The sequence below is a fragment of the Ornithorhynchus anatinus genome, chromosome 4 (genome assembly GCF_004115215.2).
Source record: "Ornithorhynchus anatinus isolate Pmale09 chromosome 4, mOrnAna1.pri.v4, whole genome shotgun sequence".
In the NCBI taxonomy this organism is placed as follows: Eukaryota; Metazoa; Chordata; class Mammalia; order Monotremata; family Ornithorhynchidae; genus Ornithorhynchus; species Ornithorhynchus anatinus.
In genome coordinates this window covers 15052997-15197175 of record NC_041731.1, presented here as the reverse complement: position 1 = coordinate 15197175, position 144179 = coordinate 15052997, and the positions used below count along the sequence as shown (strand labels likewise).

Below are 144179 nucleotides of genomic sequence, written 5' to 3'. Positions count from 1 at the left end.
TAAAGGCTTATTACGTGCCAAACTTTTTGTTAAGCCCCGGGGTAAATAAAGGATAATCAGATCAGACGCACAGTCCCTGTCCCACATAAGAGTGGAGAATGGGAATTTACTCCCAATTTTGTAGGTGAGGAAACTGGGGCCCAGCGAAGATATTAAGGAAAGGCACTTACTATATTCCAGGCACTCATCTAAGTGCTAAGGTAGATGCAAGATAATTAGGTTAGATACAGTCCCTGTCCCAGTCTTAATCCCCATTTTACAGAGGAGGGAACTGAGGTGCAGAGATGTGAAGTGACTTGCCTAAAGTCACACAGCATACATGAGGCGAGTCTGGAATTACAACCCAGGTTCTTCTGACTCAATGGTCTGTTCTCTATCCACTAGCTGATGCTGCTTCTCAGAAGTAGTACAGAAAGTAAGTGGTGGAGCCAGGATTAGAACCCATGATGTTCTGACTTCCAGGCCCATGCTGTCTCCACTAGACCATGCTTGTTTTGGGGGCACTGGGGGGTGCAAGCAAGAGTGTGGATGGCTCAGTGCAAATCCTTACCGCTGCTCCAAAAACAACTCCAGCCAATGCCTGACTGAACTATTTCTGCCAACAAACATGTCAAGGGAACACCTTTGGTATTTATGGCGTGTTACTGTATTTTACTGGCCATGGTAGCAAGTGATTCTCAGCATGACCATCACACCCTGGTATGCAATCTCAGCAACATCGTTGTCAAACCGAAGGATAATTGTATACACCGACAAAAGTGAACGATATGTTTATGAATTTCTCATTTTAAAGTTCAAGCTACCTGGTGGTGCCTCCCTTTTCTGTGTACAGATCTCCTACTAGGATATTTTCCCTGCTAGAAAGGACTGAAAGTCCAAGAAAAAGATTTAAGGGGGTGGAGGGGGTAGAACAGGTAAAGGCCTGTTGCAAATCATGACAAGCAAAATGAAGACTCAGGGACTCAGATTCTGAAGGAACTCAAATCCCTCTTGGACTCCCATTTTTTACCAGTGTTTAGGAGGAGGTGTCAGCCGGTCTTTCTAATTCTTACCACTGACTTATCCTTGAAGTTGTGATCTGCTTCACTTTGCCAACATTCTCCCTACTGTTAAGAACTGATGAACTGGAAGAGAATGCCAAAATTAGTTCACCCACTGGCCAACCTTTAAAATAATAATAATAAAAAAACTGTGAGATAAATAACAATGAGTTTGGAGGCCAGTTATACCCAGGATCTGCCCAGCCAAACTCATTTCATTTTATTTCTGTCATAGATTTCTTCTCCATAGAGTCAAGAGACATCACATTCCAAGTGAAAGCGCCCTTTTCATTTTAATAGGCACCATTCTCAACCCCTAGCAGACCTGAAAAACGAGTCAAAATAATAGAACCCCACTACGAGTAAAATTTCTTGCAAAGATTTCACTAGCAATAAACCACGATGCTTAACAACACAGTTCAGACTTCAGTCGTGTGGAGAGAGATAAAGGACTGCCAGAGGGAATGAAAAATCAGGGAACCTTGCCTCTAACCATCAGGCACGGCTTGACACGGCAAACAACGCACTGTACCAAAAGGGAATCTGATTCAGTACTCAGTGCTGTCTTTTTGATTTTCACTTTGGTTTTTGGCTTGTTTATCCTGTTTGACAAAATAACATCTCTTTGTTTCCCAGAACCGACCGTGGAGAATTTGACAAGCTACCTGGTGGTGCCTCCCTTTTCTGTGTACAGATCTCCTACTAGGATATTTTCCCTGCTAGAAAGGACTGAAAGACCAAGAAAAAGATTTAAGGGGGTGGAGGGGGTAGAACCATTTCTCTCCCAAATTAGCGTCTGGGGAAAAGTCTCACCCCTTTCCGTTCTCCTCTCTGGGCACCGGCCCAGATCCATTAAACTTAATGGCAGCTAAACCATGCAGGCCCACGCCCCCACACTTCACAGGGAACTGCAGGGAAACTAAATAGAAGCCGGCCTTGGCCACAGAAATAACTGATGTGGGTGATTATGACCAGATGAGCCATCAAGGCCTTATTTCCCATTGCAGCAGGTTCAGCTCAAGATCCGAACTGTCGCTTCTTCGGCTATTCACATTGATCTGTGTCCCCTTTACTTAGTGTCACAGCCGACAGGCAGTTTCAGTATCATAAGGTGGCTTTTCCGCACTCCTTTTCAACGCTATCGTTCTTCCTGCAGCTTCTACGAGCTCTGCTTACTTCAACTGGTCCAAATGTTTGCGGTCTAGTCTGCTCTGGGATTGAGCCACTGATGACGACAGGCTTGGGGGACAGAAAGGGAGAGAGGGAGATGGGAAGGGAAAGAGAGATGAAAGAGACAGAGGGAGATTTTACTTCTGACCTATGTTTAGAGACAACCAACGAGCCTAAAACGTGATGCTTCGATACAATTTCAAGTTGAATTGAAACTCTCCTTCTCATCTTCGAGTTTCCAGATGTGTTAGACTCTGTCTTCCTCAGACACAAACTAATATCACACTTGGGTTTCCAAATCTCCATTCTCCTGGATTGGAGTAGTTGTCTTTTTTTCCAATATTAACATTATAACAAAGGGAAAGGGTTTTCTTGGTCGATAGTCTTGGCCTGCTATTAATAATGAGAAAGCAATTTTCATGGGTTTAGTTACTAATTTGGGATATAAATGGTTTTATCTCCTCTGATTCATTAAATCTTGTTCTTAAACTTTCACTTCTCTCAGACGGGGAAAATTTTCCATTAAGAGACTCTGTTTTGCAAAGGAGAGACAGCACCAGGCAAGATCTCAAAATCCTCTCAGTTAATGCAGGTAAATCAGTCAATCAACCAACCAAACATTATTAATGTTGATGTTAACTTGCGTGCAATGTAGGAAGCAATAGATGTTAGGGAGATTCATTCGTTCATTCAATTGTATTTACTGAGCGCTTACTGTGTGCAGAGCACTGTACCAAGCCCTTGGAAAGTACAATTCGGCACCAGATAGAGACAATCCCTACCCAACAACGGGCTCACAGTCTAGAAGATATTTAAACACTGATTTTTTTAAGCACAAGGCCTGGTCCCTGAGGGGAAAAAAATGAGAAAATATTGAACAAAAGCAGAAATAATTGAGGATTCAATTCCTTGTTTCTTCCTTGTTCCAGCCTCAGCTTCCCAGGTAATAATAATAATAATGTTGGTATTTATTAAGCGCTTACTATGTGCCGAGCACTGTTCTAAGCAATGGGGTAGACACAAGGGAATCAGGTTGTCCCACGTGGGGCTCACAGTCTTAATCCCCATTTTACAGATGAGGTAACTGAGGCACAGAGAAGTTAAGTGACTTGCCCACAGTCACACAGCTGACAAGTGGCGGAGCAGGGATTCGAACTCATGACCTCTGACTCCAAAGCCCGTGCTCTTCCCACTGAGCCACGCTGCTTCTCAATGGTCCAAACTGTAGCACTCTATCTTTCTAAACTCTCATCCCCCAAACCTATTTACTCTCCCTACTGCCTCTGCCATGCATTTAGTATCACCACCTTAAGCACTTAGGTTTCACCCCCACCAAGCCTCCTCATCCCAACCTCCGCAGAATTTAGGTACTCCTTGCCCGTTGCTTCCCTTACCTGCAATTTATTTTAAGTCCTGACTCCCCAGTTAGACTGTAAGCTAGTAAAGGATCATGTCTACTAACTGCACTGTGCTCTTGTAAGGACTCAATTCAGTACTCTGCACATAATAAGTGCTTAATAAACAGTACTGATTGTTTGATTCATTAAGAGGCTTTTTCCCAATGGAAAAAGCACGGGCCTGGTAGTCAGAGCACCTGGGTCCTAATTCCAACTTCACCAATTGCCTGTTGTGTGATCTTGAGCAAGTCTTTCTCTGTGCCTCAGTTTCCTCATCTGTAAAATGGGGATTAAATACTTGATCTCCCTCCTACTTAGTGTCATTGGGACTGTGTCCAACCTGATTAACTTGAACCTATCCTACTGTTTAGAACAGTGTTTGATGCATAGTAATCATATAATAAATACCATGATAATGCTACTAATAATAATTATTAGTAGTAGTATCATTATTAAATGCCTGCTACAGCTGAGTTGTCACACACAGCACTGGGTGAGAAGCAGAAAGGGCTAGTGGTTGGAGCATAGGCCTGGGAGACAGAAGATCATGAGTTCTAATCACGGCTCTGCCACTTGTCGGCTGTGTGACCTTGGCCAAGTCACTTGAATTCTCTGTGCCTCAGTTACCTATCTCTAAAATGGGGTTGAGACTGCGAGTCCTACATGAGACAGGGACTGTGTCCAAACTGATTTATTCGTATTCATCTCCGCACCTGGTACAGTGCCTGGGGCATAGTAAGTGTTTAATAAATACCTTAATTATTATTATTATTAAGCAGCAGCCCCCGGAGCCACCAAGCTCTCTCCTGCAGCCACAGAGCCCGGCTAATGGACAGAACGTCAGGTTCTGTGGCGTCGGCTTTCTGCCAATCTTTCACTCTTGTGCGGGACATGACTTGGCTCCCATAAAGGTGGACAAGAGGACTGGGATGACCCATCCCTTGGGCAGGGGAATCCTTGACAGTTCAATTATTCCACTGTATTTATCGATTGCTTACTGTGTGCAGAGCGCTGTTCGGAGATATGATCTGACCAACAGGGTAAGCGAATAAGCAGCAAAATAAAATCCAGAAATATTGCAGCAGAAATCCCATCCCAGGCATCGTTTTGTACGAGCAATGTAATGGAAGTAAAATCAAAACGGCAAACAAGTCCAAGAGCACTCGCAGGTCTTCAGAAAGGCAGCTCCGCCGGCTCAGTAACAAACCGTTCAATTACACCTGGGTGGAGGGGAGGCAGGTAGGGTAACAAGAAGCCAAGTTGGCTCAATCCCCCAGGACTCTATTGTCATCTTTAGGGCAAATGGAAGAAAGTGGAAATTGAACAACTCACCGAAGAAGAGTAGAAAGAAATCATACAATTGGACATAGTCACGATTGGGAAAGCTGACACTCGAAAGGAGATGTATTGGGAATGAAAGATCAACACACGTGGCAAAAATATATATTCAGCAGTTGTGTTAGGCGTAAGGAAGAAAAACAGGGAAAGCATTACGATTTGACTTTCAGATGGCTGTGTAGGGAAGGCTGCAAAGAGCTGACAGAAAATGTAGAGGCTTCCAATGTGTTGGCTTCTGTCCTCTCCACCCATAGAACCACAGTCTTGGTTAAAGCTTTCATCATATCACAATTGAACTATCAAATGCAACCTCTTTGCTGAACTTCTCACCCCTCCATTTCATTGTCCAGTCTCCTACCTGGAGCATCTTTCTGAAACATCATTCAGGTTATGTCTTACCACCCCTCAAAATCCACTAATGGTTGCCCGTTTCCCTCCACATCAAGTTAAGATTCCTTACATTTGGCTTCAAGGCTCCGCAGGTTTAAAGTTGCAGATGCCCCAACGGTTTTAGTTTTTGTTTGAATCCCTCAATCAACGGTATTTGTTGAGCACTTACTGTGTGCATAGCACTATACTAAACAGTTGGTAGACACATTCCCTGCCCACCAAATGACTGGAAACTTTTTTTTAATGGTATGTTTTAAGTGCTCACTATGTGCCAGGTACTGTTCTAAGCACTGGGGTAGATACAAATTAATCAGATTGGAAACAGTCCGTGTCTTACATGGCTCACAGTCTTAATCCCCACTTTACAGATGAGGTAACTGATGAGGTAAAGAGAAGTTAAGTGACATACCCAAGGTCACACAACAGACAAGTGGCAGAGCTGGGACTAGAACCCAGGACCCATTTGACTCCCAGGCCCAAGCTCTAGCCACTAGGCCATGCTGGCTTATTATCCAGCCTGGGATATTTATAGACTCCACTCAAAATATCAACAGAAGAGAATTAATCACTTTAATAAAGAGAGAGTTAATAACAAATGACTGAAAATAAAATGATGAAAAATCAAATCAAATTTAATACCCAAGTGTCCGGTTCACTTTACACTTGATCCATCTATAGGGACATTTTTAAAGCTCACATAAAATATCAACATAAGAAAATGTATCGCTGTGAAGAGAGGAAAATGAATAATTAAATGATTAAAAATGAAAATGATGAAAAATCAAACCTTATATCTAAGCATCCAGTTCACTTAACACTTGATTCATGCACAGGGATATTTATAAATCCCACGCAAAAATATTAAAGCAACAAAATTAATCACACTAATGAGAAGAGAATGAATAAGAAAAATAATGAAAGCTAAAAAACAGTTATGATATGTTCTTTAAGAAAAAACTGGCAATTGATGAATAAATTATAGTGCAATATACAGCCTCCTGTATCCTTAATTTCGCTGGTGTTTTGTAAAATGTCTGTCTTCAGTATGCCTAAAGTTTCAGGAGATGGTTATGGGTGTAGTTTATTATTCATACCTATTCAAATTAAAGATATGGATATATTCTGTCATAAGAAAATAAAAGTATGTTAAAATATTTATAAGGGCTCGACATTTGTATTCTTACTTCGAGATTGTATCTGAAATCTACTAGATAAAAAGGACCTGCTTGCCTTTGAAAATGCACCTGAAATCTTCCATTTAAAGTGGACCTGTCTGTGTTTTTACAAGCTCCAGCAGGGGATGGGGGAAAGGAAAGGCTAAGATCTACTTGCCACCCGAGTTGAAAACTAAAGCTTCCAAAAATGAGTCAATTCACCTGATGCAAAGCATATTTGGTATTTTGACAACAAACCTTTCCTTTGAAAGGGAATCATTTCACTTGAAGTGCAAGAAGCTATCATGTTCCGAGATGAAGAACTCCCTGAGGTCCCCAGGCTACCCCCAGTTTTCTAGAACTCAGGTCTTTTATGTTGTTTCCTAATTTTTGTGTTTCATCTTGCCTTCTGTGGAAGTTGCCAAACCTCTTCCCACCTGATTTTTAGGTTGAGAACCCTGTGGAGTGTCAGAGACCATGTCTAACATTCACCTGAATTTTTTTTTCTGGAACTTTTACACTGCCCAGTACACACAGTATGTGCTGAATACACACTATTACTGCTCCTAGTACTTTATACAAATAGAGTAGCCAAGTTAAATAACTTAATGTTCATTAAAATAAAATTTAAAAAATCAAGCAATCGTATTAATTGAGCACTTACTGTATGCAGAGCACTGAACTAAGCACTTGAGAGAGTGCACTATAAAAGAGTTAGACACATTCCCTGACCACAGAGAGTTTACATTTGTATATAAAAGTATATGCAAATGTGTGGAGAATGCATATAAAGCAGTTCAAACGTGCTAAAGGTGGTTAATGGATTTCTAGAACTTAGGGTGCTGGAAATGAATTAGGGGAAGCTTTTTGAAGAAGGTGGGATTTTAAGAAGCTTTGGACATAATAATAATAACGTCGGTATTTGTTAAGTGCTTAATATGTTCCGGGCACTGTTCTAAGCGCTGGGGTAGATACAAGGTAATCAGGTTGTCCCACGTGAGGCTCACAGCCTTAATCCCCATTTTACAGTTGAGGTAACTGAGGCACGGAGAAGTAAAGTAACTTGCCCACAGTCACACAGCTGACAAGCGGTGGAGGCGGAATTCGAACCCATGACCTCTGACTCCCAAACCCGGGCTATTTCCACTAAGCCAAGCTGCTTGTATCTACCCCAGTGCTTAGTACAGTGCCTGGCATATAGTAAGCACTTAACAAATACCACAGTTATAATTAAGTGATTTGCCCAAGTCACACAGCTGACAAGTGATGCTTAGTCCTCAAAATCTAAGAATAAGAAGGGGGAAAGGGAGCTGGCAAAGGTTACACAAGGAAGGATGAAAAAATGGAAACACAGAAACAATCTGAAAGAAAAAGAGAATGATATAACAATAATAATTATGGCATTTGTTAAGCACTTAATATGTGCCAGGCATTGTACTAAGAGCTGGGATGGATACAAGCAAATTGGCTTGGACTTGTGGGGCTCTGAGTCTCAATATCATGTCATGGCAAGAGGGTTGGGCCATTTTGGCTGGAGGAGCAGAGTTTAAGGATCATCATGGATCAGAGTCCAGCACTTGTTCCAACTACAGCAATTTCCAGAACCTTCCCGAAGTCCTGAAAGTTGAGGCAGACTCAGCCTTCAACTGCTTCTTCACCCTCCTGTCTGGAAAAGTAGGGAACTGTGGGCATCCTGTGTGTGTGGTGTGTTGTGTGTGCCCAAGTGTGTGTGTCTCTCATATCCTCAGATCTGGCAATTACTCTCCTGCACTTCGAAGTCTTATTGAAGGCCCATCTCCTCCAAGAGGCCTTCCCTGACTAAGCCCTCCTTTCCTCTTCTCCCACTCCCTTCTGCATCGCCCTGACTTGCTCCCCTTCTTCATCCCCCCTCCCAACCCCACAGCACTTATTTATTCAACCCCAAAGGAAACAAGATCAGTTTTCTGTTTTAAAATGTACAAGGTGAAAGCTCTGCAACCCAACTGGGTCCAAGCAGGGAACAAACACAGTTAGGATTTAAGGTTCACTTCCTATGCAGCTGCAGTTTTGCTTGAGCAAGGCACAGTTTCTTGTATAACCATGCAGAACACTATGCTGAGGGCTTGAGCGCATACACTGTCTCAGTAGACACCTCATACCCACACTTGGCCAAACACAAGAACTCCACAAACAGCACACCCTGCCAAAGAATCCATAATCCTCAGCAAGTTAGCTGGAGTGGTGTACAATGAAATCAGCGTTCTTATTGCCGGAAGCATTATTGGATGCTGAACTATCTGTTGAAATGGAATCATCATAATTCTGAATACCAAAATAAATAAATACCAAGAGAAGCAAGAATTGAGGAAAACTAGTGGAATTTGATCTGGGATCCTGAGAGTCTCTTTTGTCAGCTCCCGGCTTTCTATTTAAAACACAATAAATACAAATTTATGCCGCTTGCTCAGCATCGGCTTTCTCTTCGTCCCCTGGTAATCTTATAGCCCAATGGAGTCTTTATCACTGAAATATAGCCACATGTTTAGTTGCCAGCACTAAAACTTTTCAGTTGAGGAAGACGTTATAATGTAAAATACATCTGGTGTTTCTGCGACCTCAGTATATATTGTTTTATTGTAATTGTTTCAACTTTTTCTCTACAATTATTCATTAGTATTTATTGAACGCTTACTATGTGCAGAGCACTGTACTAAGCACTTAGCACTGTACTAAGTGCTTAGCAATATCCCCTCAGATTCAATCATTTTGCTAGGTTATAATCACCCTATTTTACAGTGGCCTAGCAGAAATAGTCTAGGGCTGTGGATTTTGCCACTTGCCTGTTGTGTGATCTGGGTATATCATAAAACTTCTTTTTGTCCTCTGTGTCCTCTTCTATAAAATGGGGGTTAAATACCTATGTTTGGTATAGTGCTCTGTACACAGTAAGTGTTCACAAAATACAATTAAATGAACGAAATAGCACAATTATTATTATATCATATGGCATTAGTTAATAATATTGTTTTCTATCCCACAGGATGGAGTGGACCACTATAAACAATCTCAAACTCCTATGCAACAATCATTCACCCCTCATCTCTCCCCCTCATTCAAGAGCAGAACTGCTCTAAAAAATGGCAAATCCCCAAGCCCCTACCTGGACTGAATTGCCCAGAAATGGAATGGGACCTGGCACCTTGTAGAGAACTACTGAAGAAATGCTGCAAAGATTAAGGGGGCCCAAGAACCCAGCTGAGAGGAAAATGTGTGGTTTCAAGATGAAAAGATCTGCCTTTCATTCATTCATTCATTCATTCATTCATTCATTCATTCATTCATTCGTATTAGAGCACTTATTATGTGCAGAACACTGTACTAAGTGCTCGGGAAAGTACAAGCGTGGCTTAGTGGATCGAGCACAGGCTTGGGAGTCAGAGGACTTGAACCTAATCCCAGCTCTGCCACTCGTCTGTTGGGTGACTTTGGGCAAGCCACTTAACTTCTCTGTGCCTCAGTTACCTCATCTGTAAAACGGGGCTTAAGACCATGAGCCCCATGTGGGACAACCAGATTACCTTGTATCTACCCCAGAACTTGGAACAGTGCTTGGTAGATAGTAAGCGCTTAACAAATATAATTATTATTATTATTATTACAACACAGAGAGACAGTGACATTCTCTGACCCAAATGATCTTACAGTCTAGAGTCTTTGACAAGGCCAGTACAAATTTCACTCTCTGGGTTCACAGTCGCAAGAGTAGTTGGGGGAACCTCAAATCCTCCCTCTGGCAGTGGCCACTTTGGCAGCTGCAGAAGCGGTGATCACAGCTTGGTGATCAGCAGCTGCAGGTAGAAAACATAATAATAATAATGTTTGTATTTGTTAAGTGCTTACTATGTGCAGAGCACTGTTCTAAGCGCCGGTGTAGACACAAGGTAATTAGGTTGTCCCACGTGGGGCTCACACTCTTAATGCCCATTTTATAGATGAGGTAACTGAGGCACAGAGAAGTTAAGTGACTTGCCCACAGTCACACAGCTGACAAGCGGCAGAACCGGGATTCGAACCCATGACCTCTGACTCCCAAGCCCGTGCTCTTTCCACTGAATCACACTGCTTCTCCATAAAAGCATAAAAACATAAAAGCAGCAGCCTGGCCGAATGCATAGAGCACGGGCCTGGGAATCAGAAGGCTATGGGTTCTACTCCCAGCTCCACCACTTATCGGCTGTGTGACCTTGGGCAAGTCACTTCATTTCTCTGTGCCTCAGTTCCCTCATCTGTAAAATGGGGATTAAGACTGTGAGCCCCGTGTGGGACAGGGACTGCATCCAACCCAACTATCTTGTATCTATCCCAGTGCTTAGAACAGTATCTGGCACATAGTAAGCACTTAAAAAATACCATAATTATTATTACATATTTATTTGGTATTCTAGCCTTTTCTGATCCTAAAGACTCTGCAGCCAGTAGCCAGGAGGGAAACTTCAGGGTCGTGGTAGGGGCAGTGACATCAGGTGTTTTGGGCTGGAATTAATGTTCATATTCTTCTGTTGCAGCTCTTTTTGCTCCTCCTTGAGGATGTTTTTTCTGTTGCGCATCTGAATACACTGTGTCTCTGGGCCTGGGGGCGTGTAGGGGAAAGGGTATCAGCCTGACTGCTCTTGGGGTTATACTTTCTCTCTTTCTCTTAAATATTTATTTATGTTTTCTTCATTTGTTTAGTAAACTGGCAGCAACTGGGCTCACCGTGAAAAAGAAAATATCCTCACTGCTAACTGCTCTCAAGCTAAAAAAAGGAACAGGAATTCTTGTAGAACAGGAAACTCCCAGTATTGACTGTTTTCTTCCAAATGGTCAAATCGATTAATCATTAATCATAATTAATCATTTGCATTTATTGAGTGCTTATTGATTGTACTAAGCACTTGGGAGAGTACAATATAACATAGTTGGTAGACACGTTCCCTGCCCACCACGAGCTTTCGGTCTAGGGGATCTGGGAAGGAAATATTATTTGATACTACAAGGTTGAGAAAACAACTCAGAATTGATAGTGTAATTGATGTGTGGACTAATTCCCCTCATTATGCAGAAATCTCCTCTTCGATATAAAATATATATGGTGTAATGTTGAAGGGGCTGCCAAACTAATTCTCTTCCCCTCTTCAAAACCCTACTTAAAGCTCACCTCCTCCAAGAGGCCTTCCCAGACTGAGCTCCCCTTTTCCCTCTTCTCCCTCTGCTCCCCCTCTTCCCCCCCTTCACCTCTCCTCAGCTAAGCCCTCTTTTCCCCCCCATTCCATCTACTCCTCCCCCTCTCCCTTCCCCTCCCCTCAGCACTGTACTCGTCCGCTCAACTGCATATATTTTCATTACCCGATTAATTTTGTTAATGAGATGTACATCACCTTGATTCTATTTATTTGCTATAGTTTTAATGAGATGTTCATCCCCTCGATTCTATTTATTGCTATTGTTCTTGTCTGTCCGTCTCCCCCGATGAGACCGTAAGCCCGTCAAAGGGCAGGGACTGTCTCTATCTGTTACCGATTTGTACAATCCAAGCGCTTAATACAGTGCTCTGCACATAGTAAGCGCTCAATAAATACTACTGAATAAACGAAATATTATTTGATACTACAAGGTTGAGAAAACAACTCAGAATTGACAGTGCAATTGATAAGTGTGGACTAATTCCCCTCATTATGCAGAAATCTCCTCTTTGATATGAAATATATCCGGTGTAATGCTGAAGGGGCAGAGTCTAAGATGATTGAATGTGTTGGGAGTAACTTTTTACTTAATTAACTAGAAGTCACATAAGGATGGAGATGACCGAGAGTGTTTCTTTTTTTTCCAGAAAATGTAGAAATCTAGAGACTAGATTTATAGTAAGTAATATAGGATTAGGGTCCGAGGAGATGGGAGTCGTCACATGCAGACAATTTGCATGTTTTAGGAAGTATTTTGTTGTTGTTGTGTGCTTTCCACTGGAGCACCATCTTGTGGATACCTGTTTCCATTGCAACTTAATTAGGAAAGGATTTGGGGAATGGCAAGTTCTCCAGCCACCGAGTGACTTGTAGGCTACAGAGATCTTTTATGGCAGGGTTGTTTGCCATTTCCCCAAGACACAGAGCCCTGGTCTGTGGGACGCATAGAGCAGGACAGGAAGCTGTCCATCGAACCTCGCTTCGGCCGAGCATCTCCGTGGTTGACACTGGTAGTTCTGTCGTGAAATGGTCGGTATTCCCGTGAGCGTCACAGTAAGCCGAACCGAGTCAGGGAGACTTTGTCCTTTAACTTAGGGCCTGTAAGGGCCAGTTTGAGTTCATGGACTGGTGGAGGTCTTGGTCACGGTGGGTGTATGGTCCGGTTGAACTCATAAAGGGGCGGTCATGGATGTGGTGGGTGCATGGTCTGACTGAACTCTTGGACTGGCGGAGGTCATGGGAACGGTGAGTTCGTGGTCTGGTGAAGCTCGAGGCTAGAGTGTGTCCATGATGTGGTTGAATTCATGGACGCAATGGGTTCATGGTCTGGTCAAACTCGTGGACACGGTGGACTCATGGACACGGTGGGTTTATAGTCTGCTTGAACTCACTGGCTGGTGGAGCTCCTGGACCTGGCAGGTTCACGGTCCGGATGAACTCATGGACTGGGCCTGGAGTGTCAGGGCTGAGATCAGACTGGACATTTTGGTGTTCTTTAGACCACCTAATAGATCAGGGGAGGAGTGATGCCCGCCAGCTCAGTGGCTGAAGAAACACCTCCATATGTGCTGGAAGAATCACTTAGCCACGGTTCTTGTGGAAGCTGATCAGTCTCAACAATCTCTTCCCTGTCCGTCCCCGTGGCCTGTCCCTGTGAAGGGGTCTAATTTCCACTTTACAGGCTAGTGAATCAACGAATATGCTTAGATGTCCTAGCTCTCAGAGCAACATAGCAGAAAATGGTAATTCCCCTATCTTGTGTTTTTACTTGTGAGACCGCCCATTTCCACGACTGCCGCAATGAACAAAAAATTCAGAGTCACACAGCACTACGTCCCAGACTTTTTCACTGATCATAATGGACTTAGGGCAGCTATATTTTTTTCAGGAAAACTTTTAAAAGGAAAATACTTTTCAGGCAGACTCTTCATGGTTCGATCAAACCTGTAAGCCCCGTGTGGGCAGGGATCGTCTCTATTGCTGGATTGTATTTTCCAAGCACTTAGTACAGTGCTTTGCACACAGTAAGTGCTCAGTAAGTACAATTGAATGAAAAAATACAATTGAATGAAACCCAACAACAAACCCAATGTAATATTTTGTATTGTATTGTAAAGGCAGGGATAATATACATCCACTAAGTCTCTCCGAGCCTACTCTTGGGATCTTGAAGAAGGACCATCGTATTTATTGAGCACTTACTGTGTGCAGAGCACTGTACTAAGTGCTTGGAAGTACAATTCAGCAACAAATAGAGACAATCCCTGCCCACAATGGTCTCACAGCCTAGAAGAGGGGAGACAGACATCAAAACAAATAAACAAGAATCAGTAGCCTGCCACTTGTCTCCTGTGTGATCTTGGACAAGTTATTTCACTTCTCAGTGCCTCAGTTCTTTCATCTGTAAAATAGGGATTAAATCCTACTCCTTCCTACTTAGACCGTGAGCCTCATGTGGGACATGGATGATGTCCAACTTGATTAACTTGCACCTATCCCAGGATTTAGAATAGTGCTTGACACATGGCAAACACTTAACAAGAACCATAATTATCTTGACATGGGCACATCTTCCTGATTAGTAGACTGAATTCCCCAGATTTCTGACTTCATGTCACAGGAGTCTTATCCTACCTCCCAAACCCCTACCCCAAGTAAAACCGTGGGACAGTCCTGAGAGTGCTGTCTAACTGGTGACAGTTTGAGAGATTAAGCGCGGGTCAAACTGCAATCAATCTGGTCAACTGCAGGACCAAATCAATCTGGTCAACTGCAGGACCAATTAGTAGGGACCCTGGAAGGCACAGTCTCCCAGCAAATTATCCTGCCTATGTGAGCACACCCTCTCCCTTAGCCCTCCAACTTTCATTGAAGAGTAAAAGAATTCTAGTAAACTCGTTTAAGGAAACTCTTTGGAATGAAGATTTGTGCTCATTCATATGAGCATGTGTTGGACGGGAAACCTCTGCTTACTTTACGAAAGATACCTCTGATTTTTCTGTAAAAATTGGAAATGACTGTGACATTCATTAAAATTAAAGTTACCCGTAAGTAGCAAATCTACCTATTTTTAGTTGACTAACAAATCATATCAATCAATAGCACCGCTCAGGCACAGGAGGAATCTGTTTATTTCTTTCAACATTATAAGGTTCTCCCCAGGCAAACAGTGCTTTCTGAATAAAATCCAGTAGAAAGTACATAAGCATTTGATTTTAGGCACCCTTTAGACAGCAGTGACAAGTTTATAACTGTTACTTCAGCAACAATTAGCAGTTTTTTACAGGGAAGTCCCTTTACCGCTCTCTGCAGCATGTTGCAAAATGTTGTATCAGCTGATAGTATTTATGTCTGAGTAGGGATGCATTTCTCTTCCGGGATGGAGATGGGGACTAGAAAATGTGTCCATAAAAACTGTTTCTCGCTGAAATTAGGCTCATCTAGTGGGCATTAGTCATGCCAAATAGAAGTGGATTCAGGCACAAACACATACACACCACACGCACGTGCGCGCAAACACACACACACACAGTCCATTAGTACCATTTTTGACCATGAAAGGTAATAATTATAACTGTGGTATTTGTTAAGTGCTTACTATATGCCAGGCACTGTACTAAGCACTGGGGTAGATACAAGCAGCTTGGCTCAGTGGAAAGAGCCCAGATTTGGGAGTCAGAGGTCATGGGTTCGACTTCTGCCTCCACCGCTTGTCAGCTGTATGACTGTGGGCAAGTTACTTCACTTCTCTGTGCCTCAGTTACCTCATCTGTAAAATGGGGATTAAAACTGTGAACCCCACTTGGGACAACCTGATCACCTTGTAACCCCCCAGCGCTTAGAACAGTGCTTTGCACATAGTAAGCGCTTAACAAATACCTCCATTATTATTATTACAAGATAAATGGGTCAGACACAGTCCCTGTGCCAACATGGGGCTCACAGTTTTAATCCCCACTTTATAGATGAGGGAACTGAGAAACAGAGAATGGAGTGACTCCTCCCCCTCTTCCCCCAACCCCGCCTCAGGCTGTGATCTAATTATGAGCAAGCACTGTCTCTCTTTATTGCTGTAGTGTACTTTCCCAAGTGCTTAGTACAGTGCTCTGCACATAGAAAGCACTCAATAAATACTATTGAATGAATGAATGAATGGAGTGAAGTGACTTACCCAAGGTCACATAGCAGACAAGTGGTAGAGCCGGGATTAGACCTCAAGTTCTCTTATGTCCAGGCCTGTGCTCTAACCATTAGACCACACTGCTTCTCTCGAACCAAGCTCTAGTCCGGATTCTAGTCCGAGCTGTTGCCACCAGCCTGCAGTGTGCCTTTGGGCAAGTGATTTAACCTCTTGGTACCTCTGTTTCATATGCAAAATGGGAATAGTAATAATACCTGCCTTTCTACCTATTTCACAGTCCATCACTCCATCATTGGTATTTTTTGAGTGCTTACTGTTTCCAAAGATTGTACAGTGCTCGGGAACGGACTATAGAATAGTGTTGGTAGACATGTTCCCTGAACACAAGGAGTTCAGTCTAAAGAAGGGGGCTAGGCATTAAAATAAATAAATCAGTAAGTCAAGGTTTTTGCGAAGGCAAAAATGTGGCAAGTATTGTGAGTGGGCTTTAGAAATAAAGTAAAAAAAATATGGTATTTGTAAAGTGTTTACTATGTGCCAGACACTGCACTAAGTGCTGAAGTGGATACCAGCAAAGCGGGTTGGACAGTCTCTGTCCCACAGTTTCAATCCCCATTTTACAAATGAGGTAACTGAGGCACAGAGAAGCAAAGTGACTTGCCCAACATGACACAACAGACAAGTGGCAGAGCTGGGATTAGAACCCATGACCTTTTGACTACCAGGCCCGTGCTCTATCCACTACGTCATGCTGCTTCGTGGCTCAGTGGAAAGAGCCCGGGCTTGGGAGTCAGAGATCATGGGTTCGAATCCATGCTGTGCCCCTTGTCAGCTGTGTGAAGGTGTGCGAATCACTTCACTTCCCTGTACCTCCGTTACCTCATCTGTAAAATGGGGATTAAGATGGTGAGCTTCACGTGGGACCACCTGATCACCCTCTATCTACTCCAGAGCTTAGAACAGTGCTCTGCACATAGTATGCGCTTAACAAATACCAACATTATTATAAAATGAAAGCATTGCATAACCAGCAAGGTATATGTAAAATGGTGGGACTGACTAATTGATTTCAGAGCAAGGAAATGCCCAGTATAAAGATCTTCTTCCTTTCCCGACACAGGTTTTTCCAGTCAATATGTATCCTGGCAGGCGTGGGAGACAAGGGGTTGTCACCCAGGAAATGAAGCATGGCCAAGATCGCTATCATGGAGAGGGTCCTTCCCTGCCACTCAGGGAGGAGGATGGCCAAATGGGAAGTTTAGCCCTTAGGATAATCTACCTCTCTCACTGAAGCATCTGTAGAAATTTGGTGTTATGGAACTATTTTTGCAAGTGTGGGTGTAGTCATTGTCTGAATCTGACCGTTTTTCTTCCATGAGAGACTCTGCCTCCATTTTCCACTTTGGGGCCACCTCTTTTCCATGGCTTACAGTTTAATCATGTACTTTAAAGAATTCCATTTGGGTATTACATGCTACAGCGATGTGAGATTGACTTACCAAAAATGAAACTGTCAGGCAATTGAAATGAGAACAGCAGTGATTAACCCAAGTCATCTGTGCTAACACGGAAACACTATCAAATGAAACATGTTTTTTCTTCAAACCCAAAACAATAGTGAAGAAAATGAGATGTCTGTCAAAGCCCAGGCACTATCTGAGAGACAATATGTAGCAAGGACCAAAAAAACCATTAGGAGATACCACAGACAAGAAACTACATTAGATTTGCAGAGCATTCAAAATAAGAGTATTTAACAATTGCTGGACTTGTTCAGAGTAGAGAACATGAAAATATTTGGTCAAAAATGGAAGCAGAAATCTTTTGGACCTGGAAAAATCCAACAGAATATCTCAGTTGGAATAGGGACAAAAAGCTGGCGCTTTGTTGCCATCTGAGACTGAATGAAATGGAATTTGTTTGCATCAGTCGGTCGCCCGGTGTTATTTAATGAGTGCTTACTTTGTGCAGAGCAGCGTACTTAGCACTCGGGTTGAGTACAATATGATAGAGCTGATAAACTCCAAGGAGTTTATAATCTAATGTGTCTGCAACAGTTGGGATGAGTAATTCCTGAGACGACATTTTGACCGGAGACACTGGATCATTCTAGATTAAAACATGTAGTGGTCTTTTGAATTTGAAGAAGATGTGCTGATGGAGAAATTAAACTCTGAATGTGTTCGTGGCTGATCCACAATGTCAGTTGCATGGAGGATACGAAGTACAGTGTCATCAAGCTTAATATTTACTGCACTTGATGCTGCTTTCTTTTTTGCCTCCTTGTCTCTCGCTTCTGCTCAAAGAGAGCCACTCCTTCCCTGTTGGCAGTGTGCCATGCTGATCTGTCCTCAGCAATTGACTCCCAGCTTTCAGCTAGGACTCTTCCTCATATGAGACTTTCTTTTAACGTATCCTGAAAGCGTTGCCTTTGCCCTCCTGGCTTTTGGGGGGGACTTTCCAATTTCAGCAGTGGTTTGCGTATCCTGCTGATGCTCATTCTCTTCATGAGTTCCATACAGCATAGCTGTGTTGAGGTGAGCATAGCTTCGATGTAGGAGACTGACTAACTTCCGGAGTAAAATGTCACCCCCTCTAATGCCTGAAACACCTGGGAGATCTCTTTTACCAAACATATTTTCCTACATTTGTACTGGATAAACTTGCAAGCACCTCTGATGAAGCAGTGGTTCTATTTAGTAACAAGGGTGTCTTTGTGTTCAGAATGTGATTCAACTCAATTTTCATAATGTATTTCATTTAGTGAGTTGTAAAACTGTAGGAGCTAATGTTTTTGGTTGTTGTATGTTTTCTTTAGCTATATCTTTGCTGTTATTCCTCAGTTCTTATATAAATTCCCAGTGCTATTAAACCCTCCAAAGTTCACTAAAGAGCTTTCATTCACTATCATCTTTTTCAGGCAAGGAGGAAATACAAAAATAGAAAAGCCGAAATAGGACTAGGAGAGATTGGACCATTTTGTTCCCTATTCAAGAGCAGCTGCAATCATCTGTCTTTGATTGCATACATACAGGAATCAATTTTAAGTTCTGTGTACTCGTGCCAGTATTGGGTTGGGCACAGAGGTCTTAATTATTTTATTCACTCTCACAATTTTCTCAGCATTAAGCAAAACCTCTCAATTTATATCTGGAATAATGCCTTTTTCTATGCCATTGGTGCCAATATTTGCCATTCAAATCTAGCAAGTCAGTTTAAGTTTTAAGTTAACTTATATTTTTGCCACTGAAATGTTCACATTAGGGTCTGGGGCTGGGGGGCGGCGGGGAGGGAGGTGAAAAGGGGAGGAGGGGCGAGGACCACAGATGTATGATTTGAATCAGTAGACAATAAGCTCCTCATGGGCAGGCATCAAGCCTACCAACTCTGTTGTATTGTACTTTCCCCAAGCACTTAGTACAGTGTTCTGTACACAGTAAGTGCTCAATCAATACCATTGATTGACTGATTGATAGTAGTAATTGTAGTCATAGTAACAACATTTTTTGAGCTCCCATTTGGTGCACACCACTATACTAGGGCCCTTAGTCCACTATCTACATGGACTAGTATTGCCTTTCTGCTGCTGCTGCTAAGTATGAGAAATTTGATCATTAAAAGGATAAAACATATTAAGATCACTTGAAAGATCCTGTTTAAAATGGGCCAACTGGAAAGCCATTCCTTTCAAGATATATTGACGGCAAATACAATTTTCAAAATACTGTTTCCTGTAACACAAACCCTCAGAAAATGCAGGTGACTGATCATTCTCTCTGTTCAAATGCCACCGAGTCACTTCTAACCCATAGTAACTCCATGGGCACACCCTCTTCAGAACACTCTTCTTCTAATAATAATAATAACAATTATGCCATTTAAGTGCTTCCTATGTGCCAGGCACTGTTCTAAGTGCTGAGGTAGCTACAAGATTATCAGGTTGTCCCACGTGTCTCACAGTCTTAGTCCCTATTTGACAGATGAGATAACTGAGGCACAGAGAAGTTAAGTGACTTGCCCAAAGTCACACAGCTGATAAGCGGTGGAGCCGATATTAGAACCTACGACCTCTGACTCCCAAGCCCGTGCTCTTTCCACTAAGCCATGCTGCTTCTCTATGGACTTCTGAGGAGCCCCACCCAAAGGAGCTTCATAAGGTCATTCTGGTATGTATGTCTGTAGAGTTTTCTTGGTAAACATATGGAAGTGGTTTACCTTTGCCTTCTTCCATACGGTAAAAACTCGAGTCGCCACTGTTGTCTTTGATTAACATTTTGATCACTCGGTTGTCCACCTTTGACTCTATCACATGCTGCTGCTACCCAGCACAGGTAATCAACTTTGTCTGAAGCTTCAGCTTAGACCTTTCCATTATAATAATGTTGGTATTTGTTAAGCGCTTACTATGTGCCGAGCACTGTTCTAAGCGCTGGGGTAGACATAGGGGAATCAGGTTGTCCCACGTGGGGCTCACAGTCTTAATCCCCATTTTACAGATGAGGGAACTGAGGCACAGAGAAGTTAAGTGACTTGCCCACAGTCACACAGCTGTGACTATATATATGGATATATGGATATAGCAGAGTGCTAAACTTCATCAGTGTAAGCAAACTCTTCTGCCATGATAAAGTGTCAATTCGTAGGAGAGAACCGACCGTTAGAATATAAGAACAGTAATAATACAATAAAATTAATATTTGTTAAGCTCTTGCCAAGCCCCATACTAAATGCTGGGGTAGATAAAAGATCATAAGGGCAGATACAGTCCCTGTCCCATATGGACAGAAGGAGGGAGAACAGGTATTTGATTCCCATTTTATAGATGAGAAAATTGAGGCATAGGTAAGCTAAGTGGCATGCCCAAGGTCACGCAGCAAACAAGAGGCAGAACTGTGATTAGAACCCAGGCCCGCTGACTCCCAGGTCCTGACTCTTTCCACTAAGCCTTGTTGTTTCTCTCACAGCCCGACCTCATTTGCCTGAATACATTTTGCTGAAGATAAATATGCACCTTAAAATTTATTTTACCGCAATGGTCTTTGTGATCAACGTGTTTATTGACTGAGTTGAATAAACTATTCAGCCTATGTTTCTACCGTCTTTCAATTGGTGCCTTGGAGATAGCACAATACTTTTGGCATTTTAAAAATCGCTTTGCCACGGGTTCACTCCTCCTAGCACTAGAATCACATGCTTCAAACTCCCAGTAAAAGTTATTTGGCTTAATCTGCCTAGCGAATACCTTAGAACAAGCTGAAAAAAATGTGCAGAATTCTACAAACTGCCTTATTATCCAGTTAACTATAATGATTCTGGTATTTGTTAAGCGCTTACTACGTGCCAAGCACTTTTCTAAGCGCTGGGATAGATACAAGGTCATAAGATTGTCCCACGTAGGGCTCACAGTCTTCATCCCGTTTTACAGATGAGGGAACTGAGGCACAGAGAAGTTAAGTAACTTGCCCAGGGTCACACAGTTTGGCGGACAGGGGATTAGAACTCATGACCTTTGACTCCCAAGTTAACTCTGTGCTAATTGGCTTGCTAACAGGGTGCATCAAATCACAATTCAACATGAAAAGACTCAAAAGCATGAGGTTGATACCTAACAGGGTGCTTCAAATCACAATTCTCCACAAAAAGACTAAAAAGTGTGAGGTTGATATCATGAGGGCAGGAGTTTTTAGTGTCCAAACATGCTTCCTGATTGGCCCAGTAAAGCAGCAGCTATCCATGGACCCTGGCTGAGTTGCCACTTGTCAGCTGTGTGACTGTGGGCAAGTCACATAACTTCTCTGTGCCTCAGTTACCTCATCTGTAAAAATGGGGATTAAGACTGTGAGCCTCAGGTGGGACAGCCTGATTACCCTGTATCTACCCCAGGGCTTAGAACAGTGCTCTGCACATAGTAAGCGCTTAACAAGTATCAACATTATTATTATTGTTATTACCCTGTTTTCCTCACCCTCCTTCACTCCCAGCTGCTAGGTCAGTTTGTCAAGCATGACTGATAAATTTTTGTTGTATACTGTTGCATATAAATGTAGGATCTTGCTGTACTAATGTATTTGTCCCCCTCTAGACAGTAAACTCATTGTGGGCAGGGAATGTGTCTGTTTATAGTTGTGTTACACTCTCCCAAGTGCTTAGTACAGTGCTCTGTACACAGTAAGTGCTCAATCACTACAAATGACAGACTGATTGATTTGTCCCACACAGGGTCTGTCTCTGTTCTAAATCTGATTTTTAAAATTCCAATCTTCATAAGGCTTTGCTCAAAGAAAGGCAGCATGACTTAGAGAAGCACCGTAGCCTAGTGGATGGAGCACAGAGCTGGGAGTCAGAAGGACCTGGGTTCTAATCCCAGCTCTGCTGTTTATCTGCTGAGTGACCTTGGGCAAATCACTTAACTGCTCATTGCCTCATCTGTAAAGTTTTACAGTTAAGTGGAGATAAATACTTGGAGCCGCGCGTGAGACATGGACTGTGTCCAACCTGATTAGTTTGTATCTACCCCAGCGTTTAATAAAGTGCCTGGCACATATTAAGTGCTTAACAAATACCATAGTAAGAGAGACATCTCTGTCCATCAGTCTGGTGTATCTTCTGTAGTTACTTCTTGTGCCCTGTTCGAGACTGTGCAGAGCCATGTTATTTAAATAATCTACTCTGCTGTCCAAGCTTGTGTCTGCTTCCTTTGAATTCACCCAGCAGCAGCTGCTTGTGTATGTTGCTATCTTCCTTCTCCTTATATGTCCCTTCTGGTGAGGCTGAGTTGCTATGAACAGTGTTTTAATGGTGGTGAGTTGGCTGCACTGACAGACGTAGTTGTTGGTGATCTCAATCAATCAATCAATCATATTTATTGAATGCTTACTGTGTGCAGAGCACTATACTGCGCGATTGGGAGAGCAGTGCCTAATGGATAGAGCACGGGCCCGGGAGTCAGAGGACCTGGGTTCTAATCCCGGACTGCCACTTGTTGGCTGTATGACCATGGGCAAGTCACTTCACTGCTTTGGGCTTCAGTTACCTCATCTGCTTAATGGAGATTAAGTCTGTGAGCCCCTTGTGGGACAGAGACTGTGTCCAGCCTGTACTCTTGACCATGGGCAAGTCATGCTGTATGACCATGGGAAAATCAGGCTGGATTGTAGTAGGAGAGCAGAAAGGTGAGGTAGGAGGGAGCAAGGTCATTGAGTGCTTTAAAGCCGATGATAAGGAGTTTCTGTTTGAAGCAGAGGTGGATGGGCAACCACTAGAGTTTCTTGAGGAGTGGGGAGCCATTAATCCTATGTTCAAAGTGATTTTTAAGGGATCATGGTTAAATGCTTCTGAAGCTGTATGCATTTCTTGTTATGTGTCTTTTGATAGCGGGTCCAAGTCTCAACACCACATACCAGATCGGACACAGTAATAATTCACTAAGACCTACCCTTTGATATGGTGCTTAATACCCTTGGTCACCACACTCCATCAGTCTAGCAAGATTCATACTGACCTTTGAAATTCAGTTTTCTTCTTTTTGTCTCTCCACATATTCCTAGTGTATTCTTGCCTAGATAGTAGAATTTAGTTTTGTGATGCCGGCTGTAATCTGAGTGTTAAGAGGGCTTCCTGGTGGTAGGCTGACATACTGACACAGGACTTAAGTTTTCTTCTTGATAGGCATCCCATTCTTAGCCCCATAGCTCTTACCTGTCATTTATTTTAATGTCCGTCTTCTTGTAATCTCCTTATGGGCAGGGAACATTTCTATCAGCATAGAACATTTTCCCCCAAGCGCTTAGTACAGTAGTCTCCTCACAGTAATCGCTCAATAAATATCACCAATTGACTTCAATCCATGGCCGTATGCCAAATTGGAAGAGCAATTTATAGCCAGTTGCATGTCTTCTTCAATCTCCCAAGAGCTCAGTCTTCTGACTAGGGTAGTTCCTGGGTGATTGTAGCAAATACGTTCAGTTTTTTTTTTATAGCCTGTTAAGAAGGACAGATTTCCTGTTGGGGGCGTTAAAAGTAATAATGACAATAATAACTGTGATAGTTTTAAGTGCTTATGATGTTCCAGGCACTCTACTAAACGCTGGGGTAGATACAAGATAACTGAGTTGGATACAGTCACTGTCCCACATGAGGCTCGCAGTCTTAATCCCTATTTTCCAGATGAGGCAGCTGAGGCAAAGAACAGTTAAGGGATTTACCCAAGATCACACAATAGACAAGTGGCAGAGCCAGAATTAGAACTCAGGTCCTTCTGATTCCCAGGCCTGTGTTTTATCCACTAGGCCACGCTGCTGCTTCAAAGAAGTGGAATATGACTCCAGTTTACAGATTCCTTAATCTAATACATCATTGTTAAGTCTAACAAAAGGAAATCAAAAAGATGAATAGAACCATATTCCAGGGTTTGCAGGTACTTGCATCAGTGGGAGGAGCTTCCGGGGATGGGAAGGTGGAGGGGGTGGCAGAAGATTAATGGGAGAAAAAAGTGAGAGAGGGAGAAGAAGAATCCGAAGCAAAAGAAGGAGAATTATATGTAGCACTCACCTAGATGATCTTTCCTTCAAAAATAAGGAATGGAAGAGGTCAGGAGGAGAAAAAGGAGACAAGGAGAAAGAGGGAGGGTGGTAGGGACTGGGGGGAGGAGAGGAAGAGAGAGATTATGAATAGCCACAAAAACTACATATACAGGATCCCCAGGTAAACCTAGAGAATAGCATCTTGCAATAGCTATGGTGACTGCCCACCCAAGCTGGAGCAGGTTAGTCTCCCAGCAAACGAGCGAAACAATCTTGGTTATGGTAATGTGTGTGTGAGGGTTTTATGGTATTTATTAAGTGTTAGTATTTAGTAACTATTAAATACTAGTAAATACTAGTTAGTATTTATGGTATTTATTAAGTATAAACAGTGCCTCTGTTTCAGGCACTGTACTTACCGCTGGGTTGGGTACAGTCCCTGTCCCACATAGGGCTCACTATCTCAAACCCCATTTTACAAATGAGGTATCTGAGGCACAGAGAAGTTAAGTGACTTGCCCAAGATCATACAGCAGACAAGTGGCAGAGTAAGGATTAGAACCCATGACCTTCTGACTCCCAGGCCTGGGCTCTATCCGCTACGCACACCGCTTCTTCGAATTTGCAGTTGCAAATTTGACATGCCTGGTCTGAAATACCTACCTAGCTTTCTCTTTACACCAGCTTTCCTCACCCCACCCAGCAAGTGACAACATTTACATTAGTGTCTATTTCCTTCCAAAACTTCAGTGCAAGCTTCATTTTTAGGAAATGAAAATGTGGGCGTATTCTGTGATACACCAGTTGGAGGGTTCCTCAAAAACAATAGTTGTAGCATTTGTTAAATGCTAATTATAGGCCAAGCACTGTACTATGCATTAAGGAAGATACAAGATAATCTGATCAGACACAATCTCTGTTCCACATGGGAATAACCATCTAAGGGGAGAGAGGGGGGAAATTTTATCCTCATTTTTACAGATGAGGAAATTGAGGCACAGAGAAGTTAACCAGTGCAGGCTCTAGCTCTTTTCACTAGGTCACAATTGTGCTTCACAATACATCCAGCAGCGTGGCTCAGTGGAAAGAGCCCAGGTTTGGGAGTCAGAGGTCATGGGTTCGAATCCCAGCTCTGCCACTTGTCAGCTGTGTGACTGTGGGCAAGTCACTTAACTTCTCTGTGCCTCAGTTACCTCATCTGTAAAATGGGGATTAAGACTGTGAGCCTCACATGGGACAACCTGATTACCCTGTAAGCGCTTAACAAATACCAACATTATTATTATTATTATCATTATCCATATGGATGTGTTGTGAGCTGCACTTTTCCCGTAGATTTGCATATTATAAATTGGTTACCGTTCCAAATCCTCTGAGAAAATAGTGACTTTCCTTTCTGTGCTATATGCTGTTATATTAAGCATCACTTTTTTATATTTTTGTTAAAGCAATTCAAAGCATAGCATCACATTAACTGAATGGGGAGTTTTAGTACGATTATGACTCAGCAGGAGGTTGCAAAGTTACTGGCTCTTTCAGCTGAGTGTGGTAGTGGTTTTTCAACTCAAGTGAAAAATGTGTCCGATTTAGATTAAACAGCCTGCTTCTTAACTTCATAAAGTATTCTGTGGCAGACCACCTCCTCTGAACACCTTTTCACACCTCAGAAATCCTCGCTCCATTTTCATCATCATCTTCTTTCTCTTCCAGTCACCTGATTTCTTTAAAATTGGTGCCAAACTTCTTAATCCCCAAATGTTGCTTCTTAATCCCAAAATGTTGAATGATCATCAATTTTTACATCTGCTTTGGCATCGTGCAGTGAAGCGTTGTATTATTGATCTGTCAAACAGTAATGCCCTTATCCCTGGGGAGGCTACAACCTGGGCTAAGGAACTAAATTTCAACGGCGTACCTGAGTTATATGTATTCTGGGGTGACTTTTCTATGGAAGTAAAGTGATTTAGAAGTTGGCTCAGAACTTAGATTGTGCTCAAAATGGGCCTAGTGGAGGCAAAATGGAATGACCATAAGATTCTGCTAAAATATATCAATAAGATTAAATCCATAAATGTACTGTCACAGATAAACACATACCATAAACACATCTCAACCTGCATACAAATTTTCATCCCACACATATTCAAATAAGCATTCACATGCACTTGCTCAGAATTCATATCCACATTAATTCATGTACTATAAACGCATTTTAGTCATACAAATTTCAATTTAATGAGTGAAGGCATGCTGAACCATGTATATGGTATATCCTGTATGTAATCCCATGAGAATTCCACACAGTGCCATTGAATGTAAAGTAAACATATTGTGCATTCACCTAATTTAGTGCCCAGGTTGGAAGCATGTAGATAGGTCCAAGAAAGATATCAATCGAATCGTAAACACATACACACTCCCAAATATGATTAAATCCCTGAAAATAACTGTGTTGCTATTAGAGAACTTCCTCCTAGAAATACCTATCACAGGTCAGATTTTAATTCCATTTTTCCACATGAAAAAGTTTTTATAGTTTCCTTTCACTGGCTGACTTCCCAGATGCCTGATCCTGTAGTTTTATTACAAAGCTTGGCTGCTTTAATCTGATTCTTTTTCCATGATACATGGATCTCTTATTTCGATGAGAGTTCATTCAAGTACGGTGCTCTCATTTTAAATTAATAGGCTGATTTCAACATTACCAAGATGAAAGTGGTGATTGGGTATTATTTACCCTCTTATTAAAAAAAAAATATGTTCTACAAAGGATTTATCAGAGAAAACAGTTTACTCTCCCAGCAAGGAATGAAGCTATATTGATGTTCTTCACTGATAGTGATGTTTACCTCTCTTTATTTTTCTGAGGGCATAATTTTATTTAAATGTGATTGTTCTCAATGGTTACATTTTGCTTTAGCATCATTCCTAGCATGCTTGTTAGATTTATATGTGCCTACACTTTAACAAGACCTGTTTGCTCCATGGACTGTCCAATGTCCCCTTCAGTTATATGATAGTTTTAGCACAGATTTATAGGCTGTAATTTAGGAACCATTCCAGAGCCCAGAAAAAATCATACACAGTTTCTTCACATTCCATAGATTGCCATGATTAATTATCATTGACAACTATTTCTTATTGAAATATTCATTTTAATGTAGTTGAATATTCAAAAATTTAAATAGGGATTTTTGGTGTTCGCAGGTGGCTGCAGAAGCAGAAACTTTCTCAGATTACTGGGGTAGTGTTTCTCAATTTTAAGGGTCCAATTAATGTGGAAAAGGAGTATTCTTTCCTTTTAAAGCACCTCCCAGGAGACAGTCCCTTTATGAAGTCCTTTAAACATCTTCAAACTCCTCTTCTCATCGGGGTTTTGTTCTTAAATCATTTTTATAAGTTTATAAATCACCCCAGCACTTCTGCGTCAACTAAGCACCTGCAGACTCACACCTTCCAGAAGCACTTCTGTACATTTCTATCCACCTGGCCTATTAATTAAGGACTTAGACAACTACTGTTCAGTTATTCCTTTTACTTCTTTATTCTGTAAAGTATTTTGGGTCTTCCTCCACCGCTAGAGTAGGAAGCCCCTTGAGAGCAGGAATTGTATCTCCTAATTCTATTGCACTGGCCCAAGCAGCTAATAGAATGCTCTGCACAGATTAGGTGTTCAATAAATATTATTAAATAATTGTCTGGGTGCCTTTATCATGGGTGATTGTAACCCAGGGTATCAAACGATACTGGAGAGTTGTTTTGTGGGGCATTTCTGTATCTTATATGAATCTATTATGAAAGAAATTTAACCTTCACTTCCAGCCCAACATCATTAGAGATGAAGCGTGCTGACAGGATAAATGTTTTAGTCCATCTCCAAGCCTATTCCAAGAATATAAAAATGGTAGAAGTGCCAACAATCAATCAATCAATGGTATTCATTGAGTGCTTACTATGTGCAGAGCACTGTACTAAGTGCTTGGAGAGTACAATACAACAGAATTAGTGGGGAGATTCCCCTGCCCATAACGAGCTTACATACAGGCTGTGACCAATAGCTCATCCAGCCCAGTATTCTCCTTCCAATAGTGTCAACAAGATGGTTAGAGATCAATTAACCATCAATCAATCGTAATTACTGAGCACTTACTGTGTGTGAAGCACCGTACCAAGCGTGCGGGAGAGTACAATGCAACGATAGAACAGGCATATTAATAATGATAATAATAATAATAATGTTGGTATTTGTTAAGTGCTTACTATGTGCCGAGCACTGTTCTAAGTGCTGGGGTAGACACAGGGCATTCAGGTTGTCCCACGTGGGGCTCACAGTCTTAATCCCCATTTTACAGATGAGGTAATTGAGGCACCGAGAAGTTAAGTGACTTGCCCAAAGTCACACAGCTGACAAGTGGCCGAGCCGGGATTCAAACCCATGACCTCTGACTCCAAAGCCCGTGCTCTTTCCACTGAGCCACGCTGATTCCCTGCCCACATGGAGCTTACAGTCAGAGAAGCGGCATGGCCCAATGGATACAAAATGGGCCTGGGAGTCAGAAGGATCTGAGTTATAATCCTGGCTCTGCCACAGGCCTACTGTGTGACAATGGATGAATTACTTAACTTCTCTGTACCTCAATTACCTCACCTGGAATACGGAGATTAAGACTGTGAGCTCCATGTGGGTCAGGGACTATGTTCAGCCTGATTAGCTTGTGTCTACCCCAGCACTAAGTACAGTGTCTGGCACATACTAAGCGCTTTAATGAATACCATAATTATTACTATTGTTATTTGGGTTGTAACTTCCAATCATCCCCTGTCCCTAGCCCAGCTACCTCACATTCACTGTGTTGCCCAGAAGTCTGGACAAGTCACTTAACTTCTCGTATCTCAGTTAACTCCCTTTAGACTGTAAATTCATCCTCTAGACTGTAAAGTCATTATAAGAGGGGAATGGGTGACCAACTCTGAGATATTGTACTCATCCAAGCATTTAGTACAGTGCTCTGCACACAGTAAGCACTCAATAAATAAGATTAATTGATGGATTTTTTTGATGCATTTGTTGCCCACAATCCTGACACATTGTTTCCTTTTCTCCCTCTTGGAGTTGTGTTTATCCAGGGGATCATCACTATTTTTTAAACTGACGTTTGCTAGGCTATGTCTTCCTTAGCCTTCTGCTATAAACTACTGTATTTTAGGATTATCCGTGGCTAAACCAAAGCAAAACACCCTTCTCTGCTTGTAGATCTTGCAACTACTGTCTGCTTCAGGAAATTAGCTATTCTTCATGACTTTAGCTGCGATGGTGATGTCATGAAATTTTTTGTGGTATTTATTAAGTGCTTAGTACGTGCCAGGCACTGTACTAAATGTTGGCATAAAAGCCATGGCTTCCAGTGTTGGCAGATTATTCTTCACTGAGCATAATCCTCATTGATGGAAAATTTGTTGAAAAGATCATGGACATAAATGCCATCATTTTACAGTGAACTCTTTTTCAGAGAGAGTATTTTGGTGATCACCATCATGGTATTTACTGAGAGCTTACTGTGTGCAGAGCAATGTACTAAGCGTTTATCCACAGTTACGTTCAACTTAGTTTCTGCTTGCATAACTTGGTATAGTTAATCTTTGGGACCTGACTACTTGCAAATCAGGTTTCTTAGCTGATTCTGTGTTCCATAACATGAGCTTTGATAGACATTTGTACTGGATGATGGTGATAATGATGGAAGCTATAATAATAGTGGAATTTGTTAAGTGCTGACCATGTGTCAAGCAATGTTCTTAGCCCTGGAGTAGTTACAGTTGATAAGATTCAGTCTCTCTCCCAGAAGGGGATCATAGCCTAAAAGAGAGAACAGATATTTAATCCTCATTTTACAGATAAGGCAACTGAGGCACACAGAAGATAAGTGACTTGCACAAGGTCACATAGCAGACAAATGGCTGACCCTGAAATTAGAACCCAGGTCTGCTGGTTCTCCTACAACATATGCTGTATCAGGAATCTCTTTGAACTGCAAGTGCTGCCAGAACAAAACTCCAGGACTGTATAATGAGAATGATTTGGCGATCAAGGAATCATTTGTAGAGAAAAAAGAAATAAGTAATCAATATCTTGAAGAGCTGTGTGACTCAGACCAAAAGGGTAAAGAAAAGCACTGAATAAGAAATAACTCACGATATGTTTAATGCTACAAAAAAAGAAAAACATGACCTTTGACAGTTCAGCCCTACATATATGCACTTTCATTACACAGGCAGGAATTTGTGTGGTTGGAAATTAACAAAGAAACCAAAATTTATTTGAAATAAAATAGTTTTACTTACCAAATTACCAAATATCAAAGCTGTCACTGAAAGATTGTTTATTCTTATGCCGTTTCCCAACATTTTCTTCCAGCTCACAGCTATTTTTTGCAACAGAAGAAGCTTTTTTCTGATTGAATATGTGTCAGAGAATACTGAACTTTTTTTCTTCTCTGGGTGCTTTATAAGCCAGGATTTTGAAGGCTTTTCCAATTATTTTTTGCCTCTACAATTTTTTGTGCATTAGTGAAATAGTTTATTTAGGTTCGATTTATAAATACTCAGTCCTAATTAAGGACGATATTCTAGAAAATCTCAGTACATGGCTCCTTAAATATAAGCAAGCACTTCTGAATACTAATCGGGATATCTTTTTAAAAAAATCAAAGTATGCAAGAGTCTCAACTCCAGCCCATTGATTTCTTATAAAATATTTGATATGCGACCTCACTAGAAATAAATGTAAGTAGACCAGATGATAATTGTTCTTGTCTGTCTGTCTCCCCCGATTAGACTATAAGCCCATCAAAGGGCAGGGACTGTCTCTATCTGTTACCGATTTGTACATTCCAAGCGCTTAGTACAGTGCTCTGCACATAGTAAGCGCTCAATAAATACTATTGAATGAAAATGAATGAATAATATATAAAAGGATCTTCAAACATATATCTATACATAAATATAATTTTCATTACAAAGGAAGTGTTAATTATAATGCAGACTTAAGTGGAAAAAAAAAACATGGGTTGAACTTTCCATTTCATTCCAGTCAAAGGAACCATTGATTGTTGATACTTGGTGTAGTGACATAGCATTTTTGCAAGACAGAGACAACCATAACTTTGAATTACTGGTCTACCATTGGGTAAATTAAGGCACAGGAAGTCAAATGACTGAACCAAAGTCATACGAGTCATTGTCTGAGACAACAATACTATTGTGCCTGTAATTGCATTGACAGCAATGGGGAATTTTATCCCCATCTGACCACTCACCTTCTCACTCCACTTCTTTGGCATTCACTCAGAGGATACCTGCAGAAATAATAAATAATAGTACTTATGGTATTTGTTAGGCACTTACTATATGCCAGGAACTATACTAAGAGCTAGGGAGGACACAGGCAAACCGGGTTGGGAACTGTCCCTGTCCCACATGAGGTTCACAGTCTCAATCCTCATTTTACAGAAGAGGTAACTGAGGTACAAAGAAGTAAAGTGAGTTGCCCAAGATCACACAGCAGATATGTGGGAGATCCAGGATTAGAACCCATGACCTTCTGAGTCCCTGGTCTGTAGTCTATCCACTATGCTACACTGCTTCTCAGTATGCATGCAGTTTCAGGGAGTGGAATTGTGTGAATCAAGATGAGAAGCTGTGGCTTCAAATGTTGTCCCTCCCAGCCTTGGTAGGTGATCTAAACCATCATTTTGTTCCTATATCCCTATCCAACCAAGCTTCCTTTGACTTAGAGCTGGATTAGTGCCATTCTGTAAATTGCTTTACTGAGAACAGTCTAAAGGATGTTCCACTTTGGCACCTAAATAAAAATGACTTTCCCTTTTTATTTGTTTTTATTGGTCCAAAATGGAAGAAGAGCAAAGGTGTGTTCCCCCAACTACTTTAAGGACTGGAGAGGACAAAAAATTTGTTTTAACTTCTCTCTTTTGAGTCTTTTAATTCACTGGGTGAATTCCTCGGTCACTGCATTACAGAATTCTGCATCTTCATTTGGATTTTTATTATGCCCATTTGACTCCCTTGCCTATGATCTTTAAAATACTTTTAGAGATTTAAAATATTGTCCAATTATGTATATTAAACTCCTCTTTGCTGTATTAGGAGACTCAAGTCCTTTCTTATCTCTCTTATTAAAAGGAAAATCATTCAGGTGGCAGAGTCTTGTGAAATAGAATAAACCAAGAGAGAGAAGCGAAGCACGTACGTGAAGCCGAACCATGAATCAAAGTCTAGAGTAGGGCTAAGGTTTTTATATGAAGAATAGAAATAAAGGAGAAGGTAGAGGAGAGGAAGATGGAGGGAAGAGATGAAAAGAATTCTCATTATTGATCTACTACTGGAAAATGTGAACTGTCAACCTTTTTCTTCTTGTTCCTCCTTCTCTGATTCTGTAGAGACCCAGAGGTGTATGAAAAAGAAATAGTAACATCCCCCCTTCTAGACTGTGAGCCCATTGTTGGGTAGGGATTTTCTCTATTTGTTGCCAAATTATACTTTCCAAGCACTTAGTACAGTGCTCTGCACACAGTAAGCTCTCTATAGATTTGATTGAATGAATGAAGGAATGAATGAATTCTTGGAGAAACAGTGTGACCTAGAGGAAAAAGCCTAGACCTGGTAGTCAGAGGACCTGAGTTCTACTCCTCATCCATCACTGTCATGTTCTGTAACCTTGGGCAAGTCACTTAACTTCTCTGTGCTTCAGTTTCCTCATCTGTAAAATGGGAATTCAATATCTTTCCTCCCTCCTCACTAGACTGTGAGCCCCATGTGAGGCAGGGACTGTGTTCAACCTGTTTGTCTTGCTACTCTCCTACTCTCTTGCTACCCAGCCCAAATATTTCATTCCTCTAATGCTAATCTTCTCACTGTAACTTGATCTCGTCTATTTTCATTCATTCATTCAATAGTATTTATTGAGTGCTTACTATGTGCAGAGCACTGTACTAAGCGCTTGGAATGCACAAGTCGGCAACAGATAAAGACAGTCGCTGCCCTTTGATGGGCTTACAGTCTAATCGGGGGAGACTGGGAGACAAGAACAATGGCAATAAATAGAGTCAAGGAGAAGAACATCTCATAAAAACAATGGCAAATAAATAGAATCAGGGTGATGTACATCTCATTAAACAAAATAAATAGGGTGATGAAGATATATACAGTTGAGCCGGTGAGTACAGTGCTGAGGGGGTGGGACGGGAGAGGGGGAGGAGGAGAGGGAAAGGGGGGAGAAGAAGGTTTAGCTGCGGAGAGGTGAAGGGGGGGTAGAGGGAGCAGAGGAAAAAAGGGGGGAGCTCAGTCTGAGAAGGCCTCTTGGAGGAGGTGAGCTTTAAGTAGGGATTTGAAGAGGGGAAGAGAATTAGATTGTCGGAGGTGAGGAGGGAGGGCAATCCAGGACCGCGGGAGGACGTGGCCCAGGGGTCGACGGCGGGATAGGCGAGACCGAGGGACGGTGAGGAGGTGGGCGGCAGAGGAGCGGAGCGTGCGGGGTGGGTGGTAGAAAGAGAGAAGGGAGGAGAGGTAGGAAGGGGCAAGGTGATGGAGAGCCTTGAAGCCTAAAGTGAGGAGTTTTTGTTTTGAGCAGAGGTTGATAGGCAACCCTGGAGGTGTTTAAGAAGGGGAGTGACATGCCCAGATCGTTTCTGCCAACCTCTCTCCCAAATCCTACCTCTGGCCTGGACTGCCTGTTCTCCTCATGTAATAATAATGTTTTTTGTTAAGCGTTTACTATGAGCCAAGCATTTTTCTAAGCGCTGAGGTAGATACAAGGTAATCAGGTTGTCCCATGTGAGGCTCACAGTCTCAATCCCCATTTTACAGATGAGGTAACTGAAGCACAGAGAAGTTAAGTGACTTGCCCAAGGTCACTCAGGAAACAAGTGGCAGAGTTGAGATTAGAACCCACGACCTCTGACTCCCAAGCCTGTGCTCTTGCCACTAGAGCATGCAGCTCCTCAGACAGCTAATCAGACAGCTAATTGCTCTCCCCCACTTCAAAGCCTTATTGAAGGCACATCTCCTCCAGGAAGCCTTCCCTGACTGAGCCATCCCCTCCTCTTCTCCCACGCCCTTCTGTGTGGCTCATAGCTGCTCCTTGATTCATCCTCCCTCCCTTCCCCAAAGCACATATGTATCTATATATACATAGATATGTGTATATCTTTATATACCTGTGATCAATTTTTTATTTATTTATTTGTTCATTTATTTATTTGTGTTAATGTCTTTTTCCCCCTCTAGACTGTGAGCTCGTTGTGTTCAAGGAATGTGTCTGTTTGTTGTTGTGCTCTCCCAAGTGCTTAGTACAGTGCCTTGTCCACAGTAAGCTCTAGATAAATATGATTGAATGAATGTATACAAGTGCTTGGCACATAGTAAGCATTTAACAAATGCCATTATCATCAACATCAGTCTTGGGTCACGAATCTTCTCATCTTCAGTCTTAGTTTTGACACTGCTCAATAGCCAAGGACACCTTCAAGAAGAAAATGAAGAAAAAGTGAAAATAAACACAACATTGGCTTTCCATTGGTAGAAAGCACTGAACCAATGCTTCTGAATCTACAGTAGAGTGTTGTTGATTATAAGATCACAGACAAAGAATATGCTTTAAACCACAAAGTAATCTGTTTTGATAGAAGTTCAGAGAACACCACGGTTGCTTCCCCTGATGAATTTGTTGACCTGGCAGAAGCATTTGGACCATTAATAGACTTGGACTGCAGCAGCTACTAGGCAAACTTGGCCATTCTGAGAAAGGTATGAAGACCCCATGGCTACTCCACAACAGTAGGGTCAGATAGGTGAGAAATGAATCAATCAATTATTCACTTTATGGTAATTATTGAGTGCTTACCGTGTGAAGGGCACTGTCCTAAGCATTTGGGAGAGTACAGTACAACAGAGTTGGTAAGCATGGTCCCTACCCACAAGGAACTTACAAAAGGGTTTTTAAATGGGAACTTGAACTTACAAATGGGGAGGGAAGGAAGTCCGGTCTTGTTCTATTATCTCATTCCCCCTTGCCTCAGTAGAAAACAAGGATCATATAAACTTTTATCAGGATTTGGTTCTAATCCTTAGGGAAGCGCTTGCATTTCAATAATCTGTAAGTATCATTGAAAGTCAGTCATCCAGAGGTTCTACTAAACACTAATGACTGCGTTCTGGAAGCAAAGACACAAACCATTGGATCAAATGATCAGTGGTATTTATTGAGTGCTTACTGTGTGCACAGCACTATGTTAAACACTTGGGAGAGTACAATACAACTGGGAAATGCTGATGACACAACTCAAGAAATTGGATATGGTAAATGTATCTCACTGGACTATTTAATTTTATCTATTTATTTTCCTAACATTGAATCATTAGCTTATGTGCTGCCTCGGTAATAGAATTCAGTGAGAACATTCAATTCATACCTTCAGTGGAGATTGTTGGTTTTAAGTAAGGTATGCTTAGCTCAAATATAGACTCGGTCTTCTGCAGAATAACTGTTGTATCATGGTGCTTTGCTGATTCTCAAAAGTGGTTCATAATAGCTATATGTCTTACTCTGCATGTCGGTGCTTCAAAATGACATTGAGAAGTAGCAATCCTGGAGAACTGATTCAAGGACTTTCAATGAGGCTTTTGACCTGTTGAATGGAGGGGGTTATACCAGTTGACAGAAACAATATCCTCTCTCCCGTTTCCAGATGCCTCGATGGATCCTCAAGCATTTCCGCAAAGAATAGGTACCATTCACTATACCTCGATCTCAAATATCTCTCCATCGACCCCCTCACTCACGTCCCATTTCTGGCCTGGAACTCCCTCCCATTTCCTAACCAACAGACCATCATTTTCCCCATCTGTCTATAAAATATTATTGAAATCACATCTCCTCCAAGAGGCCCTCCCTGACTAAGCCCTCATTTCCCCTACTCCCTCTCCCTTCTGCATTGTCTATGCACTTCGGTCTGTACCTTCAGGCACTTGATATCAACCCCACTCCCCTCGCCACAACACATATATATAGATCCATAATGTATTTTTGTATCTATCTATCCCTCTACCCTGTATGCTCCTTGTGGGCAGGGAACGTGTTACCAAGTCTATATTGCATTATACTCTCCTAAACACTTAGTATGGTACTCTGCACATAGAAAGTGATCAGTAAATACCAACTGATTCAAATATTAAGAAACTGAGGCACAGAGAAGTGAAGTGATTTGCCCAAGGTAACACAGCAGGTACGTGGCAGAGCCAGGGTTAGAATACAGGTCCTCTAAATTCCAGGCCTGTGATCTTTCCACGACACCACGCTGCTCCTCAAATGTTTACTTCTATGTTCCCCAGCACTGAAGAAAAGTGGAAAAAGTATAGTGCAAGACTAGGAAAAAATGTTGAGAGAAATCCCCAGCTTAATCAGGGAATGCTTCATGGAGAAGTAAAAAGGTTTCGTGAGCTATTTGAGTATGGACTGCTGAGAGCTTGGTGGGCTACCTTAGGAAGGCAACACTGAGGTAGGAAGAAAAATAGATGTCTGAGCACTGTACTAAAGACTCGAGTGAGTAGAATACAACAGAATCGGTAGACATGTTCGCTGCCCACAAGAATCTTACCAGTGAGCGGGGGAAACAAAAGGGTTATGAGGCTGCGGATGGGGTGGTTATCAAGAGCATAAAGGGTATGGATCCAAGTTTAAGAGTGACTCAGAAAGGACAGGGAGTAGGGGATACGAGAACTTAGTCGGGGAAGATCTTTTGGAGGAGATGTGATTCTAATAAGACTCTGAAGGTAGGGTGAGTGGTAATCTGTAGTATATGAAGAGAGAAGGAGTTTCAGGCCAGAGGGAGGAGAGAAGAGATAGAAGTTGGAGTTAGAGGAATGAAGTGAATAGATTGAGTTGTATTAAGAAATCAGTGAGGTAAGATAGGAGTAAGAATGCTGATTGAGTGCTTTAAAACCAAAGGTAAGGAGTATCCTTTTGATGTGGAAGTGAATGGGTCCTTGAGGAGAAGGAGGGGGGACATGGACTGAACCTTTTTCAGAAAAAAGATCCGGGCAGCAGTGTGAAGTAAGGACTGGAGGAGAGACAGAAAGCAAAGAGGACAGTGAGGTTTATACAATAGTCATGGTGGGATATAAGCATTTGGATCAGCAAAGTAACAGTTTGGATGGAGGAGAAAGGGTAGCTCTTAGCAATGTTGCGAAGATTAAACTGACAGGATTTGGTGACAGATTGAATAGGCGGGTTGAATGAGCAAAAGACTCATTGAGAATAAGGCCAAGTTTATGGGCTTGTGAGGCAGTGAGGATGGTAGTGCTGAGACATTGAGGATGGTGGTGCTGTCTACAGTGATGGGGAAGTCAGTGGGAGGACAGAGTTTGGGTGAGAAGATGAAGAGTGCTGTTCTGATGAGAAGTTGAAGGGGATGCATAGGCAAATTTTGCCCAATGCTTGAAGATTGACTGGTGGGGAATAGGGGAAGTTAAGGGAAGGGGGTGATCTAGGAGAAAGTCCTTGAGGGAAGGGATCATATATATTAAAAAATCATTTTTCACTCATATCCCCACTCTGCAAAAGCCTTGAATGACTGTCCTTTCTTCTCTCAAACAGAAACTCCTGACCAACAGCTTGAAGTCACTCAATCAGCTCTCCCTCCTGCTAATCCTCACTCCTCTCCTGATTCACCTCAGCTCGTACGCTCTGCCCTTCTCAAACTAACCTATTTACTGGACCTCATTCTCATCTATCTCATCATCACTGTCTTCCTACCTGGAATTTCCTTCCCCTTTACATTTGTCGGCCCACGTCTCCTCCCATCTTCAAAGGCTTTCTAAAATTGCCCCTCCTCCAGGAGGCCCTCTCTCATTAATCTTATATCTTCCCACCCTCTCTCTTTCCTTACTGCCATTTTAACACTTCTGCTTCATCTGTGCACTTGAGTCCTCGTAAAGAAGATGAGCAATGAGATGATAGCTTAGAGTTTTGAGAAAGAGGATGACGAACAAAGCAATAGATGGGGAAGACAATTTTGACAGTATCATTGAAAATCTCCAAGAGGTGATGCAGAGGTGGAGTAGGATCTGCATGGAAGATAAAGCTGTGGTTCCATGGAGAAACAGTCAGCAGGGCTGGAAAGGAAGGGGTAGAATCAGAACATGCTATGAAAGTGAAAATAGCACAAATAAATTGTATACCTACAGTGGGAGTAGGAGACAATATACAGATACAATTGAAAATAGCAAGACTATGTGGAAATGAATATTGGAGAGAATAAATCAATGGAGTAAGTAAATGAAGCAGTCAAGTGCTAATGCAGAGAAGCAGCGTGGCTCAGTGGAAAGAGCCCGGGCTTTGGAGTCAGAGGTCATGGGTTCGAATCCTGGCTCGGCCACTTGTCAGCTGTGTGACTGTGGGCGAGTCACTTCACTTCTCGTTGCCTCAGTTACCTCATCTGAAAAATGGGGATTAAGACTGTGAGCCCCACGTGGGACAACCTGATTCCCCTGTGTCTACCCCAGCACTTAGAACAGTGGTTGGCACATAGTAAGCGCTTAACAAATACCAACATTATTAAGTATACAAAGGCATTTTGGATTTCAGGGGGTGTGGGTTCAATCTGTGCCTCGGAGCTGAGGTAGGGCTGTTAGTGACAAACGCAAAGCGGTTCTTGACCTGAGCGCGGCTTAGCGGAAAGAGCACGGGCTTGGGAGTCAGAGGAGGTGGGTTCTAATCCTGCCTCTGCCGTTTGCTGTGTGGCCTTGGGCAAGTCACTTCACTTATTTAATTAATAATAATGTTGGTATTTGTTAAGCCCTTACTATGTGCAGAGCACTGTTCTAAGCACTGCGGTAGACACAGGGCCATCAGGTTGTCTCATATGAGGCTCACAGTCTTAATCCCCATTTTACAGATGAGGTAACTGAGGCCCAGAGAAGTTAAGTGACTTGCCCACAGTCACACAGCTGACAAGCGGCGGAGCTGGGATTTGAACCCGTGACCTCTGGCTCCCAAGTCTGTGCTCTTTCCACTGAGCCATGCTGGACTCTACCACTGCCACTTGTCAGCTGTGTGACTGTGGGCAAGTCACTTAACTTCTCTGTGCCTCAGTTCCCTCATCTGTAAAATGGGGATTAAGACTGTGAACCCCACGGGGGACAACCTGATTCCCCTGTGTCTACCCCAGAGCTTAGAACAGTGCTCTGCACATAGTAAGCGCTTAACAAATACCAACATTATTATTATCTGGGCCTCAGTTATCTCATCTGTCAAATGGGGATTAAAAGTATGAGCCCCTCATGGGACAACCTGATTACCCTGTATTTACCCCAGTTCCTCGAACAGGACTTGGCACATAGTAAGGGCTTAACACATACCATTATTATTATTATTATTATCAACATTGTCAGCAACATCTGAGTGAAGAGCACCATGCTAGGTGCTGGGGAACATATGACAGAAGTAAAGATTTGAGAAGCAAGAGCTTGAGCTACTCAATTTCCTATAAGTATCTGTCTACTGTTTATGTATTTGTCTGCATGTTTGAAGTAAAGATGTGAAGAGCGTGGGCCTGCGATATTCAATTTCTTTTAAGTACCTGTCTACTGTTTATGTCTTTGTCTGACTGTCCTTTAAATGTGCTTCTAAGTATGTACTGTCTTTGACTGTCAGCTCCTAGAGGGTGAAGACCATCTATTCTTCTTCTATTTCTCCCACTGCCCAAAACAAAAAGGTACTTAATAACACTGAGATGATATTGGCTGAAGAGAAATAACAACAACAATATTAATAATGGTAATAGTGGTATTTGTTAATCACTTACTATGTGCCAAACACTGTACTATGGGGCTCACAAAGGAGGGAGAACACATACTGAACCTTCACTTTGCAGATGAGGGAACTGAGACCCAGAGAAGTTGAGTGATTTGCCCAAGATCACACAGCAGGTACGTGGCAGAGTCAAGTTTAGAACCCAAGTCCTCTGACTCCCTGGCCCATGATCTTTTCACTAGCCCATGATGTCATCCATGTAGGGCTAGGAAAAGATAGAAGAATGAATTGTGCATCATTTGAATCAAATCAATGGTATTTTTTTAAAACTTATTTTAATGGTATTTGTGAAATGCTTACTGTGTATCAGGCATTGTATTAAGTGTTGGGGTAGATTACAAGATAATCAGGATGGACATAGTCCAAGTCCCACATGGGGCTCACAGAATTAATCCCCATTTTACAGATGAAATAACTGAGGCAGAGAGAAATTAAGGGATTTGTCCACAGTCACAGAAGTCAGGTGGTGGAGGCGGGATTAGAACCCACGTCCTCTGACTCCCAGGCTCATGCCCTACCCAGCGTGTCATGCTGCTCCTCTACTGAGTGCTTACTGTAGCACAGCACTGTACCAAGAATTTGGGAAATAGGTTAACTAAGGTGTCAAGAGGTGGATTGAACCAAAAACTCAGGCTGAACCCTTAGAAGGTAACAAGCTGCGTTCCAGACTCCCTATGGGGAAGTGGCTCTAGATCAGCCTCTTTCTTTCCCGGTTCCAGTTCTGCCAATGAAGAGCCTCGCCCTGTCATCGAGAGCTCCAAGTTCAGCTTAACAATCGGCATCTCAAATTTTTCTGCAAACTGTAAGAGAAGTGGGAAGAAAGGCAGCAGTGTAGATCTCAACTTTATAGCTGAAGTTCTTCTCCATCACCAAAAGCAATCTTCAGAAGCAGCTTCCCCTCAGATCTTCCGTTTTATTTCTTCCCTTAGTTTTGTTTTTATCCCTGGCTTCAGTTTAGTATCTTCCAGTGTAAAACAAAACTCATGGTGTTGAACAGTGGGGACATCATCAGATAGTAATCCTTTTAGTTTTCGATTTGCCAGCTAGAAGAGTGACCTGGATTCATGACTATCCACCAGGCATCAGAATGGAAGGGGACAAAGGACAGAAACAGAGACTTAATTTATGATTTACATAAAAAGCGACGGAACACGAATACTCTCTAATGACCCAATTTACTAGGTTTTAGATAGGGTATATTTTAGCCTGTGACAGTTATTTTGAATTGTAGCTTGGCTTCAAGGTGGGATTCTCTTCAAATCGATCATTTCAGTGTTTTATTTCCTAGGACTAGATCTAAAAGGATGGGGTTTTTTTTGTCGTCGCTGGTTACTAAACTGGACATGTAGTTACGTGATCTTCTAAATTACGGATAAAGCAGCAAACCGAGTGAGTACACACTGTGAGGGTTTTGTTTTTAATTGACAGGTGTCTGTTAAACTTAACCCGTCTGTTGCAGTTAACTGTAGCGATCGTCCTAAAAGGGCTAGGCTTTGTCTCACAGAATGAATCGCCTCGGTTTGCTCTTTACCAAGTTCTGGGATCCTGTTATGTTTATGGACACACATTCATTCAATCGTATTTATTGAGAGCTTACTGGGTGCAGAGCACTGTACTGAGCGCTTGGAAAGTACAATTGAGCAACCAGTAGAGACAATCCCTCCCCAACAAGGGGCTTGCATTCTAGAAGGGGGGAGAGAGCAAAATAAAACAAAAGAAGTGGGGACACACACACACACAGGAGCACACGCAGACATGGTACACGCTCGCTCCCACATTGCATCCAGTGCGCAGAGCTGAGAAAGTCTTTGAACTTGAAGATGGATGTGTTGGGGTCTTGGTCTTCCAGGGTAAGTGGAATTCTAGGATGGGATTGGGAAAGGAAAAGAGGGATTCAGGGGGTGCAGAGGGTGTTGGGGGGAGTGGAAAGAAAGCGAAGGTGAATTAAAGAGAAAGTAAGTACGGTCCAGGATGAAAAGGAGGGAGAAGGACAGACAGAGAGAAAAAGAGGGAGGGAGGGAGGGAGGGAGGGAAGCGGGGAAACGAGAAGCACGGGAGGAGTGGGAGAGTGGTGGAAGAAGAAGAAGAAGAGGGGGGAGGAGAAGAGGAAAAGGGGAGCATCCCGGAAAGACGAACGGAGAGGGAGAGGAGGTACGGTAAGGAGGGGAGGAGAGGGAAGGGGAGGGGAGGGACCCAGGAGTGCCGGGCGGGCGGGGAGGGAGGGAGGGAGGGAGGGAGGCGGAGGCGGCTGCGGGGGAAGGAGCGGGAGGGAGCGCAGAGCGCAGCGCGCAGGGCGCAGCGCGGTGCGGACCCTGGCGGCTGCAGCTGCGGCTCCAGGGTTCCCCCCGGCCCCCGCCCCTGGAGAGGTTGCCGAGGGGTGGGGAATGCGGGGGGCCCGGGGGATCCCCGTTTTTCCTCGGGGGTCGAGGGGGAAGCCCAAGGAGGAGCGCGCCGGGCGAGGGATCGGCCCCAGACTCCCGGGGCTCCAGCTTCCTCCTCCTCTTCTTCCTCCTCCTCTTCTCCCTCCTCTTCTTCTTCCTCCTTCTCCTCCTCTTCTTCTACTCCTCCCCGCTCCTTTTCCCCCTCCTCTTCTTCCTCCCCCTCCTCCTCTTCTTTCTCCTCCTCCTCCTTTTCCCCCTCTTCTTCTCCTTTTCCTTTTCCTTTTCTCCTCTTCCTTCTCCTCCCCTTCTCTTCTTCCTTCTCTTCCTCCTCTTCTTCCTTCTCCTCCTCTTCCTTCCCCCTTTCCCCTCTTCTTCCTCCTCCTCTTCCTCCCCTCTTTTACCTCCTCCTCTTTCTTTTCTTTCTCCTCCTCCTCTTCCTTCTCTTCTTCTCCTCTTCCTTTTCCTACCCTCCTTTTCCTCCTTTACTGCTCCTCTTCCTTCTGCTCCCTCCCTTTTCCTCCTCTCCCCCTCCTTTTCCTCCTCTTCTTTCTCCTCTTCTCCTCCTCCTCCCCCTTTCCTCCTCCTGTTCCTCCTCCTCCTCCTCCTTTCCACCTCTTCTCCTCCTCCTCCCCCCTCCTCCTTTTCCTCCTCCTTCTCTTCTTTCTCCTCCTCCTCCTTTTCCTCCTCTTTTTCTCCTCCTCCTCTTCCTCCCCCCTTTCCTCCTCCTCTTCCTCCTCCTCCTCCTCCTCCTCCTCCTCCTCCTCCTCCTCCTCCTCCTCCTCCTCCTCCTCGTCCTCCTTTTCCACCTCTTCTCCTCCTCCCCCCCTCCTTTCCCTCCTCCTCCTCCTCCCCATCTGGCGGAGCGCGGGGCCGGGCGGTCTCCCCGGGAGGGACCACCCTGGACATCCCCCCTCCCCGCCCCCGCCACCACTACCCACGTAGGTACCCCCCCCCCCGGGACCCCCGGGACCCCTGAGACCCCCCGGGACTCCTGCCCGCAGGGCGACCCCTCCCCCCTTCCAGCTCCGCGAAAGTTTGCAGCCCACCGGCCTTCCTCCCCGGGCAGAGGAAGGGGGATGGAGGTGATGCTCCCGGGAGGATGGGGGAACTGAAAGGGGGCTGGGGGCTGGGAGCTCGGACATGGGATTGAGTCAGAGGGGTTGGGGCAGAAGGTGACGCTATAGGGAGGGGGTAGTGGGAGGAGGTTGGGGGATTGAGAGGAGAGGCGGGAGGGAAGGGAGCCAGTGGAGACGATGGAGGGGATGGAGAGGATGGAGAGGATGGAGGAGATGGAGGGGATGGAGAGACAGGGGAAGAGGGGAGAGGGCTAGGGGACCGAGGAGGGAGAGGATGTGATGTGGAATTGGAGGCTCGGAGAGAAAGAGGAGAAATTGGGGGAGAGGGGCAGGAGGGGGGGCTGGGCGAGGCAACGGGGTGGGGGGAGGGTTGGGGCAGGGAGAGGGGGGTGGAAACGATGGCGAGGGAGGGAGGAGAAGGATTGGCTGGGAATTCCCGGAGCTGGCACTGAGGCTGAGTTGGCACTTGGAGCCGTGGGAGTTAACAAGGTGGGCTTTGGCTGTTCGGGTCCCATCCATCCATCCATCCATCCATCCATCCATCCATCCATCCATCCATGCATCCATGCATCCACGCATCCATCCATCTACCCATCCATCCATCCATGGCACTGTCCTCTGGCTTCGGGAAACTTTTAAAAACTGAATTGTTGGGAAGGGGAAAGAGGAATCAAGCCCACAGCTACAATCATGATCTTTTATCCCCTGCTCTCGGGTACTGGTTTTCCAGAGATACGATCCTTGGGGAAATGTTATACTGTTGGTGTTTTGTTTGTTTTCCCTCTGAAGCTTTTTTTTTTTAACCTTATCTTCCAACCTACTGTAGAAATTGTTTTTTTTAATTTTTTTAAAAAAAGCTTCTTTCCTAAACTAGTTAACCCTCCAGACATTATTCTAAAGGGAATATAGAAATCCGGTGGAGAGGGGTAATGTTTAGTATTCCTGGCGTGATCTGCTCTTCTGACAAAGCTACATTGATAGCATAGAGTTAACAGGTGCACCCTTCCTGAAAACTGGGTGTGTATTTTCTGGGTCCACCACCATCTCCCAGCTCCAATAACTGAAAAAAAAAAATACCCTTAAATTACATAAAGATGTTTTACCTAAATACTCAAAAGGAGGTAGTATTAATCTGGATTGTTGTTTTTTTTCCTCTTCCCCTCTCAGTTTCTTTTCACTTCTTTCTAATCGTAATGCATTTTTAATAATCAACAAAGGCAGGAAGTGAAATTGCTTTTCTGAGACTGCAGATGGTTGTCGATAAGAAAACTCGTTCATCTTTTGGCATAAGCATCCACGGAAGCTTCTCAAACTATTGTGCTCTGCCTTTGAAAATTAGAGGAGAAGCAGCATTTGGGACTGGTATTCTGCTGAGTCTCTGCTGATTTCACTAACATTTTGACTTTCGCTTGTGTTTTTAAATGTGCACGTTAGCAAACCGGGACTTAAAACTACCGCCTTTTGACTTGGGATTAGTGAAATACTCCATGTATCTAGGCAGAACACGAAAAACTGACGTCTGGTGTTTGTTCTAGACCTCGCTGTGATTTTAAAAGCTTTACTTGATTGGGGGAACATTTATTCTGCAAACTGGACAGAACCCGGGCTGCACGTTCATCAGTGAGCTTTCTTTGGCTGTCTGTAGCTTTGTTCATATTTAAAGAAAGACCGATATTTAATAAAGGCGATTGAGCTCGGGACTACTGCTGCATCCCTACAGAATGAGAGGCATTTGGAAGCTGAAATGTTTCCTAATTGTTTCTTTCTAGGGACCGTGGATTTACCGAGTGATTCCCTTTGATGTGGTCCCAGAAGCTCTGGCCCCCGCCTCTCCCCTGCCCTTCTTTGGGATGCAGTAGGTGATTTCCAGTTCTACTGCAATGGCAGTTGGAGCTTTCTCCAGTTCCCTTCTGGTCACCTGCTGCCTGATGGTCGTCCTCTGTAGTCCCTCCATCCCTGTGGAAAAACTGGCAAAGGCTGAAGACAAACAGGACGTGAAAACCAGCCAGGAGAAGAGAGACCACCTAGCCCGGGACAGCCAGAGCCAACTAGGCTCGGGAAAAATGAATGAAATCAGCAGGAATGGGAGAGAGGAGGGCACCTCCAGGGATGGGAAGGGCAAAGGAAACCGCAATTTTTCCAACAAAGAGCCCTGGAGCAAACAGAAGCAGGGTTGGAATAGCCAGGGGGCGAGCGGCAAGTTGGGGGATTTGCAAGCTCAAGAACCAGGAGGCAGCATTCAGGAAGAACCGGGCGCTTTAGAAGAAGACTTGGTCACTCCTGAGCCCCCTGAGGAGTATGTCTACCCGGACTACAGGGGGAAGGGCTGCGTCGACGAGAGTGGCTTCGTTTACGCTATCGGAGAGAAGTTCACTCCAGGCCCCTCGGCCTGCCCCTGCCTCTGCACCGAGGAGGGGCCGTTGTGTATTCAACCCGAGTGTCCGAGACTTCACCCCCGCTGCATCCAGGTAGATGCCAGTCAGTGCTGCCCTCAGTGCAAAGAGAGGAAAAACTACTGCGAATTCCGAGAAAAGACCTACCAGACCCTGGAGGAGTTCACGGTAAGAGCTTGAGCTTGGAGCGGGCAGCGGGTAGACAGGCGATGCTCTGGCCTGATTTGTCGGGGGACCATTAGGTTGACTTTTTCTTAACTTCATAGAGGCTTCCTCGATCGATCTAGTTTCCCCTGGGGGTTACGGCTACTCCCTCCAGTACAATCTCTCACTTTCATCGAAGCGATGATATTTTAAAAGAAAGTTCAAATCTATACAGACTCTTCAGATAGTAGGATCCTTTTACCCCCTGCTCTCTGGTCCTGACTTTCCAGAGATACATTTTTGGGGAAATTGTTACCAAGAATGAACCCACACTGCAATGTGCCAAAGACATAAATTCTTCGATAGTCAGACTGCTGTAACCCCAACGTCTATCTGCTGCTTAATCAGTGTAAAATATTACTGGTTAAAGGTGAGCCCCGCTTTCAAACTGAGTGTGATTAACAGTTCCCTTTGGGATGTTTTTTCCTCTGCCAATAGCTAATTACAGAAGAAAATCCACATCGACAGAACCATCCCCTCTCATTGCATTCAGAGTAGCATCCTAATGCTTACTCATCAAAAAAAAACATGTCATTAGCATGCCTGTAAGAGCTGCATTAATAAATAGGTGAGAATATCAAGGAATCCTGCTCAGAACTACTGCTTCTTAGGATGGTACCCAAAGAGACCACTGGAAGGAGAACACTTGCCCAATAGGCACGGAGTGCTGTATTAATGTCGAGGACGATTATCAGGTCGGTTCGAATTGCAGTTAGTGAATCGAAATAGACTCCTATGACGTCGGCTTCTGGCTCCACTTCAGTAAAACCCATAATCCTTCTGCATTGGCCCTCCTACAGATAACTACGAACCGAAGTACTGCAGAGCCAGATTTATTTTGCCACAAACTAAAGGTGTTCGATCCCAGATTCTGAGGAGACACATCCTTGGCTTTCTCGGTGCAGCGACTAGATAAATGATGTAAGGATGTTCAGAGACTGATCCATCACTCTCCTCGGTTGGCCCCATCTCTTATAAAAACATCAGAACATCGATTCTTAATTATTGGTGTTTAATCAGTTCATTTACTAACTTTTGTTATCTAGTCATTCCCTTCAATGGGCCAAAAAGGTAGCTAATAATAATAATAATGTTGGTATTTGTTAAGCGCTTACTATGTGCCGAGCACTGTTCTAAGCGCTGGGGTAGACACAAGGCAATCAGGTTGTCCCACGTGGGGCTCACAGTCTTAATCCCCATTTTACAGATGAGGTAACGGAGGCACCGAGAAGTTAAGTGACTTGCCCAAAGTCACACAGCTGACAAATGACCGAGCCGGGATTTGAACCCATGACCTCTGACTCCAAAGCCCGTGCTCTTTCCACTAAGCCACGCTGCTTCTCTAGCGTAGTTACTACCAAATGTTAAGAAGGGAAAGCTGAATCCCAAACAGGTTAGATCAATCAATCAATCAATCAGCTAATCATATTTTAGATCATTCTCCCGAGATCGTGGCAGAGTTGAGATATGGATAGAACACGGGCCTGGGAGTCAGAACGCCATGGGTTCTAATGCTGACTCTGTCCCTTGTCTGCTATGTGACCCTCTCTGTGCCTCAGTTACCTCATCTTTAAAATGGGAATTGAAAGTCAGAGCCTCACGTGGGATGAGGACTGTTACCAACCTGGTTTTCTTTTATTCACCCCAGTGCTTAGTACAGTGCTTTGCAGGCAGTGTTACATAAATACTATTGAATGAATGAATGAAAGTGGCTGGCAAATAGTAAGCACTAAACAAATACCATGATTATTATTAAAAACTCAGAGAGTCGAGGTAATGTCACAGCCCAGCATTACTCATCTGGGGCTAAAACTATAGAGTCACTAGCTCTGTGCTAGTCTTGGGTGAGCTCAACTAGTCTTTGAGTTTTCCTAGTGGATTACCTTTATTCTGAACTCTCTGTACAGAGCATGACTGAGAAGGATTTGCATCTTGGGAAATGCTGAGCTATAAATAGGTCCCTTGACAGAATCATAATTCACTCAACAGTCCATTTTGATTTAATTTCTCCTTCTGTAAAATGAGAACAGCGATCCATTTCACCTGCCTCGCCCTTGGGGATGTTGGGATGAGTCTTTCATAGATGCATTGATTAAAAGGTTCTTGAAGACTCTTTGACCTTGAACAAGGTTTGCACCTAGCTGTTAAATGGGCATAACCTCACTTGTTACTTTCAGGGGTGCTAAGGGGGCAGATGACCCAGTTCCTACAAAACTGCTTTGAGATCTTCAGCAGCAAAGTGGGAAACAAACCTTAGGCAGTATTGTCTTGTTAGGAAACTGAAGGAACTGAAGTTCCTTACAGAGAGATACAACATGAGCTAAGGTATTTATGTAGAGCCTGGTGCAGTTGTCCAATTTTCAGTTGGAGGGAGGAGCTGAAATCGGTGGTGGAGCTCTGAGGGGGTGGAGCTTCTAGGGGAGGTACTTTGAGGCACGGGGCTTTGAAAGGTCAAAAGAGAGTGGCAGAAAGAAAAGGAGGCAGTGAAAATGGGGGAGAGAGAGAAAAGAGGAGACAAGAGTGAGAAAGAAAAGGAAGGCAAGGGGATGTAGAGGGAGAGAAAAGGAAAAGGGGATGATAGGGATGTGGTAAGAAGAAAGGGAGAGAAGGGGATGATAAAGGAAAAGAGTGGATGGTATGAGAACACTTGAGACAGTCTCTTTTACTTCCATTATTAATAATTCTTCTGCTCAGGTTGGAGCCTGCCCACTGCCATGATCAGTGCCCAGTGCTCTGACCCCCCTGCCCTGACTGGTATACAGCCCTCCTGCGGGGCTCTGGCCTATCTCACCGACCCTTGGCACCACACTGCTTCCCGATGGCTGCTCGCAGGATGAACGAGACAGCAGCTCAACTCCGGGACGCCGGGGCAAGAAGGTGGAAACTACAGGGAACAGGTCCCTGGGCTAATAATAATAACCATAATAATAATTGTGGTATTTGTAAAGTGTGTGCTATGTGCCAGGCACTGTTCTAAGTGCTGGGGTAGATACAAGATAATCAGGTCGAGCACAGTCCCTGTCCCACGTAGGTCTCACGTTCTTAATCCCCATTTTGCAAATGATGGAACTGAGGCACAGAGAAGTGAATAGACTTCCCCAAGGTCACATGGCAAACAGGTGGCAGAGCTGGGATTAGAACTCAGAGTTTTCTGTCTCCCAGGCCTGTACTCTAGGCACTTAGCCTTGCTACTTCTCGTGGACTCCCTGGGCTAGGCCAGGGACTGCATCCTGCAGGCAGAGGACAAGGAGTAGAGCTGCCATCTTGCATCCACCTCTAGCCCCTTTCTATCTCCAAGGCTACCTCAGAGTGGTGGACAAGCCGTGGCAATCTTTCCTGCCTAATAAGCCACGGTCCATGGGGGTCTTCACTCCCACCGCTCTCATGGTCTTCTTGCCTCAGCGAACCCACCCAACCGACACTGCTGCTCACCTACTCCTTTCCATTAGGACTGGCTAAGCTGAGGAGATGGCAAGAAGAGAGGAAGGAGCAGATACTGTCTCTCCAGTAGCAGAGTATCAGACAGCAAGTAACTGACAGTGGCAGATCTCTCTCTAGAAGCCCTAGAGGCTCTGGCTTCTAGGGGCAAGTTTTTTGGAGGGAATTGAAAGCGTGTAATTTCTGAGAAATAAATGAATAAGCTAGAAAACATCCATATTAATAATTCAACATGCATATTGCATATTTTACAATTGCAATGTGTGCTCTACAAAATGTGGACATTAATTAGTTAGTGATAACATTTATTAAACAGGCATGGGCTAAGTACAGTGCTAAAGACTGGGATAGACACCTAGTAATCAGCCCTGTCCTTTATAGCATTCTTGACCTAAGGGGTAGGCATATCATTCCCTGCGTTTTTCCAAGGGAATTCAATATAAATCAAGGTATTGTAATAAAGTAAACAATTAAGCATCCTGGCAGCAAATTCACCTCAAGGGTTGTGTGATCAGGTATGCTGGAAGAATACTTAAAAAATAGCATGACAAAAAGAGGCAACCGACTGGAATTCAATATAATCTATCAGTGGTATTTATTGAGCGCTTATTATGTGAAGAGCACTGTACTAAGTGATTTGTAGACTGCAGTTCAACAGAGTTGGCAGATACATTCCCTGCCCATAACGAGCTTACAGTCTAGAGAGGGAACTTATTGTATGGGGGGGAGAGAGATTACAGTCTAGTAGGAGAGCTTATAAACGAACTAGCAATCAAATGGATTGACAGAAGATGGGATTGTTCGGCAGAGAGATTACAGTCTAGTAGGAGAGCTTATAAACGAACTAGCAATCAAATGGATTGACAGAAGATGGGATTGTTCGGCAGATGAAGGCTGTGATGGGGCAGTCTTGACTGTCGCCTACAGCTTCATCAATTCCTTGGCTGAAAGGGAGGCACCGTGGTGTTGTATGGAAATTCAAAATAAATATATAATAATTCATTATGAAAATATATATTGTAATGAATTGATACTTTATAGCTAAGACCAGGCCTAGGAGTGGCAGAATGATGACTCTACCTCTCAACAAGTGTTCCTGCCTCCCTGTTTCCCTTTCTACCCTACTGCAAGCACTCCACCCATATTCCTCAGCTGGTACCTCCCACACAGTCCTGACCCTGGGCACGGGATCCACTCAATGGTGACACAAGGTCTTAGCTCTGAGAAGATGCATCCTTTTCCCTTCTCCACCGCCCTCTCCTCCTCACCCTTATGTCTCAGGAGGTTTCTGTTGCACACTTTAGTTAGCCTAAGCAGGGGTGAGAATCACATTCATCCTTGGAAACAGGAATTGTGAATGCTCTGAATTTCCTTAAAAACAGAAGCATTATTGGCAGTGGCTGTTAGAGAGAGAAATAACAGATAATCAGATCACACTGTATTGCTCACTGGGCATGCAAGGACTAGTTGAAGGAGGAGCGGTGCTGATTTTGTTGGAAAGAAGGAAGCAATTTGGAGGACCTAGGAATTCATTCTCTAAATTGCAAATTAAAGTCAGGAAGCAGAACCAGGAGGGGCCTTTCACACCTGTCCGTAGGGTTTTAAGGTGTGAGTATGTACAAGAGACAAATTCAGCTTTCAACGGCAATAGCCGGGGGTTAGTTATCTCTGAGCCAAGTCACAGACTAAAGACTCATAAGCTGAATTCTGGTCCTGGTAGTTGCTGATAGGTCTTGTCAGCTGGAGAGGGCTCTGACATCTCTCTTTGACGATGCTTTGCCTCTTTACATCTACATAGCCACCTCAGGCTGGATGAGAAGGATTACTGTACCTTTATGTTGATGGTCAAGTTAAAAATATGGTCATGCCAAGAGCGATTCTGAGGGTATACAGGGCATCATTATCATTCTGGGTTGGACTATCACCACTCAATTGAATAAGATGCAAATGAACTTCAGAGAGAAGTAAACAAATGAATCTTCTATTGAGGAGGCTAAAGTACATTCTAGACTTGAACAGGATATATTAACTTCACCTGATTCTCTGAGCATTATTGATCCCACTAACCAGCATCCGACCCAGACCTAGTCTAAGCAATCAGGAAAGCATTTGGGAAGTTAATTAACTAGCCTCTCTGAGCAAATAGTTCTGTTCTCGCTTGCCTTCTTGGGCAAATGAGTGTGGTTGAAGGGAGCCTGAGAATGGAGTAATTCTTGCCAAATGGCATGAACCTAATTTAGTTTGTTCCTTACAATATTTGATCATTTGAATTAACCTCAATCCCAATTCATTTGTACAACAGGGTTCTGTAGAGTACGCTTCAAACTTCAGTGTGATTCAAAACTTAGGTTGAGGTCCGAGTTCTTTTAGATGACGTGGATCAGCTTTCAACACTAAAGGATTCCCATTTCCACTTGTGTGGCAAACCGGGAGAGTGCATCTATCAGGGTTACTGGGGGCAGGAACCTGAGAAAAGTTCATGGTCTCTCCAGGCAGTTCAGGAATAATCTGGAACTTAAATGTAATGGTTTAACATACAGTGAGAGAAAATGGGCAAAGCTAAAGGAGATACAATTGCCTGTGGATCCCTAGTTCTACAGGCTTTGATATGCACAAGAACTTCAATTAACAGACAAGCTACACAGACAAAATTGTCACCTTGTGTATTCACAAGGCAGCACATAGGACTGAACATTCATCAGGGCTACCAGTTTGTCTCCTAGTAGCAAGGGATACAGAGAGGGAAGGAGAGAAGGACAGAAGAAGGGAGAGAGAAAAGGAAAAAGGAAAAAAAAGAAAATTCAGAAGGCAAGCTTCCCTCTCCTGAATTTGGAGGCTCTGCTGTCTTGCAGATTCACCCTCTCATTCCCAGAAGATCCTGGAAAATGTAAACCTCTGGCTGCTGGACACTGTATTTCCCAGGCAGTAGGTGCTCAATGAAGGTTTCTTATTTCCCCTTCCTTTGCCCCACTTCACTTGTTGCTGCCAATAGAATGTTCTCACAACCAGGCTCTGCCACCAAACAGCTTGTTCTTTGGCTCCTACACACGAGAGAAAAGGCTTGACTTGGGCTCAAAAAGTAAGGAAAAGCCAGCCAACATTTTCCATTCCTGATTCTTCTGGGGGTTAAAAATAGGCCACCTTCCTGCTGCTAGGGTAGTATGTGGGCTTTGTTAACTATAAGAAAGTTAACTGTGGGATTGATCTGAGGGTTACAACCACACAATGGGGGGGCAAAGCTTTTTGTGTAGCCAATGAGACAAGGACTGAGGCTCCTGTGTTGACCTTTTCAGCCACACGTGCACTCTTCGGCAACTTCACCATCAGTAGTGTCTTCAGATACAAAGGATGATTGTACACAAGCTGGAGGTAGTGGAATAGGGGTGCTTTGGGTAAGGCTCATGTCCTCTGAGTCTTCCATTCCCCTGAGGAATCTCCCAGCCTCCACTCACTATCAGACAGGTTGGCTGGTAAAAAGAAGATCTCTAGAAGGTAGATATAGACAGGAGGGGTTAGCAGAGAGGGTCACAAGGAAGGGAGGAGAATGTAAGGTCCTTGAATGCAGTTTTCATGTCTCTCTACTTTATTGTACTGCACACTGTAAGTGCTCAGTGAATATCCCTGATCGATTGACGTATAGAGTTAGTACTGGAGAGGAATGTCAGAGAAGGGAATATTAAGGTGGAGAGGAAAGCTGGTGAATACCAAAAATGAAAAGTGTCACTGACTCCTAGATAAGTCTGCATGTTCAAAGCCAATAATCAGGTGAAGCAGCAGGGTCTAGTGTGAAGCAGCATGGCCTAGTGGTAAGAGCTTGGGCCTGAAAGGCGGAGGACCTGGGTTTTAATCTTGGCTCTGCCACTAGTCTGCTGTGTGAACTTGGATAAGTCACTTGACCTCTCTGTGCCTCAGTTCCCTTATCTACAAAAAGGGGTTTCAATACCTTTTCTCCCTCTACTTGGACTCTGAGCCCCAGTTGGGACCTGGTTATCTTTTATCTACTCCAGCACTTTGTACAGTGCTTGACACAACCTTGCCAGTTGTTTCAGATGTTTAACTCTCTCCTCAAAGCCCGTGTCTCCCTGCCTTCCCCATCTCTTGCCCTTAATAACCTGGACACCTAGTTTATTGAGAAAATCGAAACTACCAGGTTTACTCTCCTTAATATCTCTCTCACTTCTTTCCAGTCCCTCCCCCATCCTGCCCCTCCTTCAACTCTCCCATCTTTCCCAACAGTATCTCAAGAGGAGATCCTCCTCGCTTGCTCAGCTGCCTTCAACACTGAAAATCAGCCCCTTCTCCTGGGAACATTATCCTACCTTGGCTTCACTGCCACTTTCCTCTTCTGGTTCTTCTCCTATCCCTCTGGCTGCTCACTCTCAATCCTTTTTGCCAGCTCCTCTTCTGCCTCCCATCCTCTAACTATGGGAGTTCTCAAGGTTCAATCCTGGGTCCCCGTCTGTTCTTCATCTACACCCACTTTCTTAGAAAAGTCATTTGCTCCCATGGCTTCAAATCTCTCTTTCTATGCAGTGTCACATTTCCTCCTGCCTTCAAGACATCTCTATTTGGATGTCCAGCTGAAATCTCAAACTTAACATGGCTTAATCAGAACTCCTTATCTTCCCACCCAAACCCTGTCCTCCCCTGATTTTCCCATCACCATAGACAGCATCAACATCATTCCTGTCTCATTAGCCCATAACCTTGTCATTATCCTTAAGTTCTGCCTCTCATTCAACCCACATATTCAATCTACCATTAAATCATTCATTCATTCAATAGTATTTATTGAGCGCTTACTATGTGCAGAGCACTGTACTAAGCGCTTGGAATGTACAAATCGGTAACAGATAGAGACAGTCCCTGCCCTTTAATGGGCTTACAGTCTAGTTGGGGGAGACAGACAGACAAAAACAATGGCAATAAATAGAATCGAGGGGAAGAACATCTCATTAAAACAATAGCAAATAAATAGAATCAGGGTGATGTACATCTCATTAACAAAATAAATAGGGTGATGAAGATATATGCATTTGAGCGGACGAGTACAAGTGCTGAGAAGATGGGAAGGGAGAGGGGGAGGAGCAGCGGGAAATGGGGGGAAAAGAGGCTTTAGCTGCAGAGAGGTGAAGGGGGAGTGAGGGAGTAGAGGGAAAAGGGGAGCTCAGTCTGGGAAGGCCTCTTGAAGGAGGTGAGCTTTAAGTAGGGATTTGAAGAGGGGAAGAGAATGAGTTTGGCGGAGGTGAGGAGGGAGGGCGTTCCAGGACCGCAGGAGGACGTGGCCCCGGGGTCGATGGCGGGATAGGCGAGGCTGGGGGATGGCGAGGAGGTGGGCGGCAGAGGAGCGGAGCGTGCGGGGTGGGCGGTAGAAAGAGAGAAGGGAGGAGAGGTAGGAAGGGGCAAGGTGATGGAGAGCCTTGAAGCCTAAATCCTGTCAGTTCAACCTCCACAACATCCCTAGAATCTGCCCTTTCCTCACCATCCAAACTACTACCACATTAATCAAATCACTCATCCTATTCCACCTTGCTTACTGTATCAGCCTCCTTGCTGACCTCCCTGCCTCCTGTCACTCCTCAATCCAGTCCATACTTCACTTTGCTGCCAAGATTATTTTTCTACAAAAATCTTCTGTCCATGATTCCTCACTCCTCAAGAACCATCAGTGGTTGCCCATCCACCTCTGCTTCAAACAAAAACGCCTCACCGCTGTCTTTAAATCACTCGAATACCTTGCCCCCTCTTACCTTACCTCACTACTCTCCTACTACAACCCACAACACTTACGTACATCTGTGATTTATTTTTATATATTATTGTCTGTCTCCCCCTCTAGACTCTGAGCTTGTTGTGGGCAGGGAATATGTCTACCCACTGTTATAAATGTACTCTCCCAAGTGCTTATCATAGTGCTCTGAACACAGTAAGCGCTCGATAAATATGATATTGATTATGGTTACGATTGACACATAGAAAGAACTTAAAACTGTTCTGCATACAGCAAGTGCTCAATAAATGCGATTGACTGAATAACAGATACCACAGTAGTTATTATTAACCTGTTTCAAGAGTCCTGAGCAGGGGATACGCTTTCTCGATGATAAAACAGGCCCTAGCTGACAAGACATTTCAGCAGGATGGACAAGGGAAATCCAGCTTGTCAGTCACAAAGTTTTGGAAGGGGTTTGGTGTTTCACCTCAACAGGGTTTTGCCTTAGAGGTTCGGCTCCCCCAGCCCCAGGGCGGTAGCTCTTTCCTGGCAAGAACCTGGAGCCATGAAGGTGTATGTGCGTGTGTGTTGGGGGGCTGGGGGCGGCGGGGGGGAGGCAGAAAGCATCCCACAGCCTCCACAACCCTACTGAGCCTCAGGGGTCACATGACCTGGAGCAATTGCCCTTGCTCTGACTCTGCTTATCTGCCACGTGGGCAATGCAGGCTCCCTGCGCATAATCGCAGAAACTTCTGCAGGCGGTTCTTGGATTTACGAACCGCTCGGCTCCTGGACAAGCCAGAACCAATTTTCTCATGGGAACGATGTTATAAATAGGGGACTGGATCCTGAAAGAAGTTTGGATTCCCTGTTTTTTTCCAAAATTACCCAGGAGTGTGTAGTCAATTATGGATGAGTCATAGAGCTACATTAATGTAGAGATGCTGAGATAGAGAAGGTTTTTATGATAGGTATTTTATGGTAATTGTTAAGCCTTTACTTTGTGCCAAGCAATATAATAAGCACTGGATACAGGATAATCAGGTTGGACACAGTTCTTGTCTCATATGGGGCTCACAGTCTAAATAGGAGGGAGTAAGATTTAATCCCCATTTTACGGATGAGGAAACTGAGGCAAAGAGGAGTTAAGTGATTTGCCCAAGATCACACAGCAGGCAAGTGGCAGTTCCTCTGACTCCCGAGCCTGTGGTCTCTCCACGACATCACATTTCTTCCCTGCTTCCAGGTTGGGTTGTCGATCTTTCATTAGAGGTAAGGTATATATAGCCAACCATCCAAGTGACTAAGTAGCCCCATCCCTTTCCCTGCCCTATAACCTTCTCCTTGCCACCTCACCACACTCTCGTAACCCTTTTTACCCTCACAACTTTTAAAGTTATTTCCCCACATCTCTGCAGCTCCTCTGCACACCCACTGCCCTCACCCCAGGACTTCACCCCTTCAATGAGGCAAGTGTTTAAAGAAAAACTGCATGGTCTTGAAAACCAAAACAGGGTGTCAATTCAGAAACACTGTAACTGCCAATCATTAATTCAAAATGTCTTAATCAATCACTTACATTTATTGAGCACTTACTAAGTACAGAGCACTGTATTAAGCGTTTGGAAGAGTACATTATAACAACATAACAGACACATTTCCTGACCACAACGAGCTTGCAGTCTAGAGGAGGAGACAGGCATTAATATAAATAAATAAATTACAGATATGTTCGAAAGTGCTGTGGGGCAACAGGGGTATGTTGGGAGGGGTGGAAAAAAGGGAGCAAATCAGGGTGACACAGAAGGGAGTGGGAGAAAAGGAAATAAGGGCCTAGTCAAGGAAGGTCTCTTGGAGGAGATGTGCCTTTAATAAGGATTTGAAGGTGGGGGGATTAATTGTCTGTTGGATATGCAGTGGGAAAGAAGCCATTGGAGAGGGAACAGTTGAAGATGACAGTCAGGGAGGGAAGGAGGAAGAGGGTAAGTGCTTTGATAAGCGGTCAGATGTGCAGGTGGAGGGTGTGGATTGTGAGAGAAGGGATTCCCCTCTCTTGCACCTCTCCTAAAAACCAGTATTCTCCTCCCAGAGAGCTAAGCAGACCAGGGTTGGTGAACCCCTAGACAAATTTCTGGTTGGGAGAAGGAAATTCTTGGCACATGGAGGGAGTCGGGGGCTGGGAATAGAACGTCCACATTCTGTTAGGTTTGAGATGGGGGATGGGGGGAAATCTCTTGCATCTTTGTAAGGAAATAGGGGAATGGGGAGAAATCCCTGCTCTGTCTCTAAGGCTGAACAGCCAATCTCCCCTGAGCTCTACTCTGGCATTTGGCTTTCCCTCCCTCAAGCAGGGGGTTATCATACCTGATCCGGCAAGTTCACCCACCCATTCCACCGCCTGTTTCAGTCAGACAGTGGCTATAAGCCAGAACCTCTCTACTCTCTCTGAAATGGACAGACAACATGATGGGTGCCACGTAAATACAGTGAGAACCCACAGGATTAAACAGCTGTACGAATCCATTTGTCCCCTGAGAGGTGAAAGAGGAATTACAGTTAAAATTGGTTAATATCACTTAAGGAGCAGAGAAATTTGTGTTCCATTAATGGATGGCACATAAACCAAGGAAACCTTTGATCCTGAACTGACCAAAGAAGTATAATTGGACAGTAAATTGAGCATAATTCTCTCAATGCCTGGAGCACTCTCTGGTGGAAATTATCTATCAGTAGTATTTATTGAGCACTTACTCTATGCAGAGCATTGTAATAAGTGAGCACTTGGGTGAATAGAATAGAATGAGTACACATAATCTCTGCCCTCAAGAAGTTAATAATAAAGCCAAATTTGTATACTTCAGGAGGAGAATTAACTCTTTCAGAGTACTAAAGGACAGATTAGCTCATCGTCCCCATGTATGTAGAATGCTGGCATGACAGAGCGCTAGATTGTGAGTTCGTTGTGGGAAGGGAATGTGTCTGTTTGTTGTTATATTGTACTCTCCCAAGTGCTTAGTACAGGAGTTTGCACACAAAAGTGCTCAATAAATAAAATTGAATGACAGATGTGTTTTGTAATGAAGCCCTCCCAAAAACCCACCTCCTCTAAAAAGCCTTCCTCAGTTAATTTCCCAGCACCATAAGCCATATGAACACATCAGTTAACCCTAGTGTTTATGTATTTATTCCTATCCATCTTCAGCCCTCAGGTATGTATGGACACACAAGAAAGTTAAGAATCTCTCTTCAATGAGAATCAGTATGGTCTAATGGATAGAGCACGGACCTGGCAGTTGGAAGGACCTGAGTTCTAATTCCAGCTCTGCCACTTGTCTGCTCTGTGACCTTGGGCAAGTCAGTTAACTTCTCTGTGCCTCAGTTATCACCTGCAAATGAGGATTAAGACTATGAGCCCCATCTGGGTCATGGACTGTGTCCAACCTGATTCCTTCTATCTACCCCACTGCTTAGAATAGTACCTGGCACATAGTAAGCACTTAACAAATACCATCAAAAGTTCCCTCATATAGTTGTGAGACAATGAGTTATATCACTTTACATATTCATTTTTTGATGCTTTTGACAAGTTTAACTTTTAGTCCAAGTTGAGTAACAGCTGAGGTAAAATAGCCTTTGCATCATGCATCTCAATCAATCAGTGGTATTTATTGAGTGCTTATTGTGTATAGCACTGTACTATGTGCTTGGGAAAGTAAAATACAATAGAATTGGTAGATAATAATAATATTAATTGTGGTATTTGTTAAGTGCTTATTATGTACCAGACACTATATTAAGCACTGGGATGGATACAAATAAATTGGTTTGGATACAGTTCCTGTCCCACGTGAGGGTCACAGTCTCAATCCCCATAATATAGATGAGGGAACTGAGACTCGGAGAAGTTAGGTGGCTTTTCCAAGGCCACACAACAGAGTAGGGGTGGAACTGGGATTAGAATCCATGACCTTCTGACTCCCAGACCCATGATCTATCTGCCACATCAGTCTGCTTTCCACCTTCCCACAAGAAGCTTGCAGTCTAGAGGGGGATACAGTCAATGAAATAAATTATCCAGATGAATAATATAGCCAGGGTGTGGCCTTATCTAAGGACAACTTTGTAGTTTATTTACTTTTATTGGTCTTGTTAACCTAGATCCTGGTTGCCTGGCTTCATCAATCAATCATTCAATCATTTATTGAACACTTACTGAGGGCAGAGCACTGTCCTGAGCACTTGGGAAACTAGAATATAACTGTTGGAGTCACGTTCCCTGCCCATCATAAGCTCACAGTCTAGAGCAGGAGACAAACATAAATGTAAATAAATAACAGATACGTGCATACATGTTATGGGAGGGAGGAGTGAATGAAGGGTATAAAGGCAAGTGCAAGCATGATGCAGAAGGGCATGCAAGAAGAGGAAATGAGGGTTTAAGAAGGAAAGAACTTTTGGAGGAGATGTGATTTTAATGTCATTGAAAATGGGGAAAATGATTGTCCATCAGATATGAAGGAGGAGGAAAATCCAGGCGGAAGGCAGGATATGAATGAGGAGTGGCCAGCGAGAGAAATGAGATCCAGTATTCATTCATTCATTCATTCATTCATTCATTCATTCATTCATTCATTCGTATTTAGTGAGTACTTTCTCTGTGCAAAGCAGTGTATTAAGTGTTTGGAAAGTGCAATTCAGCAGTAAAGAGAGACGATCTCTGTCCACACCGGGCTTGTAGTCTAGAAGTAGTAGTTGTAAGAAGTGGACAGAGAGTAGGTTGGCATTAGAGGAGCAAAGTCTGAGTTGTAGTAGGAAATCAGAGAAGTAAGGAAGGAAGGGATAAGGTGATAGTGCTTTAAAGCCAGTGGTAAGGAGTTTCTGTTTGATGCGGAGGTGGATGGGAAACCACTGGAGGTTCTTGAGGAATGGGGAAACACGGACTAAACAGTTTTGTAGAAAAATAATCTGGGCAGCAGAATGAAGTATGGACTGAAATAGGAAGGGACAGGAGTCAGGGAGGTCAGCAAGGAGGGTGATGCAGTAATCATCGAGGTAGGATAGGATAAGTGCTTGGATTAATTAATGTGTTAGCAGTTTGAATGGAGAGGAAAGGGCAGATTTTAGCAATATTTTCTAGACCGTAAACTCACTGTGGGCAGGAAACGTGTCTAGCAACTCTGTTATATTGCTATGTAGTACTCTCCCAAGCACTTAGTACAGTCCTCTGCACACAGTCAATATAATTGAGTGATGTTGTGAAGGTTGAGCAACAGGATTGGCGATAGCTTGAATATGTAGGTCAAATGAGTGAAAGGTGCATCAAGGATTATGCCAAGGTTACAAGCTTGTGAGAAAGGGAAGATAGTGTTGCTGTCTAAAGACATGGGAAATTCAGCGGGGAGGACCAGGTTTCTTGGAATGTTAAGTTTCGTTTGTCAGTGGGACATCCAAGTAGAGATGTCCTGCAGGCAAGAGGAAATACGAGACTGCAGAGAAGGAGAAAGATTGGTACTGGAGATGTGGATTTGGGAGTCATATGCCTAGAGATGTACTTTCCAAGTGCTGAGTACAGTGCTCTGCACACAGTAAGCGCTCGATAAATACGATTGAATGAATGAATAATTGAAGCCACGGGAGCAAATGAGGTCTCCAAGGGAGTGGGTATAGATGGAGAATAGAAGGGGACCTAGAACTTATCCTTGAGGGACATCAGTGTTAGGGGGGTAGGAGGAGAAGACTGTGAAAGAGTCTGGGAATGAGCATCCAGAGAGAGAGGAGAACCAGGAGAGGACAGTATCTGTGAAGCCAACGTTGGAAAAAGTTTCCAGGAGAAGGGGCTGGTCCATAATGTCAAAGGCAGCAGAGAGGTCTGCGTTTTCCAAACGGGTCTAATTCTTTTGCATATCTTTTCTGAAGAGTTGGATGTTTGACAAGAATAACAAATGAGAAGCTAGCATTGATGAGCTTTTTCTTGAGCAAGAGATGGTCTGGCACATTTGGAGAGTTCCTCTCCAAAAAGAGATTTGCAGGGAGTCATTGCCAAAAGCAGATTACTAGTTTAGTTTTCCAGCCTTTTAAGCTGGCAAAGGCTTAGGTGAAGGAGAAGCATACCTGGCTCTTTCTGCCCCAGCTCCCTGGGAAGAGACCGTTGCTGGTCAGAATGTATCGTTGAGGTCAGGGATCGTGTCTCCCAATTCTATTATATTGTACTTTCCCAAGCAATGGTGCTCTGCTTATGTTATGATTATGCATCACAGCTGTTAATAAGTCCCTTATATTATATTACAATATAACATTAATATAGCAGCTGATATGGTTAGGCACATCAGGAATCCAGTGCATCATTGCAAGATGCTACTGCGTGGCTTGGTGGCAAGAGCACAGGCTTGAGAGTAAGAGGATATGGGTTCTAATCCCAGCTCTGCCACATGTCTGCTGTGTAACCTTGGGCAAGTTACTTAACTTCTCTGGGCCTCAGTTACCTCATCTGTAAAATGGTGATTAAGACTGTGAGCCCCATGTGGGACAACCTAATTAGCTTATATCTATCCCAGCGCTTAGAACAGTTCTTGGCACATAGTAAGTGCTTAACAAATACCATGTTGTTATTATTATTAATATTAGTAATAATGATAAAACAGAGAAGTTATGTTCTCTGTTTTATTATTATTAATATTAGTAATAATAATAAAACATAGAAGTTATGTTCCCTGTTTTATTATTATTATTAATATTAGTAATAATAATAAAACAGAGAAGTTATGTTCTCTCCACTGCCAAAATTCAGACGTTGTGCATCATTTTCAAGGCATTTCAAAAGGAATTTCAAAAAATTTCAAAGAATTTATAAAAATGATTGATGCAAATACTAATGGAGAGTAGAAGACAGAGATGTGGAGAGGTGTTCAAAGGAAGCTGGACTTCACAAGGTACTTTATAAAGACAAGAAGATTTAATTCTTGAATTATTTAAGGTTGAAAAATCATTACCATATTCAGCAAGACAAACTATTTTTCTTTCAATCTCTCACAACAATTCATGATCAATCAATTATATTTATTGAGCACTTGCTGGGTTCAGAGCCCTGTACGACTTTGGAGAGTACAATACAACAGATTTGGCAGACACATTCCCTGCCCACGATGAGCTTATAGTCTAGAGGGGGAAACAGACATAGATATTAATAATTAAATTACAGATATGTACAAGCACAAAGGAGGGAGTAGGAGAAGAGGAAATGAGGACTTAGAGAAGGCCTCTTGAAGGAAATGTGCTTTTAATAAGGCTGATCAAACCAAAAGTTATACTAGTTAACATTGTGATGCTATATACTCTGAATTGTGTTACAAACAAGTAAACTATAGTATAGTGTTATTTAATGTAACAGTAAGTAGAACATAAAGGAATTTCAACTCTCTACAGAGGTTTTGGAACAGATGTCAATTTACAGCATTCAGGTCTTAGGGAAAATGTTCCCCATGATACATCTGCAGTTTTGAGGGCTACATCATGCAGTACCTTAGGGTTCATCCATATCTCTTATTTTAGGTCAGTGTTGATATTTTTTGTATCAGTAATTACACCTCCTTCTAGTTTCAACATTTTTCCTGATAATTGATAATGATTTATATTATTCTCTGAAATCTCCTTCACTTAGACTGCTGGATTTTTTTTTTAGATTATGCTTGCAAAAGATAATTTATCACCACAGAGCTCTCGAGTCTGAACTGCACATAAACTGATTTGCACAGACAGCTCCAGGTTCCTGAAATTATAAACCTTCCCAATAATGGATTAACAAAATAAACAACCCATTTTCTTCTCATATGATACCTTTTCTTTTGACTCCTCTTGTTACTCAGTTTTAATCTAATATTTCTTTACCTCTTCACTGCAAATCTTTGAGCAGCTCTTCCTGAAGAATCACTGTAGTAAGTCCTACAATCTAGATTCCAGGTAATCCGGGTAATTAGAATTATAAGTATGGGCCTTTGAGGCCATTAAGCCTCTTCTTTCACCAGTGGTGGAAGTATAGCTTTTGCTAAAGTGGAAATCTCAATTGATGTTCAGACTGTACAGAATAGAAACCCGGGGTACTTTTGTTCTTTTATGAAATAACACTTTGGGTGTAAGAGGGCTAGAGGAAAGAAAAATGATACTTTATATCACAAGACGTAATGTGGCCTAGTGGAAAGAACATTGGCCTGGGAGCCAGAAGATCTGGGTTCTGATCCTGACCCTGTCACATGTCTGCTATGTGACCGTGGGCAAGTCACTTCACTTCTCTATCCCTCAGTAACCTCATCTGTAAAATGGGGATTTAGACTGTTGAGCCCCACACAGGACAAGGATCTGTCCAGCTTGATTAGCTTGTGTCTACCCCAGCTCTTAGTATAGTTTCTGTAGCATAGTAAAGGCTTAATAAATACTGTTTAGAAAAAAAAGTTCCATTTCTGATCAGTCAGTCAGTCAAGGTACAGCATTTACCGTTCTAAATCTTTAGGCTGGGAATCCACCAAGGGACAGGGACCATGTCTAATTCCCAACTGTGTGTTCTTTCCCAGTGCTTAGTAGAGTGCTCTGTGCATGTAGTAAGCACTTAATAATAGTGGTATTTATTAAGCGCTTACTATGTGTCAAGCACTGTTCTAAGCACTGGGGTAGATACAGGGTAATCAAATTGTCTCACGTGGGACTCACAGTCTTAAACCCCCTTTTATAGATGAGGGAACTGAGGCACAGAGAAGTGAAGTGACTTGCCCAAAGTCACCCAGCTGATAAGTGGCAGAGTTGCAATTAGAACCAGTGACCTCTGACTCCCAAGATCATCCTCTTTCCACTAAGCCACTCTGCTTCTCATAATAAATGCTATTACTACTACTACTACAGGCTGGTGAAACCCTTTAAGAGAGTATGCAGAGCCTCTTTTCTCATGATGCTTACTACATAATAAGAAAGACATTCCAAACAAGCCCATTCCCCTAAAAAGTGAGGCTAGCATTTTCACAGAACTCCACTTTAAGGAAAATATGTGGTGGAATAATTGTGGAATTTGTTAATCAATCAGTCAATCAATCAGTGCTATGTATTGAGCAGCATGTCTCAGTGGTAAGAGCCTGGGCTTGGGAGTCAGAGGTCATGGGTTCAAATCCTGCCTCTGCCACTTGTCAGTTGTGTGACTATGGGCAAGTCACTTAACTTCTTTGTGCCTCAATTACCTCATCTGTAAAATGGGGATTAAGACTGTGAGCCTCACGTGGGACAACCTGATTACTCTGTGTCTACCCCAGCGCTTAGAACAGTGCTCTGCACATAGTAAACGCTTAACAAATACCAGCATCATTATTATTATTATTACTATGTACAGAGCACCATACTACGCACTTGGGAAAGTGCAACAGAGTTGGCAGACATGTTCCCTGCCCACAAGGAGCTTTCAGCCTTGGCATTTGATATTCCCCCCCACTCTCAACCCTCAACCCCACAGCATTTACATCCACATCTTTAATGATATATTATAAATTATTTATATTCACGCTGTCTCCCCCTCTAGACTGAAAGCGCATAGAAGGGAGAGGGAGCCGGGAGTAAGAGGGAAAGGAGGGATCTGCAAATGATGATGCTGGACTATAAATTGAAGTGAAGAACCTCACCGCTTTCTGTATCCTCATATAAAGAAATCTAAACTCTGTTGAACAGGTCCCAGTTTTTTGTGGGGTGCACAGAGACATCACAAGACCTCTGGAGAGCAGCAGCAAGAGCAAAGGGTTGGGAAAATAACTCTTCCCACCATGAAAAGCCACAGAGCACTGTAGGAGAGCCAGGTCTCGGCTCCCTACTCTCATTCCTTACATAGCAGAGGGCACTCTCCGCAGCAGTCTGGCTTTCCTCTCTTCAACCCCTCTCCCCAGTTTAATGTGGGTATTTGTTAAGCGCTTACTATGTGCAGACCACTGTTCTAAGCGCTGGAGAAGACACAGGGGAATCAGGTTGTCCCACGTGGAGCTCACAGTCTTCATCCCCATTTTACAGATGAGGTAACTGAGGCACAGAGAAGTGAAGTGACTTGCCCAGAGTCACACAGCGGCCGAGTGGCAGAGCCGGGATTCGAACCCATGACCTCTGACTCCAAAGCCCGGCCTCTTTCCACTGAGCCATGCTGCTTCTCGGCTGTTTCCCCTCTCCCAACTCTGGACCTCTGGTCAAGCAGCTGAACTGCTTACCTACTCCTCTTTGCTACAGTACATCGTTTCCCTCAGCCAATCAGTAGTACTACTTATTGATCACTTACTCTGTGCAGAGCACTGTGGAGAGTGCTTGGAGACTATAGTAGCATTCAAAGCTCAAAGTCATCTCCTCTAGGAAGCTTTCATTCATTCATTCAATCATATTTACTGAGCATTCACTGTGTGCAGAACTAAGTGCCTGGAAAGTACAATTTGGCAACAAATACAGACATCCCTACCCAACGACGGGCTCATCTTGGGTTCTCCATCCCACCAGTATAATCCATGATCCACCTCCACCCTCAGTGGAAAGAGCCCGGGCTTGGGAGTCAGAGGTCAGGGGTTCGAATCCCGGCTCTGCCACTTGGCAGCTGTGTGACTGTGGGCAAGTCACTCAACTTCTCTGTGTCTCAGTTAACTCATCTGTAAAAATGGAGATTAAGACTGTGAGCCTCACGTGGGACAATCTGATTACCCTGTATCTACCCCAAGCGCTTAGAACAGTGCTCTCTCTGCACATAGTAAGCGCTTAACAAATACCAACATTATTATTATTATTATCACCTTATTCTTGTATTTTCAATCCAACCTGAAAATCCCATCACAGCTCAGAACTTGGAACAACGTTCTGCACATAGTAGGAGGTTAATAGATAGCACTCTATGTCTACTATTGTTATTGCTAATGCTTCAACTAATAATACTCTCTTCATTGCTTATTTTTTTCTAATTCTGCCTCACATTTTGTATCCCTGTCTCTGTCTTCCTATTTGTAGTTCTGAATATATGTTTTTGGTTGTTTTTTGTTTGTTGGTTTCTTTATTTTTTGTCATATCTCTGTCTGGAAAGTCTTGGTTTTTCCTGATCTCTACCGTTCTTCTATTATCTTTGTCTTTCCCTTTGCCTGTGTGCCTCTCTTTTTCTGTGTCTCTGTCTCTCTGCCGCTATATCTCTGAGTCTCTGTATCTTTATATGTGTCTTTATGTGCTTCTAAGTCTCTGCTATAACTACCTTTCTTTGCCTTCTTTCAACTTTGAAATTCTTTCCTAGAAAAAAAGTGATTAAAATGATATAAGATAAATCCAGTTTCTCCCAGGGAATTTATTTAATATGGGAATTAGGTTCCAAGGACAGGACACCCCATGTGGATATATATAATGTAAGTTTAACATTTTTAAACAAACTCAAATACTTCCCAATGAGTATGTAGATCATGTTTGAAGTGATATTTCTCCTCTTGAAATCTAAGCTCCTCAAGGGCAAGAATTCTTTAGAGTCTTTAATAAATCCCTTAAACATCTATCACATGATTGTGCAGCTCCGTGCTCCTCAATAACTTTCCAGGGCTGTGCAGCCTTGGGCAAGTCACTTGCCTCAGTTTTCTCATTCTAAAAATGGAGAATCAATTTTCAGAAGTTCTCTCTTCTACTTAGACAATGAGCCCCATGTAGGACAGGCACTGTGTCCAACCTGATTATCTTGTATCTAAACAAAATTTAGTCCAGTGCTTGGCTCATAGTAAGACCTTAACAAATATCATTATTATTATTATCCTCATTATTACTATTATCCAGTGGCTGGCTCTCTGACTAAGAGATGAAGGAGTCTCTCCATGGGATTCTGACCAACTGATCTCTTCCAAGAGGGGGAAAGCTGGATTGTCTAAATCCTAACCTTGATTTACTCATTAATCCTGACTCTCTCTGCTAAATTCCCTTAGGTCTTGAATTTGATGCTAAGCAATTGGCTAAAGTAATATTCTTATGCATAGCCCCATTTTATCCTCCCCAAACATGTCACTCTTCAGTCTAGATTTCACTCAACTTCATTTTTCTTTTTCAGTAGTGTGCAAATAAATTGCATTCTTATTATGCAGTTTCTCCCCCCAGTTATTGAAAATGTGTGTAATTATGGAGAATTTGTGAGTGTAGTAAATTCAGCAATAATTCCACTACCATTTTTCATTGGCCATTAATTTATTTGCTTATTTTTCTATTCTGCAGTTTCCAGTGATATTATACTTATGGGGAAAAAAAATTCCAATACGTGTTCACCCTGAGTAATTTCCAGTTCTGCTTTTCTCCACTTCTGATCTGATGCTGTATTGATTTTAACTCTTATGGCTGTATCTTTTAAATCAGATGAATACTTTTCTTGTGTTCATACTACACATTTTTATGTGTTTCTTTGGTTGGTTTATTCCTTTTATTTCTAACAGCCTAGGAGAAATATGTTCGGGAATAAAAACTCCAGTAAGGTGGCAGAAAACTTGTGTGAGAGAAGGGCAGCCTCCATTTGAAGGAGAAAATGGATCCATGTGCACAGGCAAGTGTGATGGGAGGGTTACATGAGGAGAATGGTTAGCAGCAGGATGCCTTAACAGCTCCTAGGTGGGGACCTGAAATTGTGAAATTGAAAGCAAAGAAATCAGAGTAAATGTTTTAGGGCAGAGGTAAATACAGCCTCAGACAGTGCTGAATCCCAGCAGAAAACTGTGAGTCATTTGCCACAGATAGACCAACCTGACAAACTGCAATGAAGGAGTGGTGCTCTTTGAGTAGTAGCTTTGTAAGGAATGAGAGACAAGGAGGCAAAAATGAAAAATCACTTCAGATTCTGCAGACATTAGCTTTGTGTGTGCACAAGTTGCTCATACTGCAGGTCCCACATTGGTCTTTACAATCGGCGTGCACTAATAAGGAAATTTCACCATCAATAACATCTTCTCCAAATACGAAGGTGACTTTATTGGCAGAGGAAAATTTTGTTTTTACCTTAAATCTCCATAGAGCAAGCTGGAAGCTATAGTCTTCTCTAGCTCTACAAATAATGATGATAATCATGATAATGGTATTTGTTAAGTATCACCTATGTGCCAAGTTAAATGCTGAAGTAAATAAAATGAAAGTAGATAGGATGCAGACTTGTCCCACATGGGACTCACAGTACTGAGGAAAGGAGAAAAAGTATTTATTCCCATTTTACAGATGAGGATACTGAGGCACAGAGAAATTAGGTGATTTGCCCAAGGTCACCCAGCAGGCAAATGTCAGAGCCAGAATTTGAATCCGAGGTCCTTCGATTTAATAATAATAATAACAATAATAATTACTATATGCCAGGTACTGTACTCATTGCTGGGGTGGATACAAGAAAAGCTGGTTGGACACAGTTCCTGCCCCATATGGGGCTCACAACCACTAGGTATGCTCCTTCTCAGCTTTAGCTGTGATAAAACCAGCAGATAAAAGTAACAGGCTCACCCATCTCCAGTCTGACCTCCAAGTTCATCTCAGGAAGTCTCACCCAGATTTTCTAGAAGCATTTCAGGCTTTTCAACCTCTAGACCTCATTTTTTGTTTTTCTCTCAGATCCACTGCTGCTCTGTGTGATCCCAAGGCCGTCCCTAGAGTACATAAAGCACTTAGAACAATGCCCAGCATTTAGAACAGTACTTGAAATATAATAAGCGTTTAACAAATGCAACAATAATGAAGATCAGGTGCAGGGATTTGAGGGACCCAGCATCCCCAGAAATCAGTTATCAGCTGGGTGGATTTCCAGGCCAACCGGGAAACCGGTCAGAGTGCCCGTGTGCACGAGATCAGACAATCATTTTGCAGCTCTCTGGGTTGAATTATATAAAGGGAACCATTTGCAAAACTCCTTTTTTAATGGCTAATGAGCTAGGGTAGCAAATGCAGCAAAACAGAGCAAACAGTCAGTCCCACTCTACTTTTAGGTTGCTGTGGAGAGGGAACATGTCTACCAACTCTGGTAATGTACTCTCCCAAGTGCTCAGTATAGTGCTCTGCAAACTGTAAGCACTCAATAAATATCATTGATTATGATAGTTTCAGCCTTATCAGTGATTTACACACTAATAAAAATCTCTCCTCCTTGTCCCTTGTGGGACTCACAGTCTTGAGGAAAGGAGAAAAACCCTATTGTCAGTTCTCTAGGTGCCATAAAAAAAGGGAGTCACTCTGCTTTCACCTTGAAGAGTCAACCGGCTTACTTTAAACTGCCATCAGACTTTCTTCCCTGCAGATATTAGTTCAGACAGCTGGTTCAGGGACACATAAGTATTTTCAAAAACACCGTTGAGGCACCACTAGATCACAAAAGTGCTCCTAACAAGGCAATGATTTCAAAACTACATGGTCCATCCTAAGCAAATGGATCTCACTGCAAACATGTTTGCAAGAGAACCACTAATGTGTCATGGTGGGACTTTGCTAGTTGGAAAGGTTAGAGGTGAGATGCAGTGTGGCCTAGTAGAAAGAACAAAGGCCAAGGAGTCAGAGGACAAAGATCACAGGCTCCCTCTAGACTGCAAGCTCATTGCGAGCAGGGAATGTGTCTACCAACCCTGTTGTTCTGAACTCTCCTAAGTGCTTAGCACAGTGCTTTGCCAAAAATAAATGCTAAGCAAATACTATCGACTGATTGATGATTGATTGATGTGGAATCTAACCCCAGCTCTGCCACTTGTCTGCTATGTAACCTAGGGCAAGTCACTAAACTTCTCTATGCTTCAATCTCTTCATCTGTAAAATGAAGATTAAATACCCTTTCCCTGCCTTCCTTAGACTTCAAACATTTCCTGGGATGAGGACTGGATCTAGTAGCATCGTATTTACCCTGGTTTTTGGTATGTGGTGTCAGGTTCCCCACTAGATTGTAAACTCAAGGGAAGGGACTATCAATTATTTTGTTCTCTCCCAAGTCCTTACTACCCTGTTCTGCACACAGTTGGCCTAGTGGATAGAGCCTGGAGCCTGGAAGTCAGAAGGAGCTGGGTTCTAATACCGGCTCTGCCACTTGTCAGTTCTGTGTCCTTGGGCAAGTCACTTAACTTCTCTGGACTTGTTACCTCATCTGTAAAATAGAGATTAAGACCATGAGTCCCGTTTGACAGGGACTGTGTCCATCCTGATAAAATTGTATCTACCCCAGCACTTTATGCATTGGTTGGCACTAGTAAGTGCTTAACAAATACCATTAAAAAATACCAAAAGAACACAAATAAGCATTTAGTAAGTACCGTTCATTGCTTCATTGATTCCACAATTGTTATTGTTAGGTGGGGTGTGAGTAGGAGCTTTTAAATGTCCTTGAACTTTCATCAGCCCCTCAAAAGTCACCCCTGGAATTTAAGCAAGTGTTTTTGTTTGTGAAGCGTGATGATGAGACAAAGCATTTGTCAATGAAACTATTGTGTGGTCAGGCTGGGGCCGGTATTATGTGTTGGCAAAAACTCCTCCCTCTCCCATCTTGTCTCTCATTCACACTGATCCCCGGATTCAACTCCTTCCCTCCCTATATTAAACAGACCACAGTTTCCCTACATTCAAATCCTTCCTAAAATCCCACCTCTTCCAACAAGATTTCCCTGATTAATTTCCTAGATCCCTGAGCTATATCATCCCTCAGTCCAACTCTAGCACTTTACAGTCAGTGATATTTATTGAGCCCTTACTGTGTGCAGAGCACTGTACTAAGCACTTTGGAGAGTACCATTACAATACAGTTGGTAGACATTGTCTCAGCCCACAAGGAGAGTACAGATTCATGAACTCATTTGCTTCCTCCTTAGCATTCCTGTATATATGACTGGTCAGTGTATTTATTTTTACCATTCTGGTGGTAAATATTTTCGTGTTTGTTTCCCCTCTCTAGAGTGAAGGCTCCTTGTCGGCAGAAATGCACGGCACCAAGTAGACACTCAATAAATTCTGCTACTTCTCCTATCACCACTATTTACTATTACCACTATTATTAAAACTACTACTTCAGATTTAGAAATTATGCACAAATTCTCTTACCTGGATTTCAGCATCAGATCTACCTAGGCCATAGGAAAGGCAAGAAATGGAAAATTATTACTTTTTTTCTGAAAAATTGAAGAAGATATGAGCATTTTTGGCCTTAATTTCCCAAATCATTATCAATCACTCAATCAATCAATGGTATTTACTGAGCACCTATGGCGTGCATTGTACTAAGTTCAATTCAACAGAGTTGGTAGACATGTTCCCTGCCCACAACAAGCTTACAGTCTAGAGTGGGAGACAGACATTAATATAAATCATTTATAATCTATAATTTACCCATATTCACATAAGTGCTGAGGGGCAGAGAGTGGGCTGAATATCAAATGCCCTAAGGTCACACATCCAAGTGCATAGAAGAAGAGGAAGGGAGAGGCAGCCATGGAAAAGAGGGCTTAATTAGGGAAGACCTCTCGGATGAGGTGTGTCTGGAAAGGTATGTTTGACTTCCAACACCTGCCAGCATCGATGTAGAAACTTTTGCATCTTTTCCCATTCAGAAAATTTGACTTGGACTGATCAAATTTTAATTCTTGAAATTTCATCTCTTTGCTTCGTTGCATAGAGTCTAAGATTAACATAAATTACTTTCAGATTGTATTCGCTATTACTCTTAAGCAAGTTCTTAAAAAGAGAAAGTAGTATTTAAGATGGCAAAATCATTTGCCTAACCACATTACCCACAAAAGATCCAAACTAATTTAGCTCTGAATACAAAAATTCGTGAACCTCCAGAGCTTTTAAAATCAGGTTCTATATATAAAAATACAACCCACAGAGATGAAATATTTTATTGAAGTGGGTGGGAGGAACTTAATACACCATCTGTGTCTTTGCTGATTTGACTAGAGAACAGGTTCCATCCAGGATGGGTTGAAATTAGAAGGCACTCTTTTGTGTGAATGAAAACAGCTTTTATTTAATTTTCTTTAAGCTTGCTATTTATCAGCCTAAAACTCCCTTTGATATTTTTAGTCATTAAAAAGACCAAATAATGATCACTTAGATGCAACGCTGTACCTAACTCATGCAGAAATGAAGAACCAGAAGATGATATTTGGAGCAAGTAGAACAAATCTTAGAAAATTCCACATCAGTTGGCTATTATTCCAGCTACCGCTGGTCCAATTTAGTAAACCTCAGAAAACTGTGTATAGTAAAGGCAAGCAAAGTGCACAGAAGTGGTGGCCAAAATAAGAAAGGCAAGCATGAGTAAGTGTAAGGTCCTTGAAGATAGAGATCAAATCTCCAAATCCATCGTTTTGTACTCTCCCAAGCACTTAATAAGATACTCTACAAACAGCAAGCTCTCAGTAAATACCACTGATTGATTGAGTAAATAGCTCTGTTTACTTTCAATCAAATGTTCATTGACTGTGTAAAAGATGCTTAACTCTAAATGCTTTTCAGTCTCAAGTTGAAGAAGTGTTTCTGCACCTTTGTGATTGGTAGCATAATAAGAACAGTGCTTTGAACATAGTATGCGCTTAACAAATACCATCATCATCTCCTCCATTAAAACAACTCTAAAATTATACATAATGGAAGTATGTATTAGAAGATGATACTGATGGTAATATTTCCTACAGAGTGTGTTAGAGTGTGGCTAGTAAGTCCAGTATGTAAAAATCATCCATTTCACATTTTATGGTATTTATTATTATCATTAATAATGATGATAATAATGGTATTGGTTAAGTGCTATGTACCAAGCACTGTTCTAAGCGCTGGGATAGATAAAAGGTAAACAGATTGACCCACATGGAGCTCACAGTCTTCATCCCTATTTTACAGATGAGGGAAATGAGGCACAGAGAGGTTCAGTGACTTGCCCACATTCACACAGATGACAATGTTTCACTATGCGCTTTTGGGACGCATGGAAGGACCTTCTGGAAAGGCACGTCTGCTTAGATAGAAGTTGATGCAATATTCATTCAATAGTATTTATTCAGTAGTATTTATTGAGCCTTTACTATGTGCAGAGCACTGTACTAAGTGCTTGGAATGTACAAATCGGAGCAGATAGAGACAGTCCCTGCCCTTTGACGGGCTTACGGTCTAATCGGGGGAGACAGACAGACAAAAACAATAGCAATAAATAGAATCAAGGGGATGAACATCTCATTAAAACAATAGCAAACAAATAGAATCAAGGTGATGTACATCTCATTAACAAAATAAATAGAGTAATGAATCAGAAGGAATGGTTGTGCACGTGTGTGTGTATGCTGCAACATGGGTTTTCCTGAATGGGAGTTTTGGCAGGAACTGTGTCGTAGGGAAAGTGATGGTAGTCCTTGGAAATGTTACAAGATGATATCAAGCAAACATTTTTCATCTTTTTCCACTGCTCAGTACCATCTATTAGTCCTGCAGAATTCCACAAGCTGTGGTAGTGAAAGGAAAACATAGAACTTGTAACTCTGCCATATTTCAACATTGTTTTCAGCCCAGAGGTAATCAGAATTATTCTTCTTTTCATTGTGTTGGTAGTGCTTTCTGAAGTGATCTGTTCCAGGTTGTTTATGCTTTACCTAAAGGCAACAGATTCTCCTAAAGTCACAATTCCAGGGACTGAGTCTCTTCAACCTTTACTGTGCCATTCTATCAGTGTATATTTCTCTCAAGTGTAAAGCTTCTGCCATGGACTTAAATCACCCTGGCAGTTGTAGTGGAGCTCCTGTGTGGCTTAAAGGACAGAGAGCACAGGGCTGGGAGTCAGGAAACCTGGGTCCTAATCCAACTCTATCACTTGTCTGCCATATGACATTTGACAAGTCACTAAACTTCTCTGTGCCTCAGTTTCTTCATCAGCAAATTGAGGATTCAATATCTGTTCTACCTTTTCTTTAGATTGTGAGCCCCATGTGGGACAGGGACTGTGTCTGATCTGATTATAATTAATGTATTGTATATATATATATATATATATATATATATATATATATATATAAATAATGTATATATATGTGTGTGTGTGTGCACATTTGTGTGTGTATATATAAACATACATATACTCGTATAGAGATATATATGTATATAAATATGTTCATAATATAGAGGTAGCCCAGCATTTAGCACAGTGTTTGGCATTTAATAAGCAATTAAATTCCACAATTTATTATAGTTATTTTTTGATTGTTGGAAGCTCGTTGTGGGCAGGGAACGTGTTGACCAACTATGTTATACCATACTCTCCCTAAGTGCTTAGTACAGAGCTCTGCACACAGTAAGTGCTGAATAAATACAAGTGACTGGTTGACTGGAAGGGTTCCCATTTTCAATCTGACTAGGGCCATTCCATCAAGACTTGAACTTATCTGGGTCATACTGAGGGAGAGTTTTTACTTACACAGGATAAGAATCCTCCCTAATCTCACTTCTGCAAGTGAAACAAAACTCTATTTTCTTGCCAAGATTAATGAATAAGGAGAATTACTTTGAACCTACAAGTTCTAGCAAACATTTAAAATACCCAGTTTCATATTGCATTGCAGTGGTATGCTTAGAATTACCCAAGAGAAAGCCACAAATGTAGATTGTCCAACAACAGTCATGGGAAATTTGCTCTCCTGATCTACCAACTCCTTAATAAAATCGACTTAGAAACCTCTTATTGTGTTTCAGTGAAAATACTGATCATTCAATTATAAACAATTCAGCTACAAGGAAGAGTTTTTGTATTATAAATTCACATTAACACCAAAAATGGCCAAGGATTGGATACAACGCACAAGGTAACACTGCAGTGAGTTTCCTGTTCTTGCTTTTTCAGTGACTAGGATTGAGTTTCTAAAAATTGATGAACCAAATGGAATAAATGCAAATTATCTGCACCTAATGAATCCAATTTTCCGACTTCCTCAGTATATTCTCTAGAAGTCGGTGTGGCATTTTGGAGGGAAAAGGGGCTCTTACAGCTACCATTAGAGGATCATTTACTATACTACTGTCAGTCTGCTGACCCATGGCTCTAGGTTGCACTGCTAATACTGATCAGCTGTCTCACAGAGCCCAGTGGCTGATCTCAGGAGGAACCTGTGAGAGAGTGTGGATGATTCAGCCTCAACCCTCACAACTGTGCTCTGCAACTATGCAAGGAAATGTCTCATTCCCTAAACAATTGTCTCTGACCAGTGGGTATCTAGGATACTGGTTGTTAGGTCAGTTAGGAGGCAAACATATTTAGACAATACTGCTTGCCCCAGTTGGAGAAAGTGCTAGGTAATGTATGTTAAACAGTACCTGCCTCTTTAAATTCAATCAATTAAAATTTATTGAGCACTTACTGTGTGCAGATAACTTTACTGAGGCTTTGGGAGATTACGGTAGAGATGTAAGGCACAGTCGTTATCCTCAAAGAGTTTACAGTCTAGCAGTGGAGACAAACAAAAAACAAATGTAGCTGGGAGAAGAAAGAGAATGAAGAGATGGTTATTTAGGTAAGTAGTAGAGTCCCTTTGGAAAAATGTGTTATGATGGTTGTGAGTGGGAAAAGTGTGGAGGTAGTAGGAAAGATGTGTTCTGGAGATAAGAAAAGTTCACTGGGTAAATCTTCCTGAAGGAGGTGGAATTTCAGAAGGATATTGAGGAAAGTTCACTGTAGTTCGGTTGATTTTTAAGCTCAGGAGGGCAGAAATCATGCTTTCCAATCCTATCACACTTTTGCAAGCACGTAGCCCGAGAAGCAGCATGGTCTAGTGGAAAGAGTGTGGGTCTGGGGGTCATAACGCTTGGGTTCTAATCCTGACTTTGCCACTTGTCTGCTGAGTGACCTTAAGCAAGTCATAACTTCTCTGTGCCTCAGTTTCCTCACAGTAAAAAGGGGATTAGGACTGAGCACCATGTGGGGCAGGGACTGTGTTCAACCTAATTATCTTGTATTTATCCCAGTGCTAGTACAGTGCCTGGCACATAATAAGTGCTTAACAAATGCTGGTTTTATAATAATAATAATTATGGTATTTAAGTGCTTATTATGTACCCAGCACTTTCTAAGCACTAGGGTAGATACACGGTAATCAGGTTGTCCCAAGTGAGGCTCACAGTTTAATCCCCATTTTACAGATGAGAAGCTGAGGCACAGAGAAGTTAAGTGGCTTGCCCAAGGACATACAGCAGACAAGTGGTAGAGCCGGGAATAGAACCCATGTCCTCTGACTCCCAAGCCTGTGCTCTTTCCACTGAGCCACTCTGCTGCTCACAGTGCCCACAGTGGAGAGTAGTACAGTGTTCTCCACATAGTAAGTGCTCAGTAAGCACCACTGATTGTTTGGTAGACAATTGTTTTGTATAACTAAACTTGAAAGCATGTGTAGGATTTCACTGTCAGTGGTAACATCTTCAAATATGAAGAAGGGAACTCGTGTATCTTTAACAAGAGACAGAAAGAGAAAGGCAGAGAGATAGAAAGACAGAAATAGTGTAGCTCAAAACCACACTATGACCACATCTAGGTTCTGTATTTGATACTAGGAAGGTACAGAAGAAAAAAGCGATGACATGGCCCCGCCTTTATGGAGAATTAAATTCCAGGAGAAAAGAGTACAGATGCAAATCAGTCAATCAATGGTATTTATTGAACACTTCCTCTGTGTGGAGTACTGTACTGAGCTCTTGGGGGACTACAGTACAAAGAAGTAGGTAGAGATGATGATCCCTGCTCAGGAGGAGCTTATGGATTAGAGACGCTAATTCAAGTAAAGAGGCCTTCAGAGGCCAACACAAAAGTAGTAATATTTAAGCATTAATGTGTACATAACTCAAACATCAGAAAACTATGGAATATTTTGAAAGGAAATATGTAAAACGAACATTTCGAGACGGGTTACTCTGGGAGGAAAAGGGCACGTTCCCATGATCCTGGGGACATGGGTATCTATAATTTCTCCATAATATTTCTTAGCAGGCAGAGAGGCTCTGTATCTATCAAGCCAGGACAAGCATGTCTAAAATGGGGATTGGGGAAGGGCGCAACCTCTCGCTGGCATTCTGTGAGAGGCAGCCAAGTTGGTAATATTGGGGTGATGAATATTAATTATGGTATTAGACTGTAAGCACCGATTAGACTGTAATCCCGTCAAACGGCAGGGACTGTCTCTATCTGTTGCCAACTTGTTCATCCCAAGCGCTTAGTACAGTGCTCTGCACATAGTAAGCGCTCAATAAATACTATTGAATGAATGAGTATTTGTTAAGTACTTACTATGTGCTAGGCCCTGTACAAAGTGCTTGGTGTGGATACAAGCAAATTGGGTTGGACACAGTCCCTGTCGCACGTGGGGCTCACAGTCTCAATCCCCATTTTGCACATGAGGTAACTGGTACAGAGAAGTGAAGTGAATTGCCCAAGGTCACACAGCAGACAAGTGGCAGAGCTGTGATTAGAACCCATGACCTCTGGTTCCTAAGCCCGTGCTCTATTCGCTACGGCATGCCACATCTCGATTACAAACTGCTGCTGTCACCTCCCTGGGCAGAAGATAATTGAGTCATATAGAACATCCTTTAACGAATCACTGCTTCAGTGCATTAAAGGATGCTCTACTGACTGACAGGAATTCAGCTTGTTTGCAAGTGGACCTGGTGATTTGCAGGATCTAGCTCAGGGGTTAGTTAGAACAATGTGGCCTGGTGGAAAGAGCATGGGCCTGGGAGTTGAAAGGTCCTGTGTTCTTGTCCCAGCTCCACCATTTGCCTACTGCGTGATCTTAGACAAGATGCTTTACTTCTCTGTGCCTCAGTTCCCTCATCTGGAAAATGGAGATTAAGACTGTGAGCCCCACATGAGACAGAGACTGTGACCAACCCAATTATCTTGTATCTACCCCAGTGCTTAGAACAGTACCTTGCACATAAGACTTTAATGAATACCATAATTTAGGAAGCAGTGTGGCTTAGTGGTTAGAGCATGAGCCTGGGTGACCTTGGGCAAGTCACTTCACTTCTCTGTGCTTCAGTTCCCTCATCTGTAAAATGGGAATTAAGAATGTGAGCCCTATGTGGGACAGGGACTTTGTCCAACCTGATTAAGTTGCTTAGAAAACTGCTTGGCACATAGCATTTAACAAATGACATTATTAGTAGTAGTAGTAATAGAATGCAACTCCTGGACTACACCTGTTGTGGCAAAGTGATTCTGTGAGGCTCATGTGGGGATTTAGAAGTGGAATCAGTTGTGGCTTTTTCCTCATTACAACTAATTGCCCTCCCCTCCAAACTCCCCAAGGCCTGCCACAAATAAAAACAGCTCCTCTAGTGACCTTGGGCTCATGGAATTTGCTACACTCCTCAAGGACAGAGAGAAGGGCTGGCTGGCCATAGTTGTGCCACCCTTGAAGTTAGGCATTGTCTGTCACAGGTTGAAGGTGACTAACACCCACTTAACCTACCATCTCTCCCAATTTTTACACCATCAGCTGTTGGTGTGCCCACTTCTTCCAACTCCAGGGGTCCCAAAATTTTTTAAGTAAGCCCATAGGCAAGATAATAGCCCCATCCTGCTCTAGCTAGAGACCTATATGCATTTGGACTGGCCTAGGCTTTGGAGATAAACAAGGGTAAGTTTCTTGGAGAGCAGGAATCATGTCTATCAACTCTGCTGTATTCTCCCAAGATTTCAGTACCATTTTTGCACCCAGTAAGTGCTCAATAAATACCATTGGATGGAGTGTCTCTACTCCTTCCATTTAGGGCTCTCAATGGCTGAAGAGTGACTACAGCAGTAGGACCGTAGTGTTACTTGCTAAATCAGCTCTCTCCTTCGTTGTCTGGACTATACAGATGCCCCAGTGAGCTATAGGCATTCGGTGATTGTGGGGACTCTCCTTTAGAGTCTAATCTTCTTGAAGGCAGGAACTAAATGCTAATTGCTCTCAGGTTACTTGTTACAGAGCTCTGCATATGGTAGAAGTCCAGTAACTACTATCAGGCAATGGTATTTCTTGAATGGTTGCTGTAGATGACATGGCTTAGTGAATAGAGCCCAAACTTGGGATTCAGAAGGTCATCGGTTCTAATCCCGGATCCACCATTTGTCTGCTGTGTAACCTTCGGCAAGTCCCTTCTCTTCTCTGTGCTTCAGTTACCTCATCTGCAAAATGGGGATTGTGACTGTGGCAACCTGATTTGCTTGTATCTGCCCCAGGGCTTAGTACAGTACCTGGCACACAGGGTAAGCACTTATCAAACACTACAATCATTATTATTTTTATTAGGCAGAGCACTGTATTTTGAACTTGGGGGAGTATAATACATAGAGCTAGTGGACATGTTCCCTGCCTTCCAGGATCTTACAAAATAGTGGGGACAGAATAAAAATAATTCAAATAGGATGGAGCAGAGTAAAAGGAAATATTATTCAAGTGCTGTTGAGATCGGTGTCAAAGTGCTTAGGGAGTACAAGTCTGAGTGCATAGGTGACATGGGACCAAAACTGGATGGAGGGGGGGGGGACACACATAAGAGATTAATTGAAAAAAGATTCCTTTGAGGACATAAGATTTTAGTAGGGCTTTGAAATGGAGAGAGTGGTGGTGTGTTAGATATGAAGTAGGAGGGAATTCCAAGCAGGAGGGAGGTTGTGAGCAAAGGGTCGAAGATAGAGAGGAAGGAGGTCAATGTATAGTGAGTAGATTAGGGTTAGAAGCGTGTGGTTTACAGGAGGAGAGGAATGAGGGTAGTTGGAAGTGGAGAGCTGATTTGAGTGTCTTAAAGCTGATGGTGAATAATTTTGGTTTGATAGAGAGATCGGATGGGCAATCAATGGGATTTTCTGAGGCGTGGGGAGAAGTGAGAAGATGATGCAAAACGTAGATCTGAGAGTCAGGGCAGTCAGCTTGACTGATTTATTTGGGTCTGAATGTTGGTCCATTTCAGAGAAGGCTAGGTCTGAGCTGGGGCCATTCTGCTCAGAGCCAAAAGTTTTCCACTAAAGCAGGATTCTAGCTGATGCCTAAGGAATAATTTGACTCAATATGTAACAAAAAAATTGATTCTTTTGTGAAACCACTGTGGTTGAGCAGGAAAAAGACTTAAAACAGTACTAGATTGTAAGCTTCTTGAAGACAGGGATCATGCCTGCCAACTCTGATTTATTGTACTCCCCTATATATTTAGAACAGTCTTCTGCACACAATAAGCACTCAATAAATACCCTTGATTTATTCAAAGCTAAAGCATAAACCCTACTGATAGTTTCTCTCAAAACTTTTCCATTTTGCACAGGAAACCTGCGTGAGTTGTCCTGAAAAACTTGAGCTGGTCAATTGTGTGGCTAAGCATAGAGTTGTTCTGCATGGGTATGCAGTTTAGGCTAGGTTAGGACAGTCCAGGGGTTACACCAGATCTCATTTGCATCTGTTTGAGATTGCTTTCCAGAAGCTTCTCTGGCAAACCATTGTCAGCCTGGTTCACCAGAAGAAAGTGGGCAGGCATCAGGAGAGAAGATGTTCTCTCCTGTGTATGGGTTTTTTTTGTTTTGTTTTCATGGTATCTTTTAAGTGCGAGGTATATGCCAGGCACTGTACTAGGCAATGGGATAGATACAAGCTAATCAGGTTGGACAAAGTGCCTGTCCCATATGGGGCTCGCAGTCTTAATCCCCATTTTACAAATGTGGTAACTGAGGTCCAGAGAAGTAAAGTGACTTGTCCAAGGTCACACAGCAGCCAAGAGGCAGAGCTGGGATTAGAACCCAGTTCCTTTTGATTCTCTACCAGGCTCAAATACCATTGTTTGATCACACTGGATACTATTATGGTTGATGTAGGCTCTGGTTTTCCCATTCTGATTTTTCCAGGGCCCTTTCCAGCTGGGAATGTGTTGAGGGAGCCTATAGAAGAGTTTTGGATTTGGACTGTGTCCAGCTTCCCCAAAGAGGACCCCAAAGCAGCTCAGGGCTATTTGCTGGGGGGTGGATAGTGATTTAAAGGACCATGTGATGAAGTAACACTGGGTAAAATAGAGGCTAATCCAACACTGGCAGAAAAGGAATGTTTTGGAAGAATAACCAGGCTGGCTGGATTCTATTACAGGTCTCCCCATGTGAGAAGTGTCGCTGTGAAGCCAACGGTGAAGTTCTGTGTACGGTGTCTGCCTGTCCTCAGACCGAGTGTGTGGATCCAGTATATGAGCCCGATCAGTGCTGTCCCATCTGCAAAAATGGTAGGTTCAGACCCTCGGGGAAACTACTTCATGGAGTCATGTTGGCAAATTTATTTCTCGCTCTGTCTCACACATATACCATTTTCTAATGAAGGAAAAAGATGTGTAGATCAGTGGCAACAATAAGCTTATTTCCTCTATTTTGGTGGTGTATCCCTTTTATGGATTTTGGTCAGGTCATGAAAGCTGTGATTTGAATGAGTTAAAAACAATGTTGGAACAGTCCAGGGCTTCAAGGTCACCCCTGTTCTTCTCTTTGTAGCGTGGACGAAGGTAGAATGGTTGCCAGAAATTTGTGGCCCTGTGTAGTGGAGAGAAACCACAGGCGCCACTCTGTATCCCACCCATAAATCATAGTTTACCCACCCTGACTCTAGGCTAGCTTTTAAGTAATAGTTTCTCTGGGTCTTTTTTTATGGTAATAAGCGCTTTCTAAATGCCAGGCACTACTAAGTGCTGGGGTAGATACAGACTAATCAGATTGGACTCAGTCCATGCCTGTCCCATGTGGAGCTCACGGTCTTAATCTCCATTTTCCAGATGAAGAAACTGAGGCACAAAGAAGTTAAATGACTTGCCTGGGGTCACACAGCAGACAGGTAGCAGAGCCGGGGATTAGAACCCAGGTCCTCCTGACTCCCAGGCCTGTGCTCTATCCACTAGACCACACTGCTCCTTAGGGCTACTGAGGCTTGCATCATCAAACCAAGAAGGAGGAGCTGCTTTAGGACCTATGGGAGGCTTTCCTATGGCAGGCCCTTGTCCCGTCCCTATTCTCTCTCCATCGCCCCTCTCAGCCCCCCAGTTCCTTCTTAGAACAGTGCTCAGCACTTAGAACAGTGGTTGGCACATAGTAAGCACTCACTAAATGCCATAATTATTATTAATTGTTATTCATCTATTTTGTCAATGAAATGTACATCGCCTTGATTCTATTTATTTGCTATTGTTTTAATGAGATGTTCATCCCCTCGATTCTACTTACTGCTATTGTCTTGTCTGTCCGTCTCCCCCGATTAGACTGTAAGCCCGTCAAAGGGCAGGGACTGTCTCTGTTACCGATTTGTACATTCCAAGCGCTTAGTACAGTGCTCTGCACAAAGTAAGTGCTCAATAAATACTATTGAATGAATTGAATGAATTCAAACAAGCCCTTCATACTCATATGATCAATCCCATGTCAGAAATTGCCTCTGCTCCTCTTCTACTCGAGTATGCCTTCTACCCTGAGTCCCTAACTAGATTCCTGTACTTGATCTATGTGAGAAGTTTTTATTATTAGCTCAATATTCCTTTCAAGACACTCTTAAAATCCTTTTAAGTCTGCCTAATTTCCTGTTTGCCCACAACTTGCCACTTTTTTTATGGGTTTTCCTCTTCTCATTGCTGAATGTTCCATCTTATAAAGGAAGCCTTTTTTCCTTATCCCAATGAGCCAAGCAAGGTTGAGTTTAGTAGGCTATTTTGTGGTAAGGTGGTACACATTTTACCTGGACCTCCAAAATGATGTATTTTACCAGCTTGCAACCTTCTAACAAGTCACTTCTTTTTTAGGGTTTTTGTAAGTGATCTAAGCATTTCAATCTTCAAGTTTAGCAAAGATTTTAGTCTTCTAATTGGTCCAAAAGCTTAGACTTCTAGCTTTCATGGGATGAAAGTAGTGATTGCAAATCTAATTTTATTTCCCTGGTTCAATTTTGCAAGGTCAGTTAAATAACTCTATGGTGGGCAATTTGAATTTCCCCGGGACTAAAAATGTGTGGATTGGACTACCCAAATTGAGCAAAAATCATTTTTTCAAAGTTCATGTTATTGTCTATGTAAAATTTGAAGAAGAAACAACAAACACATTAGTTGATCTCATTTGATTTTCATTACTAAATGAGTTTAATCTTTAATATAACTGAATATTTTTTGTGCTGGTACTGCTCAGGAAAGAAGGTTTTTCTCCCAGTGAGATAAATTAGATGACAGATTAAAGACCTCTCTTGTCCTATTATAAAGGAATTACATGATATTCTAAATCAAAAACTTATGTAGAGTAAGAGTACTTACTGAAGAGAAGTGACCTCCCTGAGATTTCAACTCATAAAGTGAAGAAACTTTCAAATGATTAGTAATGATGCCATTCTTTTTGACTAGCTAGAAATACTCACTTTGATTTCATAGGAGTTTGCATTTGTGTTGGGTGCGTATGTGACTAAAATAAGAAAAAAAACTAAAGGGAAGGTAGTATTGTAAATATGGTATGCAATAAGCAAGGATGATTTTTTCTGAAAGCAATAGTACCTCTGTTCTGATAGTGCTGCTCATCAACGCTGAAGGGCCACTGATGATGGACCTTTATAAAATTATTTTTTTAATGGTATTTGTTAAGCACTTACTATGTGCCGGGTACTGTACTAAGTGCTGGGGTAGATACAAGATAATCAAGTTGGACACAATCCATGTCCCACATGGAGCGCACAGTTTAGTGCTTTTCTCTTGTCTTACGGTTACGTTTGCTGTGTGACAAAGGGCAACACACTTCACTTCTCTATATCTCAATTACCTCATCTGTAAAATGGGGATGAAAACTCTGAGCCCCACCTGATTACTTTGTATCTACCCCAATGCTTAGAACAGTGCTTGGAACATAGTAAGCGCTTAACAAATGCCATAATTATTATCATTGTTGCATCCTCCAACATGGCTGCATAGAACAAGTTGAACAGGTTTGAGCCCACTACACAATCCTGCTTTAGTTCACTGGCAAAGGAGAATGATTCAGACAGGGCACTCAACTCTGACCTGGCCAGACGTATGGTTATGAAGCAGTCTCAGAATCCCGATGAACCTTTCAGGACAGCCAAATCTGCTTAAGAGTTTTTAGAAACTTGATCTGCTGATTAAATCAAATGTTTTAAGGCCTCTGAAAACTGTGTAGGGGTCCTGGGGCTGTTCCTGACCTTCTGAAAAACGGAATATGACACCCAAGGGTCAGGAAACAAGCTACACTGGTCAATGCCTTCTCTAATTTATGAGCTTAGTTGAGGTTATCACATTTTTTTTTCCAAAGTATGGGTCTCAAGAAGGGCTAGAAAAATGACTAAAGGAATGGAAAATGGATACTCCGAGGGGAGATGAAAGGGATTGAAATAGTTTGGGCTGAAGAAGAAAGGCTAAGAGATGATTTAATAATTTTTTCTAATATTTGAAGGAATTTTATGGTGATGATTAGGGCAAGTTCTTCATGTTCACTAATTGTTGTATATGTTAAGGGTTAATTATGTGCCAAGCTCTGTACTAAGCACTGGGCTAGATGTAAGATAATCAGGCTCTTACAAGGGTTTACAGCCTAAGAAGGAGGGATAACATATTGATTCCCCATTTTACGGAGGAAGCAACTGAAGCACAAAGAAGTTAAGTGATTTGTCCAAGGTCACGGATCAGGCAAGCAGTGGAGCCGAGATTAGAATCCAGGTCCTCTGACCCCCCAGCCCCTTGCTTTTTCCCCTTGGCCATGCAGCCTTTCTAAAGACCAAATCTGGGGAAATGGACTGAAATCAAAGCAGGAATAATCATGGTTGGAAACAAGGAAAGGGTCTTCTTGATATAAGTAATAAATCCTTCAGATGAGCAACCAAAGTGATTGTTTTGGGTCTCCACCCGTGGCATTCTTTAAGGAGAAAATAGACATCCTTCTGCCCTGAGTGGGCAATTCCTTCACCTTCCTGAAGGCAGGGGGTTGGACCAGGCAGTCTAACAAGGTCTTTTTCAGCTGTAGAATTCTATCATTGCCTGGATCCCAGTGTGGGTGTAAATTTTTTTTTTTAATCTGAGTAGCTCATCCATTTTTATTTTAGCTAGATTGATAAATATTTCAAAAAGCCTTTATTTAGAAAGGCCAACCAGAATATTAAAACATCAAATTTGATTTTGCCATTTTTTAAAAATGGCTAATCCAAGGTTTGGACCTGTCAAAACAAAATCAACACAAATATACCAGTGTTCCTAGGTCTCCTGGAAACATACATCACAGACACAACTTCACTTTAATCTCTCTGTAGTTTGTTGGACGTGTTGCACTAAGGCCCCAAGGAATGTTTATGTGGTGTTCTTAAAATGTGAGATTCACTTGACCCACAGATTTTTCTAGCATAGACTAGTTCTCTGTTTTGACTAAGCTTTAATGAATGATTTACAATGTTCAAAAATCCCCAACAAGAAAAACTAATGAATGCTTCAAGAAGAAATACATTACAGAAGATGCATAAACAATTTGAAGAAACCTAAAATGGTGACTGTATGAGACAGTACTTTTCAAATATGGATGAGGAAACTGTACTGGCGCAAGAGAGTCTTAGGGGATTTTACAAGTGACCTTACGGGGTTATCCCTCTGCTCTTTATTAAATTCTACTGATTTGCCTTTTTGGCTTTCAATGTACCGTTACCCATCAGAAGGAAGAATTTAGTTCTACATATTTGTAATTTATTACTTATCTGTAATTTATATTAAAGTCTGTCTCCCCTCTAGACTGTGAGTGCACTAGGGGTGGGGAATGTGTCTGTTTATTGTTGTATTCCCCAAGTGCTTAGTACAGTGCTTTACAAACAGTAAGTGCTCGATAAACACAATTAATGAATGAAAGATCAGTTGCTTGCTGCCAGGCCTAATGGCTATGTGGAATCACAGAGGCTAAAAATTTGATAGCAAAAGTGTCGTGAATGTAATTACAGTATCGCAAATGAAATTAAACTTAATACATTCACTTTGTTGACTCATATGGATCAACCACTGCAGGTTTTCCTATTTGATAAGATGGAAGCCCGCGGAGGTAGTTTTCCTTGAACAAACAATTGGGGAGCATTAACTTTCAGGGATGCAGGTTTTCTCAAGTGATGGATGAACTTCAGAGCTTCAGAAGTTCAGTTCAACTAAGGTCCCATAGGCGAGAGGCATTTATATGAATGCAGGAGAATTAATTGAGGCTCCAGGGCCTATCTGCATTAGGAGACAAAATAGCTCCATTGTGCCCATCTGTGCAAAAACTTAATTTGGGAACATTAATAAACCAAGATGTTAACCATGGGAGATGTGCTGCAGGAGGTGACCTTGTCGGCCTCAAGGAGAAAAGATCCTGTCGTTCTGTGTGTGCCACCAGGGACTATTAGAATAAATATTGCAGTTTACTGATGGTCCCTCTCTGCACTGGAAACTTTGCAGCCATTAAAGGTGTGAAAAGGGGAGTCTTACTGCAGGATTTGGAGCCAGGAGTTGTAGAATCTAATCCCTGTTAGTTGTAGAGTCTAAACCCTGTTAACTGCTCCGGCAAGCCACCTGAGCTTCCTTAAACTTAGTTTCCTGCTCTGGACTTGGGAATCATCCCTAGTGAAGGGGTTGGCAAGAGTAAGACACCTGGCAGGTGTTAAGCCAAACACTTAATAGAAGAAATCGTTTGCAAATAATGGGGGGGGGGGATGGGTGTGCGTGTATGCAGTCCTCAGGAACATCAGAGACCTGCCATAAAGTTCTAAACACAGAAGCAGAGCCCAGTGCCTTAACAAACAGGGTAAAAGAAGGATTTAGGCAACGATCATTCCATTCTGAAAGCGTTTTAAAGGAGTTGTCAAGGTTGTTTGCTGGCAGCTTACTGGAATGAGGATTGCAGGTTCATTTGGGTTCTCCCATCCTCTGTGCAAAGCACTGTACTAAGAACTTGGAAGAGTACAGTACAACAATAAGTCCTGAAGAGGGACCATCCTCCTTGCCACAGCTGGAAATCAAGGGTGAAAAAGGGAGAAGAGAGGCCCAGCGAAGGACGAGAACCCGGGAATCCCAGAGAATGCTTGGATCCCTCAGCCTGCAGCTTTTGTTTTTGCCAGATCACCTCAAGAGACCAGCAGGGGAAGGAAGTGTCACAACAGGGTACTCCGAGCTCTAGCTGTGAGAGTGGGGGCCGGGACAGGTAGATGGGGAGGTGAGAGGCCGGCTGTGGAAGCTTGGGGGCCAAAAGAGGTACACAAGGCTCTGAGCTGCTAGTCGTCTTGGTCCCATGATCCCACAAGCGGCTGCTCAACCAGGGAAGCCGATTCATTCGTATTTGCTGTGCCGTAGACACCTGGTTACTCCTCAGGGCTGCTGGGAATTTTAGTTCCAGTGGGTGTCCGCAGGCCCGGCTTCCCACCTAAGGAGGGTGCAGATCACCCTGCTCTGAATTGAGTCTGGACTGTTTTTTCTCAGCCCAGCACAAAATCCAAGCCTTCAGGGTTTTAGATTCAGGGGTTCACTTGGGGGCCTGGCACCTCCCTAGAGGCAGTCAGTCCCTCTCATTGCTGAGTTAGAGTCAAGGCAGGTTAGTATTGCACTGACTGTGACATTATCTCTTCTTTTGTGTCCTCCTTTTTCTATCATTGAAACTTTAGAAATAAGCTCCTGGGAGGGAGCATTATTATTGCTATTATGATTTGCCCATCAATGTTCCAGGTGCTGGGGTAGATACAAGTTAATCAGGTTGGACAGTCCTTGTACCACACGGGGCTCACAGTTTAGGAGAGAGAACGAGCTTTCAATCCCCATTTTTACATTTGAGGAAACTGAGGCACAGAGAAGTTGAGTGACTTGCCTGAAGTCACACAGCAGATCCATCGGTTGCATTTACTGAGCGCTTACTCTGCCCAGACCACTGGACTAAGTGCCTGGGAGAGGACAGTATTACAGAGTTGGTAGACATGTTCCCTGCCCACAGTGAGCTTACAGTCAAGAGCAGATAGCTCTCAGAACTGAAACTAGAACCCTGGCCCTCTCATCCTGATCCTCTTTCCACTAGGCCAAGCTGCTTCTCAATATATCTCAAATGTTCTCTGCAGGTCTTAGCACAGTAGCTCAACAGTGCCCGCTTGAGATATTTGACTGCCCTAGGTAAAGAGTCCACATGCCCCTCTGTGTAACACAAAATTAGGTTGGGTGGAAACAGCTGTCTCTACTGTCTTTTCCACATCTGCTCCAGGCATGTTCTGCCCTGGCCACTTCATGGCTTTAGGAGATCTGGTTGGAAGGAGAGGCTTGCCAATTGCTGAGTGTATTTCACTAACCATATGAATAAAAATTACTGACTGAAACTTCTACTGACATCATTTTACATAATATAGAATGATTTCTCCTCTCAAGCTCAGCTTGGCTCAGTGGAAAGAGGTCGTGAGTTCTAATCTCGGCTCCACCACTTGTCAGCTGTGTGACTTTGCACAAGTCATTTGCCTTCTCTAGGACTCAGTTACCTCATCTGTAAAATGGGGATTAAGACTGTGAGCCCCATATGGGACAACCTGATTACCTTGTATCTACCCCAGCACTTAGAATAGTGCTTGTCACATAGTAAGCGTTTAACAAATACCATCATCATCAGGGTCACACCTGGAGAGTTTCCTGGATTCTACCAGTCTAGACTACAGAAGGAAGAGTCAAGCAGAGGCCTATCCATTCCATTCCTAGTTTGGACAGAGGGTAGCGAGTGGAAGGCAATCTGCCACAAGTCAAAACTCACCTGTGCTGGGCAGCAGCAGGACGGGAGAGAGTCGAGGGCAGAGACTCAAGTTTACTGCATGGAAGGAGGCAGGGGTAAAATATATTTAAATGAACTTAAGTCCACTGGATTGTAGTGGTGTGAATCACATGGCCAGAAGATGAGAACAAGATACCCTAAAAGTTATCCTATGGTTACCTGTACTGGTTTAACTGTACGCCCAGGAGACAGAAGAAGCACTTTAAAGACACAGTGAAGCAAAACCTTAAGTGTCACGGAATGGCAATGGATAATTAGGAAACTGCAGGAGAAGAGAGATTAGCCTGGCACGCTGCAGTCATAAATGGGGCAACTATTTTGGATCAGAGATTTCAGGAAGATGGAGACACCATGAAGGAAAAATGAAACAGCATCAGACACTGTTGAGTAAAAATGCACCAATTCAGCAAGGGCCAATTTTTAGAAGCATGTGATGGTCAAGGGACTGTCAGACATATATGTATCTTCTCAGTGGGTCAGTTTTGCTTCCTGGTAGCTCTCAGCCATACACCCATACACTAATAAAAATCTCATCATCAGCACTCTCATCTCTGAACCTGAAAGGTCACTGAGTATGGGCACTGGCACAGATGAAATATTCAAGTGCCATTATAACTATTCATTGTAAAGCTTGAGTGTAATAAAGCAGGGATGTTTTTTCCTCAAATTCACTCTGCCTCAGCCTTCTCAGGTTACAGGTCATTTTATTTTTGTTATTTTTTTTAAAAAAAAGCCCAGAAATTCAGGACAAAAAGATGTTTCAGAAATGGGTTAGAGGTTATTGCTTCAGAGATTCTAACAGGCTCTTCTGAAATGGTTTCCAGGTGGGATTCTCATTATTTGTGCAGTAATTGTCATTTATTCAGTACCCTATTGACTTGGAGCAGACTGTAAAGTATGCAGTAAATTGATCAATCCAAAATGTTTGTTGAGTACTGTGTGCAAAACACTGTACAAAATTTAGGAGGGTACAAAGGAAGGAGCTGGGGAGAAAGATAAAACAACATACATTAGGCAGAAGAAGTGTTCAAACAGTAGAGTGTGAAAAATGAGTGTCAGGATAAGAACTCATTGCAAAAGTCCAGAAATGATAGCTGGATGGAACCTTGGAGAGAAGGAAAATGAATTGGGATGGCCTCCTCAAAGATGGGATTTTGGAAGGATTTTTTTGGAGATGGGGAGAGCTGTAGTCTAGCAGACATGAAGGGGGAAAGAGATCCAGGCAGGAGGAAGATGTGGGTCAGGGGTTGGAATGTGGTTTAGTGGTTAGAGCTCAATCCTGGGAATCAGAAAGACTGGGCTTCTAATGCCAACACCACCACATGTCTCCTATGTGACCTTGGGCAAGCCATTTCATTTCCCTGTGCCTGTTACCTTATCTGTAAAATGGAGATATGAGTGTGAGTCCCAAGTGGGTCAGGGACTGTGTCCAACCTGATTGACTTGTATGTACCCCAGTGCTTAGAACAGTGTTTAGCACAAAGTAAGCACTTAAGTTCCATAATTATTACTAGTTATTACTGAAGGTGGGAGAGATGAGAAAAGAAGCAGCATGGTGTAGTAGTTCATGGGCCTGGAAGTCAGAAGGCTATGGGTTCTAATCCTGGGTCTAATACTTGTCTGCTATATGACCTTGGGCAAGTCACTAACTTCTCTGTGCCTCAGTTACCTCATCTGTAAAAAATGGTGATTAGGAGTGTGAGTCCAATGTGGAGTAGAGACTGTGTCCAACTTGATTAACTTTTATCTACTCCAGTGTTTAGAAAAGTGGTTGGCATATAGTAAGTGCTTAACAAGTACCATTATTATTATTATTATTATCATTATTATTAACAAGTCACAGTGAGAAATTAATCTTGGGAGGAATGGAGGGTGTGAGTTGTAACAGGAGAAAAGAGTGAGGGTTTATTAAAAATGTATGCCAGATATCTAAGACAGAAAACTATTTTTTTTACCTGAGATGGCAGTTCATTAACCTTATATAGGTTTAATGAACTGATTCAATCATGGTTGGCAGCACTACCATATGAGAATGGCTTTAATAATTTTACAATTACCTCTGAGTAAATGTAGAACTTTCATTTGGTGGTCACTCTTATCTGAAGTGTGTAAAAAAAAAAAGTAGAACTTTGAAGATTGGGAAAGTAAAGGTCTGCCAGACGTGAAGTGGGAGCTCATTGTGGGCAGGCAAAGTGTCTGTTTTGTGGTATTATATTGTACTCTCACAAGAATTTAGTTCAGCCGAGCACTGTACTAAGAGCATATAGTAGCAGAGCACATAGTAAGCTCTTAATAAATATTACTGACTGAATTAGTGAGTGGACGAGGGTTCCAGGTAAGAAGGAAGATATGAGCAAGGGGTCAAAAAGTAGGTTGACGTTAGAGTGAAGTGGGTGGGCTGGGTTGTAGTGGGAAAGAAACAAGATAAGTAGCAAGGAGAGCTGAATGAGTGATTTAATGTGGAGATGGACATGAAGGCAGGAACTGGAGTTTCAGGAGGGAGCTTCCAGTGGGAAGGGAATGTGTCTACCAAATCTGTTGTATTATAGTTTCCCAAGTCCTTAGTACAGTACTCTGCACACAATAAGCGTTAATAAATACCACTGATTGATCAAACTAAAGTTCAGAAATAATTTGTGTGGGCAATGGGCATGGGAGTCAATGAGAAAAGAGTGATAGTGTTGTTGAGGGGAAGAATGGGCAGAATTAAAGCAGATGTCCATGAATTTGAATAGGTCTGGAACCTTGATTTCCATCAACACCACACATCTGCACAACTTGTGCACACAGTAAACGCTCAGTAAATCCGAATGAATGAATGAATGAATGGGTAGAGGGATCATTCTGTGCCAGTGTGATCCAGGACTTGGGGTTAGTGATGTGAGATTGACGGAGAGGTGGGATCAGAGAATGGCATTCGGAGGAGAGGGTGAGGATTTGTGCATCAACAAAAGCAGTTGGGGAGCAAGTCCAAGTGGGGAGTGATGGCTTAGGGTAAGTGGAGGGGGATCTAGAGATTGGAGCTCTGTTTGTGGAGGGAAAAGTCATGTGGAGAGGGAGGTTTGGAGATTGTATTTGGAGAGTGTGATTTCAGAATTGGTGAGTTTAGAAATGGCACGATGATGAATGATGATGAGGACCAATGTGGACCTAATTTGGTGAGAGGGTGAGATGGAATGGATCGGAAAGTCTGCAAAATAATAATAATAATTATGGTATTTGTTAAGCACTTACTAAATGCCAGGCACTGTAGTAAGCGCTAGGGTGGATACAAGCAAATCAGGGTTGGAAATGGTTCCTGTCCCACAGAAGGCTCACAGTCTTAATCTCCATTTTACAGATAAGGTAACTGAGGCACAGATAAGTGTAGTGACTTGCCTAAAGTCATACAGCAAACAAGTGGCAGAGCTGGGATTAGAATCAGGTGGTTGAGGACTCATAGATCTAGATATTGATGTCCCCAAAAATCAATGAGGAGGAAGAGGAGTAAAGGAAGGTGATAAAAGCATCAAGGTCACTCAGAAAAATGGAGGTGGGAGGTGGGTTGATGGCTAAGACGGATAATTATTTATAATGGGTGGTCAAGGACAAGTCTCAAAGGAGCAGAAGGGCTTAAATGGAGGGATGGGAGAAGTAGGATGATACAGAAGCAGCACTGGAAGGAGGGACCAAAGATCAGGTTGACTTCTAGCCCCATAAGTCAGGTTGCGGGTGGTGGGAGAAAGATGAGGCCCCCTTGGAAGAGAGCAGCAAGGGAAAGGGTAAAGTCTGGAGTGAGCCTGGTCTCAGAGATGGTGAGGGGGATTGGTGCCTGACCTAGAAAGAGGTCAAGAGTGAAGCACGTTTTCCAAGATGCTAAGAGGATTCCCCAGGCCACTTTTGGATAGGGATGGGGTGGGGAGGGCCAGAGGGGAGGGGCTGCCTCTGGAGTGGGACCTCCGATCCAGCCATCCATGCCAACTCTGCCGCTCCAGATTTCAGTCCATCTGTGGTTGTGATACCCTCTTGCCTTGATGTTGTGGGTAAAGCTAAGAAGGGAAAATCTTAAATGAAAATTTACAAAATAGAAGAAACATTAACTATTTACAACTTAGAAACAACCATCGTCTAAACCCCTAGGGAGAAATTCACTTTTTCCCAGGCTTCTTATGACAGTAGCACTGTATAAAAAGTACTGTATAAAAAGAAAATCTCAGACTGACTCTAGGAGATACTGTGAAAACAAATTACACCATGGAAGATCTCATTTTCCTCTAAGACCTGTCCACTGTGCAGCTATTCAATGAATATTCTGGCTCCATCCTAGGCGTGGAATCTCTGTAAATGCTTGAAAGGAATGTAAAATGTGTCCCAGATGTCTACGTTGCTCAGGAAGGCCAATTCTGCTCTCACCTAACTAGCAGAAGGAGATTCTTAGTTTCTCTTTCAGGAATACAAACCTCAGTAGTAAAATAGTCCATTTCCTCAGGAAGTAACCATAAATTTTGATTTCATGAAACATATCTCTTCTACCACGAATGCAAACATTTCAAAGCGTTTACATTTTTGTAATCCTATCAAATGTTAATGGACCTTTCTCTTTAATATATTTACTCCTATTTTTTGTTTAATCAGAAGGACATTAGATTGCAGTGACCAAAGAATTTACAAGCAAAAAACAAGGAAAAAATGATCCATTACATTTTCCTAGGAAGTCTGCAGATATCCAGTATCCCATAAGATTTCCTTAAAATGCCATCTTTTTTTCCCCAGGTAACTTTCATTCCTTATAATCTGTAATTTGGTCTATTCCTAATAGAAATAGCTGATCTTTAAAGCATATTTAGTTTCCATATAAATCACTTGCAAAAAGTCACTAAACTTCCTCCTAATTGTTCTCTATTACATTTATCTGTTGGACAAGGAATCAGTTCATTTGTTTCTTGGAGAAGTCGCTCAACCCAATATTTTATTTGAAACCACCCAGTAGGAGGAGACGTGACTGCAAATTGGTTAAAGACTATGAGTTAAATGGTTTTAAGGCATACAAGTAAATGAAGACGATGGACAAGCCCACATCTACATTCCAGTACTGGCATGTTTTGGGCGCAGCCATTCCACAATACATGCAACCCAGGACTGAAACCTATACAAGGGCGCGATTTGCGTACGAGGCATTTGGTTGGCTTATGAAGTTGTCTGGGAGTCTTATCAGTTCTACCAATCCCGAAGAGAAGGGGTTGAACTACAATCCAACATGACGCCACCTCCCTCTGCCAGTCAAATGATGCAGTCCGACTCCCATCTCCAGCATGGGATTTTATGGGATTTTAGAAGGGCTTTGAATGTGGAGAGGGTTGTGGTCTGTTGGATTTGGAAATAGAGGAAGTTCCCAAGCTGGGAGAACAGAGTGCGCAAGGGGAAAGAAATGGAAGAGGTGAGAGCAAGGCACATTTAGATGGTTATCTTGAGAGGAAAGGAGATAGCAAACTAGTGATTAGTGGATATATCAAGGAGATCACTGTTGTTTTCCTGAGTTCTTTGAGGATGACATCAACTTTCCCCTAAAGTGAAAGGTGTGTTTGAATACATTCTTTGGGAATTTATAGACTTCCTTATTATGGTTTCTGTATTCGGAGCTTCCTGGACAATGGTGTTTCCTAGAGATGCATTCATTGCTCATGCTGGTAACCATGGGTAGGGTTTCGTGCTCTGATTGAGGTATTTTAATACTTTCCCAAAAATGTTTTGCATGCCTTTTCATCCTCCAGCCATTTGACATTCAGCTAGCTGGATTGCTTGGATCTCACTCTGATACATTGGTTTTATGATAAGAGAAATTATCGACTGTATCAGACAATGACCAGGCTGGTATTCCCACCACGCACAATGGCAGTAATAAGATCATTCTTCAAGTCTCTGTGACAGGGTATGATATAGGGTCTTCTGCATTACTTTTTCAACTCCTGGAGATCAGAGACCACATCTTTTACTTCTATTTGCATGTCCCCAAATGACCAGTTCAGAGCTCTTGCCACAGTAGGCATTTAATCAATCCTGGTGGTGAGAAGCATGTTGGAATGATATGTCGTGGTACCTAAGTTTGTTTTTCAGTTCCCTCAATGGCAGCACCTGACATAAAACAAGTCATTCAACTAGATTAAGGTTCAGTCTCCTTAAGAGTTACTTGTTGGAAGAATTTGGGGAGCATTAATAATAATGATAATAATGATATTTAAGTGCTTACAGTGAGTCAGGCACTGTACTAAGCACTGGTGGGGATGCAAGCAAATTGGGTTGGACACAGCTGCTGTCCCACGTGGGGCTCACAGTCGCAATCCCCATTTTACAGATGAGGTAACTGTGGCCTAGAAAAGTGTAGTGACTTGCCCAAGGTCACACAGCAGGCAAGTGGCAGAAGTGGGATTAGAACTCCTAACCTTCTGACTTCCAGACTCCTGCTCTATCCACTATGCCAAGGTGCTTTCCCAATTAAAATTAAATTAAATTAAAATTACATTAAAACCGATTATCCCCAAGTAACATAAATTTCCCTGCCAGTGCAGTGTTCCCTCAGGCTGAATTATCAACACAATTTCTTGGATGTACCAAGATGTGAGAGCATTGTTCTGGATCCTGTGATGAGTACCAACAGAAAAATGACTATTTTACTAAAGGTAGGATTCTTCACCCTGAGTGAGTTCTTCCTGTGGCTAGACCAAAAACGGACTCAAGAGGAAACTGATAAAAACTCTGGCCAATCTGAATTGCTGTACCTTCCAAATGAAGCCAAGGTTTCCATTCATTCATTCATTCAGTCGAATGTATCGAGCGCCTGCTCTGTGTAAAGCACTGCACTAAGCTCTTGTCTAGCCACCAGTTGAACCACCTCTTCTATTCTTCTATTCTTAGAGAAGCAGCGTGGCTCAGTGGAAAGAGCCCGGGCTTGGGAGCCAGAGGTCATGGGTTCGAATCCTGACTCTGCCACCTGTCAGCTGTGTGACTGTGGGCAAGTCACTTAACTTCTCTGTGCCTCAGTTCCCTCATCTGTAAAATGGGGATGAAGAGTGTGAACCTCACGTGGGACAACCTGATTACCCTGTATCTAACCCAGCGCTTAGAACAGTGCTCTGCACATAGTAAGCGCTTAACAAATACCAACATTATTATTATTATGGGATTCCATCTTGCTCTTCCTGCAAACCTCTTACATTTTTCCCAGCTGCCCTTCTTTAGACCAGCATGCCCTCCTCCAGTAGATCTACATCACACTGCTTGAGGCGGGACCGTGGCATGCTCTGTGAGGTGAAAATAGGCTTAGTGGATAGAGCACAGGCCTGGGAGTCAGAAGGTCCCAGGTTAAAATCCCATCTCTGCCATGTGTCTGCTGTGTGACTTCAGGAAAGCCTTTGAGCTTCTCTGTGCCTCAGTTACTTCATCTGTAAAATGAGGATTCAATCCTACTCCCTCCTGCTTAGACTGTTAGCCTCATGTGGGACAGGCACTGGGTCCAACCTGATTACCCTGTATCTACCCAAGTGCTTTGAAGAGTGCTTGGCACATAATAAGTGCTTAAAAAGTATTATTATTATTAAGAGAGACTTGGCAGAGGAAGGAGGCTTCTCATACTCCTTGACCTGAATCATCTGAAAGTCACTGAAATCTGAATTTGAAGATAAAAAATACCAAATAAATTACTAACAACCCTTCATAACTAGATCTGAAAGTTAAATAAGAACTAATAAAATACTGCTGACTTAAAATGATAAGAACTTCCAGGTTTCTACTTTTAAAGGTGAAGTTGTCACCATATTTCTGAGACAGATTAAGGTTAAACACCATAGCATGAAGTAGCTATGTTCATAGCGTTTGATCTCAGTAAAATAATCATTCTTGGATTAACAGAGCCAAAATCAAAGTTCACGTTTATACATGCAAATAGCTGTGAATCTCTCTCTTCACAAATTTTTGTATATTGATTGTTCTGGTACATACTAAAGGTCACTCAGCTTGGAAGGCAGGGAGCATCTTAGTTCAATATTGGTTTTGATTTAGTTTTTAAAGTTTTGTCTAAAAATAGCAGGATATCGAATATTTGTTCTCTCTGAAACTGTTTTGTCATTTAATTAACATTCACCAAGGTTAACACTACTGAAAAATAATATTACTATTCTCTCTACTTTAGCATGACTGAGATCTCTTTGCCAATGTCAAGTCATTTCTGTCTCGGTTAGGTAGGGTAGCACAATCTCTATGGGTGAAGGTCTTTAAGAAGAGCTTGCTGCCAGCTTTGAGAGAGTTGTTGGCTCAGTTTGGTGGGGGGCTGGAGAGGGAGAGGGGTTTACAGGTTGTAGATGCTGCTCAGAGGGGATGGATCACTTAACACTGCTGTAGCACTCAGTTCCGGAAGCACACAGTGTCCTGGAAGTATGAAGGAAAGACCAGTCATACTCCCTTCAATTTTCCCCCGGGTTACACCTCACTAGAGATCAGCTAGACCTAATGGAAAGAGCACGATCCTGGGAATCAGAGGACCTGAATCCTAATCCCGGCTCTGCCACACATCTGATGGGTGACCTTGGACAAGTCACTTCACTTCTCTCTTCCCCGCCTTTCCCTCTGCTCCTCCCCCTCTCCCTTCCCCTCCCCTCAGCACTGTGCTCGTCAGTTTATTTTGTTAATGAGATGTACATCCCCTTGATTCTGTTTATTGCTATTGTTTTTGTCTGTCTCCCCCGATTAAACTGTAAACCCGTCAGTGGACAGGGATTGTCTCTATCTGTTACCAAATTGCACATTCCAAGAGCTTAGTACAGTGCTCTGCACATAGTATGTGCTCAATAAATACTATTGAATAAATGGGGATTCAATATGTGTCCTCTCTCCTATTTAGACTGTGAATCTGTTGTGGGACCTGATTATCTGTACTTTACCTCAGCGCGTAGTACAGTCACTAATAATAATGATTGTGGTATCTGTTAAGTGCTATGTCCCAGGCACTGTACTACGCTGCTGGAGTAGATATAAGGTAATTAGGTTGGACACAGTCTCTGTCCCATATAGCGTTCACAGTCTTAATCTCCGTTTTACAGATGAGATAACTGAGGCACTAGAAGTTAAGTGACTTGATTAGGGTCACACAGACATGTGGCAGAACCGGGATTAGATCTCAAGTCCTTCTGATCCCCAGGCTGGTGCTCTTATCACTGGGCCATGCTGCCTGGGACATAGTAAGCACTTAACAAATGCCACAGTAATGATTATTATTACTATAAGCTGTCATGGCACCTCCAAGATAACTGTGATGAGGCACAGTGCAGTTTTATATATTTATGCGAAGGACATACATGCATACATGGTGGTTCTGTGCTTGTCCATTTTGGAGAGAGGGAGAGGATTGTAACAAAAATAATTATGATACTTGTCAAGTGCTTACTCTGTGCCAAGCCCTATTCTAAGCACTGGGGTAGATACAAATTAATCAGGTTGAACACAGTCCCTATCCCACATGAGGCATACACTCTTAAGTAGCAGAGCAGGGTTCATCGTACCTCCACAACTTGGAAGCAACTGCAATTGTGGCACAGAAGCTAATGGGCCTCCACTATTGCTCTAAGCCACCATGCAGTTGCTGCCACTCTCTCCAACGCGAGTGTTTCTGGGAATTGTCATCCTAGGAACTCAATCTACCTCTGCTGATGCCTTCAATGCAGGGGACTGCAGCAGACCAGTCAACCTCTCAGAAAGGACACTTACAGAAGATGATTTGCAAGGAAACTGATGCTCAGGACTAGAGTAACAAACACTTCAAGATATGCAAGAGCTAAGCTTTATTACGTATGTTCAATCTGGATGGGATTTCTAGTCACCCTATACACACACACAAGCACAATCAATGTCATCTCCTGATCTCAAAGGAAAACTCTCTTCTTTCCCTTAGTTCCTCTCCCAGTCAATCAATTATATTTATTAAGTGCTTACTGGGTCCAGAGCGCTGTACTAAGCACTTGGAACAGTACAATATAGCAGATTTGGTAGACATGTCCCCTGTTCACAAAGACCCTCTTTTTCTTTGCATATATACACAGATGCTATTTATGTATATGCCTACTGAGTGCAAAGCCATGTACTACGCACTTGGGAGAGTTCAACAGTACAACTTCCTTGCCCTCAATTTAATAAATTCATTCATAAACCATGAATCTGTAGTACTAACTAGAAAACAAAGATTAAATGTGGTTGCTTTGGCTATGCAGACAAAGGCAGAGATGCTGTGTGAATAGTTGGCAAACCAGATTTTGATAGAGGGCAGACTGATTAATAGTATTTTAAAATAAAAAGAATATTAGTATCAAGCACATGTGGCCTTCTAATTTTCAAGGATTATGGCAATGACAGTTAAAGCCTATTTGGATAAGCAGGTGCTACTGAAAAGACTTATCAAAGACAAGCCTTCCACTTTATGGATTCTACTGATGCTGGTGCAGCTTGTAGTGCACATCACTATTTGTGAAACTGCCACTTGGAATCCCAAATTTCCCTTGCTTCAACCCCTTTCCTGATTGCTATATGGCATTATTTTGTGTTACAGTAACATCCAGAGTATGAAAACAGTAGCATTAGAGAAAATGGATTGCAATAAGAAACCTCATCTGTCTAAACCAGGGCAAGCAGTTGAATGACTGGCTTTGGAGTCTTGTCTACCAGGCAGGCATTGAGACTGTAGGCCAGGCAAGCCGGGATAATCAGGGCTGATTGGATGGGAAAGACCCAGAGATCAAGGCAAAATTCACAAGAAACAAGTTATGCATGGTCAAATCTTTGTAGCCCCTCGTAGCTCTGACAAAGAGATGCCTGTTGAAACTTGTGCGATTGAGTTCTTGAACGTGCCCTTTGAATGGTGGCTGTCAAGACCAAAGAGATCCAAGGGCCCTTAAACCAATTCCAAACCAAGGAATTACACTTCAACCCAGATGAAAAGGGCAGGAAACTCAATCGGCTTTACTGATGAGGAAGGGATCCTGCAGAGGTGGTAATAATGCTTCAGTGATCTTCTGTAAACCGTGTGAATGTGTGGACTTTATCCAACGTTTTGGAGGCGTCCACCCCATGGTAAAGCTCCCAGAGCTAATGCGATTCAGTCAATCAACTAATGGTATTTATTGAGGACACACTGTGTGCAGAGCACTTTATTAAGAACTTGGAAGAATACAATACGAGTTGGGCTGCTTCAAGCAGTTTACAACCTAGTTGAATTCTTCCACAAACTACAAGTATGGAGGCGACATACAGTTCTTAAATTGGGCATTTCCTCAACAAATGGATGATGACTGGGGGCACTAAAATATTTAATTATGGCAGTCAGTCAGTGATATTTATTGAGTGCTTACTGATCACTGTTCTAAACACTTGAGAGGCTACAGACAAGTAACCAGACACAATCCTTGTCTCCAATAAGTTTATGATGCATAGCCTCCACACAGATATACTCTACATTTGAACAAAGAAACTTGAAATCTCATTGAATTGGTTGCTATCTTTGTATGCTGTTGTGTTATTAAGGCTCACAGTTGATACAGTTTCATGCCAAACCCCACCCCCCCCCAAAACCAAACTAGCTTCAGCCACTGACATTATAGATTTATCTAAAACATTCTAAAGAGAGTAATATATTTTATTCCAAGTAAGGCTTTTAATTTCTCCAGGAACCTGTGGAGAGATATGTTAACACCCTCATTATTTTCACTCCACACTGATATTACCATTTTATGTAGGGTTTGCTTCATCTTGAGTGTTTACATGGCATCTGTTCCTTCAAGTGTCTGATTGCTTAGTTATACAAGAAATTGTTGGCATCCACTCAAAAGCCAACTACCTTATTTCCTGATCAGCATTAGCTCTTTAACAATTCCCCCCCGAGCTTGCTGCAAGACACTCATACTAGAGACAGTTATCAAAGTTTTTTGAAGGCAGAAATCTGTTCTGATAAGCAGCGAGGGCTAATGGAAAAAGCAAGAGCCTAGAAGTCAGAAGAACTGTGTTCTAATCCCTCCTGTGGCAATTGCCTGCTCTGTGGCCTTGAGAAATTCACTTAACTTCTCTGTGCCTCAGTTTTTTCTGTAAAATGGGGATTCAATACCTGTTTTCCCATCTATTTAAACTGTGAACCCCATATGGGATAGGAACTGTGTCCATTCTGAATAACTTGTATCAACCCCAGGGCTTAGTACAGTGCTTGACACATAGCAAAAACTTAAATATAATAATCATTAGTATTATCATTTTACAGATTATAATTGATTAGAATTCAGTGGAAAACATTCTTCAATAACTAGTGAGTGTGCAAAATGCATCATTCTATTTCATTTGGGGAAGATATTTTAATAGATCATCATCAGTGGTATATGAGTGGGCAGAGCACTACTAAGCAGTTCAGAAAATACAATAAATGACAATAGTTGATGCTTAGTAACGCTAGAGGTTGTTTTCAGCCACATGGATGGTTTGAATATCACTTTCAATATAAGGGTCATATCACTGGTGACAATTTGGACAGCAGTCGTCTAACCATCACACACAGGTATGGTAACCTGAACTTGTAATATATATAACATATATATAATATGTAACATATAGCATATGCATCTGAACATATAATCTGAATGGAATGAATTAGATAGTGCTCAGATAACATTTCATTCGGGACACCTCCATCTCTTTTGGTAGGCGAGAGGTGGTGATAAGGATTCCAACATGATTCTTGGCACAGACTCCTGCCACTTATCAATCAATCAATGCTATTTATTGAGCATTGGCTGAGTGTAGAGTGTATTAAGTGCTTTAGTTTTCTCATCCTCTGGCTAGGATTTTTTTGTGTGTGGTTCAGGAGTGCTACCAACAGGAAACATTGCTATCACCCAAGACAATCAGATTACATGATGTTAGCCCAGCCAGGCTGAGTTCTTCCAAATCCTTGTAGAATCTTTCTCTCTGGATCTGTTAAGATGGGATATTTGCACTATGGCGATGAGTCGTCTTGACTTTAGAGGTTGATTTCCTCCACAGGTTGCTCTGTCAATTGGGGCTGCTTCCTCTTCTACAATCCTAGGACTATTATTTCAATAATTAATGAATATGATATTTGTTGAGCACTTACTGTGTGCCAAGCACTGTTCTAACCACTGGGTTAGATATAAGGTGATCAGGTTGGGCACAGTCCCTGTCCCACATAGGGCTCATAGTCTTAATCCCCATTTTAATAATAATAATAATGTTGGTATTTGTTAAGCGCTTACTATGTGCCGAGCACTGTTCTAAGCGCTGGGGTAGACATAGGGGAATCAGGTTGTCCCACGTGGGGCTCACAGTCTTAATCCCCATTTTACAGATGAGGGAACTGAGGCACGGAGAAGTTAAGTGACTTGCCCACAGTCACACAGCCGACAAGTGGCAGAGCTGGGATTCGAACTCATGAGCCCTGACTCCAAAGCCCGTGCTCTTTCCACTGAGCCACGCTGCTTCTCATTTTGCAAATAAGGTAACTGAGACACAGAGAAATCAAGTGACATTCCCAAGGTCACACAGCAAACGAGTAGCAGAGCTGGGATTAGAACGCAGGTCCTTCTGACTCTCAGGCCCACGCCCTATCTATTAGGCCACGCTGCTACTCCAGGGTCTGAAATTTCACTATCTAGGACTTGAAAATTTCTTTTCCCACTTTTATATCAGGCAAAGTCAAACATTGGAGATTTTCTGTTTTGCTCTAGCACCGTAGCTCAGTTACTGATGAATTGGTGTGGAGGTCGAGGCTCCAGTTTTACCTGAGCTTCCAAGAACAGTTCCCTGAGGAAGAGAGGGCAGAATGATTGAAAGATATGACTGGGATAATAATAATACTGTTGGTGTTTGTTAAGTGCTTACTATGTGCAGAGCACTGTTCTAAGCACTGGGGTAGATACAGGGTAATCAGGTTGTCCCATGTGAGGCTCACAGTTAATCCCCATTTTACAGATGAGGTAACTGAGGCACAGAGAAGTGAAGTGTCTTGCCCACAGTCACAGAGCTGACAAGTGGCAGATCAGGGATTCAAACCCATGACCTCTGACTCCTAAGCCCGGGCTCTTTCCACTCCCGCTGCTTCTCTATGTGAGCAGTGTGGGGATGTGGGAATGTGAGCAGGTGTGACTTGCTGAGCTGAGAAGGAGCTGGATTGCATGGAGGCAGCATCCAAATAAGGCACTTTCCATAAACCTCTCCTGGACATGATGATGATGGTATTTGTTAAGCACTATGTGCCAAGCACTGTTCTAAGCACTGATTTCCGTAGGATGGAAGGAAACATTAAATGGCAAGCAGCCAATTTCTTGGAGTTCTGAGGATACCATCTTTCATTGTCACTGTAATAATTGTGGTATTTAACGATTGCTTGTGCCAAACACTGTGCTAAACCCTGAGATTAACATAATTCTTTCAGATCAGAGACAGTCTCTGTCCTATATGGGGTATTCAATCTAAGGGTGAGAGAGCATAGATAGTTCATCCCCATTTTACAGGTGAGGAAACTGAAGTCCAGCAATTAATTTTTTTTAATGGTATTTGTTAAGCACTTTCCATGGCACTGTACTAAGTGATCGGGTAGATGCAATCCCATGCCCCACATGGGATTCACAGCCTTAATCCCCAATTTTACAGAGGAAGCAACTGAGGCATAGAGAAGTGAATTAACTAGCCCAAGGGCACATAGCAGATGAGTGGCAGAGCCAGGATTAGAACCTGGGTCTCTTGACTCCCAATCTCATGCTCTTTCATGAAGCTTTGCTGCCTCTCTTCTCTTTTAAGCTTTCATGGTGTTTGATTGTATAACCTTTCACCAAGACAAGGGTGCAAATCTAAATTCAAGGGTGATGTAGAAGGGAGTAAGAGAAAAGGAAATGAGGGCTTAGTCAGGTAAGGTCTCTTGGAGGAGATGTGCTTTAATTAAGACATTAAAGGTTGAAGAAAGTGATCATCTGTCAGATATCCGTAAATTTAAATGTCTGTTTTTTAGCAACATGTGGTTGAATTCTGTCACACTGACAAACGATACATGGTCTGTGAGCCCCTTGGCGGATAGGATCCATGTCCTACTCCTACTTGAATTACCTCTGTTTAATAAATGTTATTATACAAATGCCAAGAGAATAATAATGTTGGTATTTGTTAAGCGCTTACTACGTGCAGAGCACTGTTCTAAATGCTGGGGTAGATACAGGGTAATCAGGTTGTCCCACGTGAGGCTCACAGTCTTCATCCCCATTTTACAGATAAGGGAACTGAGGCACAGAGAAGTTAAGTGACTTGCCCACAGTCACACAGCTGCCAAGTGGCAGAGCCGGAATTCGAACCCATAACCTCTGACTCCCAAGCCCGTGCTCTTTCCACTGAGCCCCGCTGCTTCCCTATTCCCTAATGGATAGAGCATCTGCCTAGGCATTAGAAGGACCTGACTTCTAATTTAGCCTCCACCAGATGTCTGTTGTGTCCTGTGTACAAGTCACTTAAATTCACTGTGCCTCAGTTATCTGTAAAATGGGGATTAAGACTGTGAACGCTATGTGGGACAGGGTCTTTGTCCAATCTGATTAGCTTGCATCTACCCCAGTGATTAGTACAATGCCTGGCACATAATAAGTGCTTAACAAGTGCCACAAAAAAATACTGTTACTGATGCAGAGCAAAAATAATATTGAACCACATGTGTACATCTTGATGAAGGTTGCTAAAACAGAAGCCCTTTTCTCCAACCTCTCTCACTGAAGAGATCACTGAGCTGCATGGAAATTATTCGGGTGAAGACAGAGTGGAATCATGATCGGAGGAATTATACAATAGCCTTTTTTAATCTTTAAGCAGCTGAAATCTGGTGATGGCGTGACAAATTGTCCCATAGGGCAGCACCGGCTCTTTAAGTTTGCTTCTGACTTTGGCTTATCGTAATTCACTCCTATAACCAGGCTTTCCAGATCCTAGGAGACTGAGGCAGTTCCCTGGGTAGCTAGAGAAAGCTTTTCACATTCAGATCGTTCACCTTCCGTTAGAAATTTATGGAGAGAGAATTGGAGAAGGTAGTTTTAATATATATTAAAAATGCACTGACTGAAGACACCACTACCCGTTAAGCTGCAGCTGGAAAAATGGGCTATGTTATTGTTCCTGAATATTTAAATGCAGGCTGTGAGATCATGATGAGTAAGTGATAGTGATTATGTATGTAGCTGTCTTTCATTTTTGAAGATGAAGTTACTGACCGTAAAATCCTGTGTGTGTGTGGTGTGTGTGTGTGTGAGAGAGAGAGAGAGAAAGGATCCAATACTGACACATGCTTTCATAATAGTAGAGTGTTAATATGTGCTGTGTTAATAGGTTTTTCCCTACAAAATCCATCTCTATACTCGAGCCTGCCACTTGCAGCTTGATCTTCATGAAACCCTTGCATAATAATGATAATCATATTAACAGTAATAACTGAGATGCAGTGTGGCCTAATGGAAAGAACACAGGCCTGGGAGTCAGAGGACCTGAGTTCTAATCCCTGCTCTGCCACTTGTCTGTTGGGCGATCTTGGGCAAGTGACTTAAATTTTGTGGGCCTCAGTTTCCTCATCTGCAGAATGGAAATTAAATACCTGTTCTCCCTCCTAATTAGAATGTGAGCCCCATGTGGGTCCTGATTGTCGTATCTATCATAGTGCTTTACACAAAGTGAGCACTTAGTAAAAAATACTATTATCATTATTATTATTGTTCCCTCATTCAATCAATCAGTCCATAGTACTTATTACTGCGGGCAGGGAATGTCACTGTTTATTGTTGTGTTATACTTTCCCAAGAGCTTAGTACAGTACCCTGCACACAGTAAGCACTCAAATACAATACAATTCAAATACACTTGAATGAATGAATGCAGAGCACTCAGAGTAATGCAGAGCACTGTACTAAGCATTGGGAGAATATCGTGAAGACATAATCTCTGCTCTCCAGAAGCTTACAGTTTAGTTGGGGAAACACATCAAAATAAAGAACAGGTAGGAAAAAGAGCAAAAATTTAAAGATATGTACATTAGTGGTTAGTACAGTGTTCTACACAAAACACTCAATCAGTGGTATTTATTGAGGGGTTTCTGTGTGCAGGACACTGTTCTAAGCACTTGGAAGAGTACAATACAACAAAATTAGCAAAAGTGTTCCCTACCCATAACGAGTCATCGATTGATAAGTGCTTCTGTGGGGAGAAAGGATGAGAACCTATGTGTTTAGGTGACATGGAAATACTGAACTGTGAGTAGTGGAGGAAAGTAGGGAGGGGAGATGAGATATTAATCCTGGAATGCTCTCTGGAAGTGATGTGATCTCAGAAGAGTTTTGCAGATGGGGAGAGCAGTGGCCTGCCAGATGTGAAAGGGGAGTGAGTTCCAAGTGCTTGTTTGCCAGGCTAGTCTGTACACTGCCATGGTGTCCTAGTAATATACTGCTCTCTCCTGGCTTACTTGCATGTGTCCCCTTCCAGTTTACACTTCAGCAGTTACTCAGTGAGTCTGCTGTCATGCACTCTCCTCACATGTCCTCCCATGTGGAGCTGTGCGGTTCTGAGCAATGTCTCAGTGATGGGGAGCTGACTGTATCCCGGCATCTGACTGTTGGGTAACTCCGTCTTCCACTTGATGTTGAGAATGGTTTACAAATGGTATTGGTGAAACTGTTCTAGAAACTGAATTCATCTTTTATAGTCAGCACCTCTTTCACAGTCATATAGGAGGTTGAACACCACATCAGGCTTATAGACTTTTAACATAGAATAGAATTTGAGGCTCTTTTGCCAATTTCCATTTTGCCCAAAACTACTCTCCATTTTTACCATTTCTATCACCTATTTAATAATAATGTGTGGTACTCGTTAAGTGGTTACTATGTCCCGGGCACTGTACTAAACTCTGAGGTAGTTATAAGTTAATTGGGTTGGGCTCACTGTTTTAATCTCCATTTTACAGATGAGGTTATTACGGCACAGAGAAGTTAAGTGTCTTGCCCAAGGACACACAGCAGTCAAGTAGTGGAGTCAAGACTGGAACCTGGGTCCTTCTGGATACCAGGGCCGTGTTCTAGTCACTAGACCATGCTGCATGGGTTGACAGCATGCTACCTAGGTAGAAGAATTTGGCTTGTGGATTTTTCATTCGTGCAGTCAGTCATATTTATTGAGCAGTTACTTTGTGCAGAGCACTGTACTAAGTGCTTGAGTTAAGTTCTTTGTTGCTGAAGGACACTCTTGGCTTTATAATGGCACTTATTAAACACTTCCTATGTGTCAAGCACTGTTCTAAGCATGGGGGCAGATACAAGTAAATCAGCGTGGACACAGTTCCTTTCCCACAAGGGGCTCACAGTCTAAGTAGGAGGTAGAACAGGTATTTAATCTCTTTTACAGTTGAGGAAACTGAGGCCCAGAGAAGTTAAGTGACTTGCCGAAGGTCACACAACAAGCCGAGGCTAGAGCTAGGATTAGAACCGAGGTCTTCTGACTCCAAGGCTCGTATTCTTTCCATTAGGCCACGCTGCTTTTCTTTTGTGTAGTGTCTCCCAGATGTGGGCTGCTATGCCACTTCTCATTTGCTTCAGCAGTCCTTAGCACAGGACTGCATCTCCAAAGTGATTCATATTCATTTGCTGATCCTTGTATGTTTAGAGAACAGTCAAGTACATATAATAGTTCCTGGAACACTTTAGAAGATGCTGAGAGCCCGCTCAACTGGAGAAGTCTCACTTTGGATGGGAACTGTATTCAGTCTCCAGTTTGTAGGTCTAGTTGAATGTGAAAATCAGAAAGATGGTTCAATAAATCTAAACATTGGGAGCCAGTGGTCTCCAGAGCTATCCACTTTAAAGCTTCAAATTTAATTTAGACGAAGCATTTGAAACAGTGGTTCACTGATTGACTATAACTGTATAAAGACCACTCACTAGGGATTTTCTTCATAACTTAATTTTTAATAAAACTTGAATCTTTCACTTGTCTCAGAGCCACAGACAACTTTTAAATCACTGTCACCTCAGATTGAAAGTAAACTTAATATTAATTCAATTAGCTGTACAAAGGAATGGCACAAATCTATATCTGTCTTATTTTCTCCCTTCATTTGTTAGTCGAATGCCAAGCATCCAGCCGGCAAGCCAACCTGATGATTTACTGGCTTGGCCTTTCGCCACCCCAAAATTGACTAATGTTTTTTGGTTTTTTCCCTCCCCCCCAACCCTGTACCCCCAGAATGAAAACCTGGGGGGTCTCTTTATGGGTGAGCTGAAAGAGATGCACCCCTCCTGTTTCCAAAGGTATGAAAAGATACTATACCTCAAGGAGTCCTTATAGCTCAGCAAGACTGTGGCAATTGGAGGTCATAAAAATTCAATACTCCCATTGACTTAAGAGCCACGTTTACCTAAATAGTCTGGCAAGAGTTTTTTTTGTTTTTACATCTGAATATTCCACTGGAGCTGAGTACACTTTCGATAAACAAAATGGTCATTTCAGGGAAGTCAGAAAGCTTTAGTCTGCTACTTGCCAAACCTTCTCCTTGCATCATAATCCTTGACTAAGGAATTTGAAAACTCAGATGGCCAGTTTGTCTCTGAAGGAGGTAAGAAAGGAAGTGAGTATAAAGGGAGTGATCGTTATAAGAACTGGATTTAATGTGACAGAGACAAAGGTAGATAGACAAAGGAGGGGTTATATTACCAAGGTTAGTCAGAAAGTCATTAAATATTGAACTCTGCTCATATTTAATCCCTGAGTTCAAGCCCATACTCTGTCCATCTTCTTCTTCCCCAGCTCCCAACAGCCACTCCACTTTCCCCCTCTACCACTTTTCTTTGATTTAAAACCTAGGATGTCAAATGTGTTGACCTAACATCTGTCCTTTGGGACCACTTGTTTCCACTACCAAGACACTGAGGAACATGAACACATCCATTCCTGGCCTACCACTTCCATTTATTTTTCTGCCATGAACAATGCTCTGCTAATTTGCAATACACTCCAGAATATGCTTCCTTCATCCATAACCCCAGGATCACACTGAGCCTAGCTAATACTGGTCTTTGTTCTTTCCCCAAATCAATAGCATTCATCTAGCATTTTCAGTATGCAGAGAAATACCCAGGCACTAAGGGAACCAATAGAAAGACTAGAAAACATAATCCCTGCCCTTGGGATGATTACATTCTAATCCCAGCTCTAAGGATAGGGTTGAGCCTGGCCTAGTGGACAGACCACAGGCCTAGGAGTCAGAAGGACCTGGGTTCTAATTCCAGCTCTGCCACTTGTCTGCTGTGTGATTTTGGGCAAGTCACTTAACTTCTCTGGACCTGTTTCCTCATATGTAAAATGGAGATTGAGACTGTGAGCCCTGTGTAGGACAGGTATTTTGCCCAACCTCATTTGCTTGTATCCATCCCACTGCTTAGTACAGTGCCTGGCACACAGAAAGTACATAACAAATCCAATAATAAGACTAAGAATAATATTAGAAAATCATCCTACAGGTGATGATGCCTACTCTACTATTTTCCCTATCCCTAACCATGAGTCTATCCTAAATCTATTTTAATGTCTGTCTTCCTCTGTAGTCTAAGCTGATCATGGACAGGGAGTGCATCTACCAACTCTGTTGTACTTTCCCAAATGCTTAGCACAGTATTCTACACACAGTAAGCACTCAATAAATGCTATTGATAGTTTACTTGAGAGGAATTATGGACAGTGATAGAGAAGACAGAGGAAGGAGTTTAGGGAAAAAGATGAGAAGTTTAATTCTTTACCTTATTAAGTTTAATAATAATTGTGAAATTCATTAAGTGCTTAGTATGGGCCATGCACTGTAGTAAGCATTAGGGTAAGGTACCAGCAGATTACCTAGATAGAGATGTTCTAAAAGCAGGATGAAGGGAACAAATCAGGGTGACACAGAGGGAGTGGGAAAAGAGGAGAGGAGGCTTAGTCGTGGAAGGCCTCTCGGAGGAGATGTGTATTCAATAAGGTTATGAAGGGTGGGAGAGTCATTGTCTGCCAGGATTAAAGGAGGGAGGGTATTCCAGGCAAGAGGCAGGACATGGATGAGAGGTCGGCAGAGAGATAGATGGGATTGAGGCACAATGAGAAGGTTAGCGTTAGAGAAGCAAAGTGTGTGGTCTGGGTTATAGTAGCTTAATAGGAAGGTAAGGTAGAAAGGGGCAAGGTGATTGAGTGATTTAAATGCAATGGTAAGGAGTTTCTGTTTGATATTTAGGTGGATGGGTCACCACTGGACGTTCTGGAGAAGCGGGGAAAACACAGCCTGAAGTGTAATCTCTATATTCTCTGGATGTGTGGTACAGAACTTGTGATGCTGGTCTTTGCTGCCCACATTAGCCAGCTGTTTTCAAAATTGCCAATGATCTTGTCCGCCACTTAAGGTGCCCTAGGGATTCTTTGTTCAGATATTTTCCCCACCTCCAGGAGGTCTTCCCTGCATTCTACCTGTTTCATCCTACCCCCACCCCTCCCACCCAACCAAAATGAGGTGTGAATCTCAGGTTTGCCTTTGTACATAAACTAAGGATCCTTATCATCTACTTTCCAATGGATTTGTGCAAGTTATTGCTTGTAAAATCTTCTTTTTCAGCTGTAAGGGTACAAAATGTCATTATCATTATTAATGTGATTATTATCTTTCTGTGCCCTAAGTCATCTGTTTGTTTATGTGAACCAACTTAGAAAGATGGCAGCAGATTGTTTTCTTTTGCTTGCAATTAGTTGGTAAGATTCTTCTCTGTCACCTAGTTATTAAAAAGGAACTGAAAGGCCTTTTAAAACCCTAATTCATTTAGCAAACTGTTTAATATGAAACAAGTCTCCTAAGTTTCCAAAGGAATAAATACCTCAGAGTGAAATATTTATGAAAGCATGTGCTAGACATTATCCCATAAATGCACTTTCGTGTGAAAACTGAAGTGAAAGAAAATAGAAAAGGACATGGATTCAATTCTATTTCTTTTATATTAGCAACCAGATATTTTTGAAACCCTGCACAAACTTTTATTTCAATGGCTGATATTTTCAATCTGCTAATATACTATCAGCTGTTTATCATTGCCATTAATAACATCCTTAAATGGAGAAAAAAAGTGACATGCAAGACTGAGTTGTCATTACCAAAAAAAAAAAAAAAAAAGGCTAGGATTGTCTTCCCAAAGGGAGAATTTTGAGAAAGAGGATTCTACTATGAAAAGATACTATAATGCAGGCTCTAGTCTGTGTTGGTTATGCTCTGTAACCCCTAAAAAAAGAAATCATTTGTTAGCCTGGGGGTGTCTATTCTATATTTATTCTCACTTGCTGAAATGCTGACAAAAAGCATCAGGTATTAGTCACATGTGTAAAGTGAATCTCCAGAAAGATTGTGAATGGTAAAAACTGAAGCATTGAGCCAAATTGCCATTCTCTTGCTAAAACAATGGCTGGAATTGCTCAGGGTTGGTTATCCAAATTTGGATTCCACAGCTCTAAAAATGGGTTTCATAATATCTCTCCATTATAACTCAGCTACCGACTGTGGCCAGAGTTTTCAAGATGCAGTCAGTTAAGGGGGTGCTAATGCAAATTAACCCATTATTTTCGAGATGTGGTAAACACAGCTCATGAAGCTATGAAAGATTTAATTTAACTATTTCAACTTTCGAAACCAGCAAGAGCTAATCCAAACAGTTGGAATATTACAAATTTCCAGTGACCAGATAGACGCAGAACACCAGACTACTACTTTAGCCTGATTAAAATCTCAGAGGAACTTCTCTTTTCTCTGTATTCTCTAGCTGTGTGGTACAGAACTTTTTCGTGTGATGAGGTTTTTGGCATTCCCCAGTGGAAGAGCATGTACCCAGAACTAAAGTCAGATAGGCACGGGGCCTTACATAGAGCAGCCTGGGAGTCAGAAGGCCATGGGTTCTAATCCCGGCTCCGGCCCTCGTCTGCTGTGTGACCTTCTCTGTGCCTCAGTTACTTCATCTGTAAAATGGGAATGAATACTGTGAGCCCATTTGCAACAGGGACTGTATCCAACCTGATTAACTTGTATATACCCCAGTGCTTAGAACAGTGCTTGACATATAGGAAGTGCTTAACAAATAACATTATTATTATTATTATTTGTGGGCCACACAACCACATTTGATGCAGAGCCAGGGCTTCTCTGGGCTCTCTTTAAAGAGGAACTCCGTCACGGAGTTTCCAAGGACAAGTGGGCTACCTCAAACATCCCTGGAGTCCCCTTCATCTGGTACCTGAGGCACTTCCAACCACACCATATCCAGATCATTCCTGGAGCTCTGGGGAACAGTGTTACAGGGTCAGAGAGTCATCACGATGGCTCCAGGAAGTCTCTGAGATGCCTTTGGATGTTATCAGACCACTTGCCACGCTGTTTCTGCACTGTCCCAAAAGACAAGTCCTTAAGGCTGTTCGGCATGGTGGGGGCAATCACTCAATTAGCCAATCGATGGTGTTTATTGAGCACTCACTTGGTACAGACCATTATATTAAGTGGTGCTTAGGGGAGCACAGTCTGATAGTTGGTAGACACAATCCCTGACTGCAAGGAGATAACAATCTAGAGCAGTAGGGTCTATGAATACTCTACAGATGGAGTTTTGAGTTTTTTCCATGGTATTATATTTAGTGCTAACTTTGTGCCAGGCACTCCACTAAGTGCTGCATAGATGCAAGGTAATCTGGTTGGACACAGTTCCTGTCAACCAATCCATCAACCAGTGGTATGTATTGAACACTTACGGTGTGCAGAGCACTGTACTAAGCTCTTGGGAGAGTGCAATATAACAAAATTAGCAGACATTCATTCAATAGTATTGAGGGCTTACTGTGTGCAGAGCACTGTGCTAAACACTAGGAAAGTATGATACAGCAATCAAGAGAGACAATCCATGCGAACAACAGGCTTACAGACATGTTCCTTGCCCTTAACAAGCTTACATTATGTCCCACACAGGGCTCGCAGTCTTAATCCCTGTTTTATGGGGGGATTTGTGAATATTATACAGATGGAGTTATTTCCCAGTGAAAACGTGTCCTTTGGGGTGTCCTGCAAGCTAGGTTGAGCCTCACTGAATAATATCTCCTCTCAATCATGTCCATTCCTGTGGGAGAGATCTAAACTGGGGCACAGTATCTGAGAGATATTGTTTAAACCACACAAATGACCCATGTGCTGAAGCGAAACAATGTAGCCTGTTGGAAAGGCTAACCTGGGTCTCGATGTCAGAGGACCTGGGTTCTGATCTCATCTCCACAATTTACCTGCTATTTGACCTTGGGCAAGTCACTTAACTTCTCTGGAATTCTGTTTCCTCATCTATAAAATGGGGATTGAATACCTGTTCTCCCTCCCGCCATAGACTGTGAGAACCATGTGGGACAGGGACTGTGTCTGATTTATTTAGTTTACATCTCTAGACTGTAAACTCGTTGTGGGCAGGGAATGTCACTGTTTCTTGTTGTATTGTACTTTCCCAAGCACTTAGTACAGTGCTCTGAACACAGTAAGTGCTCAATAAATATGATTGAATGAATATCACCTTAGCATTTAAAGGTTGGTACATAGTAAACACTCAAATGCCACAACTATAGTTATTACCCTTATTTTCATTATTATTACGGACCCTCTATTCACATAGGGCTGATGTCCTTAATTCTTTCCGTCGCATATGTCAGTTGAGCACAGCTCCATAAAACCAAGGAAGGGAATGTTTTTCTGCTCTTTAGTTTGCCCTAGTGTATTATTGAGTTAGCCATCACCTTGGAAGCGGCACAGAACGTTTTGCCCCTGTGTTGGCAGGCTGGCCTGGGTGGAATTAATTTCCAGCTTTTCTGTTTTAAATTACATTTGACAAGAATTTCTTTCTGCAAAAAGTGGGAGATAAATGGCTCCCTAGTCTCTATTCCACAGTAGTAAGTGATAGTGACTCGAGGGAGAGGGTTATTGCAAATGACTGGGAATTGGAAGGTTCCAGGATTCCTGAGCTATTAGAGGGACAACAACTGGGGAAAAAGATGGATTGAATTTTTTTAGCCTCAAGAGGTGGAGAGCAATCCAGTTTATCTATATTCATGAAAGGATGAAAGGAAAATGAAAAGAAGGGATCGCAAGTCCTTGTGGTCATTGCTGTTTTCTGTTTCCACTGAGACAAGTAGCAAAGACACACTGGACAAGCACACTTTCTCTGCAAAGACTCTTAGGCACCGTTAGGCTATTCGATCTGTGTTGGTTTGCTTGCTCATGTTACACTACTCAACTCAGTGAGGAATTAAAACAAGGGAGTTTATTTGTGAGAGTAATTCTGGTAGCAAAGGCATTTATTAAGCATGTAAAAACCCTTTACTGGCCCTAGAGAGAAAAATACAAAGGTACTCATTCCAAGAGGCTCCTTGGCCCTGAGGGACCTCACAAGAAGAAGCAGCGCCTGAGTGCTGGTTGTAAAACACTAAAGCAGCTCTAGTCCTGCTATTTATCCTCGCTTCTCTCCTACTACATCCCAGCTTGCACACTTTGCTCCTTTCAAGCCAAAGTTGTCATTGAGCTCGTTCTCATCTCTCTCTCCACTCTCTTTCCCTCCTGCCGGGAAATCCCACCCCCTTCGTATCCAGCAGGTGTTCTCCCCATCTTCAAAACCCTTCTGAAATAATCATAGTAATAATTGTGGTATTTGTTAAGCGCTTACTATGTGCCAGGCACTGTACTAAGTGCTAGGGTGGAAACAAGCAAATCGGGCTGGACGCCATCCCTGTCCCATGTGGGGCTCACAGTCTCCATCCCCATTTGACAGATGAGGTAACTGAGGCACAGAGAAGTGACTTGCCTAAGGTCACACAACAGGCAAGTGGTAGGCTGGGATTAGAACACATTATCTTCTAACTCCCAAGCCTGTGCTCTTTCCACCCAGCCACGCTGCTTCTCATAGACTGGGAACCCCATGTGGGACAGGGATTGTATTTAATCTGATTGTATCAATTCCATCCCAGGGCTAAGGGCAGTGTTTGTTACATAGCATGGGCTTAACGAATACCACAGTTACTTTTATTTTAACTGGGGCCATTCTCAGCCCAAACTGTCACAATCTTCCCAAGTGTGGGAATATCTGAGAAGTTGTTCTCCTCTTGATCTCTGCCAGGCCACTGCTCCTGCAGATGGAGGTGTTCAGAGCCGCAAAACTCTCTCCCGTTGCCAGAGCTCCAACTGGCCCAGAATCCCAAACAATTGCCTGCCTCTCTTCCTCTCCTCTGTCTTCAGGGCAGCCTTTCACAGCCATGGACAAGTTACACTGTGAGCCTGGTAGCCAATACTGTACTCCAGACCCACGTGCATGGGGGTTGAAATGTAAATAGAGCACTGAGTCAAGCTCTCAGCTTGAAACATCTTGATAATTACCTCAGTTTTCCACTTGGATACAGCAGTGAAAACGTAGCTTAAGGCAGTTCATAACTTTAAATACCTTTTTCCTAAACCAGTTTATTTATTGGGTTCCTGCTGCACCAAATGTCTCTGAGAACTATTCTAAATCAGGCATTTCTGTATCCAAACATTAATAGTTTATGAGCCTAGAGATGGCTGTCTGCTGTCTGTGAATTACAGGGGAGTTGTGTTTTAGAGCTCATTCCTTTAAAGTGAGATTCAGGGATTTCCTGCCTTCTAAATGAGAATGGATCTAGCAGTTTCTAATTAAATGCAAAAAACAGCAGAGACATGAATGTGTTTCACATCTTTTATCACTTGCACTTTTTTAAAAAATGGTATTTGTTAAGCAATCACTATGTCTGGACACTGTAGTAAGTGCTGAGGTAGATACAAAATAATCAGATTAGACACAGTCCCTGTCCCACGTGGGGTTCACAGCCTAAATTCCCACTTTACAGATGAGGTAATAGACACAGAGATGTCAAGTGACTTGTCCAAAGCAACCCATGAAACAAATGTTGGAGTCAGGATTAGAACCCAGGTCTTTTTGACTCCCAGGCCCATGCTCAATCCATTAGGATATGGTCTTTCTCATTTGCATCTTTGTCTTTCTGGTTTAATCAATGATGACAATTTTTGAGATTCACCCTAGTGTGTGTTCTGAGTCCACATAACAACTGGTACTTTATATAACTAAATACAAATATTAACTTCTCTTGTGGAAGGTGGGACAAAAAAGGGATGAGGAAGAAAGGCAGGATGGGCTTTCAGAGGAACAGGCAAGATTAAAAGAAATAAAGATTCAGAAAGACCCAATCTGAGGTCTTTTCATCCCTTCTCAGAAACTCTCAGATCTTACTAGAGACCTGGGATGGGGAAGGTCAGAAATGGTGGAAGTAATAGTATTAATTTAACGCTTATTTTGTGCAGAGCACCGTACCAGTCACTGGGAGAGGTTACACAGGTTGGATTGCCCCTTCAGCTGCACAGCACTTATTTACATATCTGTAACTTTATTTATTTGTATTGATGTCTGTCTCCTCCCTATAAACTGTAAACTAACTGTAAGCTCACTGTGGGCAGGGAATATTGCATTGTACTTCATTATTTGTTGCTGTATTGTACTTTTCCAAGCACTTAATACAGTGCTCTGCACACAATTAGCACTCAATAAATATGATTGAATGAATGAATTAAATATGGCTTCTGTCCCTCAGGGAACACACAGTCTAAGAGTAGAAGTGGGGAGAAGGAATGATGAAACATTAAAACACCTGACAGGAGCACAATATGAAAATAAAATCAGTAGTGTGTGAGAGCAGAATTTTAGGATTCTTGGGCTCAGAATTCAGGGCACACCTCCAGCCACCAGTCTTCCCATGGTTTTGTGGAGGCCTTATCCTGTGGGTGTGATGGGTAAAAGCTTTTATCCCCAGCCCCAGGGTGGCATGGAGCCTGCTGGGAGCAGTAACCCTCTATGACGGGAGGGATGGCGGCAATTAGAGCAGATGCTTTTCTCAGTGGCCATGGAGGGATCAGAGAGCATGGGAGCCATTTTTATCCCCTGTCTGGCAGGCAAAGAGCATGCTGGGAGCAGGGACTCTCAGAGAGAAAAGGAGTCTACACGGTCATGCTGATGGCCACAAAAAGGAATCCGGAATTTAGTTTGGGAAAATGATGCCATTCCTCTGGTATGCTTCCAAATCAACAGGCTAAGAGGATAATTGAAAGTCCTGGAATCAGGCTGGCAGAAGTTTTATAGGTGGATAATTGTGCTCTGAAAGCATATTGACGAAAGACATGCTAATTGTTCGGAACCTCTATTTGGAACTGGCAGAGTGCTAAGGACTGTCAAGCCTGAAGGTTATTTTGAAAGATACGTACCAGGCTGAAGATCACAAGCCCTACATAAGAACAAGAATCTCCCCCGGGGGTAGAGTTGAATGTTGTCACTGAATTATGTCATCCAAAAGCGAAAGGCTAGAAAAAGAAGTGGAAAACCAAATCGAGGAGACCCAACTTGTTCTTTGATAGACTGAGGGTGGAGCCAAATAGGGAGATCAGCTTTAATTCAAACTGTAAGTTTATACAGCAGTTGTAGTGACAGTCAGCATTTATGCTTTCCTATAACAAACCTAGCCTCCACACCTCCTTCCTCTAATGCCAACTTACTCACTGTACCTCATTCATGTGTATCTCTTCATGACCTCTCACCTAAGTCCTACCTCTGGTCGGGAATGCCCTCCTTCATATCCGACAGATGATCACTCTGCCCACCTATAAAATGTTATTAAAAGCACATCTCCTCCAGGAGGCCTTCCCTGACTAAGCCCTCATTTCCTCATCTCCCATCCCTTCTGTATCACCTTTTCACTTGTACTTGCATGTTTTGTTCATACCCTTCCCTCAGCCCTACAGCACTTATGTACCTATCCATAACTTATCCAATCATATTAAATGAATATAAAACAGCATGGCCTAGTGGCAAGAGCACGGGATTGGGAGTCAGAGGACGTGCTTCCTTCCTCAACCTTCTGACTCCCAGGCCTGTGTTCTATCCACTACACCATGCTGTTTCTCTCAAGAGTATACTCACTACACACTTGATATCTACACCACCCTCAGCCCCAGAGCAATATGTCAATTTTTCACCTTTTATCTGGTCTGTAATTTATATTTATGTTGGCCTCCCCATCTAAACTGTTCATTCCTTGTGGGCAGGGATCATGTCTACAAACTTTACTGTACTCTCATAGGCGCTTAGGAAAGTGTTCCTCATATAGTAAGCGCTCAACAAATACCATTGATAGATCAATAATAATTGTGGTACTAGTTAATCATGTATCAGGTGCTAAGCACTTGGGTAGATAAACAATCAGCTCAGATCTGGGCATCTCTTTCTTCCTCTTCGCCTGTTGGGGGGCTAGAAGTCAGTCACATTTACTGAGCTCTTACTGGGTGCAGAGCACTGTACTAAGCTATTGTGAGAGTACCATATAATAATGTAACAGACTCAGTCTCTGCCCACAATGAGTTTACTGTCTACAGGCTAGAGGTGAACAAATTCTTCACTTTAGAAGCAACCTTTAATAGAATGGAAACAGTCTTCCAATTATCTGGGTAAAACTGATATTAACAGATAGCAAAGCAGTGTTAATAATGGTTTTCATTGGAGTTTTTCTGATATGAATGAGGGGATCCTTTCGGTGCAGGAGTTACTTTTTGCAGAGGAGATCTGGGGGTCCTGAGGTTCTGGTGACTTGTCTGAAGGGGGTCTTTCCCTGAGATTTTCTTATCTCCTCAATGACCTGATCAGTGGAGACCAGAAAGAGGACTGACGGGGGCCCATGGCTGGTGAAATTCCTGGTGATCTATCACAGTAGCATGTCTGATTTGGAACTAAGAAATGTTTCACCCAGACAGGAGGGTGATATTAGGAGAATAGACCTATGGGAGAAGAGTCAAAATTAACAGTTAAATGGTACATTACAAACTGTACTGGTTAAGAGGAATACTGTGGAATCCCTGGTTTAGACATAATAATAATGTTGGCATTTGTTAAGCGCTTACTATGTGCAGAGCACTGTTCTAAATACTGGGGTAGATACAGGGTCATCAGGTTGTCCCACATGAGGCTCACAGTTAATCCCCATTTTACAGATGAGGTAACTGAGGCACAGAGAAGTGAACTGACTTGCCCACAGTCACCCAGCTGTCAAGTAGCGGAGCTGGGATTCGAACCCATGACCTCTGACTCCCAAGCCCAGGCTCTTGCCACTGAGCCACGCTGCTTATTATAATTATATTATCATAGGCTTGTCCTTTAGGTCACCTAAATAAATTGAGAAGAGTGAGTAGGAAATGTTAGATGATAATGGTATTTGTTAAGTGCTTACTACATGCTGAACACTGTACCTAGTACTGGGGTAAATACAAGCTAATCTGGTCACACATGAGGTTCACAGTCTAGTTAGAAAGAATAGATGTTGAATCCACACTTTGAAGATGAGGGATCTGAAGCACAGAGAAGTAAGTGACTTGTCCAAAGTCACAAAGCAGATAAGTGGAGGAGCTGGGATTAGTATCCAGCTCCTCTGACTCCCAGGCCAATGCTCTTTCCTCTATGTCGCACTGCTTCCGAAGTTGGGAGAAACTGTAAAACTAGAGCAGAGATAAATAATGGAAAACTTCAGTTATCCTCACAGAGATTGATTAATTCATCAGAGTGAGAAGAGGTAAGATTTTTGCATAAGAACAATAATTTCTTTGGAACAACTAGTTCTAGAACCCATGAGGAAAAATTTAAATCCACACTGGATTTGATTCTGAATATGTCAGGACCCATCATATGATATATAATATAAGCAATACTGAACATAATATAGAAAATATAATATATAATATAATATATGATATATATATAAGCAGTACTGAACATAACTCATATGTAACAGTTGGTGGGAGGAAAGGAGGCATAAGGATTTTGAAATCTGGTAAAAAGGATTAATGAAAAAATGCTGACCTTTGGGGAAAAAGAACAGCTCAAAAACCCCCATGACCTCTCTCTTCATCCCACCCCTTGCTCTCACTGTTCACCCAGCTTGTTCACCCCAACCTCCTGACCTGATTCCTCTCTCTTCTTCAAACCCCATATTCGGTCTGTCTCCAAATCATGTCGGTTCTTCCTCTAAACATTCCCAGAATCTGCCGCTTCCCCTCCATCCACACTGCCACTATGCTCTCCCAGACATTTGTCATATCTCACCTCAACAACTGCCTCCACCTCCTCACTGAATTCCCTATCTTTCGTCCTTTCTTCTCCAATCTCTAATTCGCTCTGCTTTCCACACCATTTTTCTTAGCCTCGGTGTTGTGAATACCTGTCTTCCTCTCTCCCAGAACCTCCATTGGTTGTCCATTCCTCTCTGCATAAAATGGTGGCATTTATTGAGTGCTTACTGTGTGCAGAGTACAAAGCACTTGAAATATTTGGCAGAAACTCCTGACCTTTGGCTTTAAGCCACTCAATCATCTTTTTCTTCTCTACTTAGCCTCACTACTTGTATGATTCGTGAGTGCAGGGAGCATGTCTTCTAATTCTGTTGCCCTCTCCAGCTCTATTAGATTGTACTCTCCCAAGCACTTAATATAGTGCCCTGCACACAGCAAATAGTCAATAAATGCCACTGATTGATTAGTACAATATACTCTTCTAACAAACAGTTGGTTCTCAATAAATGCAATGAATGATTCAAACCAAGAGACACTTTCCCAAATGTCAAATGGCCACTAGAACAAAAGTCCCAACATGATGTGCAGCGTGTACTAGTTTCCTTGTATTGTACTTTTCCAAGTGCTTAGTACAGTATTCTTGACTCAATAAATACCACTGATCTATTGATTCTAGGGAATGATATAGTGTAATATATCACTCAGACATTTTCCTCATTCCATTGAAATTGATCCTTAAACTGGATAAGGGCAGAAGACCTTCTAGTAACAGCTCCTTGCCTGTAAATATTTTGGGCTGTGTTGCCCAAAAGCAAAGTATCCTAAGGAAAGAGGGGGACAGGGAGAACCAAGAGCAGTTGGGAAGGCTAGAGGGTTATTCCCATCTACCAAAGGGCAGTTTTGCTTTGCTTCCACCACATAAGTGTCAGAATGCATTTCCCAATGTCTAAGAAGCTGAGAATGCAGCTACTGCATTCACCGAACCTTTCTCTAAGCCATAATAATAATAATAATAATAAATAGTGACGGTATTTAAGTGCTTACTATGTGCTAAGCACGGTTCTAAGCACTGGGGAAGATACAAGGTAATCACTTTGTCCCATGTGGGGCTCACAGTCTTAATCCCCATTTTACAGATGAAGTAACTGAGGCACAGAGAAGTTAAGTGACTTACCCAAAGTCACATGGCTGATAAGTGGTGGAGCTGGGATTAGAACCTATGACCACTGACTCCCAAACCCATGCTCTTTCCATTAAGTCATGCTGATTCTCAGCCACCTGAGAAGGGCCAGGCTCCCTGGGGGATGGAGGTACTGAGGAGAGCGAGAGAGAGAAAGAGACATCGAGAGAGAGGGAAAGTGAGAGCGAGCAAGGGGGCATGCCACCTCCTCTCCCCTGCAGGTCTGCAAGACAGAGGCAAGCAGCGGTGAGGCTAAGGAGGAATTTTGTGGATCCGCTCAGCCAGAGTGGGGTTCTCTCTCAAGAGTCAGAGACCTTCCACACGGGGCTTTCCAGCCTTGGAGAGCCCCGTGCGTTCTGACAGATGGGGAAGACACAGGGTTGGGCTTCTCCCCTTGTGAAGCAGAGACTCCAGCTGACCTCCCCTGATTCGGTTATTTGTAGTCACCAGCCACCATGTTACTCAGCAGTGGGGATAATTCAGCCAGTCTATATCACCGAGGTGCTGATTCCTTTCGCTTTGTGTTTCTTGGCGAAAATGAGCCTGGGTTTAGGATGTGGGTCCGGCGGGAGACTTGGAACTGCTGTCAAGTACTCATTTGGAAAAAGTAAGCCTTTGGGTACAGCCACTGAAAGTGGCCCAAGGAGAGGAAGTCACAAAAGAGATAAAATTCATTCATTCATTCATTCAATAGTATTTATTGAGCGCTTACTATGTGCAGAGCACTGTACTAAGCGCTTGGAATGAACAAGTCGGCAACAGATAGAGACAGTCCCTGCCGTTTGACGGGCTTACAGTCTAATCTGGGGAGATGGACAGACGAGAACAATGGCAATAAATAGAGTCAAGGGGAAGAACATCTCGTAAAAACAATGGCAACTAAAATGCAAGACCATTACTGCGGATTTCAATTAATTCTGACATTTTATCCTGTTTTAAGATTTCTCTTTTTTTCTGACTGTCAGAATATGCCTTCAATCACTCCTTGTCGACACAGCTTTACTGGGTCTGAATAAATATGGCATAATTAGCTGAAAAATGTCTTCTTAATTACAGGTGTGTGGTTATTTTATTTGCTAAGTCTTCATGTTTAAAGAATATGACACAACATGCCAAGACTATTTAAAATATGAAGCCTAAACTTAATCAGTACGCTCACTTAAAGGTGATCAGACTGGTGGTATAAGTCTGATTTATGTGGATGACACGCGCCCCAAGTTCTCTGCCTCTTTCCTTTTCCCTCTACTCTTTTCAATAAATATCCATAATTCTGGCTACCTCTCTTCCCATTTTTTGTGGCATTTGTTAAGAATTACTCTATACCAGTCACTGTTCTAAGCCCTGGGATAGATACAGGGTAATCATGGACATATAGTCCCTGGCCCATAAGAGATGTAGTCTTAATCCCTGTTTTACAGATGAGGTAACTGAGGCACAGAGAAGTTAAGTGACTTGTCCAAAGTCACACACCAAAGTGGCAGATATGGGATTAGAACCCAGGACCTCCGATTCCCAGGCCCGTCCTCAATCCACTAGGCCACGCTACTTCCCTTCTTCTAGACTCCCTTGAGTTGCATTTTCAGAAGGAGTTTGTGAGTTGCTGCAGGGGGGAAGCAAGCTGCTAGCAGCAGGAGGGAAGGAGGCCAGAGTCTTCTCCCCAAAGGGATTATTCCACCCTGACAATCAATTCGTCAGTCAGTGGTATATACTGAACACTTACTGTGTGCAGAATACTGTACTAGGCACTTAGGAGTGTAAGATACGATGGAGTTGGCAGACATGATCCCTGCCTACAAGTAGTGGCCTAGTGGATAGAGCATGGGCCTGGGAGTCAGAAGGATGGGATTTAATCCCAGTTTTGCCATTTGTCTGCTCTGTGACCTTGGGTAAGTCACTTCTCTGTGCCTCAGTTACCTCATCTGTATAATGGGGATTAAGACGGTGAGCCCCACATGGGACAGTGCTTCAGGGGTCTCCCTTGCCCCCTCCAACCTCTCCCCCCTTCTCTCTTTCTACTGCCCACTCCGCTCCTCTGCCGCCCACCTCCTCACCGTCCCCTGTTCTCGCCTATCCCACCGTTGACCCCTGGGCCACGTCCTTCCGCGGTCCCGGAACGCCCTCCCTCCTCACCTCTGCCAAACTAATTCTCTTCCCCTCTTCAAAACCCTACTTAAAGCTCACCTCCTCCAAGAGATCTTCCCAGACTGAGCTCCCCTTTTCCCTCTGCTCCCTCTACACCCCCCTTCACCTCTCCACAGCTAAACCCTCTTCTCCCCCCTTTGCCTCTGCTCCTCCCCCTCTCCCGTCCCATCCCCTCAGCACTGTACTCATCCGCTCAACTGTATATATCTTCATCACCCTATTTATTTTGTTTAATGAGATGTACATTGCTTTGATTGTATTTATTTGCTATTGTTTTAATGAGATGTTCTTCCCTTTGATTCTATTTATTGCTATTGTTTTTGTCTGTCTCCCCCGATTAGACTGTAAGCCCGTCAAACGGCAGGGACTGTCCCTATTTGTTGCCAACTTGTTCATTCCAAGCGCTTAGTACAGTGCTCTGCACATAGTAAGCGCTCAATAAATACTATTGAATGAATGAATGATTATGGCTGCCCATCTGAAATCTTGCAGCATCTCTTCAACATTCCAAAAGCTCTTATAGACAGAAGCTTAGGGCCCCTCCATGCTTGTAGTTTTCTGTAGAGATGCTGTGCTTTCTTCATGTCCAAGGCAAGGCCTTGGAGAGGTTTATTTCCTCAAAATTCAGCGCTAACAAATACCATAGTTAGTGTTGTTATGATCTAAGGTCGTGTCTCCAAATGTTGGTCAGCTTTCTACCTCTATATCCTTCCAGGTGGTAGAAAGACCTGCTGAGGAGTTCATGAAAGTGGTCACACAATCTGTGAAGGATTCCCTCTTTATCTGTGATGAGGGTGACCAGGAAAGATAGCCCATGATGTTTATTGACAGTGGCAGCCATATCCTTCCTCTTACCCAGATGGACGATGTGAGCATTTATGACTTCCACTAGGCTTTTTCCCATTCCCAGCCTGTGGCCTGGTGATAGGTAAGCTTTCTGTTACAGTTGTGCCTGCCATACTTGTATAACAAATGCCATCTGGACCAGCCGTCTTTCTGTATGAAGCTGATCTATAACCTTAATTACTTGTGATGTGATTGGTGCAAATGTGAGGTTCTGTGGAAACCACTCCAGATTGCTTATAGCAATTTCCAAGATCATCAAAGAGCAACTGTTAAAGTAATCCTTCCACCTGTCCAGTACTGTAGCTCAGCAATTTTCCCATCAGCTTTTAGGATGAGATTAGTGCTTCTACATTTTGGCCTGTAGACTCCGTGATACCCTTCTTGCTCTCCCTGCAGCCAGCCGTTGCCCACAGCTTACTCCGTTTCACCTTCCACCCCTTTTCTTTCATTTCAGCGGGGCCTAGTGGATAGAGCCCAGATCCAGGATTCAGAAGGACCTGATACCTGTGTTTTAATTCTGGCTTCCCCACTTGTCTGCTGTGTAACCTTGGGCAAGTCACAACTTCTCTGGGCCTCATTCATTCAATAGTATTTACTGAGCACTTACTATGTGCAGAGCACTATACTAAGTGCTTGGAATGTACAAATCGGCAACAGATACAGTCCCTGCCCTTTGATGGGCTTACAGTCTAATCGGGGGAGATGGGCAGACAAGAACAATAGCAATAAATAGAGTCAAGGAGAAGAACATCTCATAAAAACAATGGCAAATAAATAGAAGCAGGGTGATGTACATCTCATTAAACAAAATAAATAGGATGATGAAGATATATACAGTTGAGCGGACAAGTACAGTGCTGAGGGGGAGGGACGGGAGAAGGGGAGAAGGAGAGGGAAAGGGGGGAGAAGAGGGTTTAGTTTGCCTCATCTGTAAAATGGCGATTAAGACTATGAACCCTATTTGGGACAATTATCTTTTGCACCTATCCCAACTCTTAGTACAGAGTCAGGCATATAGTAAGTGCTTAACAAATACCATAAAAAAAAATCTTATGAAACTGGGGTTGTACGAGATGCTCTGCATACTGGTAACTTCCTTGTCCATGTTCTCCCTCTGACCTGATATTCCCTCCCCTTCCATATCTGACAGACCACCAACTCTTCAAAGCCTTAATGAAATCACATCTCCAAGATGCCTTCTCTGATTAAACCCTCAATCCCCCTTCCCAACCTCTGCTCTGTGATGCCTATGCTCTCTGAGCTATACCCCGTAAACACTGGTTATTCACCCCACCCTCAGTCCCGAAGCATTTACGTTCATAACCTTACACTCTCCAAGTGCTCAGTAAATGCTACTACTAACAATAGGCATTTAGCATGCTATTCATCAAGTGGGGAAAATGAAACACCAAAATATTTTCTATGTGGGAGATGGTTAAATTGCTGACCAAATCCCTAAAGTCCACTGTCAGTCAGCAATTCCAAAAGTCTAAATTAACTGTTTGATAACCTCAATCATAGTTAAACCTGATATGAATAGGATTAGAGGTAGTGCTAAGGTTAGTATTGGGGTAGAATTAAGGTTAGGTCAAGAATTAGGGTGGGGTTAAAGATAGAATTAGAGTTTAGAATTTTAGAGTTGAGGAGCAGGTGCTGATACTTAGTATTTTAGACAATCAGATTGTTACTGATTGCATGAGATGAATGATTTATAAATGATTGGTATTTTGGTATCCAGTGATTTGTTGCTCTGTATTTATAAATGACCTTTGCATGAAATGTCTTCTAAAAAATTCTCCATTGTCATTTTTCATCACAAAGGTGAAAAATAAGGTTATGTGCATTATTGCAATGTAGGATGTCAAAAACAAAAACAGAGAATAGCTCCGGGCCAGATCTGGGTTCAGATTTCCAAAATGACGTTCAGCTTTATTATCAAAAATGCATCCCTGTTTTCTAAATTCGAGTTTGACACTATGTCAGACTAGTTAAGAAAAGGATGTAATTCTTCCAGGTAGCCATCAGTATGCTTCTCCACTAGACTGAAACCTTCTTAAGAGCAGGAATTAAGATGATTTACTCTATTGTATTGTACTCTGTATTGTATTGTACTGATTGGCTGATGGATTCATCAGGGAGGGAGGGTCTTGGTCAGTGATTAGGCAGTGGATATTTGCCATTATTTTTAAAGCTCAAATGTGTGGTGGCTATTTAGGGTTTACTACAATTAAGTCAGAAATTCATTTTTATAACCTGAAAAAAATACTAAAGATTCATTTACTAGATGTGGTCGTAAATCAAATTTAACTTTTAAGTTGCCTGTTGGATGTTTTGCCAATTATGGCCTGCCTTTTCAGTTTTGTCACATTTAAAATTATATTATCCTCTCCCTTCATTTGTACTGTTGTGGTCTTATATTAACATGCTGTCCTGAAAATCATTTGTAATTTTAGGTAGTTCCAGTGTAGCTTGAGCAAAAGCAAATATAGCTTTGAGATAGGCATTAAGTATCATCTGTTTTCTTAGCTGATGTATTCTACTTTGTAACCGATTTGGATATTTTACCAAGACTACTATGTAAATCTTTTAGAATGGATTTAATGAAATGCTACGAATGTAAAACCCAACTGCAATCCCATAACATCTGCTCTCCAGTCCTAGTACTTCTCTTATGATCCTGGGTAAGATTAGATTAAATTCCCATCTTGGTCCAGTGTAAAAAAAAAAATACTATTTGCAATAGATTCCCCTGTCTCCTTTTACCTTCCTTTTTCTGCATTTTTCTTGTATTTTCTTGCATTCCTTGCTACCTACGCCACTCCATCATTCTCTTTTGTATGTGTTTGAGGCAGGGGGGAGAGGAGGTGTCTAGCCTTCAGCTTATCTATTTCTTTCTTCCTCTCTCCCTTTCCTTTAATCAGTGGTATTTATTAAGGGGTTACATTGTGCAGTGCATTGTACTAAATTCTTGGGAGGGTAAAACACATTTCCATGCCCACAAGGGGCTTACATTATAGAGTTTCTGTCTTTATTTTGGTATTACTATTTCTGTCTCACAACTTCCCTTTCTCTATAAACCCCACGCACTAGTTATTGTCCTTTTCTCTTTTATCATTATTATTACTATTATGGTATTTGTTAAGCACTTACGATATGTCGAACATTGTTCTAAGTGCTGGGGAATTGTATTTTCCAAGCACTTAGTACAGTGTTCTGCACATAGCGCTCAATAAATACGAATGAATGAATGAATGAATGAATGAATGAATGAATGAATACAGGTTAATTAGGTCAGAAACAGGCTCTGAGCCACATGGGACTTGCAGTCTAAGTAGGAGGGACAACCCGTTATTTAATCCCCATTTTGCAGTTGAGGTAAGTGATTCACAGAGAAGTGAAATGACTTGTCCAAGGTCATACAGCAGTCAAGTGGCTGAGCTGGGATTAGATACGATTAAATACGAATGATTGAATGAATGAATGAATTAGAAGCCAGGGCCTTTGACTCACAGGCACGTGCTCTTCCTGCTAGGCCACACTGTTTTTTTGTGTTCAGTTTTCCACTCTCCAATTTCTTCTCCCTCTACTCCTCTGTACTCTCCCTTTCCAGGTCCCACTAAAGCAGATGCTGCTTTGTAGCGTGCTCTCTTCCTTTCCCTGGTCTCCTCTACCTCTGTTCCTCTCTGTTCTCTGGTTCCTTGTCATTTTAATCCTTCCTTCCTCCACTGAAATAAAGCGGTCGTATATTGACCTCTCTAGCTAACATTTTAGAAAGATCTGGATGGATAAAGAGACCTCTTCCTTAGAGTGCCACATCATCTCAACTCTCTCTTCATTGATTTTTGTCTTTTGTTCTTTGGTGCCTTTTTACTTATTCTCCTGGATTTGATATCCTTCTTCCCATCTCTGACCCTGCTACGCTCTCTGTTTCTGACTGTCTCATCTCTTTGGGTCTTGTTTTCTGGACTATGTTCCTCTGTTCGTATTCTGGTAGACCTCTCTGCTTTTGATTTATTCAGAAGTGAAATTAGGACACTGGAAACCAAGGAGCCTGGAACAGCGTGACTTAGTGGATGGATCACGGGCCTGGGAGTCAGAAGGATGTGGGTTTTAATCCCGGATCTGCCGCGTGTCTGCTGTGTGACCTTTGGCAAGTCACTTACTTCTCTGTGCTTCAGTTACCTCATCTGTGAAATGGGGATTAAGAGCGTGAGCCCCATGTGGGACAGGGACTGCATCCAACCTGCTTAGTTTGTATCTTCTCTAGTGCTTAGAACAGTGCTTGGCACATAGTAAGTACTTAAAAAGTATCCATAATTTTTATTATTATTATTATTACTCCCCCAACCCCACCCCCCAACACTTCCCCCCCATCCTATCCCTTGGGATTTCTTCTACCTCTTCTCCCCAGTCTTTCCTTTCTCTTTCCTTTCTATTAGCCTTCCCTCAGGGCAGTGCTGGGAGGAGGGTTGGAGAATGAAGCGTGAGGAGTTTCTCATTGTTGTTATTATTATAATAATATTATAATATATATAATATATTTAACATATAATGTTGCTATTATTATTGTTATTGTTATTTCTCATTGTTAGGTTGTAAACTCCTTTTGGGTAGCGACTGTGTCTGCCAACTCTATTGTATTGTAGTCTCCCAAGTGCTTAATTCAGTGCTCTGCATTGCACTTCAGTCTTATTGGAAGGTGCCCAAGTTAAGTGGAGGAAATCCAAGGCAGAGGCAAAGTGGGTTATTTCACGCCAGCCCTGTGCCCTGGTCTCTGGCAAAAGCAACTTGAAAGGAGATGGATAGGAACCTCTTCAGGAGGATCTGGGAGGAGATGGATAAAACCCGGAGAATAGAACTAATTTGTAAATAATCTCTTAAATGTGGATACCCCTCCCTGCCCTTGGATTGTGAGCCCCATGAGGGACAAGGATTGTTACAGCCCTGATTTTCCTATATCGATCCCAGTTGTTAGTTCAGTTCTTGGCACATAGTAAGTGCTTAACAAAAACTTAAAATTAGTATTATTATCAGTAGTAGCATTAATACTACTAATAATAATGAGCATTGCCAAAAATCTTTCTCTTCTATATGAATATGTGAAGGTTGCATTTCTCAAAGTATTTTCCCCAACCCTAGAAATGGATTGGTTTCTGGTCTGTGAGTCCCTCTAAAATCTTTTTTACTGGAAGCCATGCCTCTAGATACAATCTGTGCATCTTTGTAAAGTAGATTCAGTCTTCATAGGAAACTCATACAACTTATGAAAGAGTTCGAAATGAAAAAGATGATGTATTTCTTAAAGAAGATATGTGGTGTGGTTTGTGGTGGAAAGAAAATAACTGCTATAGCCCTGAAAGCTGAGCCTTATTTAACACCATTCAGTGTAAGAATCTTTTTCCTAGACTGTAAGTTCCTGATGGAAGAGATCGTGTCTAACAACTAAATCGTACTCTCCTAGATGCTTAGTGCAGTGTCCTGCACTAAGTGCTCAATAAGTATCGCTGGTTAATTGATTTTGAAGATTCAGATCCTTTGGATTGCTACCTTGAGGGGGCTGCTTCTTCAACCATCAATTACAGTTGAAGGAAGTCTTCCTCTCCTCCCATGAATTCATTCATTCAATCGTATTTACTGAGTGCTTCCTGTGTGCAGATCACTGTACTAAGCGCTTGGAAAATACAATTTGGCAATAGATGGAGACAATCCCTATCTAACAATGGGCTCACGGTCTAGAAGGCAGAGGGAGTAGCTGAGGGATGATGGACTGAATGGAATCCAGTGTTTCTAAAAGGAATGATTTTGAAAGTAATATAATCCATGGCCTAGAGAAAAGAGCACAGACATAGGAGTCAGAGGACCTGGGTTATAACGCAAGGTCTTCCCCTTGCCTGCTGTGTGACTTTGGTTAAGTCCCTTCACCTCTCTGTGCCTCTGTTTCCTTAAAATGAAAGGAATAAATAAAATGAAGATCTTTTAGCACCTGTTCTCTCTCCCTCTTAGACTGTGAGTTCCACGTGGGACAGAGACTCTGTCCAACCTGATTAGCTTATCTACTCCAGGGCTTAGTACAGTGCCTGTCACATAGTAAGCCACTTGTCTGCTTTGTGAACTTGGGCAAGTCACTTCACTTCTCTGTGCCTCAGTTACCTCATCAATAAAATGGGGATTGAGACTGTGAGCCCCACATGGGACAGGGACTTTTTATAACCCAAATTGCTTGTATCCACCCCAGCGTTTAGTACAGTGCCCGGTACATAGTAAAAACTTAACTAATGCCACGATTACTATTATTATTACTAAGCCATTACAAATACCATTTTAGTATTATTATTCTTATGGTTATCTTATTAGTGAGATGGCACATTAAATTTGAGTAGCTGTTTCTTGAGTTATGAGAGGTCTGGGGAATATAGTGCTATTTTAGGAGACTCTCAAATCCCAAATATTTACAGGAAGAAAATTGAAAATATTTTCATGGGGGAAAAGATAATAAAGCGGGTGCTCACCTCCCCCCCACACACTCTAAACTTATTATTCTTACCTTTTGAAGAATCATCAAAATTTTAAATAACTTACCTAGAAATTATATTTTGGGGGCTATTAAAAAGCACTAAAGTATTAGTAAAACTCAGTATTTCATATTTTTTTAGGGTTTTATAGCCCTATAATGAATGGCAGAATTTGGTTCTTAAGTCCCCAAATGAATACTTGTGCACTTACCAACGTAGCCCATATTTTCTAAAAATATTAAGCTATAATACCTCTTAATGATACATTTCTTCATCCCAGGCTCCCAATCTCTTGTGAAAACACACAAAGAAGAATGATTATAGGTGTGTTCTTTATTCAGCAAGGTCCCCCACATATAAGTCCCAGCGAACACTGTGTTGATACTTGGAATTCCTTTCTCTGGTATTCAACAATTTCAACAGCACAAACATGCCCAGACTGGGTGTATTTGTCAGCAAGCAACCCTGAGTAAGTGGCTTTTTTATGCCTGTGTCTTGGCTTTGTGGCTGAACTCAGCCAAACCTGAATGAGGAATCCCAGCAGTGTATGCCAGCACTGGTCCATGATTGACTGTATTGCCTTCCTAACAGCACTGGTGTGGATCAGGATAAGTTTTCCCACTCTTTGGATGGTAGATAGGGCTGGCTGGGAAAGGGCAGCTCATTTCTCAGCCTGGGGTTAGAGGGTAGATCCCATAGGGAGAATTTGCAGCTGGAACCCTCTTGGATGTGGAAGAGTGATTCACAGATCTTGGGGAGGAAGAGAAGGTGTTCCAGGTTCGGATAACCACACCTTTAGACCAGGATTCAGGGCTTCAAGAGTGTCCACAGTTGTTCACTAACACTTGAGAATCCAGGGTGGGAAAGTCCAAGGGGCGGTTTGACCCTCCGGGCATGGGTGGGAGAATGGCCAACAACATCTGGACCCAAAATGGTGGATCCTCTGCACCATTAAGTGGGTACAGTGGGTAGCCTTTGTGTCAGATGGCCATTCTCCCCTTCTGTCCTCTGAGTCATCTTCCTAAACCCACTCCCTTCTGGATGGCGGGGGAGGGGAGCAGAACCCCAGATTAATCATCTGATTTCATATCTAGGGCAGATGAGCTGCCAACCATGGCATTCCTCATAGAGACAAGACATTTTTTCCTAGGAATTTTCCTAATTTAGTAAACGCTAGAAAGCCCAGTCCTAATCAGACAGATGAAGCTTCTCCAGTAGTGTGTAAAACTCCTAGTGGAAGAGAACATTTCTACTTACTCAGTTGTATTGTATTCTTCCAAATGCTTCGTATAAGAGTTCAATAAATAACATTGATTAAAATGAGATGGTGACTCGATCATTTGCAGATTGGTTTATGGTAGCCTAAAGGTACTCCCTCAGGAAAAAGCCTGATAATTTAGGATACTGGTTCTAAGGTCCAGGTCCAGGGTTTGTCTGCTGTGTAACCTTGGGAAATCACTTAACTCCTTTTTGCCTCAGTTTCTTAACCTGTAAAATGGGATTAAATCCTATTCCCTCCTTCTTCAACTGTGCTTTAGACTTAGAATGTGAGACCCGTATGGAACAGGGACAGCGTCTGTCCAGTTTACTTTCTACCTACCCCAGCGCTTAGTATAGTGTTTGGCATTATAACAAATACCATAATGACTGCAATTAAAATATAATAAATGAAATAGCCGTGGGAGGGTTTTTTTGATTTTCAAAACCCAAAGTTATAACTTGAATCAATTCAGTCTCAAGCTTTGTACAAACCTCTTCTTAGTAGCGAAAGCCCCCCAGCCCCCATGAGTCTAAATTACATGTTTCTCTTCAAATGTTCTATTTATTTTAGGCTTTTGTCTTTTCCCCCCAATGAAAATCATGTTTCTTTGTTTAGAAACTTTAATCACTGCTTCAGTATTCTCAGCTGGGTTTTTTTCTCCATTAGCCTCCTGGTTAAAAAAAAAACCACAACAAAAACCAATGATATCTTTCTTTAAATTATCTTTTAGCTAACACTTTGACTATTTTTGATTGTCAAATTTCTTAATTCTTTTCAGAGGAATGTTCTTGGGAAGCCAACCCAAGAAACTTTTAGAAGAGGCACTTCAGTCATCACTGCGCTAGTTGTTCTGCGGGATTTTCTGCCCCCCTTTATAAATTAGAGAATTTCATATTTAAGATTCCAGATTGTTGGGGACTCTGATTTCCACAAAGGCAGGGGATCGCCAGCTGTTTGTATACAGTTATTGGATAGAAAAATGAGACAAAGTTGAGGCACAAGCTTGGGGATTATTCTTATTTTAATTTTATAGTCTCCAGAGAATGAAATGTAAAGTTAGTGTATAAAACAAAATGCATAACTATGGCAGGGGTCTGCCTCTTTCAGGAAATAAAATAGTCTTCATTGATTTATATTCTGCTCCTCTATCATAGAAGTATTATAAATTACTTTCCCTGTAACTTTGAATTGAGCTGAAGGCTTTAGGGATTTCCCTCCAGTGCCTCACAAATCTCTTTCCTCATCAACATTCGGTGTTCAGGTACATCTTGCCATTTAACACACACCAGGATTTAGCACCATTTTCAAAATAGAAAGTACCTCAAAGGCTTTCCACTCCACTTTATACAGCCCACTGCCATAATCCAGATGTCGCTGAATGTAGTTCTCATTATTATCGATGGATTGCGGTCCATTGAGTTGACCTAAGGTTTTTTGGTTTTTTTGGGGAGAGTTGTTTGTAACACCTACTTAGGGGAAGGTGGAGGTAACTGAGTTTCTATTGTTATTGTTTTTCACGGTATTTGTTAATCGATTACTGTGTGCCAGGTATTCTACTAAGAGCTGGTGTAGATACATAATCAGATTCAGTACTGTCCCTATCCCACATGGAATTCACAGTCTTAATTCCCATTTTACAAATGAGGCAACTGAGGAATAGATAAGTTATGTGACTTGCCTCAGGTCACACAACAAATAGGTGACAGAGCTGGGATTAGAAGTCTTTCGAGACACAATATCCATTTAGTCGACCAATCCATTAATCAACGAATGGTACTTATTGAGTATTTACTGTATACAGAGCACTATACTAAACACTTGGGAAAGTACAGCAGAGTTTGTAGATGCAATCAAAGAGCTTACAGGGGAAGAGAGAGACAGTAAAAAGGATTACAGGTAAGGGGAATAGTAGAGTATAAGAATATTTACCTAGGCAGTATGGGGCTGAGGTGAGTTTCAAAATGCTAAAGGTGTAGACAGCTTACTGTAGAGTCGACCCAGAGGGGAGGGCAGAAAGGAAAAATGAAAAGCTTCATCTGGGAAAGCCAAGTGGGAGGAGATGTGATTTTTGAAGGAAACTGTGAGAGTGAGGAAACTGTTGGTCTGTCAGATAAGAAGCGGGAGAGAGTTCCAGGCCCAAGGGAGAATGTATACTGTAAGCTCGTTGTGGGCTAGTATACTGTTGTATGTACTCTCTCAAGTGCTTAGCACAGTGTTTTGCTCAAAGAAAGTGCTCAATGAATGTGTTACCAACGATCATGTTATCGTTGGTACCTTGTTAAGTAACTGTTTTGAGAGCTCAGATCTTGGTGTCTGCCTGCAGTTTGTCTGGAGAAGTTTTGGGCTCCACGGAGACTTGGGGAGCTGGAGAGTTACAGAGGGGCACAAGAAGGAAGGCTTTCTTTTTTTCTCCACGAGCTTCCTGCAGCCAACACTGGGATGGGGGTGGCAGGCTTGTCTCCAGTGACCCCTTCATCTTCAGTTAGATGTCTGAGTTTCAGCATGGTGACAGCAATAGGGGTTCAGGTAGCAGGGAGCAGGATGCCCCCCAACCTAGGTTAGACGAAAGGGAGTCTTGGAGAGCTTTAGGATCCAGTGGACTGTGGGCTGGGCTGTCCTAAAGTGACTCTGGGACCTATTCCTCCAGCATTTAAGGCTGAGAACCTCCAGTAGGGTTGCATTTGGACACCAATCTTTTGAGCTAGAGTAATAAATAGACTTCTCTTTTGGTTTGAAGATAGCACTGCTGACAATGAGGTTGTTCCTAAAAGTTTGAGTTAGTTGTGTACTCTTTCCAGGAGAATAGAGGTGGCACCTTTTCCATACTGCTGACAAATGGGGTGAGCATTGAGAAGCAGTGTGTCCCTGTGGAAACAGCACAAGCCTGGGAATCAGAGAGCAGCTGTGATGGTTTGCAAGTAGCTATCCTCACTCTACTGCCTGGTTCCCTCTAGGTTCAGCAGAACATTGTAGGGAAAAGAGGTGCTGAATATCATACTCATGCATAATCACCTTCCCCCAGCATTACTGCTCCTGCAGCATAAATGCCCCACCCTGATATTGGGTATAAAAAAAAAAAGATGATTTTTAGTACTGGTACATTCCAGCTCTGCCACATGTCTGCTGTGTGACCTTGGACAAGTCACTTAACTTTTCTGTGCCTCAGCTATCTCAGGTGTAAAATGGGGATGAAGACTATGAGCCCCATAAGGGGCATGGACTCTGTCCAACCTGATTACCTTGTGTCTAACCCAGTGCTTAGAACAGTGTTTGGCACATAGTAAGCACTAACAAACACCACAATTATTATGATTATGATTATGATTATTATTTCTAGATGACTCTAACCAGTGATAGCCACATTTTGGAGGGAGGAGGAAGAGCAGAACGGTGACAATGAGACAATCATTAAGGCTACTTTGGTCTAAGGGTGGAGGAGCAGAAGGATCAGAACTTGAGAAGGCAGTGATGGTGGAGTGAATTTATTAAATTCTTGTTTTATGCAGCCTTTGGAGAGGTCCTACAGAAGTAAGAAATGCAGTCTCAATATATCAGTGTTATTTATTGAGTGCTCACTGTGTGTGGAGCACTGTACTAAGTGCTCGGGGAGCACAATAAAGTTAGCAAATGCAATCCCTGCCCTCAAGGAGCTCTCCTACTTTCCTCTTTATTCTCCCCTCCTTTGTGCCTCCTTCTTTTATTTCTTTTTTCCTAATGCTACAGTCGATTCTCATATTCTTGTTTAATAGCTCCACCACTTTAATTTTTCAAAAATTATGCCAAAAAGTGGGGCATGTATGCGAATAAATATGGTACTTCTGAAAGCTCAGCAGCAGCAGACATCACTGGCTCACCTCCATTCCATTAGCCATTGTTCAGAATGGATTCAGAATGCTTTAATAAGGGGCAGTGGGGTTTTTCCTTCTTTATTGCAAATAAGTCATGTATGCTTTCCCATTAGCACAGTTGGAGAGTTGCCTTAACACCTGGATGATGCTTTTAATAACCAGAGCAATGATATCCATCTTAATATGTGCTTGTAAAATGTCAGATGAAGTATTAATGAAAAGCTAGTATTGAGCCTTCCTGAGGCTCAGTTCCACCAGGAAGTGGGAGAAGAGTAAATCGTTTACTTTGGGGACAGGCAATGACTCGCTAAGGATCCTAGGGAGAGCTGGACTTTAATGCAATGGGATGGAGCATTTGGGATGGAGCATTCTGGTGGAAGTAGATATTGTCCAACTCCTGAAAGAGGCTGGTGTTAGGGCATCAGTCAATATCTGTGCCAGCCTTGGTGAGGTTACTACAGCAGGGCTTCTTGGGTAATTGAAAATGCTCCCCCTGCCATTTTTTATGGCATTTTGTTAAGTGCTTACTATGTGTCAAGAACTGTTCTAAGTGCTGGGGTAAAGTCGAGGTAATCAACTCAGATATAGTCCCTGACCCACACAAGGGACTCAGTCTAAGTAGAAGGGAGAACTTGAATTGAATCCCTATTTTAGAGTTGAGGAAATTGAAGCACGGAGAAGTTAAGTGGCTTGCTCAAGGTCACACAGCAGGTAAGTGGCAGAGAAAGGATTAGAACCCAGGCCCTCTGACACCCAGGCTCGTGCTCTTTCCACTAGATCACGTCTTCTTGTAGGGTATTCTGTAGGGCAGGGTATTCATTCAATTGTATTTATTGAGCACTTACTGTGTGCAGAGCAACTCAGCTCCCTGTAGCCCCTCTTGTGATAATTCTGCTGTGGATGTCCACCTCATCATCATTCATCGTAGAAATTATTAAATGCCTTACTCAGTGCAAAGCACTGTTCTACTGTAGTAGATACAAGGTAATCAGATTAGCCACAGTCCCAATCCACAATCTAAAAGGTAGGGGAAAGAGGTATCATAGGCCATTTTACAAGTGAGGAAACTGAGGCACAGAGAGGTTGTCAATCAAAAACATTTGAGTGCTTACTGTGTGCAGAGCATTTTAGAGAGTATAGTAGATGAAGGATTGGTTTTGAAGTGAGCTAAACTGGCTAGATGCCTGGATTTCTGCAAACAACACTTTGCAGCAAGAGTGGAAAGAGCATTCTGTGGAGGTGATCCAGGGCTAGGGGTTGGTAATATGAGATTAAGAGGATCACTGGGAGAAGGAGTTGAGTTTGATGGAGATGGCAGAATTAAGTGCAAAGATCCATTCTTCAAGAGAGGGGAAGTGGAAAGGGAATACAAGCAGACGAGGTCCTTTTGATTAGCCACAGGAGCCTTAAACTAGCCTGACCAACTAGTTCTGGGTGTGGAGGGGGCTGGGCCAAATAGAAGGACAGTATCAGTAACAACTTGGAGGCGAAATCCCTCCTCCTTTTCCACATACCTCAGAAGAACAACCTGGCATGCCTGTGGTGCACTGAGAACCTATCATTTCTTTAACATGGGAACAAGTACTCAAGGGTGCATAATTATAAGATCATTTAAAAATGTTAGTTCCTGTCTGGCAAGCTAATGATTGATTAAACAACTGACTTGATTGACATTTTCCAAAAATGATTGTGTAGAACACTGTGCAAGATGGAAAAAAGCAAATGCCACAGATTTTACAAAGAATAGGTACATTAGGCTCATTGGGGAGGGATACTGGTTTTAAATTTCTCTCACACGTTTGTCAGGATTATGAAACGTGGTGTTTGTGCAGGTAAAAGATTGGTTTCTTTCTCTTTTAGAGCTGAAATCAGCTATTTTTCTGAGGTTGCTAACCAAATTTACATTTTAATTAAGCCCCATTTCATTGATAACACTAGAGTATATAACGTCATAATTTCCCGGAAGCTTACTGTGATATCAATTCAAAAAAGAACTCATAAAATACATTACAGGACTCGCAGACATATTTGGAACAATTGAAGAGCAATATGATGATACCAAGTTCCAATTAAAACTTGTCTAAACAATTCCCTCAGCGAGCTATAATTATTTTTAGAGATTCAAAGTTTCCTTTGATAAAAAACCTTCATATTCAGGGGATTTTACACTCTTTTAACAAAAATACCCCAACGGAGGTTCTTATCGTCAGAAAAAAAGCACCCAATTATAAGATACAAACTACACAACAAATTGATGTCAAAAGTGTTCAATAAACACTGCTCCATGCTTCAATTAGGAAGAGAGGAAAGATTTTTATTGACAATCACATTCTTGAATGCTTGAAAATCAAACAGAAGCAATGTGAAATTGTGAAAATTAGGCATTTCCTCAAGGCTCTGGCCAAGAGACACAAGGAGCTTTCCAAATAACCATGGCAATTAGGAGGCAGTGTTGCCTAGTGAAAGAGCATGAGACTGGGAATCAGGAAACCCAGTCTCTAGTCCTAGTTCTGGCACTTGCCCTGCCATGAGACCTTGGACTAGTCACTTCTCTGTGCCTCCATTTCCTTATCAGTAAAATGGGGACACAATACCTGTAGGTTAATGATGGAGAAGCAAAGTGGGTGGGATGGGTTGCATTGAGAGATAAGCGAGATTATTGGATGGGTAGAGCTGATTGAATGCGTCAAAGCTGATGGTAAGGAGTTTCTGTTCGATGCCAACGTGGATGGGCAACCACTGGAGGTTCTTGAGGAGAGGGGAGATATGGACTGAAAGTTTTTTTTTTTCTTTTAGAAAAATGATCCAGAAAGCAGAGTGAAGTATGGACTGGAAAGGGAAGAGACAGGAGGCAGGAGAGTCTGCGAGGAGGTTGATGCAGCAGGCAAGATGGGATAAATAAGCGCTTTGACCAGCATAGTAGCAGTTTAGATGGAGGAGAGGTGGATTGTGGAGGTATTGTGAAGGAAGGACTGAAAGGATTCGGTGGCAGACTGAATGTGTAGGTAGAATGAGAGAGATGAGTCAAGGATAATGCTACGATTATGGGCTTATGAGACCAGGAAGATGGTCATGCTGTCTACTATCATAGGAAAGTTGGGGAGAAGAAAGAGTTTGTGTGAGAAGACAAGGACTTAATGGACTTAATAAGTTGATTCTATTTTTATAGATTCATGGGCTTAATAAGTTATGGACTTAAGTTGAAACTATTTTTAGAGATTCATGGGCTTAATAAGTTATGGACTTAATAAGTTGAAACTATTTTTTCCTATTGCCAACAGCAGATATTTTCCAATAATGAATTTCTAATCCTTATACTTTATATTTTATCTTGCCAGACAACATCCTAGTTAACAGTGAAATGCTGCATCTAGTAAATCTATACTACAACTATCTCCCCACTGGAGGAAGGAACTCGAGGTGAAAAATGCACAACTGGGATAATTCCTAGTCTCTAGGGTTCTTTGCCCAAAGGACCAGATTAAGAATAGTGAAAAAGTGCTTTATAGCTACTGGTAACATCTTCATTCTGCTGAGTAAAATGAAGAGCCTATAGAGCTTGTGAAAAATCAATAATGTGCATATTTAACAGTTCCTGGTGATATAGGAATAAATTGAAGAACTGGAGGAGACGCTACCTGTTTTTACCTGAAAATTACCGACATATGTTTGCACAGAGAAAGCAATTTCCGGCATGTTTAGAATTCATACAGCAGAGTTCCAAGAAAAATGGCATAGACTTCCTCGCAACTTCTGGTATTTTCCTATGCCTTCATCATGTTGGGTTTCGCGTAGGCGGTGCTGTTTCCTTCCCAAGTAAATGAAGTGTGCGCCTCTCCAGCCAACTCACCACACAAATCATCCTCTAAATGAAACTGCGGCTGCTCAAAATATGGAGGAATAGGTTGCATTGGCTTGCTTTTCTTTCCTTGCTTTTATTCCTCACATTTCTCAATTAGAATGCTATGGATGGGTAACATTTGAATTGTCTTTTAACTGACACGTAGAATACTAAGCTGTGTGCAGAGCACTGTACTAAGTGCTTGGGAGAGTACGGTACAATTGAGTAGGTAGTCACGATCCCTGCACTCAAGGAGAAGGAGCATGACAATGGATAGAGCATAGGTCTAGGTGTCAGACGGTCATGGGTTCTACTTCTGCTTGGCCGCTTGTCTGCTGTGTGAGCTTGGGCAAGTTACTTCACTTCTCTGTGCCTCGATTACCTCATCTGTAAAATGAGGGATTGAGACTGTGAATCCCATGGGACCGTGGACCACCCGATTAGCCTGTATCCACCCCAGCACTTAGTACAGTGTCTGGCACATAGTAAACACTTAGCAAATACCATTATTGTTATTATTATTACCTCTTGGTCTCAGGGATGCAGGTTGTTCTTGGAAAAGAAAGCCACTGTTTCTGGGTCAGCAGCTACCATGGTTTCCTCCACCTTGTCGCCACTGGGATGACAAAGACTCGTGTTCCCCTCCTCCCAGCAGTGTGGAAATGGCACTTAGTCCACATGGGGCCTGTTACAAGAGGCGATGTGGAGGCACAGCAGAGAAACCAGGACACCAGCAAACCAGCTCCCACCAAATCCCAATTAGGCCGAAACTGGTGAGTGGGAGAAGCAGAGAACAGGTAGGATTTAGGACTTATTTGTCCTGGTGGGATGCTGGAAGAGGGAGCTTTTGAGACTTTTTGAAAAGAATAATGCCTTTTATCTTGAACCTGATTCTCCTTCGGTGTCTGGGGGAGTGGAGCCTTGGTTAGGATAAGAAGGGTACCACAGTCAGAGAGAAGAAGGGTGAAGCAGGAAAGAGCCAACTCAGCTGATCCCCAAGAAGATTCTCCTTGCTGTTTTCTGTGTTAAGGGCTGCTTTTCTTCAAAGGAAATATCACTGTTCTTCAAACGAAGACGAGAATGGCCTCAATCCAGGCAGAATATCATGAAGGTAGAGTTGGTAGGAGTGGGGCAGACTGGTATTTTCCACTGGAACCTCAAGAAGAGGAAACTGAGCTCGCCCAGACATACCGATTCCAGATCGAAAAGAACATAATGCATTTCTCCCCCCTTCTGCTTTATTTCAGGGCCAAACTGTTTTGCAGAGACTACTGTCATCCCAGCTGGTCGAGAGGTGAAGACTGATGAATGCACTATATGTCACTGTACTTATGAGGAAGGCACGTGGAGGATTGAACGGCAAGCAATGTGCACTAGACATGAATGCAAGCAGATGTAGAGATCTAAAAGAACCACAAAACTCGGATGCTTTTCTAAAATATTTCACTGATGCAGACACTCTAGGTGACCCTGGGAAGTCTCAATCAAAAGGGAAATTTTTTTTGTGAGGAGAAAATACTGGCCTTTTGGTTTTCATGGTAACCATTGCTGCAAGAGTCAAAGAAAAACACACATTTAAAATGTCTCCGGACTGAGAGATTCCTATTAATTAAATGTACTATTTTCACAGTGAGTACACTAAAGTACACTCTATTAAATACTATATGTATTTCTGTAAACCCATTAGAGAGCTTCTATTAAATGTTTTATATAGATACAGATTAAAATACTGAATTACCAAGAGTCCCTACTGTGTAACTTTGCTCACACATTTTTCTGGGTTTTTTTGGATCAATAAGCTCCTTTCCAGTGGGTGACAATATTCCACCATCCCCCTACAAATCAGGTAACCACAGTTATGAGGACTCTGTCAAATCACAAACAAGAAAATTTCTAAATCTACTCTTTCTACTGTTCATTCTTATGTCTAATATTCATTCCCTAATGAAATTGCCCAAGCCACAAACACAAATCATTGCCACAAAATATTTTGCCAAATTTTCCACATCTTTGTTTTTTCATTGTGAAATAACCTAGAGGCACAGAATCACCAAATGACTCATTTTTTTAGCTGGTCTGATCAAAGTTTTGGCATTACCTCACTATTAATCTCAAAAGTACATTTCATTTTAAAGTACATTTTCCCTCCTAATCATAATTTGACTGCACTGACCATTCATAACATGGGAAAAAGAAATTTCCATTACTATTTTCTTCATCATGCTAGGTCAGGTAAACAAGAGATGGACCAATCCACACTTTGAAAATTATATAAATAAAGCATATGCATAATCAGCCACATCTGTCCCAGATAACCCTATTGCCTTAGAGATTTCTTATCTTCCCACATGATTGGGTATAAGGACCAGTGTCATGGTACTGCTATGGCTTGGAAATGACTTGATGGTATAAGACAAGTCACAGACAGATCAGCCTGGAGAGCAGAAAGTGGTAGAGGGGTTGCTATCCTATAGCAAATGCCCTATAAGGAGACAGAGACAGGACGAAGGTGAATCAAACCAACCAGTCCAGCCAGGATCTATATTTACATGTAAACAATGCGGGGCAATGAGTCGATCCCGTAATGTTCCTTTCAACTACAGTTATACGCATGGATAGGACTTGACTCTCAGTACTGTCACATTTGGATAAAAAAGAATAGATACATATGAATATATATGCATATATTTATGTACATGCGCATGCTGCCCCCGGGTCCGCCCCACCAGTTAAACTCTGCAAAACCATGTCAGTGAAAAATGCTGTGTGTCAGATGCATTCCAAAGTTGGGGAGGTGCATCCAGATTCTGAAGCGCTCTTCCCTCACGTGGATGGCAAGAGCAGCCTTACCTAATCACATGCTGGGCCAGGTTGCACACACTTCTTCAGGGCTGGGAAAACTCACTGTATTTTTCCTCCTGGGTCGGGTACTCTAGACTCCATCTGCACAATCAGTGCATTCCTCCAGGAGTCTTGAGGTGACAGACAGGGAAGTAGTTTCAGGAGAAAAGGCGACGTTTGGATGGAGAACACCAGACAACTTCACTTCTCTCCTGAGTTAGGACTAGTTACCAATCACTCTGGATAAGAGGCCTTCTCTCCCAGCTCCCTGTAGCTGCAGTCCAGAAGGTCAAACACTGGACTGAACGGGAAGGGAGAAGTCTCGTCTCCCCTCCGGGTCAAGATGGGTGGATGGCTGGTGTTCTCCTAAGGAAAACACATGTCCTTTCTTTTATAGAGAGAAAATATCATTCAGACGGTCTACCATAACCTACTCAGATATAAGACCAAAATATTTAACTCTGGAGAGAATTATCCTTGGCTAATTTTAGTACGGGAAAAACAAAAAAATCCATTAAACTCACCAGAAGAATCAGCACTTGAAATAGACATACATGCTGAATAGGTATATGCTATTTACTTTTTAGTGAAATTTAGGGTATATGGAAGCTTAAAGAACAGTGAATTATGACTCATTTACATCTATCTTTAGAATTTTGGCATCATAAATTTGAACAATACAGTGTTTGCAGGAAGAGGGATGACCTAGTGGAAAGAAGACAGACCTGAGAATCAGAGGACCTGGATTCTAATCTGGGCTCTGCCACTTGCCTACTGTTTCACCTTGGGCAAGTCATTTAACTTCTCTGAGCCTCAGTTTCCTCATCTGTAAATTGGGGATTCCATACCTGTTCTGCCTCCTCTTTGGAGTGTGATCACCACATGAAACAGGAGCCATGTCCAATCTGAAAATACTGTATCTACCCCAGTGCTTAATACAGTGCTTGGCACATAGGCACTTAAATAGCATTATTATGATGATTAATGTGTAGTTTCTGCCTTTAGTCCAGAAAATCTCTTGCCCTCAGAAAGCTCCTGTAGAAAAAACAGGGATCACGAGAGAGATGCAAGATTCATCGGGGAAAGAATTATGGTTGACACGTCCCTTGATGTCAGTTTTTTGCCTTTGAGATTTTGACTCTTTCACAAGATTTCTGTATGAGACAACGAATTATTCTGGGATGTTTCTTCTGATCTGTGGGCTCTTCCTGCAGTTCTTGAAGTCACAACTCTGGTCATGGGTGACTCAAAC

General features: G+C 42.5%; 1 protein-coding gene across 1 annotated transcript; it reads left to right on the top strand.

Annotated features, from left to right (window-relative positions):
• The first annotated feature begins 44100 nt into the window (after positions 1-44100).
• Positions 44101-141925, top strand: VWC2 (von Willebrand factor C domain containing 2). The gene is made up of 4 exons (XM_029062271.1): positions 44101-44185; positions 45466-46257; positions 81541-81670; positions 141334-141925. Exons 2-4 carry the CDS (start codon positions 45577-45579, stop codon positions 141483-141485), a joined length of 963 nt encoding a protein of 320 aa, XP_028918104.1. The 5' UTR covers positions 44101-44185; positions 45466-45576; the 3' UTR covers positions 141486-141925.
• The last annotated feature ends 2254 nt before the right edge of the window (positions 141926-144179 follow it).

Excerpts from the sequence above, each read along its gene's own strand:
- VWC2 (XM_029062271.1), top strand. The coding sequence starts at position 45,577 with ATGGCAGTTGGAGCTTTCTCCAGTTCCCTTCTGGTCACCTGCTGCCTG. Across the intron at positions 46,258-81,540 it reads AGACCCTGGAGGAGTTCACG|GTCTCCCCATGTGAGAAGTG; the intron begins GTAAGAGCTTGA and ends ATTCTATTACAG. Across the intron at positions 81,671-141,333 it reads CTGTCCCATCTGCAAAAATG|GGCCAAACTGTTTTGCAGAG; the intron begins GTAGGTTCAGAC and ends GCTTTATTTCAG.